The sequence below is a fragment of the Spodoptera frugiperda genome, chromosome 20 (assembly GCF_023101765.2).
Source record: "Spodoptera frugiperda isolate SF20-4 chromosome 20, AGI-APGP_CSIRO_Sfru_2.0, whole genome shotgun sequence".
In the NCBI taxonomy this organism is placed as follows: Eukaryota; Metazoa; Arthropoda; class Insecta; order Lepidoptera; family Noctuidae; genus Spodoptera; species Spodoptera frugiperda.
The window spans coordinates 7,919,632-8,048,759 of record NC_064231.1 but is presented as its reverse complement, the minus strand read 5'-3'; the positions used below and the strand labels follow the sequence as shown (position 1 = coordinate 8,048,759).

At 35.0% G+C, this 129,128-nt stretch overlaps 1 protein-coding gene and 1 long non-coding RNA gene across 3 annotated transcripts; one reads left to right on the top strand and one right to left on the bottom strand.

Annotated features, from left to right (window-relative positions):
• Nucleotides 1-18,074: 18,074 nt before the first annotated feature.
• LOC118261833 (uncharacterized) lies at nucleotides 18,075-79,365 on the bottom strand. 2 transcript variants are annotated; one of them, XM_035572824.2, is made up of 7 exons: nucleotides 79,062-79,365; nucleotides 69,691-69,919; nucleotides 47,472-47,680; nucleotides 39,598-39,733; nucleotides 24,797-24,930; nucleotides 20,111-20,528; nucleotides 18,075-19,160 (listed from the first exon to the last, which is right to left on the bottom strand). In XM_035572824.2, the coding sequence occupies exons 2-7, from the start codon at nucleotides 69,758-69,760 to the stop codon at nucleotides 19,099-19,101; spliced, it is 1,029 nt and encodes a 342-aa protein (XP_035428717.1). In that variant the 5' UTR covers nucleotides 69,761-69,919; nucleotides 79,062-79,365; the 3' UTR covers nucleotides 18,075-19,098. The 2 variants fall into 2 exon arrangements, with proteins under 2 accessions (XP_035428717.1, XP_035428716.1); XM_035572823.2 differs by having other exon boundaries at nucleotides 79,066-79,365.
• Nucleotides 79,366-125,164: 45,799 nt separating this feature from the next.
• Nucleotides 125,165-127,035, top strand: LOC126911935 (uncharacterized). Its single transcript, XR_007706432.1, has 2 exons — nucleotides 125,165-125,715; nucleotides 126,425-127,035. It is a non-coding gene; the product is annotated as an uncharacterized LOC126911935 (long non-coding RNA).
• Nucleotides 127,036-129,128: the final 2,093 nt, after the last annotated feature.

Genomic DNA, 129,128 nt, shown 5'->3' with positions numbered 1-129,128 from the left:
ATCATATATGTATACAAAATTATCATACGGATTTCAATGACGGGAAGTTCAGTATGTATTACATGTCGTGGGTTCGATAACTGATTGAATAAGGTGTTTGTATAACTCACAAGTAGGGTCTGTGAGGGAAATTTGTATTGAAGCACTCACGACATAGCACCCAGGGGTCCAAGGACTTGTGTGGGCGTATAAAAATATAATCTCCTAATCCAGACACTTTGACATTTTCGCGAAGAAATCTAATCAAAATGTTGTTGTTTTAAAACTTAAATCTTTCTGAGTTTGTAATCAAAAACAATATTATTATTAAAGAGAATATTTTCCGAGATTGTCCTCAATTCGGTAAACATTCATAACAATCGTTTGAAACTCCATTATATTCTGTAATCCGCTTAATTCGATTCTATCGGAACTGTGACAAAAGCTTGTAGGAGGAAAATGTCTTATCGGATGGCTTAAATATAACTGATTGCGACAATTCGATGCATTGGGGTTTATTACGAAAGTTAATATTAAACGGAGTGTTACTTAATCCCACTTAGGGTAAAATTGTAGCAAAATAACGTAATTTCACACCTTTCGTCCTTAATGTTTAGGGAAAATTGATGCAATAAACACGATTTCTGAAAGTCATAGGCACTGAAAATAATTCTTAATATTAAACGTAGCTAGGTACTTATTCCGTGCGTACGTTGCGTTCCGCGCGCGCCTCTAAGAGCAATCACACCACCACAAATAGGGCCCAGTAGGTCTGATGCCCGATCCGGAGCTGCGGACTACCTAGCGGTTTTACCGGGGCTCCGGCTCGAAAAGCAGGTGTAGGAACGGGGCGGTTTTTAGTCAGTAAGAGTCTGACACTCCCTCTCGCTTCTTCCAAGACGTTAGAAGTCATTGGATGATTTTCTCCCCTCAAAAAAAGCTAGTTGTAAAGTTTCAGTTACTTCAATATCATATCCAGAAATATAGGTAAACAAAATTATATTTTTAAACCCTATTCTCAGATCGTGTTTAAAAATAGGACTAAGCAAGGAAAAAGAAAGCTAAACATGAATACTAAACACAATCTTATTATACTGAACATAGAATACAATACCTAAACCATTAGGGGCCTGTCATTTCCCAAACACGTAGGCAGAAGCCCAAAATACACAAAACGCCAATTCTTTAGCAGCTACTTTATAACACTCTTTTATAAAAGAGATGAGCTCTATACTAAACACCGGACACAATTCAAATTAATACACACATAAATCATTCAGTGTAAGCAAAGGTTTTAGTACCCAACAAATATGAAACGGCGAGCTAAAAGCGAATAAACGACGATTTGCCCAACACGAGTTCCGGACTCACACAATGTTAGAAGACCGGACGTCTTAGGTAAAGGAAGCTTTTGCGGACTTCAAATACGACGCCTAGAGCTCTTATATAACTTTGAGAAGGAATATATACATAATATATCAATGTAATTATCGTGTCCGGAATATTTATATGTATGTGTATAATAAAACTAGATATTTGTTCGTGGTTATTTTAAAAAGAAACGATTGATGTGGTTTTTTTAATCACCTAATGGTAAGCAATCGCCGCCGCTCGCGGACACTCGACCCACCAGAAGCGTTACAAGTACGATGCCGGCCTTTTGGGGGTTAGGAATTTAAGGGTTGTCGGAGAATAGGTGATTAGGAAAGGGGGTAATTAGGTCTCTGGTAACCTCACATAACGAAATAGAACGCAAACTGTTTTACGTCCATTTTCTGTGAGGCCGTGGTATCACTCCGGTCGAGCCGGCCCATTCGTGTCGAAGCATGGCTTTCCCACATTTAATGGATTAGGAGGTTTTGGTGTTTCTATTCCTACGGGATCCCGGCAGAGAGATATTATACATTTAGCTCCAGCACCATTTTTTATTATTCTCGTATGTTGTAAGAGCCGACCAAGGAACTACGCATTTGCCAAAGACCAGGCAGCAGAACTTATAGATAAACCCGCCAAGTTTAGATTATGGCATGGCATGCTTTTTAGTCAGTAAGAGCCTGCCACTCCCTTTCTTTCTCGCCTAAGGCGTTATGTTCCTTTTAATACATTTATTTATTTGACAGATTTCGCTTGATGTGTCGAAAACATTTCGAGACTTCTTAATTATTAAATAGAACAAGTTTCTTTGTATTGTTACGAATCTTATTAAGAAATTTATCTAATCTTGGACGTAATTTCAATATCCGATTAAGATATTTTCTAAAATCTCAGTAATCACACATGTATTGAATTAGTTTTTAGATAGTACCTACATATATACATTTGTATATGATTCGGAGAATATTATATTCTCCAAATTGTGGTACAAATAAAAATGTGAAACCTAGATTAGGTGCATTTACTATTTATTTTATTTTCACGCAAAATCTTTGTTTATTTTTTTTATGAATGAATATTCATTCATATTTATTTTGTACAGTTTTTATCGCATTAGGTTAACTGATATATTGTTTATTCATATTTTGTATAAATTGGAATTTCCCTCAGCCGATTCACATGATCAATCAGCCATTGTAGAGATGTCGTCAGGTCAACCTATGCTTATCTACTTATAGAGATACCTATAATATTACGATATACTTAATGAGTGGGGTGATCCGATGTTATCAGGCAAAATCACTAAATGTACGCATTATTATCATTGATGACGCTAGAATAATTATTTAGTACCTGCGTAGCTATGTGATTATTGTAATAATAATTAGGTACCTAAAGACCGTTCCTTGGCCCCCTGCATAAGTACTGATAATGTACCTAAAGTATTATCACACGTTCCTACACGTACAGATTATTGCAGCAACTGAGATTTATCGTGAAATGCATGACTTAAAACTGATAGTATTAAATCGTATCACATGACCTTAAAAGACATCAAAAATGCCTGTACGCACTTGATCCTTCAAGGCCGCGTTGCAAGAAAATTTATTTTGTAAAAAAAAATGTGACGTGACAATACAATCTTCAAACACAACACTACTTCTCATAAAAGCCGTGGCAGATAATTTAAGAACACCTTATATGTAACATAACATTGTACGCAGAAGTAAAAACTATTAAAAAAATATATACACAAATTCTGTGTAAACACACTGTATTCAAAAAAAAAATGCAACACGAAAGTCTCTTCTATGAATTGGTCAAAATGTCAGTGTCAAGAGTATACATACTATACCGGTAAACTATGGCAACTTTACCGGACCCTTGGCAACTTTACCATACTATAGGTATTCGGTATAAACTCATTTATCTAAAAATCTACCCACTAGAATTCTGGTTTGTAATAGTAGTATTTTTTAGAGAAATATTTACTAATTTTGCGTAGACGAAATAAATCTAAAAAATAAAAGGAAGTTCCTAAATTGTTCACAGAGCCTTAATTATTTGTCACTACATAAACTTCCTGTGTATTGAAAAAAATGCAACACGAAAGTTTAATTAAATTTCGACAATTCTAAAAATACAGTATCGAATAAAAAAAGTCAACGTATAGGTTTGATATAAGCTTTGACATTCTTTGTCGAATGTCAGTGTCAAGTTGCCAAAAATTTGTATACTACGGCTATACGTTGATATTTTCTATACCAGATACTACAATGAATCAGAGTTGTGTCTACACTGTACATATTCATAGGGACATACAATTCGGCTCAAAGCATAGTTTAGATAAAAACGTTACCTTTCAAGCAACCTGTATGTTGTCAACGATACAAAAATAAACGCCACAAGTTTCAAATTGACATTGAAATCAGATCTCCTTGTGTTGAACTTTTTATTTTAAACTTAGTGACAGAATAACTTTTTTTATTCTAAATTGAAGTGTTTGGTTTTGGAATAAACTCGTCAAGCGTTTGATAAATCACGCGATGAAAACATAACTTCAAAAGGTGTTTCAAATCAGTCAGTTACCTTTAAATTGAATGTTTAATATCGATTCAGTTGATATAGACTAGAATTTACAACTAGAATTTAGGGAACATTATGTAGATGACAGTTTATACATATATTGAACAAATAAAGTAGTAAATACATCATAATGTATGGTGGTAAACACAATAATCTCTATGCTTCTATTTTTAAACGAACATTTTTATTTCTAAACGAAAAGAGTAAAAAAATTTCTTTCATAAAATGTCATACGAAATAAAAAGAAAATTAAATCTAAAATATATTTTTCTCGTCTGAAAGCCATAAAAATAAACACAAAAATAGACAGAGTTCATAAAACAAACTCATTTTAATAAATATTAAATATCATTTCGTCTTTATGACACCAGTAACATACATATGAAATTATGGGGAAACCCATAATACTCTGGGGATTAAAACTAATCTAACAGTTGTTATTAACAGATAGATCAAAGGTTGGCTAAATAAAGTTAAAGTTTTGATGGAAAACTTTCGAATAATTTAATTTTGTTGTTTATAATAATTTTCACGTACATACGTGGGACGAAGTAATTCGTATGTTTTATTACATTATATACTTATGTACTAAGTTATTTTTAGCATAGTTTGATATTAGGCAGTAGACTTTACTTTGATCATATTTGAGTTGGTGTTCGTATGTAACCAACAAACAAAATCTTTTCTTCGATAATTATATTTTTATTCTAAGAGTAAGACGAAAACCTCACAGAAAATTGACGTGAAACAACGCTTGCGTAGTGTTTCGTTGTGTGAGTGAGGTTGCCGGAGGCCCAATTTTTCCTTCCCAATCCCCGATTCCCCAACAACCCTTAAATTCATAACCCCCAAAAGGCCGGCAACGCACTTGTAACGCCTCTGGTGTTTCGGTGATCACTTATCATCATGTGATCCGTCTGCTCGTTTAGCAGTTTATACCATAAAAAAGCCATGACAGTTTTTCACATTCCCTGGTTGCTCATTAATATTTATACTTTTGTTGATGAGTTTCTATTGTAAATCCTGACTTACAGTAATTGAAGATCTGTGGCGAGCTTATCCTTGTTCAATTAATTTAAATTGATTTATGATTTTTTTGTTGAACCCCATTGGCTTCTTATAAAATAATCACGTACGTATTAGCAGACTTTATCTTTAATAGCAATATCTTACAGATAATCTGAGAATGGATAAAGAATTATAAACAAACATAGGTATATATAGATGTGGTCTATAATTTATATCGAAGTTTCCAGAGCTATTAAAAATCTCGTGTTTATTAAATTGTTTTTCCATTTTAGCTTACATTTTACACCTGTTATATTTGTAAGAGAGCCAGGTTATATCCCCGTCTTTTATTTACAGTCTTTAATAGTAGTTAGAATACAGAATAGGTGTTAAGATTCAGTCATGTCCATTACCTATCTTGAATTTTTACTAATTTTTTATTCAATTATCCAAAGAATCTCTGATCTTATTTATAATTACTTTGCTACGATCCGACGATGGTAACAAAAACTTGACCATAGCAAATCGGGATAATAGCTTTTTAAAAATTTGTGGGTTGTAAGCATGTACTTTTATACAATCCTATATATAACGGGTGTCCCAACAAGAACGCAAGATTTAAATTTGGCGGCATTCGAAGTGTCATTGTTTGACATTTGAACAAGTGTTATTGTTTGTTAGTATAAGGTACGAGGTTAGGAAAATGGAGTGCTACACGATTGAAAATGAGGCAGGTCAAGCGCAAACAGTCAATCATGGTGTTCGGTATCGTAAAATGATAACCAGTTGTTTCGTACCTCGAATTGAAAAAATGGATTTGGAGGGCATGTGGTTTCAACAAGATGGCGCCACATGTCATACAGCCAGAGAAACAATTAAATTGCTGCATCAGTCATGTCCCGGTCGTGTTATTTCACGTTTTGGAGACCAGAATTGGCCGCCTAGATCATGTGATTTATCAACATTAGACTTTTTTCTTTGGGGTTTCTTAAAGTCGATGGTTTATGCGAGTAAACCGACGACGACTCAAGCCTTAAAAAGGAAATTGGACGCTGTATTAATGAAATACCGCATCATTTATGCAAAACGATCATTGAAAATTTCATTAAAAGATCACGTATGTGCCAGCAAAGCCGCGGCGGCCATCTGCCCGATGTATTGTTACATAGATAACCTCATCCTCTCTACTTTACGATATTAAAGCTTTCACGATTTTTTTAAAAATATCTGCGTTTTATTTAAAATTTAAATCTTGCGTTCTTGTTGGGACACCCTATACATGCGCCTATTGCCATAAGGTAATACGCGCATTTCCTATTTATTATAGATAACTAGTGAAAAGTGGATGTCAATTCATCTACAAATATTTTAATATTATTGAAAACGTGGGAAATATTTAATGCAGACGTTATTCTATCAAAATTTGTCTGGTGTAATATTCTTAGTCATAATAATATTACCTAGCGATACATACATAGTCTTATGAAGCGGAAATTAAATTGAAATAATTTAGTTTGGCGTGCATACTGTCGGAAGTGTATGTCAGCAACGATAATATCCGACCGAACACCAACCAAATCTGACATGACAACACAATATTATCACAATTAATTAAGTAATCGGATTCCATTACTTAATAAAGCAAATGTCTTTGATAACAACCTTATAGGATAAAATCAATAATTACCGTACGTATAAATTTTTCGTTCATTCATATTTGTTAATTATACCTACAATTTTGAAAGGCAATTCGGTTAAATATTTTCTGAGAATAAGATATGAGAAAATTAATTATAAATCACGGTTTGTTCATGCATGTTCGAGTAGCAGAGGGACTCTTCATTCAGCGTGCGCAGACGCGGCGACGTCGCGCAGCCCACTGGTCTATTACTATGTACTAGTCCATTAATATGTGTAAGTAAACCGTGATTTTTAGTTAATTTAGTGTGTCTCATGATAGTCATTATAAAAATATTTGAGAAAATACTTAAACATCTATTGTGTTATCAGAATTTCATCTCTTTACAAAAACTTTTATTGCATAGTACCTGCACTTGCATAGACTCACAAAAATATTGATATACAAAATTATTGATATTTTTGTAGAAATCAGGCACAGTATTTCTGTAATTTTATATACAAAACTATTTCAATATTATATCTACATTATGTATTCGAGTTCAATGAATTAACCAAGTTCCATTTATCGTGGTTTTATTACGTGGGTTGCGAAATTGTTTATCCAAAACCAACAATGCAACGTGAAAATTAAATAAGAAATGTTTAATGTAAATTAACATTTATTGATAGTAATGATATTTAATTCAACTTGCAGCTTGTTTTATTTTCCAATTTGTATGTATTTATAGACATAAGTGGATTAATTAATCATATTCTGCCATATTTATTGCTCAATGATTCTCATTTATGTACCGAGTGATATTTCATCTCATGGTTGAAAGAAATTATGTACGATATTATTACCCTGAAACCTCCAGCTATCCCTGAAAATAGATTTTAATTAAAAACTTAAAGAGTTGCTCCGTTCAGGAATCGAAACCCAGACACCACGCTAATCATGCAGTAAGCTCAATTGAAAGTTTAAGACGACAGAGAATTTTGGCACAGAATTCCACTTCACTCATAATTGGACATACATACAAGTATACATTGTAAGTTAAACTAGAGTGTGTAACAAAAATCATAGCATAATATAATAATGCGCTTGGTGCGAGTTGACATAAAGACAAACAAACAAACTTTCGCATTTATAGGTAGAAAATATCTAAATAATATATTGTGATCAAAGAATAATTCAAAAAGCCGTCACTTCCAAAGAACACTTAAGAGCAATCAAGTATTTCTTGGTATTCGATGTACTTTAATATAAACACTCACATATACCTAGAAGAAGCCTTTTCAATATACTTACTTATATAAAATAGAATAAGGTTACTTTGCAAAAATCCATGCTCAACTAACGATACAATATTTTTTTTAGTTTTTACTTTAGTTATAGTCGACAACTCCAGAAGATGCTCCGTGGAGGAGCGAAATATATGTCGATTGTTTTGTTGGGTGTCGCGTGTGTGTTTTTGTATTGCACCTCTACTTTTTTTAAAGGGGTATATTCATCCAATGACTTCTCACTCCTTGGGTGAGGCGTCAGATTCTTACTGACTAAAACCACTCCGTTCCTACTCCTGCTTTTCGAGCCGGAGCCCCGGTAAACCCGCTAGGTAGTCCGCAGCTCCAGATCAGGCATCAGCCCTACTAGGTTCCATCCATAGCGGTCTGATGGCTCTTTGAGGCACGCGCGGAACGCGAAGAGCCTTACGCACGGGTCTGGATCTGGTTGGGCGGCGAACTACCCTTACTCGCCGTCTGTAGCACAGCCCGCACCTCTGCTGCGTAAGTATTTAATTGTGGGCGGGACGGTGGTGTTCCACCGCTGAAAATACATCTACAAGCGAAATAAAGACTAAAATATAGTTGTATTGTTAGTGTAATATACCTGCTTATTCAAAATTCGATTAATTTTATCACGATTCGATCATCTCTGACGAATAAAGAAGAAAGTATTTTATCAATGAAAACCTGCTGTGACATAAGCAGGATTACGTATTGACGCACGATGGCACAATTACGTCATACATAATGTGAATGGAAATTGCTGATGTAAATTTTGCGATAACGTTTCAAATAGTTTTCATTGACAATAGTGTAATTTTAGCCTTTAATTTCTACTTGTATTATAAAAGCGAAAGTTTGGATGTTTGTTTGTTACTGCTGTATACGTCCTAACAGCAGATGGGATCGAGAGTATAGACACAGGGTATTGTCCCCGGAAATTATATGCTTTTTAACTCAAATTAATTTAATATACCCATTAATTTAGGTTATCCGTTTCTGTAATCAATAAATCTCTAATCTATTACCTGCATGCTGTTTATATACATGCACAATATTACACGCACTTCGCGATTCATTTACATAGGTACCTATATTAAGCACTAAAATTAGCAAAGGGAACTAAATAGAAGAACTTAAATACATACATAGAAGCTATGAAGCACCCACATACGAAAACATAGCAAAGACATAATATGGGATCTAGCACACGCGCCATATTTGCGGTCGACAATCGTCGATGTACTCCAAGTTGCTTGTAACCAATCCTACGCTTTGCATCTCGTATCATACTACTCTAAGCGTCAAAGACCGGAGAAATGCTTTTCAAATCTCCAACATACGTTCGAATATCGATGTTCACTCTAAAACCTATTTAAAACCGCGAATCGCGATTTAGTTACTCCCTATTGTCGATAATACGCTTAACATGAATGGCAAGTCTGCTTGGGGCACAACGGAAACCATAAAATAATAATCAACGTGTAACAATGTAATAAAATGATCATTCAACAACATTATCGATATGTAAATTGATAAAAATTATACATTCCAGCCGATTAGTGACTGATAATCGAGGTTTAAGTCAATCGTTATCGATTTTTGATATTATAGTAACGTAAGGTAGACGAACATCTTATTATTTATTAGTACTTAGATATCAATAGGTTTATGATAGATAGGTTTATGGTACCTACACTTAAAGTAATTAAGTCACACGAATTTTCTTACTGGAAAATTTTAGTTATTACCGGAATTTTCTGTATTGAAATTATCAATAGTTGAATCATAACTACGCTCTTAAAAGAAATATGTTAGCGACATTTACAATATTTTCATTTAACCTTATAAATATTTTATTTATTTATGCAAATACATATTCATAACTTAGTTCGCCTGTAATCACAATCTTAATTTAATAATAAAAAAAGAACACAACGAAGCTCAGAGCGATACGCGGCGCTTCTGTTCGTAGCTCACATGACTGACAGCTTGACATTTTTTGGACAGTTCACCTCATGCACAGCCAGAAACAATAACAATATACTTTACGTATAATATGCTCCATAATTTTATTATTTAACTACACTTGAGATGTTCAACTTTAGTAATAAACTCTTGTTATTTCCCGAAGATCAAGCGGCACTTGTTTATTATATCCTTTTTAAGCCGGAGCCAGCTGACGGCGACAGTTTGTGCCCGTATTTATGAGGGAAACTTAGTTAGTAGCCCAAACTAAGTTCGTCATTCTAATGAGATTATCTCCTTCCGTCGCCGTATCATTTTCTCAAAGAAAGGATGCTCAGAGATCTAATTTACGTGGACCGTCGCGGAATTTTATATGACTAGTGAAAACAGTTGGCCAGTTATTGATTGCTCGATATTTGTTTTCGTTTCCCTGATTCGTTAGTTCTGTATAGTTGTGAAAGGACATGGATATAGTACCAGTAAACATTGTGTAACGTTACGTCATGTCACATCATCGCTTACCACCAGGCGAGATGGTGGCCAGGCGCCATCCTATTAAGTATAAAAAAAACGTAATTATATTTATCCCACGTATACGAATGTGCGTTTTTCATCAATAATGATTCATTTGTTTCTTCAATAGTAGTAACATGGTGTATTCTAATTCTAATTATGGGTCGTGTCTATTATTGCTCAGTTCCATGTAGAATAAATATACCAATAAGATCGCTTCCTTACATATTATATAATATGCTACATAATATTATAGATACGTAAGTCTGCACCTGCACTAAAACGGACGTGACGTCACGATAATTTTTTACCTAATTTTTAAGTAGAAATCTTAATTCTATTTAATTCTTAGTAAGTAGAATTAAGATAATATAATCTCACGGCTTTCTTTGACTTAAAATGTCGACACGGCTTGTACTGCACCCATATTTCACCAGTTAATTTATCATTATAATCTATGACGTGACCGGAAGTAGGTACATATTATAAAAAAAATATAAAGCCAATTAAAACCTAAGTAATCCATAACAAACAATAGAGATGGAACTGAAAAGAGAAAAGGTGATCAAAGAAAAGATGCATTTTTTTTAGGGGGGAAAATCATTCAATGGTTCGCACTTTGGGTGAGGCGAGATGGAGTGTCAGTCTCTTACTAACTTATCCCGTTCCTACTCCTGCTTCGAGGCAGAGCCCTGGTAATCTGAGCAATTGTTAACTGTATGGGACTGACATACATTTTTACACGTGTCAGTGTCAACCCCATACATTGTTTGAGTTTCTACTCTCTTTGTAGACAAACGCTTAAGTGGCTAGACTCTAGCCACTAGAGGCTCTGTTAAGTAGTGGGCAGCTCTGGAAAGAAATGATGCTTGGTGTGAAGAACTTGAATGAAACAGAGTTAGAGCCTCTGACAAGAATGAAAGAATAAAAATAGATCTTGCGCCAACTTTAGGAGCCTTCATAATACCTATATGATAGAAAAAGAAAGTAAGTTACGACACAAATCCAGGACATTTTACTTACAGAAACACAACATCTAGTCATCCAAATTTGCATACCATGAAACCAGTAGAATATAACACAATTCATTACATAAGAAACAAAACACATTAGACAGACAACAAACAGGAAAAGGAAAAAAGTATGTAACAATTACATAAACATAAAATGAAATAATCTTTTATCATTAATGGAAATACACGTAGGGATTTAAAATTCTAATAAGTAGAATAAGTAGATTAAACTGGCTTGACTTATAAAATATAAATCACTCTTTATTTTTATTTCCTTTATCATTGTTTTCTTTAGATAAGCTAGCATATAGATCAATATGTCAATCCTCGGGAAATTACAATCTGTTTACTGAGTCACGACCTTAATCCAGCCCTGGATTATAATATTATAACACGTTATAATAACAAACGTGTATATTAGTTGCTATTATTATTATTGTATTTAATCATAGGATAAGAGTGAATCATATTCGTGAAATTGGTACTAAAATAACATTGTCTGGTCATTATAATGATAATGGCTGAAAATAGAACGGATACCTATTTATAGAAATATGTGACGAAGGAATTATTGGAGAGGTCACATACCTCTCAAGGTGTCTTCGTGATAACATGTCTACAACATCGGCTACAATGAGAAGATAGAGTTACATATAATACAAGGTTAATTGTTTAAACTGTTTAAATTGTTTTAAAATTCAAGGTTAAAACTAGGCGTCTTTTGAAAGGTTTCCTCCTGTCATCAAAAAAGGTAGAAACTGCAGAGAAAAATACAAGTTATTAAAAAAAATACATTTGGATTATAGGTGTATTATTATTCTAAGCATACCTAGTGGTATGACATTTGAAATAACGAAATTACTTAACATCCATTACTACTCGAAAGAGTTACCAGGGACGTACTACATTATATCCAATTTAGTAGTCCCATTTTATGAAACTTTTCGCCATGTCAAGAGAATATAATAAGGTGTAGTAAAAGACTGACCATGTTCTTTAACAACAATGAATTTCAGTACTATAATACTTACATCACACAAAGAGCTTTAAAAAAAGAAACACCCTTAAAGTGGTAATTTTTCTTAATTCAAGTAAAAAAGACATTATGGAAACTGTATGAAATAAGAACTTTTGAAACATGAATCTTTATTTAAAGTCAAGTTTTACGAGTTTATCAAGCTGCTTTTTTACTGTGCTATTTTGCAGGCCGCCTTTATTCAGGTGGCTTATGATAGTACACGTGTTGGCTTAAGTATATTAATTAGTCACGTATTAAATAAGCAGTTAAGACCATAAGACCAGGCAATTAAAACATCTTGGATTATTATAATCAGAACCAGACTAATACTGATGATAAAAATTAAACTCGTTTACTAGAATAGGACGTGTGTTAGTTACCTACATACATTCAAAATAAAGATAATTATCACTTGTTTGTCAGACAGTAGGTACAGATGTAGAATGAACTAAAAACAAAAAAATGCATGTTTATCTTATGATAAACATATAAAAGAATATTGTGTCTGAAAATCTTTCTACTTAATTAACTAAAAATCACGGTTTACTTACATATATTAATGGACAAAAGCTCTACTAGTTTCGAGTCACAGAGGGACTCTTCATCATGAGCAGCGTGCGCAGACGCGGCGACGTCGTGCAGCCTACCGAGCTTTTATCCATTAATATACTTGAGCAAACTGTGATTTAATTTAGTATGTCTCACGATAGTTAAATTATAAAAATATCTTTCTACTTTTTCGACTTGGGCACAAACCAAATATGTCATGCTCGGCAGTCTCAGTCAACCATGCATCGATCATTAAAGCAATCGTTATCTTATAGACATATAATTGATGTTTTTATTGGTGTGGTCACGCCATATCGCGCCATATTATGACGTAGTAGACGATGAGCTTAGGTATTTATACTTACATCTTATCTGAGAGGAACAACAAACGTGATGTTACGTTATGCTTGAATGTAGATAGAAATCACATTTTTTTATTGAATATCATAGGCATTAGTCACGCCCTTGGACACCTGCAACACCAGAGGCCAGTGAAGTCACAAAAGTATTGCGTGGCCCTTTTAAAACGACTACGCAATTTTTCTTGAAAGTCGTATCGTTTCAGACATATTCTCGCAGATCAGAAGTGTATACTTCGTAAGTAACGTTATCACACTAATATTATAAATATGAAAGTTTGTTTCTCTGGATGTTTGTCCGTCAATCACGCTGAAACTACTGAACGGATTGAAATTGGTATACAAGCTGACAGGGATGATGGAATCCTTTTAATCTACCGTATATACCTAATTATTTAAAGCCTTATAGTCGATTGCTAAGCACCAGACCGGATTTAAAAGCATAATTTTCAAGAAATTGAATAGACATTTTTTAATATTGACGCCTTTGACCACTAGTCTAACCGGGAGTAAAATGAATACCTATAATGATGAATTCCTTTAACAGCAAACTAAACAGTGACGTCACCCTTTTATATTTCACAATTATGAACATTCCAGACGATGATGTCAATGTTTAATTATTTTACTTATAAAATTTGATTAGATACATTTTCTATACAACTGATTGAACGTTGATTAACATTTTTTGTTAAAATATTATTACTGAAGTATAAAATTGTCTTTGTATAGTTATCACTAACTCTATTAATTGGAATAATAAACAATAAATAAGCTAGGCTAGTATCTCTTCGCTACGTTATTCACAAATTTCTCGGAAGTATTGCTTTGAACAGTAGTTTAATTTTATGAAAATATTTATTACGTAACTAGCTTCTGCCAACGATTTCGCTCGCATTCCCGTGGGATAAAGAGTATCCTATCACCCAAGTCAGCTCATACTGTGTTTGTCTAGTAAGTTTTATCAAAATCCGTTTAGTATTTCAGATTTTACGTTATTATTCTTATTTGACGACTTTGTTTTTTTAGGTAATAATATTTATTTTGTTTTTTTAGGTAATAATATTTAATCTGGATTTTTACACCAAATAAACATTTTTATTTTATTTATCATTTATTAGTCGTTTCAGCGTGATTGACGGACCAACATCCAAACATCGAAACAAACTAACTCTCAGATGTATAATAGTGTAATAGTGTGATTAGGCAGAAACAGTTTGAGCTAATAACTAAAATTAATAGGTACTCTATACCTGTAATAAATAATGTTGTTGAAGTACTGAGTAGGTACTATTGACATTGGTTTTCGTTATTTGTTTGGTTGTAGGGATTCATTAAAAATAATATGACAATTTAATTATAGTCTTAAATGTATATACTTTGTTAGTTCCAAATATATTTAGGTAACTTTTTTAAAGGGGGAAGGTTATCCAATGACTTCTCCCGCCTTGGGTGAGGCGAGAGGGAGTGTCAGACTCTTACTGATTAAAAACCACACCGTTCCTACTCCTGCCCTTCGAGCCGGAGCCCCGGTAAACCGCTAGGTAGTCCGCAGCTCCAGTATTTAGGTACCTATTTTGTGATTTCTTGTTCTACTTATTTCATGAAGGTAACTGTTTCTTACTGTAGTCATAAAATCAAGTATTTATGTAAACACGATAGGTATCTTTACTTATAATAACGTTTCCGATTGATACCGAAATGTTATCATTTTGTCAAAAACAGGTGTCAGGTGGTAGAAGTTTAAAGAACAAGTTTCCTTTAAGATTTTATCTACAGATTTTATTTACTTAACACACATACGAATTGATAAAATAAATATAATGACGTAATCAGACGTATAAATTAGGTACTGTAAGACTCAGATATTTTTTTAATTGCGTCACCAAGATAACAAATTGTATTTATCGTCTAGATACCTAAACACTTTTCTACGTAAAACTAACAAAAATATATTTTTAAAGCAAACTAAAATTGTCCATACCGAGAATTTATGCACCGCAAAACCCAACCTGTCGAAACATGACATAGGTATGCAGATATGCGGTGTAAAATAAAACAATTGGACTAAAAAACAAATAAAAATACGAATCCACAAGATCAGTTTTCATGAAAATTGAAAATAATATACATACGAGAGTGTAAAAAAATACATAAAATCGTGACGTGCAAATAGCGCATTGCACCTATATTCCGATATGTTTCGTTTATTTTTCTGGAATTGTATTATCTTTACAGTTAATTACATGTGATATCAGCTAATCCACTAACCGCTGTCAGCTGAAGTCATTAAACGTCAACCCACAAACCAATCTTACAGTATAACCCACAACCACATTTCTCTCTGATTTTCTCGAAAATTGCTGCACTGGATCGATACACGTCCATTATCTCGCGGGTCTGTTGATACAAAGATGATGAGTATTTAGCCACACATCCAGGGATGTCAGGCGCACAAACATGAGGTCAGAACAAACAAGGCCTTGTTGACAGCGGGTCGCGTGCGGCGATCGCATGTCAACCCTGTCGATGCCCGCCGCATCACTCCTACTTTACAATGCATATTGACGGAAAACTGACAATATTTCATGTCATCCTCCGTGGAAAACCTTGTTTTGCACAGATTTTATCTTTGCGTTTTCTGAATCAATGGTTCTTTCTATTGAAAACGCAATCGGTTGTTACGACCGATTACGTTTCGACTTTGATGTTTTTCTTAGTACATGTGGGAAGGAAATTTTCAAATTGATGTCTAACTTCTTGTCTTTTACTAAGAATCGGAATTCAAAATGAGGTCTCTAAAGGCTTGTGAATTATTTTATTTATAGCCTTCTTACTCCGGAATGCTAACTTATTAATTCGCTTGAAAAATAGATATTCTTCTCGCACCAAAAACTCTGATATTATCTAATTTGAAAAATTGTTTTAAGTATTTCTTAATGCTAACAAATATTCATAGCTGAGTGAAGCTACAAAGGCCCGAAAAGGATAAAAATGCGAACCGATTTACGTAAAGAACAAATTCTGAGCGAAACACGGATTAATTCATTTCTCAGAGGGATTTCCTTTCAGTTTAAAGAGCACTCGCCCTTGAATAGGCATCGAGTGGGTTCTGAGGTCGGCTTAAGTGGCAAAGACTTAATTTAGGAACTCAGAAGTTAAATAAACAATATTAATAATTAATTTCATTCTATGATTTTCATTTTCAAATCACGTTAATTAAGGGTTGTATAATTGATGTTGAAGATGTTGGTACTGGAAATTGTACAGTAAAGAGGTTGTTAGCTATTCAGTTTACTTTAGTTTAAATTATTAAAAATGTTTTGGTTAAATATCTTTTGTAGAATTTTGTACTTAAACATGGTACAGAATACTCGTTACGTTAATCTATTCGTTTAATTATACTCTACTCGTTTAATTATTCACTGAACTACAATTTCTTTAACGCGTACATATTACTCTAAATGTATTTAGCAACAGACTCGTAAATACCGAACACCCCACTCATGAGTGCTTTCTGCGGCTGTCCAGAACACGCTCGCGGCTATCACAAACAAACTTTAACTTTGCTTTTAAGACCAACTGTAGATTTATTTAAACTTTTACTAAATGAGCATCCCTTTATTTTCAAAGTCCATAATTTCCCTGGCCTGCGTCTACCGTAATCTATTTAACTTGTAAACTCACGTTGTTATTACTTAAGCATTATAATTTATGAATTTTTCATTCGATTTACTCGTAAACCCGTTTCTATCGAGTTCAAAGTTAGTTAGGGGTCACGAGCTCCGTCGTCGATTCATAAAAGTTTCATTTTCACGAAACTGGGGGAATAATCAATGGGCAAGCAGAAAGGGCTCTGCGGGCCGTGATGGATTTGGTCCAATCAATGCAACTGGGTAAATGAAAAGAGCGCCTAACGAAGAGTCCAGACAATAGTGTCGGCGGGCGAGAAAGCCTTAGAACGGGATAACTGATTGTTATTGGTTTTGCAATAGCGCCACACGGCGGTTGCCGACATTGGTAAATACTGGAGAATAAATTGTTGGTTTTGTTGCGGGTAAGCTCGCCCTGCCCTGGGGCGGCGATATAATAAGTATTCGCCTGTATCAAAATTACCCATACGTTCGTAAATGGATTTTCCAGCGGTAACATTCCAATAATAATAAAAATAGACTTTCATTTTATGTTCTAAACAAGCGCTTGGTGGGTAATATGGCCTTGTTTACAAACAAATTATACTTTAATCCATCATTCTGTCGATAGCACACGTGTCGGGAAAGTTATTTTGTTATTTTATTATCTTTACTAAGAACCTATTCTCACTCATATACCTTCGCAAATTAGAGTCCATACAAGTAATACATCATGCTTGATTCGAGCGCGATTAATCCATTTTCTCTAACAATAACTGCTCAATAAATGATTTTCTCCATAAGGATAATGGCTGGATTTTCTACTGTTTATTGTGGACTCAATCTCCTACTATGATTGATTGAGGCTTAGGTGGAACTCTTCCAAGGGGAAATTACTTCGTTATTCTTCCTAAGTACGTGGCTGTGAGCGGGAATGTTGTCTATACAAATAATATACACTAAGTGTTATATTATTTGTTTGCTGCCCGTGTCGCCTCTGTGCTTATATAATTTGATGAGTACCAGACTTGTAGGTATACTCAAAGTAATATTGACCTTAATTAATGTTTTTATTAGAACGTACTTTTAAAGGAACTATATGTGATGTGAGGGTACAAAAAACATAGGCATTCTTCACGAAATTATCCAATGAAGAAATAAAAAGTTTTTATAGACAAATCCAACATATTTCTTTATTCTATTCATTCATATTCATTTACATAGTTTTAGACGTTATAACTATATATTTACAATGTTTTTATAACAAGTATCTAACCTTATAGACACGTCCGACATTTAAATTCATCTTAAAAGTGATAAAAATCTTCCTTCAATCGAAATGACGAAAGTGGCTGATAAAATTATTATATTTAACGATAAAACAGTACATATTTGAGTATAATAAATAAATTTTATACAGAGAAAACAGAACCGCATGACATGTATCTTCCTCGCTTTAATCTTTATTCATCAGTCTTTGTCAAGGGTAAAAAATATGCCCCAACTTATAATGAAATTAAATTTTCTTTTACAAATATAGGTATTATACCGTTGATACTTTCAAGTATGGAAGATAAAGTTCACATAGGTTGTGTACAAGGTACTTTCCAACATACCATTAGACTAACAACTTTAATTTATTAGCTATCACATTATTATGTACAAGTAGTCCGCGACATCAACGTTACACGTCTTCAAGATATAGTTTTTGAATTAGAACAAATTCTGTATTTATTAGGACTTTAATTATTTACATAAAATATATATTTAGTATTAGGATTCTTGTCCCTTGGAATTTCGATTAGAAAAATGCACTAGTGACAGTTGTTCTTTTTAATTTACTAATAATTTTATTTATCGGACAACCTCTACAAAGTGTATAATAATAATTCACCTAATCTTACATTCGGATTAATTCTTTATTAAATCTATTTGGCCAGTTTGACCTAAGACTAAAAATATTATAAACAATTCTCTTTTTAAAAAACAATATTCATATTCATATTTTGCGATATTCGCATCACTATCTACTCTTAAGAAAATAAGACATTGTGGTACAACGAAATATACGTATTACGTAAATTCATGAGATTGGATATGTTCAATGAATTTGTACACAATGAGAGTCATTTTAATGTGAATAGTACTTAAAATAACTTTGTACTTAATTAGTAAAGTTGTTAAATGAACTACCGGATACTGTACAGCAGTGGGATGAGGGTAGTTGGTATTCGCCAAAGTCTCGTTGAATCTGAAACAATATTGAATTATGTTATCGGCGTATTACGTAACTTCACACCATTTATTCCCCGATGGGGTGAATAGAAGTTTACATAATAAATGTAAACGCGACTTTTGTACATAACTGAGAATGAGTTATGAATATAATAATACTATCATGTATTTCAGGTTCGTGACCCATACATTTGTATATAACTGAGTATGACTTGTGAATATGATACTAATATCATTTATTTCAGGTTCATGCCCCAAAAAATACTGGACCTTAGAAATACTGCTCGGCCAAATCCAAACATACACTATTTAGAAATGCCTAATCAGTATGAGTTTAGGAACTCAACAAACTATTTTCTCAAAAACAGTATCGAATCGAATCCGATACATCTTGGTTGGCAATCGCACTTGCAACCAGTAAATCAAAAAGGCAGTTATCGCTAAAACAGAACAATATTTCCGACAGTAAATAAAAGAGTTATTGTATGAAGAAAATGTATCAGGAATACGTGTTCAGTGTCCTATTTATAGTGCTGCCAGGGGAAATTTGCTCGAGATCTAAACCGCATTACCGGACTGTGCACTTTTATCCAAAGCGGTCCGCGGCTATTTAGGTCCTGCGATGCACTTTATTTTTATATTTAGTTTTATTAGATAACGTGTGTACAACGATTGTTAAACTTTAGGTATATGGATAGTGATTATATTAAAGTTAGATGTTTCTTCTCAATGTATTTGATTTTGATACTAGATAATTTTGGGGTTCTAATCGTATTACAACTTTAATTCCTAAATTACATTATTATCTAAATATTTGGAGTGAAAATGGTAGGTAATACACGTTAAGTAATGTCATGGCCATAACCTAGACTTAGTATTACAAGATGATATGAGGAAAGTGTTAGTGTTTTATCCCGAAGCTATTTCGCGAGCCGAAGTCGCTCCACAAGTATCGATTGCACTTACCTACTGCTCTATTACGGACGCCTAGCACGGAGGCAACCTCTGGCTGCTCCATATCGAAAATTAGTTCGGCGCGTGCCGCGTACAAGTTGTATATGCTCGCTATGCAGGTCAGCCGGAGACTGCCACGCTCAAACGCCTCGTTCCGAACCACGAACGACACGTCCCCGACAGACGGCAGCCGGTTATCTGGACCCGTTCTCTCGAACGTCGGCTTCAAACTCTCCTTCGGAGGCCTCCTGATCTCCTCTTTATGCAAATTTATATACGACTCATCCAAGTACTGTATATTCCCTTCATCATGAAAAATATTAAAGTTCACATCGTCATCTGGCTGCTCCGTAGTTGTAGTTTCAGCCTTCGGAGGCGGATCCCATTTGAACCATGTCGGCAACTCGTGTAGCAAAGTCTCCATGTCGATCTGAGAAAAATACAATATAATAAAATACTGAGACGCACCCAGCGGTGGAGCGGGAAATATTACGGATATTACACAGCTCTACGTTAGATAAAGGAAGCTTATATAGCTCTGAGCTGTTTTGTGATTAATGAACTCGCCTACGCAGCGGGCAGTGACGCCGGCAAAAACAACGGTCGCATCAAAGTAAAGCAAGTAGAAACTGGTCCATTGTTCGGCCGTGGACATGGCGGACCCGCCTGTAGCCGTCCGCTGAATGCTGATCAAACGCATTTTTTAATATCAATAGTTCGTTCAGTAAAATATTTGCGTCTCATGCCCATATACACTATATTATTCGCAGAGATATTATTGCTAAAAGGAATTTCTTTTACCATTTCATTCTCGTTGTATATAGACAGCTACAGAATAGAGTTGTTTGCAATTAATAAAGGGTTGAGATATTACGAAAATATTTCGCTCCTCATGTGAAACAGCCGTTGAAAATGAAAATTTTAATACAGAAAAAACAACGTTTGATGTACATATTAAATGTGGTATTCACTAAAGTCTGAAAATAGGATTTACCCAAATAAAAGCTATTTTGAGAAGACTATATTTAGACTTACTCATTTGGTAAGTAAATATGTATGTTTTACTATACGCAGTCTTTAATAGAACCATACTTATTAAAATGTTTGGAATAATAACAATTTGAATATTGACTAACTACTACAGTTTTAGATATTTCTACTTAAATATCTCGGATGCATAAATGAGATCTGTATCAGTACCAAAGATAAATGTCAGTATGGACTCATAAATTGCATTTTGAGGTGCTAATATTTTAACTTAGTTTTGAAGTTGAAACTAAGAAACTTTGTAAAGTTTACTACTAATATATTGTTAACACTCAATTATCTAAACGACTTGTCACTACTAACGACGAATTATTAAATGAACACAACAAACCAATAAACAATAACAAAAAAAAGAAACTATAACAAAAATACCAGAACTAAAACAATAGCACATTATAAAAATAATTCCAAAGATAAGTTGAAACTACTGAGATTAAAAGGTTAGTTTAAGCCCCCGGTGTAACATGGTCCGGAGTTAAGCGCCTAATGTCCTCTCAACCCCGTGGCCTTAATTTCTGTTAAACATCCACATTAATGGCTACAAATTTCCTCTATTTTATTATATTTAACCTATTTTCCGTGCTGATACGGCAACTTAGGGGCGTTCGGAAGATTTTCTTATCTTTATGGTTAGGTTAGTTACATGATGCTCACCTGACCCTAACATCTATTTAACTTTGGGATTTACTTTGCATTGTCTTGTTACAAATAGTCTTAGTATAACCTACTGTTTCTTAAATTTTGTTTAAAAAGAGAAGTTTAGCTGTAATATCTAAAAACTAGCTTCTGTCCGCGGTCCCGCCCGCGTTCCCGTGGGATAAACAGTATGTGTTACTCCAGATCATAATCTGACCCTGTTCCAAATTTCATCCCAATCCCTTCTTGATTGAGTAGCAAATATACACACAAACTTGCACATGTACTAAAAAAATAAAAATAGTAGGTACTCATTCTCACTAGACAATGAGTACTATTTTACGTTAGAATTTTTAATCTTTTACATACAGGAGACTCAAAGTCCAGCAGTGAACTATCAAGAACTGTTGATGATGTCTCGTGAAGTGCTCGAAATTGTCCATTACAAAATACTCAGAACCTAATAGTACGGAGCCTGAGATAGCAACCTGTTTTCGTCCATAGTCCCGCTCCTATTTCAATAGAACTAGTAACTGGTGAAAAGCTTTTCATCGTGTACTGATATTGCTGTGTCATGTCATCGCTTAGTATCTGTTCTACATTATACAAAGTTTACACAGAATATTGGTCCAAATCTTTCATGACATTTACTCAGTACTTGCTAAGAATATCATACACGTGGAAGCCCTGAAGACCCGGATTATGAGCTTACTTATATAAAATTTGGTTTGCCATCGATTTCAAATTTCATTTCGGCCTAAGATGGGTAAGTAAACTTGTGAAATTATTTAATTATAAAAGATCAGTCTGCAAACAGTGTTAGATCCGTAATAATATCACATCGATCTGCTGACCTATCCGAGTTATTATTACAACGCCGTACTTTAGTTATCTTTGACTTCGGTCACTAGCTGCTAGAACTAATATTGATTTAAACGTCAAACTCGAACAACACAGGTATATTTTCTAGTCGTTCTAAACTGTAATTGTGTTTTCAAAACTACTGTTTGTATGTTAGGTATGTAGTGTGTACCTACGTTGTGTGTGTGGACTGGCCTAGGTAGTTATTTCATGAAAAATAATTCATCAATTGTATGTGGCAGTCTACTGCTGGAGTATGAGCATCCTGTACAGGGTTTGACATAATCCCTTTTCTTGGTAGGTGGGTTGGAGATCACAGTTGAAATTTGCTTACTATTTATTGTTCTTAATTAAATCTGGAAATTAATTAACTATACTTGATAACAAAAATTTAAATATTTGGCGACTATAATATATTAGTCCTAAGACCCGTAGGCTATCTCCCTATCAATTTCGATTATGGCGGCCAATTTCGAGTATAACTGGACTAGCCCACTACACAGGAGATGTTATAGTGCACAAGTGTGTGCGCAAATACAGACACCCTCTTTGTCCGCACAGCCTCTGAACTCAATGGGAGACCGACACGACCGGAGAGAGGTCAGACGCAGGACCAACGGCTTTACGTGCTTTTCAGCCACGGGTATGAAACACTGCTGAGCTTCCTAACTCCGGGCTAATAAAGGTCACTTTACTTATAAAATGCCTTTATCACTTATTGCACAGGAATCGAGCCCAATCACTGCGCCAACTGTGCTGTCACCCATATAAGTATTTACACAGCAAGCATGAATACATTAGAAAATAATGATAAAAACTTTACTGTGTTGATGTGCGTGACGATGTGTTATACAACCATAACATCATTTATTTTATTAATGGTAACAATTGATGAAAGTTTAAACGCTTTCATTCAAATACGGGAAGTTTCCATTTAAACAAAAGAACGAGGTTTACCACAGTAGACTACACGGTTGGCGCGGTGGCTGGGCAACCGGCTGCCATGCAATGTGTAGTGGGTTCGATTCCCGCACGGAGCAATTCTTTGTGTGATCCACAAATAGTTGTTTCGGGTCTGGGTGTCATGTGTATGTGAACTTGTATGTTTGTAAACGCACCCACGACACAGGAGAAAATCCTAGTGTGGGGCAACGTTAAAAAAAAAAAAAATGCCTCATTTGAGCAAATACTGAATGAAGTGTGGTGAAAGTGGTGACTTTGTGGTGAAAAGTTAACCACTTGATTTTTCTTCTCTATAAATGCTTGACAGTCACGACAGTCTGCACGGATTTGTAAATAATTATTCGTGGCTTCATATAACCACTTAAAAAATCCATGCTTTCCGTTTCATTTATGTGTTGAATTGTCAGTCTCGCAGTCATCAGACTTATCAAGTGGAAAATTAATATCCTTATGAGAGTCACCAAGGGATTTGGAAAACTTAATAATAGCAGTTCATGAGAATGACAGTGATATCCTAGTTATTCCCCTTTCCCTTGGTATTTATACATAATTACATACCTATTTTGAAACTATTCCTGGATTTTGGATGGTGTAATTTAAACCAAATTAGTCACTTGGTTGTGAGGCTAACGAACAGCCGAACAGGACATACGTTTTTATTCTGGAGACAGCTAACTTCTTCTTCTTCTTACCAAATATTAAGTAAGATTCGGATGGTGTAATTCAAACCAAATTAGTCACTTGGTTCAGAAACTAACGAACAGCTGAACAGGACATATTTTTTTATTCTGGAGACAGCTAACTTCTTCTTCTTCTTACCAAATATTAAGTAAGATTCGGATGGTGTAATTTAAACCAAATTAGTCTCTTGGTTGTAAGACTAACGAACAGCCGAACAGGGCATTTTTTTTCAGGACCAAGTTAACTACTAAATATTATGTTTTTTTACCTCACGTCCATTTAGTGCGAAAGTCAGGTTAGCTGGTGGATGAGAAGGCGGCGAGGCGCAGGTCGATCACTGATCAGTGCAAGAGGGACGGAGCTATGTAGGTTGTATAGCTCCGTCCCTCTTGCACTGCTCAGTGATCGACCATTCTGATACAATTGTAATAGCAGACTAAGGCCCCAGGACATGTTTTTTTTTTCCAGGAGATAGCTAACTTTTTTTACTAAATATGTTTTTTTTTTTACCTCACGTCCATTTAGTGCGAAAGTCAGGTTGGCTGGTGGGTGAGAAGGCGGCGAGGCACAGGTCGCTCGCAGCGTAGACCCCACGCCGTACCACGACCGGTCTGACACCAATTTTGGACCCCACTCCGGAGCCTCTGCACAGAAAACAATATTTTTAGAAATTATACACTGTTTCTTTCCCTTTATTCGGAAGTTATGGTGATCTAGACGGACATTTTAGTCGTAGTAGTTATCTACCAATAATATTTATAACATAGAAGGCTATTATCAAATATCTGGTACATATTCAGACTTATTCTATTATTAAGATTCCCAAAATCGATAATGGGAACCCGACGTCTCAGATCTATATAGGTTTCAAACCAGAAATCTAACTCTCCACAATCACACTTATCACGGCTCGACAATAGAAGTACCATTACTTTGTACCAAACAAAAATATTACAAGTAAAGAAATACGTACACTTTTGTCCTCTTTTTGTGTTCGGAAAATTATTATCATAACAAGAAAAACTTCCACTACACGTTTAAGAACTGATTTGTAAAGATCGGAGGGAAATAAAGTTAGTTTTCCGTATCATATCGGATATGGATAATGTTCGGGGAAGTTTGACCCTTACTACATTAACATATAATTATGTGTGTATTGTTATACGAGACTTTTTGGAAATCCCATTATGAAACAAAATTCATATACATTATTTACGCTTTTCTTGTTGCCGTCAATGCGACAGATGCTAGAGGCTATTGTATAGAAAATTTGAAACAGTTTTTTAAATCAACCTCTGTTTGTAACTAATCCATTTCAGTCCCAGTACGTAGTTTAAAGGAACGACCAAATTAGCTGGCACTAGGTCGGCCAGACTTCGTGAGGATGTTTGTGACCATTATGTAACCTAAATGGCTTTCTGTCGAATACAGGTCTCTCCAGTGGCGTCATAACAAAAGCTCGCAGGCAGCTTGTATCTACCCAGACAAGCCACCCTCTATGTGCCACTATTAAGGTTTATTGACTAAGAAAATGTGTCGCAGCTGGAAAGATTCCAACGCCGGCTTATCTTGTACAACATGGCCTGATAAAATTAACATACCGTCTATTAAAACTAAAATGTCATAAAATAACGCTTTTATACTTCCAACCTTTTTTGTAACAAGCTTATCGTGAACGAAAAGGCTTTTGCCAAGTACATAGCACCAATTTCGTTGAAAATTCGACAAGGGTCATAAAAAATTCGTAAAATATATTGATGCTGTGCTCTCAGCCAGCACACTCACCACAAAGTAACGTCGTTACATTAATTAGTACCTACGTACGTGGTTAAAATTTTTTAATGAACGTGGTTACTTTACATTCGAGTTGTACGCGACGCTTGACATTCAAATGTAGGTAACTAACCACTCGGCTGGCATTTTGATAGCTGTACCATTTGCTAATTATCACTTCTGTGTGGTTAACATATACTATTTTAGACGAAAGAAACTTATTTCACGTTGCTACATATGTCAGCGTTGTAAGAGGCAAGATGAATATGGCCATATTAGTTTGGTCTGACAAAAACATGAGATTCCCTTTATATCCAACGCAGGAGAACACTCAAAAGCTTTCATGCCGCAGTTTGTGTAATGCCTGCAAAGGTTTAGCTCGCAGGTCAGTGGGACGTTACGGAAAATTGAACAATGTATACACACTATATTGTGTACACTCAGATTTGTAATAATAAAATAACTGTTATAGACTGCACGGTTGGCGCGGAACGTGCAGCGGATTCGATTCTCACTCAGATCAACTCTTTGTGTGATCCACAAATGGTTGTTTCGGGTGTCATGTGTATGTAAACTTGTATGATTGTAAATGCATGAACGACACAGGAGAATATACTAGTGTGGGCAACGTTTTAAAAAATATATATAGACAATAAGCGATATCGATACGTAAGAACGTGATGTATTAAAAATATAGGTATACCTTCTTCGTGTAGCTAAAACAGGACAATATAAGGTAAACGTTTCTGTGTATCTAGTAGCCAGCAAACCAACATGACGTTACCAAAAAATATTTACTTATCTACTACAAATAAAAGTTATGATTAAATAAAATGGAGGTATACTTTGTTCAGAGCTATCACATTAATACAGGCAGCTGTGTTTATGGCACGTTTGTTTACCCTCCTTTGTGGGTCACGCCGTGTGTTCCAGATAGGAAAAAAAATCAAGGCGCTTACAATCAAATCTCTTTATATTAAGGGATTTGTTTTACTTTATGAACCCTCCCTAGCGTATAAATAAATACCAACGAACGTTCCGGGAATACGTGATGTATTTAATCTCACCGTAATTATAAGGATGTGCGTCGAATACCTACCCACTCGCAACTATCACATAGGCGCCCATTCTGGTAACTTTGTTTGTACCTACACGGAACATACAAAACGTGGCTCTCAAATCTCAAGAATCCTTTGAAGCTAATTAATCCATACAACGGCATTACCTGACACAAATGAGCTCGTCAGCCGTGATTCATGGCGGAGAATCACGTCATGATGGGACACGTAAAGCTCTATAATTTAGAGAGGTGCGCGAATGTAGTAAGTCACATTATTATGGAGCCCGGGGGGCCTATTACACGATGAAGAAATACAAAGTTTCGTGTTTCGTTCCGGAGTCAATGTCTATCGCGTCGTTCCAAGGGCCATTAACAAAATATTATGGCGGCGATCTTTGAAATCGCAATAAATACAAAATGAAGAGCCCAAAGTTTACGTCGGTTTAGAAGGAAACCGCATTTCTAGAAATCTGTAGACTAAAATCTTCTCAGAGAGTTTAATGCGATTTCTTCGATCTAAACTGCTGTAACAAGCTGTGCGGTAAGATGGATTTAGTGCGACAAAAAGTACTCGGTTGCACTGGATTTTTCAATCGAATTCAAATATCGGGAGGGATATTTTAAATCTACTTTCTAATGTCGTTATTTATCTAGAAATACATACATGTTTATAGAAATGGTTTTTGATATGTTAATATACGTATCAAGCAACCTCAAATTATATTTTCATTTTATTATTCCGTTTTTGAATGAAGTAAGGACGTCTGTCACGTTTTTCGCGCGTGCTTGGCGTGTATTAAACAGCATAGCTTCCGTAAACCATAATATTTCGGGATGCCTGTTTCAATCAGAGGAACAAAATCACGTAGAGATTGCTACGGATTGCTATTCAAATAAGATTCATATTCGTTCTAAGATTCCTTCGTAGAATCGAGGAAACTTTCTATATGACCGATACGAGGTAATCATAGTAAGTTACATACTTGCTGATTCGGTATTAAAAAAGTATTATATCAAGTAATTGTCTCAGCTACAAAGTCGGTCACTATGGACTACTATCTATTCAGCACTTGAGACGTGTGCAAAGCGTGCGTGTCTTGTGGGTGCAAATATCAACCTCATTCGACACACGCATGTGACTTGTCATTCACATGATTTTACGCTCAAAGCCAACAAAACCCGAGTAAACAGTTCTTAGAGGTACAACCAACCACGAAAGCGCAACTAAGAAAGAATGAAAGGAAAATAAACTGAAAGAAAGCTCGAGGGCACTTGGGGATTAATCTGCTTGGAATTTAACGTTTCATGAGGACATCTTACGTAGAATTTTGTAAAGCGTACAAAATCTTTTTGAGGAATCAAATTGTTAGAAGAATATGGCACTATGTAATATTCTTATGTACGAGTATGTAATACGTGACATTTGTCGCGTGTGTAGATATGGTTGGTACAATTTAAAGACGTGTGAATATTGGGACTAAGTACCTACTGTTTCTTTGTGAGATTCAGTTACAGAATTCAATTGAGATTTAGGAAAATTTTGGCACATTATAATATTTAGATTGATGTTTTACTAATATAACCGAATTTTTGTTATAAAATTGTTCGTATACTATGAAAGAAATACTATTTAATTTTCAATTACATCAAATTGATTTTTAGTATTGTGTGCTGAAAACTGCAAATTTTCTTAAAAACCCTCAAAACTGTGAACAAACAGTGCTGCTTTCAAATTACGGGCTCTAATTCCAAGTTAGTACAAACTATATGGTTCAAATGATTGGTGTAAGAGACTGGCGGTGGCAGGCCATGGATAATTGTCGCGTGACCATGAACAGTAGCGTTTGACGTTCCAAATGAAATCGGTAAATAACATGGAGGACGTTTTACTATCGATATTAATACTGATACTGTTTACGCAACAAATTGTTTGTTTTTAAATTGACTTATTTAGTAATTAGGTTAATGAACTTCTTTAACAATGCCAATGTGATTGTTGTAACGAATTTGTATTATAATCTTGTTAATACGACTTGGAAAATGTGATTACAAGTTTTTTTTATGTCAACAGTCTCATTCTCTAGCAGTTGTAAGTAAGTAAAACTTTCCTCACGCCCCAGCCGTCGCGAGAGACACTCCGGGCGTCGGGGATCGCGCGACGATCTCCGGCCACCGTAAGTGCGGGTCTGCGGACGGTGAGCAAGGGTAGCTCGCCGCCCGACCAGAACCAGACCCGTGCGTGCGGCGCGTCGCGTTCTGCGCGCGCCTCAAAGAGCCATCAGACCACCACAGATGGGGCCCAGTAGGGCTGATGCCTAATCCGGAGCTGCGGACTACCTAGCGGGTTTACCGGGGCTCCGGCTCGACGGGCAGGAATAGGAACGGGGTGGTTTTTAGTCAGTAAGAGTCTGACACTCCCTCTCGCCTCGCCCAAGGCGGGAGAAGTCATTAAATGATTTTCCACCCTAAAAAAAAAAAAAAAAAAGTAAAACTGCCTAGCAAAGAGTTTTGAGTACTTTGATCATTTATGCCCGAAACGCCTTGTATCGGGGATAAATATATATAAATACCTATTCTTTTTTCAGTACTATTTTTAAATCACCAATTCTAACTGGGCAGTTACTGGATGATAAAAATATTACAAGAAGTTAGGATACAACACATTTCAAATATTTAGACTGCATCATTGATCGAGTGGTAGCAATTGCGACTGCCGGGCAAGGGGTCTCCGGTTCGATTCCCGTGTCGGGCAAAGTATTACTGGGCTTTTTTCGACTTTTCAACAAATTTCTCAATAGTAGCACGGATTTTGGAATTGTGTCCGGTATATGACAATAGGCTCACTCCTTATTAGATGGGATTTATAAAACATTTGGTGAAAAGTGGGTGTACATTGTACAGTGGCTTTACGTGCCGTAATGCACACCTCTGCCTACCCTTCGAGGACAAAAAGCGTGACGTTGCAAAATATGCGGATGTTTATTAATAGCTTTGGAATAATATTAACTTGTTACAAAAATATGCGAAACATGATTCAATTAGACCTGCTATCAAGTTATCGAGTATTAAATGAATACATTTGTTCAACACCCACTTTATTCGATTAGTTCGACGTATGAAATAAAATACCGAATTGTTCAAGTTTTAATTGATACGAAATCGTTTAAAACTTATGGGTATTCATTTTATAGTAGAAATTTAATTTTAGTTGTATGTGTCTTCCAAGTGATGGTGATAAGAAATTTTATTGTAAGTTATTCATGTAGATATCATTTACGAGTACTAGTATGTACTTAAAGAAATACCTACATATATCTTTTTAAACGTTGCCTCACACTAAGATTTTCTCCTGTGTCGTGGGTGCGTTTACAAACATACAAGTTCACATACACACGACACCCAGACCCGAAACAACAATTTGTGGATCACACAAAGAGTTGCTCCGTGCGGGAACCAAACCTGCTACATATTACGCAGCAACCGGTTGCCCTGCCATCGCGCCAAATGATGTATAATATATTTACTCAATATTGTTTGTTTACTTGTCTGTTGAAATATCACTAATGTGTCTAATATAGTGTCTGAATGTAGGTCATATGGATATTATTCTACAATCCCTAACGATAGGGGCGAGCCTATAGTCTGTTACATAGAGAGCTATTTAGGTTTATTTCTTTGTCTACATGAGTATGGTATGGACTTGACCCGAATGTTTAGTAACAAAAAAGCCTCATAACTTTGTCCGTATTTTTGAACAAATCTATGGTAGAGTAATTGGTTACGTTTGGTAAAGTAATTCAAACAAGACGAGTTAAAGAACTTATTGCCGTACTCATAGAAATTTAATAATTACTTAAAACTAATTTATTAATTAATTAGATAGATTAGATTTAAGTCGTTTCTTTTAAATTATTTAGTTTAAGCTTGGTTATTATAGCATAGAGGATAGGTTGTAATATAATTTCTTTTTTAAATGTTATAAATTTGTAATTCGTAGCTTTCTTTACTTTTAAGTTAGTCTTAAGTTCGGGAAGATTATAATATTTCTTTAGTTTAAGTCCGTTTTTAAACAATTTTTTCAATGCCCTAAGTGAGTATACATCTATTAAATTCAAACGCAGAGCTCATTATGTTGATTTTTGAAGAGTTCCCTGGAATATCTTCTACGTCTCATTTTTGAAGAGATTCCGCGAGATTGGGAACTATGTGGTTAAAACCAAAAATTTGCCGGAAGTCACTATTCCACGCGAACGAAGTCGCGGGCAAAAGCTATATTATAATAAATCTGTAGAAGGGTCAATTCTGTACATTGAAAATATAGAAAAAATAAATAGTAGGGGGTGTTACTGGATCGATACCAAACCCAAATATATATATTTTTTTTTGTCTGTCTGTCTATATGTATGTTCAAGCATCACGCATTTATTTTTCAGTTTCATACTACAGAACGCGAACTCAACAGCAGTAGCTCAAAAGAGGGATCTCCTTAATTATTATGGGCCTCGCCGTATTTGGGTCCAATAGATATTTATAAGATGTCATTGTCAGAGTTACTCAAAATGGAGAAACAAAACTTCCACGCGAAGACCGACATCCGCGCGGACGGAGTCGCGGGCGGAAGCTAGTTATGTATAATATATTTACTCAATATTGTTTGTTTACTGGCCTGTTGAAATAACACTAATGTATCAAACATAGTGTCTGAATGTAGGTCATATGGATATTATTCTACAAGCCCTAACGATAGGGGCGAGTCTATAGTCTGTTACATAGAGAGCTATTTAGGTTTATTTCTTTGTCTACATGAGTATGGTATGGACTTGACCCGAATATTTAGAAATAAAAAAGCCTCATAACTTTATCCGTATTTGTGATCTAAGTCAAAGGTAGTAAGTAGTTGCGCTTGGTAAAGTAATTCAAACGAGACGAGTTACAGAAATTATTGCCGTACTCATAGAAATTTAATAATTACTTAAAACTATTTCTTTAGTAATGATTTTCTCTCGCCTTGGGCGAGGCGAGAGGGAGTGTCAGACTCTCACTGACTAAAAACCACCCCGTTCCTACTCCTGCTTTTCGCACCGGAGCCCCAGTAAACCCGCTAGGTAGTCCGCAGCTCCGGATGAGGCATCCAGCCCTACTGGGCCCCATCTGTGGTGGTCTGATGGCTCTTAAAGGCACGGTCGGAACGCGACGCGCCACACGTACGGGTCTGGATCTGGTCGGGCGGAGAGCTACCCTTACTCGCCGTCCGCAGACCCGCACTTACGGTGGCCGGAGATCGTCGCGCGATCCCCGACGTCCGATATGTATATGAACGATGATTTTGATTTTTTCTGAGTAGGTATGTATTATTGTGTGACTTTAAATAAAATTCACATTACGGAACTGCTTACGTCGCGTCGTCTACAAATGCTCTATCATGCGTTACATTAAAATAATTTTATCCACTATCAATAGCTAAAGGTCAATCTCAATGGACTTTAAATTGATCATGGACTGCAAATGATTTAATTGATTGTGGCTTGATAAACTATGTTTATCTATTATACATCAAAGCATTTAGGTAGTTGTCACCTTCATGATTTGACTTTATAAATTAATAAAATTCAGGTATAACAAATCTCATTTATAGCAGAGGACTTCACACTAACACACATCAACAGCCTATAAGTGGCCACTTCTGAAAGAAGGCCTCTACTCACACGGATAAGGTTTGAGCATTAATCACCGCGCTTGCTTGGTTGGCGATTTAAAATTAGGAATTAATCGCCCAGATTCCCTCATGTTTTCACCGTTTATCAATGGAGCCTACATAATCTTAGCAACTACATATAACTCGAAAAAAAAAACACTTTGGTTATGACTTGCCGGTGGTAGGTTTCGAAGCCGCACTTTCATGCATGAGAGGCGGACGGGCATCTAAAACCTCCGGCCCCCACAACATTACGTAAATTACCTACTAGACTTAATCTTCTTATTTTTGGCTTATTATGGCTAACAGTGACAATAGAATATCAACATAACGAAACATAACCTCACACTTGTCTCCCATAAGGGTCCATGGGAGACAGGAGTGGGGCAGAGAAAATTGAACTCTAATGCTACGAATCACACCTCTTTCTAGAATGTAAACAGAATTCATAATTGTAAAATGATCTTTTAACCTCATTTAGATTAGGAACAACGTCCTAAAGTCCAGGATTGATTAATGATCATGTCTTTTAAGAATGTTGTTCCTCAAACAACAATCATTCTTGATTGCATAAAGTTATCTTGTTTCTAAAAGCATTAGATTAGGTCAAAAATTATATCTTTTCCGTTACATCGATAGAGCAATTAAATATCGTTTTATATATTTTTTTATCGTTAATCTAAATTAATAACGTGTAACATGTGTGATATTGTACAAATATTGTTGGGTAATATTGATTGATTTTCGCAATGCAATTATCAAAAGACAGACATTTTGTATATAGATAGTTTTAGTGCAGAGATGAACGACCTTTAATTACTTAATTGTTACAGACAGTCTGATTCAAACATTGTGATAAATCGATAAATCGCTTATCGGGTCACTGAATTTTGTGTTAATACTTTTTTCACTTTATATTTTGATTTTGGTCAGTAACAACACGAAGTTTATACATATAAGTGTAGAGAGTCATGTTTCGGCACGAATGGGCCGGCTCTACCGGAGTGATAGCACGGCCTCACCGAAAAGCGACGTGGAACAACGCTTGCGTTGTGTTTTTATTCGTGTGGGTGATGTTCCCCAAATCCCCGTTTCCCCAACCACCCTTAAATTCCTAACCAGCAACGCACTTGTAACGCCTCTGGTGCTTCGGGTGCCCATGAGCAGCGGTGATGGCTTACCATCAGATGATCTGTATGCTTGTTTACCGGCTTATATCATAAAAAACATAATCCAGACTTCTACAACAATACAACACGAGTGATATTAAAGTAAATCGTGAATTCGAGCTCTTTCGTTGATCGAGTGGTCTCAAGAGCAACTGCCGACGAAAGGATCAAATAGAATGAATGAATATGAAGGAGGAAATTTTCTAATTCTAGATTCAGGGCCTCTGAGGAGAATTCTGAAAATTTACTTTTACAGTAAATCCCTGACTCTAGACATAGCTTCTACATCTTATATGTGAAGTTCTACCTTTTTGGAAACAAGAGAGATGTTAATTATTTCTGCCAGCGGCTTTGCCTGCGTTTCCGTAGGATAAAAAGTCCTATCACCCAAATTAGATCATACCCTGTCTGTATACCAGTTTCATTAAAATCCGTTCAATAATTTTAGCGTGATTGACGGACAAACATAACAAACAAAATTTCGCATTTATAACATTAGTATGATTAGTAATGATTACATTTATACTGAGAAAATGTTTATCGAAGCAATACCGAACACATTCAGTTCTATCCATCTATTTAACATAGCATTATTTCAGGCTGCATTCCAAACGGTTTACATTGAACTGAACCAGTTTAGTTCGAACGGAAAATCTGATTCCAATTAAACTATCGAGCTATTAATCTGCGACGTGTGGTAGCTCTTACTCAGTATTACGTAATGATCAGGCGCTGATAGCAGTAATTATATAGGTATCTATTATGATAAGCACAGTATTGAAAGGGAAGCTTAGTCCTTATGGTTTTAAGTGAATTACCGTATAAAAGGTTTCACTAACATTAGAACTGAATACGTGATGTTTACCATAAAACTCATAGAAATTATTAATAAACATGGTAAATATTCCGTCTTCAGTTCTAATGTTAGTGTTAGTGACCATGTCAGTTTAAAAACTTATAAAAGGTTTTAGTTGCAAAGAAGAGAAAAATGTTTAGATTTTATTTATCAGAATACCAAAGGTGTGCTGATGCAGACCCCATGCGAACTAGGTAACGGATTACTGGGGTTACATTACAACAATGGATTCCAAATAAATAACAATTTATACAGAAAATACTTAGAAATCGTGACTTTGACTTACAATAGACATTCTTAGTTCTCAGAAATCTTTCACAGACAACCTAACTATTACAAGGAATTCCTAGCGATTCATTTTACGGATGAATACGCCTCATACCTCATAATGTAATTGACAAACGTTTGAATGGAGTGCCAAGTATGTGTCAGTGTCGATTATGTCAGTGTTATTAATAGAGTATCAAAAATCTCAAACGGATAAATGCCAAATGTACCACATAGTACAAATATAGTATGTAGGTATTTCTCGCATAGTAACTCTACTAGAGTATTCTGCTAAATGTTCTTATTTCATCACATCACATCAACAGCCTATAAGTGGTCACTGCTGACCAAATAACTCTTTTTGTACGTAGAAGATTTGCGCATTAATCATCACGCTTGCTTAATGCGGGTTGGCAATTTTAAACTTATAATTAAAAATTATAAACCCAAGTTTCCTCTCGCCATTTTCTTTTAGCGTTTGTCAGCAGTCTAAATAACCTTAGAAAGTACATACAACACAGAAAAAGACACATTGGTACTCGCCGTTGGTAAGTTTCAAACCCGTGCCTTCATGTATGAGAAGCGGCGTCTTAAACAACGGGACACAACGGCTTATTTCATCGTAAAACAGCAAATATAATGATTAATTACAAAACAGTCTTATCAAATACGCTTTAACAAAATACTTGTACACAACTCTAACATTCAGACTCGAATAAAGCTCAACAGATAACTCGTTACCTAATAAAACTTAGTACTAAGTAAATATCAGTGTAAGAAATACTCAAAATTGACTTAGTATAAATGAGAAGTTTATAAGTACTCTCAGATTAAGTTAGTATCTGAACAACAGACTGGAGAAAGATGATCAAGTTGAACATTATAGTTAATCTAACAACTTTAGTTAAGTTATTACCTTGTTATTTGATAAACTTGGCAAACCTCAATGTTTTGTCTTGTTCTTAAAAATAACAAGCTCATTCAAAGATATTATTATAATTCGAACCAATTTAGATAACATAAGTTGAAACCTATTTAAGAAAACATGGCGTAATTTTATTTTGTGTACTTTATTAACGCCAAATATACTTTGAAAAGTTGAGCAGAATTACACCGATTGTTAATAGGAATTTTACTAATAATGGTAATTTCGTGGAATGTGGCTAATATTAGAAAAAGTCGTGGCTAAGTTAGTCCTACGCGGCCCAACTGTTCTTGCAAACTACCCTTCACATCAACAGCCTATAAGAGGCCACTGCTGACTAAAGGCCTTTTCTCACACGTAGAAGATTTGAGCATTAATTACCATGCTTACTGAATGTAGGTTGGCGATTCCAAACTTATAATTAGAAATTATAAGCCCAGATTTCCTTACGATCCGGAGCTGCGGACAACGTAAAAGGTTACCAGGGCTCCGGCTCAAAGCAGGAGAAGGAACGGGGTGGTTTTCAGTCAGTAATAGTCTAACACTCCTTCTTGCCTCATCCAAGGCGGGAGAAGTAATTGGATGATCTTTCACCTTTTTCCTTTCCTTTGATTTCCTTACGATGTTTTCCTTCACCGTCTGCCTTAACACACTTCTTAGATCTAATCTATCGACAATTTATTTAATCTTACGAACCATTAAAAAGACTTTAAACCAAGATATCTACTACACCATGTAAAACACTGTCATTTATTTCTATAAATTCAGTCCCAAAACTCAGTGAGAAAAAGGTCACGAGAAAGAAATGTTGTGTCGTGTCAGTAATGTCGCTCAATGTAGTGGAATAACGTTTAGTTGTTGGTTCAAGAGCTTCTTCAGCGAGCTCTGTCGGGCTCTCGACCCCATTCACTGTCACCGTACCGTATGTATTTACAGGTCTATCTTCAAATTACATGTCTACCTTACCAACTGTTTAATTTAATTACACTTAGATATGTGTGTAAGTTAGTTATATGACTCCTGCTCTTTGTGTGTTGAATGAAAATGTGTTTTATTTAAAATATTTTAAAGGTCTTGGTTGACATGTAATCATGTTACAAGTTTAAATGAACATGAGACATAATATAAAGTCTCAGAGTTACTGCTGAAAATATCTGAATGTCTTTTTATGGTATAAGCCGGTAAACGAGCAGACGGATCACCTGATGGTAATGAATCGCCGCCACCCGCGGCCCCACCGCTGGACACCCGAAACACCCGCGGCGTCACAAATGCGTTGCCAGCCTTTTGGGGGTTAGGAATGTAATAGTTGTTGAGGAATCGGGAATTGAGAAGATTGGGAAGGGGGTGATTGGGCCTCCGGTAACCTCACCCACACAACGCAAGCGTTGTTTCACGTCGGTTTTCTGTGAGACCGTTGTATCACTCTGGTCAAGCCGGCCTATTCTTGCCGAATCATGGCTCTCCCACACTTAAATGCCTATATAAATCACTTTCTACGTTTTAATATGGAATCAAAATATTAAAGCAACTATCTGTATGCTGGATACCTACTACAAGAGATTTAATCATTTTCCTTTTATTAAAATACTGAGCATATTTGCGTGAAAATTTCTCTCACTTCTCAATTGTACTATTCCCAGCTTGATATTTCCAAAGTTGAAATTAATTTCAGATTCCAATGTCATTATATATTGCCTTCAATAATTCCCCAAGTTATGGTAATCCTAATCCCACGCCAATTGCTGGCCGGCCACTGCATTAATTTTCCTAAAATATGGTAATTTTCATTATTCCGCCGAAATTATAACCTACTTATTGTAATGGAAATATTCTGGACAATTCTGGAACTTATAATCACATTATAAGTTCGAAAATCCAACCGTAAGGACACAAACTTGTCTTTTCTTTTAATGTTTTCGTCGTAATTCTACGTAACACGAACATATTGATAAGTTTATAGATAGACAGAAAAAATAATAAGACCTAATTTACTCATCTACCAATAGCTGTTGTTTCTTTGTTTATTACCTATTGCAAAACTTTATCAGTTAGGAAAGAATATGGTGGAAATCGACCACCGGACGACCAATAGTAACAATAAATCAGTACTTACATATTGGCTATTTTAGATTAGATTACGGAATCATAGAATTAATTATTAAATCTGGCTCCACTTACGTTGTTGTTTAATTGCGTCATAAGAAGTACTTTAGGAATTAGAAACTATTCAACTATCAATGATAATTTCGAATATCTATTGCGCACTGATTGATTTGTGTAATTGTTTTAAATAATTTGCTATTACTTACCTATTTCTTTCTAGACTATTTTGTCAATCAACCAAGATACCTTGATTCACAAGTCATGCGGATATATATAAGGATATCTAGGTTTTTCGATTTACTAGTGTCGTAGGTGTACTGGTACTATAGGTACTCATAATCAGTAGGTAAGAGGTGTGATTACTACGTAATCACACTAGACCAATTAATAATTTCACCTTTTATTTTAAGGAATTTATAATATAACTTGTGGAAAGTGGGTGTTTTTTTAAAACTACCAATAAAGTATTTTGACGCATTTAAATGATGATATTTCATGTATTTTACTAATACCTGTTTTGTAGGTATAATTTATATGTGTGAGTATAATCTTTTATGTTTGCCTGAAGATTAAGATTCTCGTACTGTTTAGTAAAGATGAATTTTTCCTTAATTAGCGAGACTCATGTATTCCGAGACTTGTGTTTAATATTGATAACGATTACAAGAAATAATTTCGTGGACTTTGATATTTTCCAAGTTTCCTGTTATTATGGTAAATAGAAATAATAAATGAGAATTGAATTGACCGTTAATAGGATTCTTTCTTTCTTACATTTTTGCCAAATTAATGAATTTGTATTTGATTCGATTCAAAGAATTGGTTTTGTTCAGGAAAAAATATTTGAGTCAGAAATAACTACAAGTCTAAGGGTGCCTTTACTCACACAGCTACAAAGAATCTTCAAGCAGTATTATGCTACGTGGCTGTGGATACGTTTGGCTTCCACCAATTATATAAATTGGTACACATAGCTTAGCACTGGCGTAAACGGCCTCAGCTAAGCTATGTTTTTTATATGGAAAGCAGTGTGCAATGGATGGCTTCCCTACTATCGCTACATCGCAAACTTAAGCTGCTGTCGTATAGCTACATATCTTAGAATCCGTGGAAACGGTCACATAGTTTCACAGCTTATCTATTACATGTCCTTACCATAACTAGATAGTACATTTCTGGTGGAAAAATACCATTAATATATTATCGCCTGTCGGAAAAATACCAAAGAAGTGTTATTATAGAGGCGTACTTCCACATTCAATTTCCGTTAGTAATGTCATTAGTTCGATTCTATAAGGTGGTGGGTATTTCTAAGGAATCAGTCAGTAAGAACCAGCCTAGAATACCTGATACTTTACTTTCAACAGTGAACCACGACCAAGAAGATCTGTCTTCTGTCTTAATGTTCTTAGAGTTTCAATACCTTTTTGGAGAAGAAAAATTTATAAAATTATATTTACCAACGACTTCTAAAGGTGCTGATCGTATTTCTGTGTGGAAGGTCGGTGCGTCTGCGGATACCTCGCACCGGAATCGACCTGCCATCGCCGGCGTCGCCTGCTGTAAAACCACGCGACGAGCACCCGATCTAGATATCTGTGAAGAGGAAAAAAGCATTTAATTACAATAGGATATTTTCCGCAATTATATGTCGAGTATCTATTTCGCAATTATTTTGTCTATAAGCCTGTATAAATCTCAGAGTATAATCTAGGATCAGATGTTCGCTTATCATTAGGGAATTATGTTTTGATATTTTGTTTCTACTGCCTCATTATTTGAGTGATCGCTAGTGCTTACTAATTGAATCTTGGGTTTCAGCTTCGATTTATGAAGATAAAGAACCTACCTATTTTAAAAATGTTTAGTAACCTTTAACTATACTCTTACCCGTTTTAAGAATGGATAAATATTTTTTAATTTACCTCCAATCAACCTCTAATGAACTCTCACTAATTGTCAAAACATTATTTGTAGAAATATGATCAAAAAAGAAAAGATTAATTTTATCATAATAATATGGTCAATCACAGGACACCGATAATTCTACTAAATACCTGAAGACCTAGTTGAACATACAATAGAGATAGATAAGCATTATTTATTTATGTTTGATGTTCATGTATTGTCGAGTAGAAGATTAATAAAAAAAGAAGTTTACATTACACATGCATACGCACCTTCCTACCTAATCATGTTCACGACTAACATTGGGGTAGGCAGAGATTCTCTCTATATAAGATAAGCTCTTTAAACAGTACCAAAAGGTACAAAGACGCTGATCGATTTTCTAAATTCGAAATAGTATGGAATCTCCATTGGTTAAAGCAAATATAGGTTCGGTAGCCTCCTAATGAATGGGACTTGCAACGTAACAGGTGCAAATTGTGTGTTACATTTATAATGTGTTCACAGCTGCAATCCATCGGGTACCGTATAAAAGGTGTTGTCATATTTTGTTTAATGTTCGTTACACCTATAAACCTTTAATAAAATCAAAGCAAATCAAAGCCCAGTTAAAGACAACATACGTTCTATTCAGAAGAACGATAACATTTTTATTTATTTATGTTTACTAACCCAAAATCTTCGCTATATTTTTATTCTATACAAACGATTCTATAGAAGTAAGTAGCCCGCCCACTTTAGTTCAATCGTGTTTATTAATCCCACGGAAAGGTCGCAAACCTAATGCGATACACCGCAATATCCCAAAGCCGATTTATTAGACCTCTACGTGGCGATTATTGGTCATGAACTCATGAATATTTTCTGCTTTACACAACCTCTTTTATCCTTTTCCTCCTTTAATCAAGCAAGGTCGGTAGTAATTTAAAAATCAATACATCGTCATATTGATCGTAATTTCGAGAGATTTTGCTCTGTGTTATGGCAGTGAAATCGCTACGTATAATATTTTAGATTACATTATGACAAATAATGTTTTAATTTCACATTATGTCCCCGTCTGCTACTTTCCTTAGTGAAGGCACGTAATTTGGAACTGCCCCATCAAACATGCCACTATGCCACTATCTATTATCATATCACATCACTCAACAGGAACCACGGCTTGTACAACAATTAATTATAGTCACCATAAATTCTACCGAAGCATTCAATATCGATCATATAAAAAGGTTCATTTAAAAAGCGCCCTTTCAAGGCTAAGTACCCTAAATACTACAATTTGTAAGTAATTTATAGTGCCACAAATTAAGATTAATGTTACTTGATATTGGGGTGGCATCCGAAATAAATGTTTTAGTGCGTAGTAAAAATAAGAATTAGTAACATCGTCATGTTTACGACTGACGGGTATCGAACTGTTAGTCGGCAGTTTTACTGTTTTACGCTAGCCTTTGTTAGGAATGACTTTAATTTTATTTATTTTTATCCTGTTGATTACAGTTGAATTGAAGTAGGTACAGGTAACATGTATTAAAGTGGATCAAGCTCCATATACCGACAGTTTCAAACTCAAACTCAAATTATTTATTGCATTCATGTGTACATTTAGATGATACATAATTAGGGGCATTTGTCTCAACATGAAACCCGGTTAGGGTATGGCAACGGCACAGTTTACTAACTCTCTGCGAACAATACCGTAATAGCACCTCTGCCATCACCTTCGGGGATGAAATGCGTGACGTTGAAAAAAAAACAAGGTAGTTAAAGAACTAAATAATATTTTTCAGCAGTCTTCATACTACGCTAGTTACATATAGCATAATATAACAATTAACCCAAAATCACAGTTTAAATCAGTTCTATCGTCCAATTTCTTTTCTTGAGTTCCATTTCTTTTGGCCTGTGCGTGACGATGAGGGTAATTAAAGGAAAGAAAGAGGCTATTTGCTTTAGTTGTCTGTGTTTATACAGGCACAGTTACACGGTCACTCACGTTACTTCTAAAGTTGATCCTCTAATTCGTCCTTTTGATTCCAAAGCTACGAGTCAAAGAGCACATTACAAACTTTCAGATGTCGATTGAGAAATAAAACTTTGAATGTATTTCTAATTCTGGAAATTCATTGATTGGAGGAAAGGTTAGATTTTATTTTGGGATGTTTATGGAAAACAGTAAGTCTTGACAATGTTTACTTATATAAGGTCTGTTTGTCAAATCGTTCATCAATAGGGTAGATGACTATTTTTTATTTAAATGTCCGTGTTGTAGATTTTATTAGAAAATTAGACATGTATTTTTTATTTTCTTATGGAAACAATTACTTTAGAAGATACATTGATTTGAAATATCGCGTGACGTCAGTTCTAGGTACGTTTTATTCGAAGAATTATTGTAGTATTTGCTCCCACTTCTAAACTTTGATTTTTATCTAAGCATTGTAGTCTTATAAACAAAAAAAAAAATACATATCTAATATTTTTTCATTACCTATCGGCAGTTAGCCGTTTTTTTTATTTTCATACCCAGTCATCATCCTTATTGGTAATACATCATCTTTCGTCAGACCTGTTGCTATGTTGCTAGAAAGTAAATCCTTCGTATACTTAACTAAGTGAAGCAAAACCGTCTACAACACTCGTTATGTTTCCGAAAGCCCTTGTCCTACTTTATAATCCAGTAACAGTTACTAAGTAACAAAGAGAGCTGTTTGATATTAAATATTAATAAATGAATGTTCATCAACTTTTATCCTCGACTGTACGCCGAAGTTTTCCAAGTAAGGAGACAAGAAGTAATTTGTTGAAATCCATCTCTTATTTAGTGTGAAATCTATGCATTAGGTGACGTCAAACTTTCTCCAGCCAGCTGCCACGTTTCGGAATATTATTCGCATATTCATTTTATAACTTCAGTTTAGGTGAACATCGGTCTAACTTCACAGAGAAATTCGTTTGTTTCATCTACTTATATAGTCAGATGAATTCACATGTGCACTTGAATGTAAGATTTAAATACAGACGAATATCTCAATACTAAAATCTCGTTCGTTATCCTTTGCCAAATGTAGACGTCTAGTCGAACCTAGATGACTCAGCACTCACCCTGAATTAGTTAAGAATATTCTAAAACAAAACATTCTACTAGACAAAATAATTACAACTAAACAAACGCACGTAAGACCTTCGGCACAAAATCCATTAAGTCGACATTTTCTTCATATATTTCTTGAGTAAAAATATTTTATCATTGTCGCACGTTCCTATTAGGGGCCGATCTAATGAAATCGTACATCAGATTTCATCTCGGAATTGCTTATTTCAGCTTCCAAAGCTATAAGAAGTCGCCTATCAAAGTTAGGCGGGGCGACTCAACTCAATATAATATTTTCTCATAATGTAATTTTGTTGTCTTATTTTATGCTCCGTTTTGTCGCGCAGCAGTGATTTTATCTATTTTCTAATGCTTTTAATTAAACAATTAGCATAGACGATTATCTTTGTCTAGATAAATCGCATTTATTATTAGCCTGCTATCATAAAGCGACGATTATATATTTTTTGCTTCTAAGGGTTTCGTATGAATATCAATGAAGGTAATTTGGTTACAATGTATAATTACGTTTCGTGCTAATACATTTATTTACAAATGTTGCGTAGTTATCGTTTAAAATATATCACATTAACCGCCGTACTCAGAGTCATTAAATGGTTACTTAACCCTTGCCAATAGTATTTCGAACAAAATCGTTACTAAGGAATAGCCTACGTAATCATTAAATGTCTCTGTGATTGATTGATCCAATGTAATTGAAAAACTTGAATGGTCTTATCACTACACTAGCAGTCTCTTCTTGGCAACTTTAGGATGCATGTAACAATGTTACAGTACCTAAATAATTATGCAGTAAACATACGAAAATTGCATAAGATATATTTCACAGGTTAATGAACTTTATACGACATAAAGCCCAGAGACCCCTAAAGATTACTTCTAGAACATTGTTCGCGAAATATTATTAAAGTGTGAACGTTATCTGTTAAAACATCCGGGTACTAATTGCTAATCTCCTATTGTAACTGATCGAACTTCGGCGAGTGATTAATTAATACCTGATTAAAGCGTAGGTGTGCGACTAAGTAGAGAAATAATGTCATTAGATCGCGCCGTGGGCAAAATTAGGAATAATAAATATTATTATGATTATATCTCTTACTATCGGGACAGATAATGGAATTTCTACTACGTACTTACAAACCTTTGTAAAAATATACCTACTACAACGTTTTAGTTAATGTCAAGCTGTTCTTTTTGACTGTAAAGAAATCGCTTGTATATAACGTAATAAAATACCAAACATTCCTATTAGGTGCACGTAATTCTCAGCCAAACCCTTCAGGTGTTCTATTATCGTTTGTCCATAAGTTGAAGAAACCCTAAAACTTGTAATCATCACCCAAAGCTATATTTTCAAAGTCTCAACCCCGTGGGGGTCAAAATGAGCCCTCCGTTCCCTCACTAGACGTCATCCCATCACTCACTTTAAGTAGGTACTTACGCACACTGCTGATTAGATATACCAATTACGAAAGTGTCTACAAATCATACAAATTACCTCATAATCTAAGATTTGTTATAAGAGTTAATTATAAACTTCATTACCAAGTAATGCTGTTGTAATTTATTAATTATTATTTCATGATAACTATTTTTGTATTTTCGTGCAAAGTAAATCGATAAGGAAAATAATATTTTTATTTTTTATCATTTTTTTATGGAATTGGTGTTAACGAGCAGACGAGTCACCTGATGATAAGCGATCAGCGTCATCCATGGACACCCGCAACGTCATAGGAATCACATGCGCGTTATTTATAAAAGACATGTTACACAATCACATGAAATCAAGGACAGAAAAAGAATTAAAAAAAAATCGTTAACCGTTCGTTTCGATAGTAAACTGTTCAATATTGGAGTTAAATCTAACGTTAAATAGGGATTGGTATTGGAATAGTAGCTTAAGATAGTTGTACTTCAGTCTTTAGTTACATCTCCTAGGATTAGTCCCGCAATGTCACAAGAACTATCTATTCAGTAACTAACTTACTAGTAATATACTATTGTTTGACAATCTCAACACACTAAACTCTTAGGAGATCGTGGTGTCTCAATATGAGAACTAAATAAAAATTCTAGCTTCCATTTTCAAGCCCATCTTCAAAATAATAGTAAGTAACAGTAAGCAACGTGGAAAGTCAAAGAAGCCTAATAAATATTAACCTAAGTAATTACTTTTATAACAATTTACTATTCTCACTGAACCTGGGCCTGTTTCCATTAAATATGTAAGCTTTACTTCAACTTACAACACAATACTCGAAAAACTTTAGTTGACGAAAGAAAATGAAGATTAATAATATTACTTGTAAATAAACCTTTAATATTTGAACAAAAGCAAGACTTATACATTGACTTTAAAGAGAGTCTCTCAAAATAACTGGAGGCGTATTACATTAACGTAAAGCTAATGAAATTATCTTCGAATCATCTGAAAATTCTTAATCTGTACCGTTTGAAGGAAATGTACAGTAAAAATATAATTTGATATCATCTTTTTCGTCTTTGTCCTTTATACTTCTATCATGTTGAACAGAGTCTCTTTTTATATAAAAATACGTGTGTAGGTGATACCAAATTTTTTTTATTTAGTCATTTCGACGTCTTGACAATAATTTCTTATTATTTCTACGGCTAAAACCATTTCACAATTGTATACCTAAATATAACTATCGCCAATGGAGACATGAATAAAGGGTAAACCAATATTTTGATGAAGGAAATTATAGTGCTTAACTGTAGATTTCGTTAGTCTCCATTGTCATGTCCCATTTAGGCTATCGTAATTTTATTTTCATTATCTCCGAACTTTTCAACAACTCATTGGACTTACTTAACAACTAACCTTCTATTTTAAGAACTAACAAGATGGCAAATACCCTTGAAAGTCTGGGTCAAAGACAAAGTCAAAGAAAAAATGTTATTCAAATTAGACCGTAAAAAGCACTTTTTCACGAAAAACATCACAAAATACGTGTCTAAACATGTTCAACAGACTATCGTTTATGAAACCGAATGAGGCTCAACTCAAGAATGTCGTACATATATCCTTTAAAGACTCGGTGCCAATCCCAGATTAGTTAATAAAAAGGTAAAAAGAAAGAAAGTTGAAAAAGCGAAACGAAATCTCTAATAAATCCCATTGTTTGTAAACCGCTGTGTTTAAAGTAAGTTTATCTTGAAGATCCAAATATAGTACGTTCAATGTAAACATACCTTAAAAGAGTGTTAATAAATAAACTTTTTCCGAGAGTGTGTTCTCGCCTGACTAACAACTGTTGTAAGTAACTTCCAATATACCATAAGTGCTTCCAGATTTAAAGCCATAAAATTACACGTTGTACCCGCGGCTTTATCAGCCTCGAACGTGAAATTTGTTTGGAAACTTTTAAAGAATGGATTTCCTTGAATTTTCCAATGCATCTTTGAGACTTGGAGATATTATATGACCCAGAGGAGAATAAAGTGCACTCCGGTAAAGTTATTACTGTGCTAGTGCCTGTTTTACTGGCATAATGGTGATTTTATTTTGTGTAGCGTTTTGAATAAGTGCTGTCGCATTATTGAATTGCACCTTTAAGGTCTCAGCACACATATGGGATCGGAAAGGGATCGTAACCGTAACGCCTTTCGCCTCGCTGTCAACCAGGCGTCAACCTACCGTATGCACGTAACGAAAGCGTATCAGCAGCGCCTGTACGTCAACTCGGCTACGGCTAGGCGACACCGACTAGACTAACACGATAGTTAGTCGGTACGGAGAGACGTAAGCGCGGGGACGGAGAAACGTAAGCGTGGGGACGATGAGCCGTAAGCGCGGGAATTCAAGTTCGGAGCCTGTTCCGAGGCGAGGCGATTACGTTATTATTCCGATTAGTGTGCGTTGCAGTAGGGAGTTTAATACAAACCATTCTGAACGGCTCGAGGCAATACGGTGACGATCCCTTTCCGATCCCATATGTGTGCTGAGACCCTTAATTTCAACAAAATTACTCGTTTAATACTACTACTCTTATTCGGAGCATTACCGCAAATTCTTCCCAGGAGTTTCATAATGTTCGACGCTTAATTACTTAAACATGTATGAATGCACGGAACCGTAAGATTTTCTTTTATTTATCCCGGTCCACTATTTGTTTCTTTTTCTATCGGTAAAGCAAGCGGTATTAATGTTCTGGCCAAGCAAAGCTATAATGAGGTTTTACGCGTTTCCCAGTTTATATTCATTTGTAGCTTGTTCAATAAATGATTACTTAAGGTTAAGGCAATGTTAATTAGTTTCTGTGTATTTATAGTTTTACTTACATCTACTTCAATTCCTGGTAGTGGGAATACTCTGGTGTGTGGTAGTTCTTTGGGTATGTATCGGTAGAATTCTTCTCTCCCTCGGTACCATTTGACACTGTATAATGCTTCCTCATCTTCTAACTGCCAGCTACATTCTAGTGTGACTGTTTCTCCCACCAGCACTGCGTTGGGGACGTTGATCTCCAGATTGTGAAGACCTCTGACACCTGTGAAAATGAAATCGTATCGTCATATTACAGTCGTTTACTCTGTTTTACCAATGGAAGGGAGAAGCGGTAATTACATTATTGTCAATCTTCAAAAGTATGTACGCTGCTTACTAAGCATTTTTTTACTAATGATTAGATTTTGTCAAAGCTGTGAAACATTATTACAAACATCAAGGATGTACCTTAATGTTTTTTAAAACAAAAATACTCGTATGTACAGTGTACACCAAACTGAATGAAATAACCTATTTTCTCACATAACCATCACGGATAAACCAAAACACCTTTCCAAACGTACATTCAATATATCGAACATCACACTGAGCTGTAATTCTTGGTAAAGGTAGCATATGATGCTAAAACTAAAAGCACACCAGATTTTAACCAGGTATCATCAGTACTAATATATTACAGGTGCTTTCTGTTAGGTGCATCGCACTTAGAGTAATATTATTAGGCCCATATACCTGATAGAAATTTTCAGAATCGAAACTGGCACACGAGCAAAATAAAGCGAATAAGCCAATAACGATCGCTATTCCACTAAGCAGATTTACCAACATTGGCCCAAATGAAACTTGTGTTGTAGCTATCACAATTAGGAGTTCCATTACCAACCGCAATGAAAGCAGTTGTTGAGCCCCGAATAAACAATGCTCTACTCCGATTCCAAAATGCCATAGAAAATAGACTCCAACTTGAAATGGCTTTACGTGTGTACCTGCCTACTTAGATGTATTGGAAACAATAGGTACTTTTTGTATACTTATGTAGCTCGGTTGATCGTTTATTGTTTTGTTTGGTGAATAATGGCCTACATATTTTATTGTATTGATGTTACACTGACTATAAGGTACTGACAGCAATTAGCATCCTCTAAACGATTGTTGATTTAAAGCAATATAAACCAGTTTTTAGAAGGTCCGTATTATCTATACATATAATAAAATCGTAGAAAAGTGCTGTCTGTACATTGAAAATAAAAATAAAAAAAATAGCCGGGGTTATTGTTATGTCGATGTCGAACCCAAAAATGTAATTAACTTTTTTTTTGTCTGTTTGTCTGTTTGTCTGTTTGTCTGTTTATCTGTTTGTCTGTTTGTCTATGCGCGCTAATCTCAGAAACGGCTGATCCGAGTTGGATGCGGTTTTCACGAATATATTGTGGTATGCTTCAATTTACATTTAGTGTTTGTTTCATGTCAATCGGTTCATAAATAAAAAAGTTATGTCAAATTAAAGAATCACGTCGAACACTATTCTATGCTTATACCAATAATCTCCGCAACTATTTGACGGATTTGGTTGAAATTTGGTACAGATATAGTTTAGAACCTTAGAAAGGACATAGGATTCAAAAATCAAAAAATAAAAATAAGAAATAAATTTATTCCGGACATACAGGCATGTTCAATTCCGTACTATAAGTACGAAATTGAACAATAGTGGTCCTGCTGTTTCGTATATTCTAAATTGGTTGCGTTGTATTTGGCAATTAATAATTTTATTAGTTGGGTTTTCCTGGTTTTCTGGTTAAGCTATTTAACGTAGGTTTAGTTTGATATCGATTATTAGTAGTTACTGTAGTTAGTTTGTTTAATAAAATTGTAGGTAAGTCTAATTTATAAATTAATTAGATTAGATTTCGTCGTTTCTTTTAAATTATTTAGTTTAAGCTTGGTTATTATAGCATAGAGGATAGGTTGTAATATAATTTCTTTTTTAATTGTTATAAATTCGTAATTCGTAGCTTTAGTTTTAAGTTAGTTTTCATCTTAAGTTCGGAAAGATTATAATATTTCTTTAGTTTAAGTCCGTTTTTAAACTATTTTTTCAATGCCCTAAGTGAGTATACATCTATTAAATTCAAACGCAGAGCTCATTATGTTGATTTTTGAAGAGTTCCCTGGAATATCTTCCACATCTCATTTTTGAAGAGATCCCGCGAGATCGGGAACTATGTGGTTAAAACCAAAAATTTGCCGGAAGTCACTATTCCACGCAAACGAAGTCGCGGGCAAAAGCTAGTAAGAAGAATAATTCCGGCTAATAGTTAAGATTTGTCAGCCTTATATTTGAAAGGTTGAGCTAAGAAATATGTGAATTATTGAGACGTGAATTTGGACTTGGAATTCAAAGGTATAACCATATCACAGGACAAACGTGTGTAGTTTTTAAACCTAAATAGGTATTTCATGTACCTACGTTTACAACTTTTTTAGGTAAGCGTATTGCGTACTACTTTGTGACTATAAATTATGTGTGACATGAAACCTATTTAAGCTAAGTGCGATTTTATGTTATAGGCTAGAAATCGAATCCATTAGCAAATTCATAGGAGATGTATATCAGATAGATAAGGGTGTTTTTACTAGTTACATTGTACACGTGGTGTGGCAAAAAGCGAATGTACTAATTACTATAATTGTTCACGAATCTACATATGTAGATCGTGTTCTAACGTCGGATTCACAAGAAATTGTTTGTTAGCTTACATATGGCTATACATTAAACATACTTCCCAGACTCTGCGCTATTTACTCAATACTAATTACCAGCTTCAAGCTCCCTCAAACTAAAAATAGGTATACAACGTCACGCCTTTTTATCCCTGAAGGCGTAGGCAGAGGTGTACATTATGGCACGTAATGCCGCTATACAATGTACACCCACTTTTCACCATTTCTGTTATAAGTTCCATGTAATAGGGGGTGAGCGTATTGCTATAATTATATTGGGTACAATTCCAGACTCCGTGCTACTACTGAGAAATTTTGGAAAAACCGAAAAAGCTAGCATTACTTTGCCCGAACCCGAGACCTCTTGTCCGGCAGTCGCATTTACGACCACTCAAAGAAAATATAATATAGTGATATATTTATCGAAATAAACTAAATGAAACCAATATATTAAGTTTTTTTGTATTTGAAATTCTTTATCCTCAATTTCTTCGTAAATCTACACACACATTACAAACAACAGATATTACTGCGTGCTCCTGTACCAATGAAACTGTTGTCCTGCATACGTTCATGAGACCTTTCATCTCCAGCAAATTGACCATTCATGCATACTTCACGACCGTAACTTATACGGACCTTTACGAGTTTGAGAATACAAACAAAATGCTTTTTTGCATTAATTATTTATTTATTTATAACTTTAGCAGACGTCGTCGCTTATATTTTTTAACCTATGTCAGTAACAGATTTGAGATAACGAAATTTATAATCGTCTAAAGTACCCGCTACGAGTTTCTTTACAACCAATTTCATCTAGAACAGTTCAGCAGTTTCAACGTAAAACCATCACGTTTGCATTTAAGAATCTACTGCAAAACTTCATAGCCTTCTCTTTGTAACAGAGTTCCCATAATCACCACCACCACTGCTTCGCTAACGGATCCCCACGCAATTTAATAGGTTCAGGTCTATCAGAGAGAGGTGCTATCTAATTTCGGTTCTTTTGATACTCGTGTAAAAAGTACAACTGCAGGTGTTTTATCGTCACAACATGGTGCACATGCTAATACATCTACCTACAAAAAAGTAAGAAAGTAGAAAATCATAAGTTTCATCATAAGGTATTTAAAAATAACAATGTTTTTATATTTATCTGCTATCAGAAAATTAGAAGAAGGTGCGCCAATATTGAGTATTTTTATTAAGATTTACGAGATACAATAACATTGACTCATAGGCAATATAAAATGATTCATTGCATTTATCAAACTCTTTTGATTTTATCTATAAAACCAGACTGATGTTTAGATATTCAGGTGTTATGTAAAAATAGAACATCGTAATAGTACCTAGTGATACAAATAACACTTTTTTCGAGAAGATATTATCGATTATACGAGATTTTTTTATCTGCCTATCCATAAAACGCGAAATAAAGAAAGCAGTGGACATTTAGTGGATAACATATTAATGTTGTATATGTAATGTAACAACGGGGTATACTTTCACTCAGAATTACAAAATCTACAAATCCTCTAAGTACCTACAGATTTTTTTAAAGTCATGATATCTGTATATAATTATGTCTTAAATATGTCATAGTATAGAGTATGTATAGTACCTAGTATGATTTTTTGTTACTATTACTATTATATTATACACTAGCCATTTTTCGTTGATTTTTCACTTATATCAAATGTTGACTGGGAGAAAATGCTATATATAAGTCTGCTTTATGTACCTTTATTTTTGTATGTATTAAAGAATAAATAAATAAATGTCTTAACTTTTACAATGGTATTATCTAACATTCTTGTAAGTACGTTACTTGTCTAGTAGTAACACTCCGAAACAAAGTGTGAACATCTTCATTGTGAGGATACGAACGATTTACCAATTCATGGTTCCAAATTGATCTGATAACGTTGGAAGGATGCTGCTTATCCTGTGCGAATATTAGACAAATGAGGGCAAGGAATCAACCGGTTGTTGGACAATGGACACTTAGTATGTACCGTCTATCATCACTTCAGTTATGTTCTAGTTAAACAATTTTGAAATCTAAAAATAAATAATAGGTGTCACAGTCGTATTGCTGAGCGATATATTTTATGGTTCCTATTCAATTAATTAATCATTATTATACGTTTTACATTCAAAGAGTAGGAAACATTCATTATTTAAATTTTTAGGAGGAAAATTATCCAATGACTTTTCCCGCCCGAGTGAAGCAAGAGGGAGTGTCAGAGTCTTACTGACTAAAAACCACTCCGTTCCTACTCCTAATTTGATCTGGAGCCCGAGTAAGCCTTTAGATTGTCCGCAGCTCCAGTATATTACTATGTATGGTCGATGGCCATTACAGTAGTAGGTAAGATTTATATGTCTAACAATCGCAATATCGACAGAGGTCCGCGTCCGAAGTTAACAATGAAGCACGAACGTTTTACCAGGAAGAAAATCTCATACGAGGCAGAGACTACCGTCTCATTGATCAAAATGTCTTCTTATTGTAGCAGGAAACAATAGATGAGGTCAGAGCAAACAACATTTTAGACTGGCCTACATTCCCCCTGGGCATCGGCCAGCTCCAAAACGTTGTTCGGAAACGTTCAAATATACTGAATAAATAAATAGAAAACGTTCTCTTGAAATGAGGAATAAAATAGACATTCAACCATCAAAAGAAGAATTAAAGAAGCTTCGTAAGATTACGAAATGTATAACAAGCCTCGCTACATAAAACGTGGCAGGGACCAACTGAAAGAGACAGATTTCACGGATAAAAGAGTACCTAAAACGAAAAAAGATGTGAATAAAAACACATTTGCTTCGCTTATAAAACGTTAATTTTTTTGATTCGTTTAATCCATACGGAATATGTTCTTGCCTTGCTCCCGAGATCGGATTTCACTTGTCATACCGCACTGACATGTGGAAATAAAAAACACGTAGTTTATGTAATAAATAATATAAAATGTAAGCTCACTTTCTAATCCATATAATGTAGTTTATGTAATAAATAATATAAAAAACTTGTATATTATTTATTACATAAACACGTAGTTTATGTAATAAATAATATAAAATGTAAGCTCACTTTCTAATCCATATAATGCGAGTAGAATCTTCCGAATGGAGCTGGATTGTGCGGGTGCTACGTGACGTCATCGCAATTTCCAATTTTATTTACATACGAAACTCCTAACTTAATTCTGTTCAGACTGAAAATCGAGTACGAATGGTAGCGATCTTTACAAGCTCTCGGAATTCCTGTTTGTCGGAAACCTTCCTAATCTTATAACAGTAAGTAAAGCTTCAAGTGTTTTTGATGTTAGAAACACGAAAACATTTAGGAATGGGATATAAAAAATATATTTAGAAACGTAAAGGAATGAGCGTGAGAATATGCAAGGTGCTTACGAACAAATAGAAGTGTTCAAGTTATTATGGAAATTCCTGTACAAATGTTTATCAGGCCATGTCGAAGTAAAAAGGTCAAGTATAAATGTGATATTAAAATAAGTAGCGGTAGCTTATATTGCGTAGTTTCCTCAATATTTCTGGTTCTACAGTAGGTATGCCGAAGTTCATTACCTCAGTATTAATGAAAATGTAGGTACAAATACCTAGAGATATTTTCGTATCTTAATTAGTTAGGTACTGGCAAGTTTGTTTACAAATACACTGTAAATAAGCAGAAACGAAATGACTAACATTTTTTGCTTTGTATACATCAAAATAATAATGTTTGATATTAAATTTAAAAAATTACGTATCTTTATCTTAAGTAGGCAATTAGTCACAGTTAGTCGTAAGATATGGTGAATCATCGATTTCCTAAGAATATCATATCAGAAACTAAATCCACAACAGATATCGTTGTATGATTTTCGGAAATCTTTTTTTTTTCTTTTAGTTTTTGAATCATGATCCATAAATAACGTGACCTAAGATTTGGTAATGAACAACAAATTATTGAATAACACTTATATCACTTGTTTTGTATTTCCCAAATAGAATAGATAGACAATAAAATACAGGATATTTTTATTCATTTGTACTCATGACGTACCTTTTTGTATTATTCATTGACACTTTTGTATAATTTACAATACGGATAGGTAATCAAAAACAGTATTTGTTTAGACATGTTGAAATGATAAATTCATATTTTGTTCTTAAAAAAACATTCGTCATTATTGTTTACATTGTCTAGCATAATACCTAAATATCTACCTAAAAAACCTTTAAAACAGTTTTGGGTACTACAAAATGAGCTTTAAAATTGATATTATTTCACCACAAACATTATTGGCAAGTGAAAATAATTATTTTTCATTACTAATTACCTATTATGATGACTATTACAAAATCAGTGTAGAGATAAATATTAATTACATTAGCAGGTACTTAATTAAGTTAGTCCATCAAATTTTATGATTACCACATCGCGGTACATCACATCAAATTGCAATATGTATACATTGTTACGTACATTGTTGGGTGATATAATTTAATTTATAATCATAATAGGGACATATTTAAGTGTGGGAGAGCCATGCTTCAGCACGGAGGGAGGTTCGGAGTGATACCACGGCCTTACAGAAAACCGACGTGAAACAACGCCTCGGTTGTTTTTTGTTGTGAGTGTGAGGTTACCGGAGGCCCAGTTACTCTGTTCCCAATTTTTCCAATTCAAAACCCTTAAATTTTTAACCCTCAAAAGGCCGACAACGTACTTGTAACGCCTCTGGTGTTTCGGGTGTCCATAGGCGGCGGTGATCTTAGGTGATCCATCTACTCGTTTACCGGCTTATACCATAAAAATATGTATATGAACATAACATGGTATTGATTGTTTTTCGTTGGAAGTGAAGTAGAGCTGTAATATATTACATTAGATACGATGGTACCTTATGTTGAATTATTGAATATGTAAAGGATCACCTTCCAGGATTTTATGGAATTGGTGGCAAGCAAGCATCGTCGCTAACGTCCATGGAAACAAGAACACATACATACATATTTTTTTGCTTAAAAGCAAACAATAGGATATTCATTATGTTCAAAAAACAATTGTCATCCTAAATAATACAGCAACACATTCCATTTGCCACGAATATGAAACTCATCACCTAAAATGAGCTCAGCTTTACTAGACATAGGTAATATGTATCGCTGGCAATGTTTTACTACCGGGGCACTGCGCAATTATCGAAAATCAACCCGGAGCTGTTTGTGTTAGTCCTTGAGTGAAGAGTGCGTTGGGCGGAAGGTTCAGATTCCCTTGGCAAAATAAATCACCTACGTAGAAAAAACAGTATGTTTGCTATCTAGGCACTGACTGACTAGTGACTTAGCTTTATAATCTAGTATTATGTATGAATACAATATACAACACTAGCTTTGTATTAGGTTATGTAAGCTGATAAAAATTCTGTGACACATAGTAAACATTTCATAGTCAATCTTGAGTACGGTACAGAGACGTGAGTATCTAAATAACACAACATTGTCTATGTAGGTACTAGTATACGAGTTCGGAATATGTACCAACTTTGAGAAAAAACAACAAACGCTCCAGCTGGAAAACATAGACTTTACAAAAGACTATTTTAGCAAAATCGACAATATGGCGAGACTAAAAAAAAAGGATTTTAGTCTCGTCTTTTTTGAGGGGGAGGAGGGAAACATTGAATTTCTTCTCCAGCTTTGAATGAGGCGAAAGGGAGTGTCTGACACTCTCTTACTAAAACCCCATTCCTACTCCTGCTTCGAACCGAAGCCCTTGCAACTTGTTAAGTTATCCGCTGCTCCGGATCGGGTACCAGCTCAACTAAGCCCATGTCTGGTGGTCTGATGGCTCTTTGAAGGGCACACGATACGCGACTCTCCCAACACATGGGTCTGGGCTTGGTCGGGCGGCGAGCTGCTCGCCGTTAGTAGACTCTTGTAGAAGTAGTGTCCTGGTAATTAATAAAACATTCAATCTTTTCTTCGAGCTAATAATGTCACCATATGTAACTGCCAAATCTTAGTAATTCGGGATAAAGGGAGAATGAGAAAAACATCTAGAGAAATAGTAAACAAAATAAACAATAGACTATATTAGGTAAATTTATCTTCTGTGAAAAGAGGACATCATATTTACATTTTACTTATAACAACTATTGCTAATTACGCACCTGTCTGTATTAATAATAATCAAGAGATAACACTATGAATAACCAAAAATAACCTTTGTTTTATTTCCTGAAAACTATACCAAGTTCAAGTATATCAGGGATCGCGATAACTAATCTGCTGATTGTTAACACCATTTAACATAATCAGTCTAATTGACAATGAATCATATACCGTCTAGAAATAGGTTTTGGTTTTACCCTTGTTCAAAAATACTATCGGATTTAACAATGCCAGAATTTTCAGAATCGGTTAAAATTTACACGTATTTTATTGTGCAAATCAACCACTTTGTAAATATGGCAATCAGTCCAATTTGTTTATTGGACTAGTTACTCCCACGCAGTGTCACCCAATGTCACCCACTGTTGCTCGCCCAATATACCACCCAACACAAATATAATTTCTCAAATCGAACCAATAGTTTCTGAGACTAGCACGTTCAAGTTAACAAATAAACTCTTCAGCTTTGTATAATAAGTATAGATATATACAATTTAATATTATGTATAATAGGGATGATGACAACTAATTGAATTGAAAGAAAATTTAATTTTTTATTTGTTTCATCGTATTATGTAAATCGCACTTAACACACACACAAACACTCATTAAAATTTATTATAAGAAGTTCCTATTTAAAAAATGTCTTCAATATATCGTAAAAAAATTATGATTCTACATGAAAAGAAAAAAACGCTATATCTACGATTTAAAATTAATCCACCAGACGGTGTAGTCATTATCCCTTTAAATACCTAATAAATTAATGTATTTTAATTAAAATCAACAAAATGATTCATTAGCTGCACCCATCAGTCATATTAGCCTAATTTGATTAAGTTATCGTTAGTAAGTAGTAATTCATCATATCATACGACGTTTCTAAATCTTGAATCTTACACAAAATCTAAATCTAAAATACATTGTCACCATGATGATGCTCCTTTGATTTATTTTAAGATCTATGATTAATTAGGTAGTTATGTACTTATAACAAACACTGTTTATATATTTTTAGATATCAGACAGATAGACTATGACTACTAGACTATAATTTTATTATAACATTTGTGAGACATACTAAATTAATTACTATGTTATCGGCTTACTCACGTAACTGTTTGACGAGGAACTCGACTAGTTTCAAGACATGCTAGAGGCTTATATTCATGAGCAGCATTCCACGACGCGTGTCGCGACGTGTGTGAAACTAGTTCAGTTTCTCGTCAAACAGTTACGTGAGTAAGCCGATAACATAATAATTGACTACAAGACTACGTATTTTTATATTTAGAACTTTAAAACACTGTAGATTAATATCTTCTGTTTTAACATATTTCCAAATTACGTCTATCTAGTTTATTAAAAAGAAATTATGCACCATTATGTATGTGAATGGATTAATTAAAAATAATTCAATTTATTATCAAGTCTGATTATTTATTATATAAGAATATAGATACTGTTAATCTGCAGATATATACGACAAATACTTACATAATATGTATATGGCAGACATTAGAGCAACAAAACGTACCTAAGTGCTTTAGGTTGTACCTAGAGTTTGCGAGATGAATTTAATTTTATCCACATTTATGGCGTAAATAACATCACCATGTAAGTGCTATAAACCTCAAGTTAATTAAACAATATCCCGTTATCGGTACTTAAGTAACGAGAAATAATTTCATAACATCAACAACAGGCAAGCGCTGGCGATCTAATTTATCTCGCGGCGGTTAAGCTTCACTCGTGTTTCCTAGAACACAGTTTGATACGTTCCTAAATACATGCACATAGGAAGATTCAGTATGTACACAAGTTTCTGGGAACGTTCACAAGTTGTGCAATTATCTACTTTACGAGACGCGGCAACTTGCAGCTCACACGAACGTTCACATAAACGCAACCCAATGTTACGCTCCTTCTAATTTCGGTGACCAATTTAATTTGACTAACAACCATCACGATATATGCGTATTTGAACTCTAATATTTGCTCCACGACCTACTCGTTATGGAGAATTAACATAAATAATCTGTAATAAATAGAACATCACACTGAAGCAACTGCAGTAAAATATATTCATGACATCCGTAATATATTCGCTCATAGAGTATAGAACAATCGTAAAACCGGGATGGATATGAAGGCGGACACTTAATTTTATTGTGCGGGACAAGTATTCACGATGACATTTGAAATAGAACGAGCTGTCCCACAACTCACTGAATGCCAATCACGCAGCTGACATAAAACCAAACGAAATAACATCATAACATTATATTGTGCCGTATTTATTCGCCTTATAACATAACATGTCTCAAAGAAAATAATGTACAAATCACTTGAAAGCTAAATAAGGGATGAAATATCAATGTGAGCCTGAAAGGAACGCCGCGGAGTCGATCAATCATGCGGACACTTTAGCAGGAGATATCAATGACTTTGGGTTCGGCCTGTGTGTTCTGTGTACTGTGTGTATAGCTACACAGCCCCGAGCCACTGTTTGCTTCATTGAATTACATTGCGGGCCCCTGCTACCAACCCAATATTGCGTAGCTGCCAAGATCACTTTACTAAGTAATTTGTTTCGTTAAGATTTTGGTACGTTTAGTAATATTGATGATAAAAGGGATAAAATAATTAGTTTAGTTACGTTTACTCAGTTAACCGCGGCGGTTGAGCGATGTTTGTTACAGCTACCATCTAATTGGATGAGTAACCATTTACAATCTTCAATCTTTCTAAGATATTAACTTGGTCCCCTTCAGTGGGCGGCGAGAGCGGAACGCACAAAAGTTTCAATTTATGGAAAACTGTAATCTATCGTCAGATGTTATTATACAACGGCTGATTACTCATTCATTGTCGTTATCGAGTGGAAACTTTATTAATGGGTATAGTATCTAGTATCGTTGATTAGATAGGCTTTGTTATTTAATATGATAATACTAATACGCTTGAGTTCATTATCTATTCAAGTAAGGGGCTTAAGTCACTACGAAATCATCACCTGGCTGGCACGAACAAGTTACGTGGTTTTGTAAAACAGAGATTATAATGATGAAGATTTTTACACAAACAAGTCTTGTCATAATCCATAGGTGGGCTGATAAACATCATATTGTTTTAATTCCCTGACCACCACACTAATATTATAAATGTGAAAGTTTGTTTGTTTGTATGTTTGTCCGTCAATCACACTGAAACTACTGAACGGATTTTAATGAAATTTGATATACAGACAGGGTATGAGCTGATTTGGGTTATAGGATACTTTTTATCCCACGCTTACGCGGACGAAGCCGCTGGCAGAAGCTAGTAAAGTGTAATTGTATTATTTAACTGAAAAATATTCTGTATCTCATTTGTTTACAATTTCAATCTTTAGCTGTAAATAAAACAGTAGGTTTTAGCTATCAAAAGCTTTTCTACACAATCCCAAATTATTACCAACATACCAGAATGAGAGAATATTAAAGTTTTCAATAAACTTAGTCGGTCCGCAGCTGCGGTATCGTCATAGAAATTGTTAACGAATCCGACTAATACATACTTTAACAAAACTACTTAGAACTTAATCCATAACTATTGCTAGTATCAATTCTCATGCATTTTCTTATAACTTATTCACATCCCGATCTTTTTTTTTGTAACTTAAATAAATAATTTAAATCCAGTTAAAAATTTTCTATTTCCATTAATCAACAAAGTAAACCTTTTGCTAAGGTCGAGTGCACATGAATGAAAGATTGATGAATCAACTTAATGTGGCGAGTTGGAAAGTCTGAGTCGACCGCGTAGCCTTTGTTTCAGACTAAGTCAGGACCTGACATTAAGACAGACTAAAACTTGCGAGGCCTCATTACTAAGCTAAGTAAGGCCTTCGTACTTACTGGTATATATACTAGCTTAAATGGAAAGTTACAATACTAGTAACACAGGTCACTAATATAGAAAGACTGAGATTAAAGATAAGGACTACCCACTCACAGGACCTAAGCTTAAGTATATGTAAAATTACTTACTTTATTATGTACGAAAATAGAAACAGAAAGGGTAGCGTCCAATGGTCGTACTGGAGCCAAATCTTTCCCGGTACATTCAATGTTTGTTCAGGTAACCCTCTAGTCACATTTTCCTTGTTTAAAAATTCATAAATGAAAATCAAAGACTTCTTGCAAAGATGATTACGTTTTTATCATTCAATCAGTTCTTTGTAGGTAGCTGGAATGGCGCCTAAAATGTTCCACTAAATACAGACAAATATGGGGAGTTAAGGAAATAATTGGCAATCTATTATTACAATAAAGTGTCTCCCTGCTTCGGTCGCTAAGCTTGACGTCATGACGCGAACAAATTGTGTCGCGCTGAAATCAACGCGCGGATGGCCGACATTCGATATTTAATTGCATTGATCTATTGATCGGCGTGGACACTAAAATATTACAGCTTAGATAGCCTCAAAAACTAGAACATAGTTAACATACTTTTAAAACAGCAGTTTAAATTTTTTGGAGCTTGAAAAAACTAAGTAACAAACTAAAAAAATAAAAGTAAACTAAAATCATAAACCCAATTGGCTGTAGACGTAGAGCAATAAAAGGTGGAAAACTAGACTTTATCGCTCGCTCTGGCGGGAGTAAAAGGAAAAGTTTACCTTACTAGAATAATAATTTCTAATATTTACTTTTACTTGAATGTAATACAATGAATTTCCCGACATTCGGTACACTCGCAGCGCACTTCGCTGGGGACATTTTGTACCGCCGGGAAACGTGTAAAAGATTAACAAACCATGAAATTATCCTTGAAACTAGTTTATTTCCGTAAAAAATGTTATGTCGAAAAGACATTTTTTCTCCTACTCTTTATAAAACTTGGATATAAATGAGTCGTATACAACAATTGTACAAATTTCACAAACACAACAAGTTTTATTCACAAAATGTTTTCCATGTCTGTGAATATGGTCGTTAGAAGTGTTAGTGATACACTTACTGAATTCCCTTACTTATAAAATCATACTACAATCACACTGGCTAAAATGGTTGGAAACAAGCCAAACTTGCGCTCCAGCAATACGGCCCAGTCTCTTTGTTGATTAGTTATATCCACAGGATAATCTATGACATAATTGTGATAAAGTTGTATGCGTATACGTGAATAACAATAACCACACGAATCCTATCAAATATCACAAAAGGTAATCCGACTTTTAGACTTTTCCAGGCAGCTTTTCGAACAAAATCGATGCCAAAAACGGGGCAAATCACGCCCGACTAACTTGTTTTTCTCTCAAAGTTACAAAACTTATTACGAAGCCTAATTCGACGATTGATTGTAAACAGATACGTTTTACTGATGAAAATTTACTTCTGTTCCAACAAATCCGTGAAAAGTCAGCAAAAGGCGATGTTTGTCTAACAAACGGGTTTGGTTTTGACCAAAATGGAGATATGTTTGCACCAATTGGCACTGACTGAGACAGATTGGTAGTTTCCTGCCAGCGAGTGATACAAATGTCATTTTAATGGCTCCTAGAGACAAGGGTTAATTTATTTGACGACAACGAGTGCGAATGTGACTTCCTCCCGTCGTCTAGTGTTACTTGAACCCTTTAGGACTAATTTCTTCAGAAGAAATTCTATTACTTCTACGAGCGACAATTAACAGCTATATACTAATATGCATGAGCTCACACGCTAGTACTTACACGCTACGTACAAATAAACGTACGTACGTAATTAGTTTTTCGTTATTTGAACGTTTGATTTCATCATTTAATTACAGTTAGTTTACAACAAATTTATTCGATGATCAATTTGTAATTTACCGGGGCTCTACGCCAATTTTAAAATGTTCGCGAATAGTTAATTAGTGCGATTTAGTACCGCATCAAATCGCTATGGTTTTACTGAAATTAGTGGCCGTATCAATTTACATATCATTATGAAATTATCGTGGCGGGAATAAGAAAGAGTAATGTTTTTCTGAATTAGATATTTTTCGATTTATAAGTCACCTAAATGATGAACATTTCGGCCTGGGTCTGAAACAAGCGTAACTTTATAGTCGCTTTATTGGAAACTCTGACAGTAAAACAAAAGGGATCTTGCTTTTCGCCTTCAACGTAAACTAAATTGAGATTCTTTATTGTTTATCAAGCGATAATATTATATTTCGTATAATACAACGAAATAAATAGAAGCTCATTCATAATTCTTTTGTGTCGACATGTTCAATGTTAACATGGGACAAGCGAGAGCTATTTCCATCATTTTTACTGAATTACGTTTGTGTTCCATTTTCCTTTAGATGTCGTCCAGATGTAGTTGTTTTTGTTACCGCAAAAACTTTGCTAGAGCATTATATGGAATTCAAGGAGGGAACGCTTTTATTGGCCCAGCGATCCTTATTACGTTATAAATCAAAGTTGGATATGTACTCCTGACGTCTGACCTTCATAATGGAATAATGCCTGCATTATTGATAGACATGCTTCCTGGAATCTCCTTATTCTTATCAAACTTTTATTATATTTAGAAGTAACTGTAACAAATAATAATTGTATTTACATCGTTTATATGATAAACCCTGAAATAGACGGGCACAAATCTAATTTGTAAGTTACCTTTTTGGTGTGTAAGTAACGAGTAAGGCAGTTAACTTTGAGGTAAAGGGTGGGCAATTGAAAATGTCCCTAATGGCGACACGCTATATCAGTTGGTGCCTTTTCGGAAGCTAACGCAATCAGTCACGAGCCGTGTACCCTTCAGCCATTGGAAATCACACGAGTGACACTAATACACAGTTATCACATAAGCGATATAATAATATATTGACTCGAAAAGGTCCTAATAGAAGATTCTAGGACATGATTGAATAATATCCTCCCTACTTCCAACGATTCGCGCACAAAATACATTTGATACTGAAATATGAATTTATTTACGAGTAATTTCAATTTGTAGTCGAATAATAAGACTTATTTGTAATTTTCATTTGTAAATTATAGACTTTATTAGTTTGAATTTGATTAGAAAGTAAGTCTAATTTACAAGTTATTTTGATAATTTGTTCATAGCCATTACGTTTGACAGTCTAGTTATAGAAAAGGATTTCTTGTGATGCTGATAAACAGACTCTAGACTAAGTCTTTGTGGAATACATAACTAATCATGATAATAACTTAGCTTTACAAAGCCTTTTAAGTATCCAAACCTTTAGACTTTAATCGATTTTAAATTTAAGCCAAGTTGAAATTAAATTTTGGTAGCTGGATTTGAGTTTGTATTTGTTTGAGTGGATAGCTGAACAAAGAAACTGATGATTAGCTTTACTTTTTTGTGTACTATTTTTAAAATTAAGATTTTTAAATGTAAATAATATTTTTTATTTCACTTCTAAACTAGGTTCTTGACGTATAAAATTACGTGGACTCTAACGTGACGTCCTGTGTTAGCGATCCAGAAACGAACGCGAAGCGATACGGTGACAAGCGTATTCAACGCGGGGCGTGCCGCCGCTGCGGCTATGTCCTACGTGCTTGTTAATCTTCTCGTTTTGTTTCTCTTTCCGAAATTATAAACAAAAACGTGACGGAATCGCGTCTAGTTCGCGCGAAAATATCAAGCCAGTTGCACGCGTTCACGTCACGCCGCACCGCGCCTTACCGCATCCCACGTGCGGTTTGTCACATTGGCCACGTTAAAAATTTTGACAGATTCATGCTTTTGCGCCGCGCCGCATCGCATCGCCTTCGCGTCTAGATCGCTCACGCAAGTCGTCGTGTTAGAACGCCTCTGCCTAGCTCTTCGATAAAATAAAAGCTTTTAAACTGTATTTTATTATTTTCATCATCATCATCATCAGCCGAGAGACGTCCACTGCTGAACAAAGGCCTCCCCCTTAGTCCTTTTATATTAAAGAATATTATAGTCACGTACTATTACAACCTATTACTGAGATCAAAGTCATGAGCTTGTCTTCTATATCGAGGGAAATATTATTATTACATTTTCCTATCCTAAACTTCGTAGTAGCTCATAAAGATTGAATCTCTTGTGAGAAAATAAACTGGCTTTCCTTCCTTTATACTCATGATAAGCTGCATAAGATTTACAATATTGGTTTCAATAAAAAGCCAATTAGATATTATGATACTGTTTAAATCCGTACTATACAAATGCATATAAAAGTAGATAGTATTAGAAAACCATTAGAAGTAACTTTTAAGTATTCACTATTACTTAATACTATTTAAGTATTCACCTAACCCCGTACGAAAATTGATCCATTTCATAAAATGTTGTAGAATTTAATCAAAATAATAAACTAACGTATCAATCTCAAACATCGTACTAAAACTGGAATGAAGATTTTGGAGCTACCCATAGATTTTAATTAAAATCCAATTTTACTTAGTTTTGAAGGTTCAAGACTAAAAGGGTTCTTACAAACTTATTTAATCGACTCAAAAATGTTATGTAAAGCTCTAACCTTTAATTGGCCTTTATTGGTTTATTTCCTCAAATTCTTTTAAGACCCAAGGATTTTATTAATCTTAAACCAATCCCTTTTATTTTGAGGAGTTTGTTTTTGGCATGTATCTTATTAGAATTATGAAAAAGATAAATATTATAAAAAAGATACTAAAATATCAAGTTTAAAAAAAGAACCAAGATATACGCAGACAATGGCGTTTATATTTAGATTCCTTTTTATTATATACTATCTAACAATATTTGTAGATTTAAATACTTATAAAAAATTACACCTATACAATATTTATTTTCCTTTGACATAGAACTCTCTAAAACACCCACGTGTCACCAATTTTATTACGTTACAATATCCATTGTTAAGTTTTATAATACATCACTCTTTTTTATTATTATATAATCCACAATGCTTTTATGGCAAATACGCGTGTGACATACAACAATGCCCACTATATACCTATATAGATTTATTTTAAATAAGCTTAAACACCTACGGTTAATGTTGTATTCGTTGCTTCCATTTTTAATCATAAAAAGTAAAGTGAATTAAACAAACTTACCTACGTAGCGACGTTTTATAAGTATATTTCAACTACTTTTACTTTATATATAGAACAGAGATAGAAGGTACATAAGTATGATTACAAGCACTTATTACGAATAGCAATCTAACGTAAGTGCACGTTTTAAAGATATTTATTTTCCTAAGGAAGTAATTTCTATCCGTCTCGTTTGTTTTGGTTCCGACGTCAGATGCTTAGATGTAACTGTTTGTCTTAGTAGGAAAAATAAGATCTTTAAGTTCGATTCTAGAGTCAGAAAATATAATAAAATATGTATATAGTTGTCCTAAAAATATACAAAACAACCTTAGCTTGAGAGAGTATTGTAGCTAGTCCTAATGACATAGAAATACCTATTTAATAACATTTATGTATGCTGGAAAAACAGCCTTAATATTACATTATATAAGGTGTTTATTATATTACGCTTACTAGATAAGTACCTATTATATACCTACATTACCTAAATAGAAAACGTAATGTCTAATTCCCAAACATAAATTCGTTAAAACAGGGTGTTATAAAAATATAATGAAGTAAAACGCGTATAGAATAATTGGTATTTAGAGGTGCTCCCGTTTCATTTCGAAAACTCGTAAATTGGTAGCTGCTATCATAATAAAGTCTTTTTATTATGAAGTAATATCAATCTACCTTTGATCTTGCTACTTTATTTTTGACGTGGTTAAATATTGCAATCACTTTAATACTCTTTCGGGCGTTGGTTACCTTTTACGCGAAGCCGTATCCCTTATCCATAATGTAAAAATATAATAAGTGTATTTCATTTTTTTCTTACTTTACTGGGTCTAGTATCATGGCGTTTTTATGTTAATATCTACTTTCAATTTTATTTAGATATTTTCTTACTTGCCGTCTCGTAAGTTGCGTTATAACATATCAATTTATATCATTATGTAATGCAACTTATATTAAAGTTCTCAATAAAATTACTTACCTATAATGTAATTATGTCGACACGTCCTAAGTATAAGTAAGTAACTGAAAAAGTTAAATTTTACAGGAGAGCGAATTTAAGATTGCAAAAATTATAAATTGTCATATCTTTGTCATTTTAAGGACCTATGGTTTGAAATTTGGTAACTGAGTTTAAAATTAAGTACAGTTTATGTTTACAAGGAAATTTTGTTTGTAAAGGTTTATGGTTTTGTTTTATAACACATAGATAATTTTACTCCGGTCTTAGAATGTATCAAAATACTCTAACTGCCACATCCACACTTTTTCAATGGAATATTTATCGAATATTTTACGCGATATCCATGGAATAAGTAGTTAAGTGCCTAGATACATTTTACAATTAAAATTGAATCCAGTGTATAAATGTGTAACTACGTAGATACACACTTATGCACCGGGAATGGCTAAAATTCCATAATAATTATCATTAGGACTTACCCTGTCTAGGTGACGAATAAATCTCATTTGGTGGTGACATGGTGAGATTCTGTCGCCTTTTAATTGCATTTTGCTTTAACGATACTAAGAATTTATAGCGTTCACTATATTAATAAAATATAACGCACCGCTCGCGCGTGCCGCTCGCTGTTACCGCGAAGAACTGAGCGAGCGGCAGATGCCCGCACCCCGCGTCTCGATGCCCCCGCGTACTACTATTTAACTGGAAGTTACATATTTGTACGTTGTATTTATTTCCTAGCTAATTCAGATAAATACTTATGCGTCTGAAAAAAATCATGTTCGGCTGTTACATTTTTTTTATATTTTATTATTAGATAAATACAGGTACGTTGAAGCTAAAAATGCAATAAAAACCATTTCGTGTATCTGGCAGATACATACTTAGCGGGTGTCGATGTGGTTTAATGTTAGAATGAGTGTCAACAAGAGACCCACTTTTTGACACATTTTATATGTATAGGAAAGATGTCAAAATATCCATCAGTTTGATTAACAGACACTTAATCAGTCGTAAAACAATCCTTAAGAGTGCTTTTTCACCAGAAATGTGCCATGCTACGTTGCTATGCCTGTGCGTTAGTTACACAGCTTAGATATTACATCTTCGTAGCATAGCTACATAAGCACATCTTTGATGGAAAAGCACCCTAATGCTCCTAAACTTTACGATAGTGCTAAGCATACCGTAGTTGGGTTCTTGGGTACGAATCTCGGCTTAAAACGGCGATGGGGAAGGGAAAGGCAACATGGGGTAGTTGGATCAGATCTTAAATTATTTAAGGGGCTTTTGGATTACGGGCTTAACTCGAACTGGAGTGAAAGTCCAATTCCGCAGAGGATTGACTACAGTATCGCACATTGATATGTAAGGAGCAAGGAGTTCGACACGTTTGGAGTAATATTTCCGGGTATTCGGGATCTCAAAGAGACTGAGAATACTTAATTACTTAGTAGGCGTAAAATACTGATCCGGAGCTGTGGACTACCTAGCGGGTTTACCGGGGCTCCGGCTCGAAAAGCAGGAGAAGGAACGGGGTGGTTTTAAGTCAGGAAGAGTCTGACACTCCTTCTCGCCTCGTCCAAGGCGGGAGAAGTAATTGGATTATTTTCCCCTCTCAAAAAAAGGCGTAAAATATTGACTTGTAGTCAAAAGTGATGCTGCTTTTTTTTCAATGACGGGAGAATCTTTGGAAAGGCAAAGGCTTTACGAGAAAAAAGTAAAGTGTGTCGGAACCTTACCTCACTAAACCACCCTACTATCAACACCTATAAGGGCCACGGGGCCCTCTGAATAGACCAGCTGACCCTCATTGTGCAATGCTTGTTACGACACATCCCTAGGGATGAACTTAACCTAGTTGAGCAATGGCCAGAAGAGAATTGTTTGTTCTACTTAGAACCTTATTGCTTAAACATTAGCTATTATAATACAATCAGTCAATGTATTATGTATAGAACCGTAAACAATTTCGAAAATGATGTTTAAATCCATCGTCTTAATGATCATTTACTGTGTTAACTTTGAATTTCAGAGAACAATACAGATACTTGGAATTTAAACCAAAATGTTCACACATACATACATAGGTAGGTATGTGTGAGAAGGATGTACTTACAACATAATTCACTTCCGCGTCGACGAAGCGTTCCTATAATTGATATCTTATTGAAAAGCACTTTAAGATAATTAAATTTCACGGAAACCATAGCCAGATTAACACCTAATCAAGAACATTGAACGGTTGGAAATATATCTACTTACGTAATTAACTTGATCAGTTATTACATTTCATATAATTTATACATGAATGGTAATATTATGTTTAGTATACTGGCACTTCTAATTGAGTAGTAGGATTAGATAGAACAGTTGATTGATGGTTGATTGAGGCATCTTGGGACCGATATACACATTTGAAAAACAAAATTCGATTATCGAAATTTTTATTTAACTCGAATGCACCTTAGTTCATCCCTTTGGGAAATAAATGAGATTAGTTTATGTTATTAAAGTTTGTATTACATTTTTTCGATTAGGTAACATGAGTCTACCACATTCATGATGTAGGTATCACAGAGCTCTTGCCCAAAAATTAAGGCAGAATTATTTGTGTGTAGACTGTAGAACTATGATACTAACAATCATTTGCAACAATATGTTACTTCAAGCTGTTACTAAACAAACAGTGGTTTTAGAAGTGTTAGAATTTAGTGTCTATTCCACTTGTGTCTGCTTACTTTATAACGTGAACCTTTTCGACAAACACACGCAAACAAAGTTGCGGGTGACAGTTCCCATGTTTTATACTGTAGGAGTTCGAATGTTTCTCGTTGTTAATGTTGTTTATTCAGTTTAGTTAACATACCACACACGACATATTGTTTTTGCTCGATGACCTTTCGGTTTCTAGGCCTGTCTCGCATGAATTTAGTATCACATCCCTACATCCTAACTTGGCATTTAACCTGTATAGGATACATAAAAGATCGAAAAGAAAATGTTACAACAACAGAAACGATTGAAAATGTTTTCAGTTTGGATAAACAACAACGTACATACTTGTGTCAAGGTATTGATTGTGTAGAGATTTTTATACGAACAAAAGTATCAATAGAGTAAGTATTTATGAATAAAAACTCTAGGTTTAATTACAATCCAAATAACGGGAACATAAATATTTTTGTAACATTATATAAATACATTTTTATATCGTTAATACGAAGGTAATGCTTGTTTCTGACTGGACGTAAGATTGTTTCGAAATAACTAATTTCAAACATTAGCAAACAACAAACCGTAAAGACATTTAAGTAATTAGTATCAATTAAGTTAAAACACTCACCCATTCCCCAGAAGACAGTAGCAAAGAACGCCACGAGAATGCGGCTCCCGCTTGATGGTACGACCTCCATACCACCTGATACTCGCTCCAAATCACACTTTAACACGACACTCTCAGCTTAAGTTCACAGTACTCAGTACAATAGAGTCACTCCTTTACTTCAATATTCCGAGTGTTAGTTCGCCACACAATCACACACATCTTATGTCAATACCACTTCTCACCGAACCTGAAAAAAAGAGCTTATTTTCATAACACCCTCAAACTGCGCTCCCTGTAAGCGTATCATGAGGATTTCAAATGTAATATTAGAAGCCTGATTTGCGTACAAATATAAACCGAGATCCCCAGACAGATTAACGTTACGATGAACTTTTACGAATTCTTTTCCAATGATTGCTTTGGATTGGAAGACTTAAATCGAGTTTAGTACTCGGTAAAGGAATATAATTTGGAATAATAATAAGTGAATCGCTCGTCTATTAATTAAACTTGTACCACCAAGATATCTCCTCTCATTCGTATCGTTCTTACAAATAAAATCTCTAAGTTTATTTGGACGCGTAAAGCCTTAAATTTCCTACGTTTTAGACGCTTATTAGATTTTATCCAAATACATTCGCATCGAAAGCGACAACGTGTTTTATGTAGGTCTCAAATATAGCGACGGAGCAACTTGTGTCCGCAATTCAAGTTTTTCTCCTGAAACTTGTAACAAGTTCTCGAGTTTTGATTATTTTTTTTGTTACGTAAAAAGTATATTGTTGTGACAATAACAGAGGCAATTTGGTAACGCAAATTTATTTTGTTTCGGCACATAAATTAGTTTACAATATTAATTAATTTCGTGTTGTTTTAGTCGTGTTTTGGCGGAAATCTAATTGAAAATTAATGACACGTTGCGTCTAGTAGGTTTGTTTGATGAAATGTTAATGATATACATTTGGGCTCGCAAGTATTCGAAAGTCTGAAGGGTCCTACAACATCTGGAACATAAAGGATCGCAGTGAAGAGAGCGGCAACATGAAACACAGCTGTCACCGATCGTCCTGACCAATCTCGTCTCTGGTTCTTTGTCCTCCGTTTCAATTTTACATTTATTCGGGGTTGAGAACCGAGCCTTTCACAGCTCTTATCATATTGACACAGACGGAACATTTAATCCTTCAATTTGGGCTGCCCTTTTCAATATCAAGCTCTAAAGACGAATTTTGAAAGTAAGTAACCGCGTTTAGTATAATGTACCTACAAGAGAAATAGAGACTTAAATCTGGGAATATTTTGTGCAGCTCTGTATTAAATCAACGTTCTTTGCTTTGAAAGTTATTGGAAATATCATAAATTAAATTTTGAACGAAGACTTCAGGTATTTGTAATTTTGCGCAGCGATTGCAATTTTCAAATATATTTTAATAAACGTTCAGACTGAAATATAAGTGAAGAATAACTTTTTGATTAAGGCAGAATATATTCTGAGACTAAACCTACATCTTGAGTTTATTGATGCTTGAAATTTTGAAAGGTTCATATTCGACTAAAATAGGTAAGTGAGTAACTGGAATTAGCAGATATACCTAGTTCCAAATATCTCAAATTCCAATCCAGGCAAATAGTGACCTGAAATTTAAATTATAAGCAAAATTCTATATTTGTATTAATAAAATTTAAATATATATCTATGAAAAAACATTGATCCATTGATTAAACGATATTTTTATACTTGTATTTCACTCTTGCTTATAATATTTTTCGAAATAGGTCTATCTTTTATCGATATTGAAAGCTGAATGATACTTAGTTTTTTGTAAGTCTAATTAATAATTAAAAATATGTTATACATATTTATGATTCGATATAGGTCGAAAATAATTATTTAATAGACAGATATAAATTAACTTAAAATAACGGTTTACTCACGTAAATATACTGAGAAAGGCTCTACTACTTTCGAGTCACAGAGGGACTCTTCCTCATGAGCAGCGTGCGTGGACGCTGTGACGTCACACGACCTACTGTATATAGGCTGTAGTAAACATTATAATTGTAGAGACAGATAAAAAATACTAAAGTTTCTAGTTTTCATTTTTGTTTTGCTTAAATGTTGAATTTATATAAAATTTCGACTCAAGGGATTAGACAATTAAATATTAACCCATTTTACGACCTACTTTTGTGTTTTCAATGTTAATTTTAATACAAAGTTTTCGTATTCAAATATACATACCTATATACACCTACAGTGAGACTTTGCTCTCTTGGAACTTTATTCTCTTTCTCTTTACTTCTCTTCTTATCTATACAATGCTTTAATATAACCAAGTCCGTTAATTGTTTAAAAGTTTCAAATGAAGAACTTCACGATTCGCTTATGTACACAGTTATTTAACGTAAAGTTTGACTCGAGCGAAAATGGTTTTTATAACATTTTAGCGCTCGCAATCGTTAGCGTTGATTGAGTGATAATGTATGGATTAAGTTTACTGCCTAAAATAAAAGTAACTTGAAATTTATTTCTAGAAAGGAAATGTAAGGGCAGGTTACTATGAAAGACACAGTATTAACTAATCACTTATTGGATTTCAAACCTCAAGGTAGTAATTTTATTTAATAATTAATAACTCTTTTTAAATACAACAAAATTAAAGCACCTTTAATAGAAGGAAATTCGTGGTAACCGAGCCGTTTCACAGTGTGTTACAAAACATAAGTAGGCAGGAATGCGAGTGTAGCCTCATTAATCGAGAAATAGCCAGAAATGAGAATCCCTCACTAATTGAAGGCTTTGTAACTCCGCACACCCTGTAGAATACCATTGATTTCATACAGGGTGTTTCACGCTCTATAGGCTGTAGGTACAGTGTGTTTCATTTTGGATTAATTGCGTAATATAATTATGATTTACGTCCTTAATTGAGTGAACAACGGTTTGTGGTTTGTAAACTAATGCTATAACAACATTAGAAGGTATTTGAAACCTGTTAATTATACATGACCAATTAAATCTTCTATAATTAGCTGGAAACATCTCATTATTTCCAGTAATCTGAATACACAAGCAGATAGTAATTGAAATATCTTACTGTTCATCGGCTAGGATTCATAGTATTCATTCATATTTCATTTTGTTCTCTTGGTTCAATTCAAGATGCAAAACCAGGTTTTAAGAACTTTGAATTCAACAGTAGATGTTCTCCATAATTTCGTAAGCTCTTTTACAAGTGAACTATGGTATAGCACGTTGAGCCGGTCCCGTTTTGATGAGAAAATTCGGAGAACGGGTTTAACCAACCTTTTCGGGAAGTGGAGGGTAAATGATAGTAGCGTTGCGTAACACACCTGAATATGGTTAAAACTCAGTGCTATCCACAACATGTGAACACCCCAGAGGCAAAAAAACAATTCTCTTTCATGAAATGTATATACGAGTATGCCCGTAACAGTACTGACACACTTGTCTAAAAACAAAAACAGGTCACATCCCGTTTTAATGCACAGAGCGCCATAGAGAACGCAACTTGTAGTTTGAAAGTATCCTATGTCACTGGCCTGTTATAACGACCCTTTAATTAGCAAGGGAACGCAGTGAGTTATTGAAAAACGACGCGACACGTTGCTGGGCATGTGGGTAGGCGGGTAGATCAGTGAACAAAAGACGGCTACACAAAGAGCAATGGAACACATTTTGCAGAGCGCGTCGCACCGTGTCCCATATTTCCTAACGAGATGATATGCCAACGTTTATTCTTCATGCTTCACATGAATTGCGCCACCAATGCATTTTGTTCGTGTAAATACATGATACTTTCCCCTTTACTCAGTTATTTTATACTTTTTAATTTTCCTGTCGTCGGCTGAAATGGACCGTTTTTAATGAAGCAACTCGAAATAATTGAAGGGGTTGAAACCTTGTACGAATATTCTTTAAATTAAATATTTTACTTTTCCCGTCTTCATAATAAATGGTTATCATAATTAACCTTGTTTGCTTAACGATGGAATAGGAGTCCTGTAAACTTGTAGTTATTATAAACTAAGTTATTAGACTTCGACATGTAAGATGCTTGTGGTAAGTTTTTGTTTTCCAAAGCTGCTACTTTGGTTCCCACGTAATGTATGTTTATGCCTAAGTAAGTACCTAGCCACGCATATTTTATTTATTATCTAGGGTTTAGGGCTGAGACCCAATTCGGTGTGTGGTCTGTTTTACGTTTTTATTTCTTTGAGCTATCTATATGCGACCCACTTTCAGAATGTTCGGAAAACCTTAACTTTTCTACTTGAAGGCAGCCTTTATCTTTGTCTTAACAATGTGTAAGATTGTTGGTATACATAATATAGAATAGTTGAAACCGTTTCTCTGTTATAATAACCAAATAAATCTTCGTAATGGCCAACCCACGGGGCCTCTAGCCAAAATAAAGAAAGAAAATTAAACAAAGAAAATTAAATTTCTGCTGGCTAGTTTCTGAAGTAAAGGGCACATTTAAATAACAAAAAAATAAGTGAATCGTCGTTTAATGAAACCCTTAGCGGTCGCGCTCCACTTGACTGGTTTTAAGTTACCTGCTTTAAGAGATTTTGTCAGGAATCAACAAATTTTCCTGAAACCCCCGACAATAGAACAATACCCTTTTGAGCGTCTTTATTTAAGTAACGGTGGTAACAAAATATCCTATTTGTAGAACCAAAGTAACAATAGTAAATCACAAATTAATACTGAACTACTAAAAACTATTCTCTTAACAAATGACAATAGGCGACCCTATCAGAGGACATCTGTCTTCTTTACCGAACTAGGCCAGTGACGATGATTATTTAAACCCCTCAATTAGTCCACATTTCGAATTCTTACTAAGTTAACCAACTACGCCCTAAGGGCACCTCTAACATCGGCTTAGGGCGTCGCTGGGTGACTACAACAAGGGTCACTTGGATCAGATCTTAAATTATTTTCGGGGTTTTTAGATTACATGCTCTGCTTGGGCTGCTGCGAACAAGGGTTCGAGGGTTAGTTCGAGATAATATCTTCAAATACGATATTAGATATCATAATTCGAAATCAGAAAATGTATCAATTTTGAGAGCACTGGGACGTATCTTGCTAAACGCCTGAGGAATGTTTTTGGTCTTGACAGATAGTTTTTGTACATCATAACATATTTTAAATCTACATAGCTAACTAGCTATTCTATTATATTCCATTCTATTACACGTGACTTAAAAACTCTTTAAGTCGCGTGTGTTAAGTTAAAACGCATACAAAATTTTAGCTTATTAGGTCACGACTTAAAGAACGAATTATGGTTCCATAAAAAAAAGATCCGATACAGAGCTTAAGATGTACAAAATTCCATTATAAAGTTGAAGATTTTTATTTAGAATCCACTGTAAATACCATAAAATCGAAACCTGTCGGAAACCCAATTACGTGCACACATGGAACTCATAATAAAAGTCATCAAACATTTGTGTTCACACCCCTTCTCCCTTGAGGAAAAACAGCGCTAGATATATTGTGTTAATTAAAATCAATATGTTATTGGTAGCAACAACAGATAGCCGGATGCTACCCGAACCGAGGCCCGGTAAAAATATAATGTAATTCAACTCAAAAGCTTTTGTACAAAATAATGGCTCGTTTACCACATTGATTGCTTATTTTATAAACACCAATTAAAAAGCATCGTCAACAACGTTGTGTAATTTAAATATTGAAGTATAATAGTCTCATTAATAAGGGATTTATTAAAATATTTTTAAATTGATTTTACTCTTTAGATGAATTTTTCGACCCGTTGTTTTTTCTGGCAAGAATTTATTAATATATTTTAAAGATTTTATGGAAGCGATGGATGGTTGTTTGAGTTTTGCGGTTGCGGATCAAGTCAACAATAAAACATTCGGGTTCAAGCCTATTCATTCGTATACTCTGAAAAGAATGCAATACAAAATTTTATTAATTCAGCTGTAAATTTTATTTTTCCTTACAAAATTCGGGAAAATTTTACACGCAGCTTCTCTACGTACTATTTGAGTCGTAATATGATTTTGAAGATTCATAAGAAGTGACATTAAGAAGATCTTTCTGTCCTGTATAATGTGTATCTGAAACTTTGCGGTAAAAGAAGAAAAACCTACAAAGTTACACCTGCGACTTACAGTCTTGTTACAAAGTCTTGAGGTTGGGTTTTTGTAGAAAAAAGGTTTATATTATCATTTAGCTAACCAGCTACAGTTTGGTGGAATATAATAAATTTTAAAAACTTTCTAATAAAATTATGTTCAGCTCCATCTCCAAGCACACCCACATTGTCACTGGTAAATGTTTTTTTTTATATTTCCTATAGTATACGGAGCTTCAAAATTCAATATTTTTAGGCTCTAGTACGACCTATTTTTAATCATGAAGCTGTGAAACCCAATTTGTTTCGTATCCAGAAACCGACGCAGCGCTAACAGTCCTGTTAATGATAGCTAACCAATTAATATCACGTTGAAATCGTATCTATGTGCGATTTAGTTTGGTTGCTTTTCAACCATTGATATTACCTAAAAGTGATTAGGTACCAAATCAGTACATAGTAAAGAATACCATTAAGGAATTATAACATATCTAAAGTCATAAGGCATTACAAATATTGCAGTAAACTCCGCCTAGTGACCTCCTACTGTCTTATATGTAGCAAAGTCACGGAATAGATCCATTTTGCGAGGACCCGGCCGATCGAACAAGAGACACGTGTAAGAAACGATCACATTTTCACCGAAAACGATAACCGCGAACTGTGAACGCAAACGTAATTAGTAAGTAGGTACTTTGCAGCGATAAGTACCTCATAAGCCATTTAACGAACAAAATGTTATATCACTTCTATGTTATTGTCTTAAAAGTTAAATCCGTTTAGTTCAAAGGCCACAGTTGAAGATAAAACTTTGTGATTAGACCACTTCCTCTGTTTCTCTGAGTGTGGTTGAGTTTACACATGTTTTCGGTCTGCTGGAGCTTTTCTGCTATAATGATTTCAGTTTTTCATTGTAGTTTTATATTACTCGCTTCGAAATTATTCCATTCGCTATATAAAAACTCAGAAGACGTCATCTCGAATATAATAGGCCATAAAGTTATAAAAACGATTTATAACTTCAATATTTTTGTCGCCCCTTCTAATTTTATTTTCAATCTCGGTCTAATAAAACCACTTCATATACTCAGATTAGGTACAATAAGTACACACTTCACAGATCCGAGACCTATTTAGGGTGCGTATTTAATTTCTTTGAAAGATAAAAAGACTACTGAACAGATGTTCTGTAGTTTTACTCGGTACTCAAATGTACAGACGAAAATACTTCTTAACAATTTCATGAGACGTATAGAATAACAGATGTTTAACGTTCCTCTGATGTTCGAGTCTTCTGTGATAACGCCGACGGCTGACGGCACGATATGGATAGATTACTTTGTGAATAATCTAGCGTAGACCCTCTACCTGATGCTCTATCGAGTTCTCAGAAAGGTACAGTAGCTATCTACGCACAATTGGGATCACAACTACATTTTTTTGGCTTCAAACCATATTTCTACTGAAATTTGCGATTGAATTTTTTTATGATATTTAATATTTTGTGTACTGTAATGAATATGTTTTTGAGTATGATATACTTTATCAAAGTGGTTTCGAAAGAAGCGTACCGTGCACCTATTAATTGAAAGCCAATTTGACGATAAACTGACCCCGCAACTTAATGAGCTAATCGGTTACCTATTACAGACTCAATAGGATTACGGACAGCAATTAGACAGTGATATCACAAATTGTCCCAACTTTACCTACACCGAAAGGGCAAAGACAATCTTAAAAGACTTGGGCCCATTACCTCACTCAATGCAAAGGACAGTTAGCTTTACCCTCATTGGTTAGTTTGCTAAGTAACTTCGATCCTTAGTAACACATCCAATAGAAAATTCAATTCAATTAGGGTTTGGAGACCAAGTATCGGAAAGTAAGTGAAAATGTCAACTTGGTGAAACATGTGTGTTCCCAGAAGAAGAACAGTGCACAAGCAGAGTGGTTAGAAAAACATTTTCATTGTATTGTCCGAAGATAGTAATCTGGCTAAAATACGGGTATACTGAATTATTTCTAGTATTACATTTAAGTCAACTATTACAACAAAAATGCAAAGAATTATTACCTACACATATTTACCAAATGGACTCAGTAATATGATAACAGTTTGTTGTAATATAATGACAATAAATTAGCTAATAGTTGTAATCAGTGGTATTCTTCTACGCAGCCCAATTTGCAATTTGTCATCATTAGCAGGAGCTCGTTTCAATTCAGTACTGGACATAAACCTTATTGGAGAATAATACACCACGGATCTTGATCTCTTCGTAATTAATTTAATTTGCAATTTGGAAATACTACGTAAATCTTGTTGACACTGACATGATTGAGACCAAGTTCTTCTTCGTTTAAAGGCGAAGTAATAAGACGAAGGATAAGAATACGATTATAAAAACCATACATAACTAGGTAATGGGTATTTATAAAGTATGTAGCACAAACCCTAGACCATTCCATCGAGACCATTCCATATTTACGGCTATGTAAATAATTCCGGTCATTTGGACCACAAAATTAGAAATGAGGACATTCCGATAATATTGAATGGCCTTAAACAAATCCAGTTGTACTCGTAAGGCGATTTATTTGGGTGTGAAGGCAATTGAATAAAATATGTTTAGGCAATTCATTAAACAATGGTTCGATTCAAACGAATTGCGACGGTATTTTATGTGTTACTTTATGTAGATAGCAGTGATTTACTAAAGAAAAGGGAAAGAGCCGCCGGCCAAAGGTCGATGTATCGGGAATCCAGAAGGGGCCGCCACCACCAAATTCCGTAATGAAATCGACCACGTAATGGTGAACCTTTTGTTCTGCATTTTAATCACGCCACAATTGTTTCAGTGAACGGATTCGTTCAACTTACATCTGTCCCCATCTTCGGTGACGTAATAAAATTTATCCTCAACTCGTGTTCTTCCCAATTACATTTTTCAACCTCTTCGTATATACCAATTAGAAGTGACTGATTTTTATTTTGCTGAAACAATTGCCGCGGAGAATTGTAATTAAACGATACGAATGTTTTTTTTTTTATGTATAAACTCACTACGTATATCCGACCAAAGGAAATAATGAAAGCAATCATTCGAAATACATTTAAAATGATAAATGTCGCAACCGTTATTGCATCTGCTGAGTATTTATACCCTTAATTAAACTGTCACAGGCTGGACTACAGACATATTATCTAAATTATGATCAAAACAATAAATAAAAACAACACAATAATACCTACAAACATCCATAGAAACTGAACGAAGAAGTCCTTCAAAAAGTTTTCCAGTTCTTGAAACTCGCACAAAAACGCGGTAAACTTTAATCACTTGATAGTCCGCAGTGTTTATGGATTAATTTTATTAGAACTTCCATCGGAGGACGCGTCTAATTAACTAGGTCCGTGGGCTTATTTGTTCGACTGAGTTTTGACAGACGACTGACGTAAATTTTATTAAGGGGGTAGTGGAGTAGCGACGGGTGCGCGGCGCGTTCCGTGCGGTCGCTCGCCCCCATGGCACTGGCTGGCGTGCCGCGCTCCGTCGCCGCGGCCGGCGGCGCGCGTCGCTCCCGCCAGCGCGCGCGCCCGCCCAGCCCGCTGCAAACTCCGATTTCCGTAGCGGGCTAAGCCGAAGCTTTCCTAGATTGTGTGGCCTTAGTGAACATTAATTACACCCAACTTAGTCTGATTAAACCTTGAGGAATTATCCGGATTGACAAAATTAACTTTTAACTTAGATTTATGTCGTTTTGTTCAACATCGCTAGGTCACAGGGGGCGTCGCAAAACTTTCGTAATCCTTATAGGCAATATTGTTATTTTCATGAATTTATACGTCTCCAGAAACATTTTCTTGCGATAACAAAACTTTGCCAGTACTACTTACTTGTTAATAATTGAAGTCTAATCTTATTAGTTAATTATTACATAGGTACGCACGAGATCTCTGTACCAAGTTGCTTCGCTATTCATTTGTTTAGAATAGGAAATCGCTTCCTTTAATTAATACATGTATGTTTAAGTATTTTAAAATCCTACTATGTTGCTTGTAATAAACTCATTGTATTTTCATTTAGTGGGCACGTTACTGTACTGACTGGCACATACATTATACTTGAATGCTGTGCATATCTTAAATTGATGTAAACAGTAGCCTGTGTTTATGGACCCAGTTTGGGCATTTTAAAGATATAAAAATTCAGGCTTTAAATATATAATTTTATATTATTATAGTTTATCTTAGTTTAAAAATGCTTATTGATGTTAACACTAGTCTGTGTCTGTTTTATTTTTTTTACGATATTGTCGATATGCTTTAATATGATAAATAAGTAATTAATAAATAAATAATACATTTATTGTTAAAATACAAAGTAAATATGTCTTACAATAGTATAGAACATAATATAGATTATCTATTAATTACAAATCCTAAATTAAACTTTACCGAATTACAATTTAATCACAGCCCATTTACCTATTCCCACAATAAAATTGAAAAGCGTATTGAAAAGGTAATAACGTTAATTACAATTTCATTAGTTCAGCAAGATCGAGCGGGTGAGTCGTGAAGATTAATTACAAAACAACTTTACTGGGGAATATCCTCTAAGAATGTTGATCAAAACAAAATTTGTTAACGCTGCGAGCACGTCGGGGCGGCAACTATTAAATTAACAATGCCCAACGGAATAATTATGAGGGCCAAATAGGGTACTTACTGTGAACATTGCACAAGTATTTGTGAACCAAATAGAAGAAGTTCTTGTAAAGTAGGTAATAATAAATTCCGAGGCAGTAATCGTCATCAATCTCCGAAGCGGGTGAAGTGCTCCACATTTTGATTCGCGACGCACATGGTGTGGCTGTGACGTAATTCTGAGCTCTTAGCACGGCTGTTAGGAACAGCTGCACACTACCTGACGGATCGCGAACTTGACCAATTAAAACTTTCATAATACTAGCACGTATTATTTAGAGCCGATAAATAAGTTTCATTTTAGTATTGTTTAATATTCCTTCGTTAGCTATAATAAATTACTTAAACGAGACCATAATATTAGCGTTCCAATAGTAATTAATTTATGACTTTACCCTAACTGTAATTTAAGGCCAATTTTAATAGTTATTAAACGTATTTTCCAATCGTGGTTTCCAAACAACACAAAGGATATAACGGCGTAAATACAATGGTAATTACATTATCATCAAAAGAACATTATGAAAGGAAAACGTAACATTTATTCGGATATTAATATGAAGTAAATAAAATAATATTTCCTCGTAGACAGCCGTAATAATAAGTTTTGGCAGAAGATGTGACTATCGCCATATTTCTTGAGAAGTACGCAACCACATTTATAATTGTTGTGTTGTCTTGTGTAGTACCACGCAGTTTTATTTACTGTTATATGGATAAAAGCATTTCACCATTACATTTAATGATTTAAAAAATAACAATTGAAATTACAGAACAATATGTAGATGTCCCTGTGGACCATTGTTAGCACATGTTGCAGAATGAGTTATTATTTTCCGACACGCATTATTTATGGTTGTCCCAATCCCAATACAATTTTTTCACTGTCCACCGCGTAGGTACATAGGTAAACGTAAACTGCTCTCCATTGTATGCGGAAACAGGTTGAGTTATATACGAAGACATATCACCTGTACAACGATAATATAAGAGATATGGCAACGTGGTTATATTTCAATAAAAATTGCTAACAATAAACGCCTGTGTGACCAATATTCAAATCTGTACATATTTCGAACAATGATTTTAATTGATGTCAATGTACTCAAGAAAATTAAGTTCTGTACGTACAATCACATCGATTGTGAAGTAAACCAAATAGTTCAATGAACACTTTATTTAAAGCATTCGAATGAAAGAGCTCACGGAGTAGGTTCACATTAAACATGTTTATGATTTAGTCGGCTCCTGTGTTTATAATAAAGCTGAGATTAATGGCGCGAGAACGGCTGACGCACCCGCCGCGGCCGCGCCTGTCCTACATCCTCGTTGGATTTTTTATATACACACTCATCCTTTTATTCAGAAGCCGACCGCACACGCCTCACGCGTTTTATTACTTCGCTTTCCAATCTAACAGAAGCCAGCATATTTGTATATAATCTGTATAAATTATTTACCGTACTTATTATATCGCCCACGTTCAAAACTTCAGTACCGAAGGGTTGAGTATCAATAAAGCGGTATAAACAATGCATGTTAGTCGGTCTCATGGCTGACCGGCTGCAGCCAATGGAAATATCAAATAAAAGTTGCGGGGCGTTAGAGGAAAAGTTAGGGCGGCGACATCCGTAGCAGCCGCGTAGCGCGCGGTGCGAAACATACAAACTTTGTTACACTAATGCTTACTAGACAAATAGGGGATTCTTTGTTACTCCATCACGCAACCACAAAGTTTGTCGAGTTATTATAGAAACAAAAGGTGGTATCAGCTAACCTGATCCCTTTCTTTAACCCGTGTCATGCACTGCCCCGCGGTATATTTACCTATGGAAGTTATGACATGTTTTGTTAGGGAACGTTCTGCTTTCTATACGTGTAATTATTTAGAACAGCACAAAATGTGAAAACTTTCTTGCTGTGGTAGCTAAAATAACAATGGGATTAATTTAAAAGCCATTTGATGTAAAATTTTGATTTTAGCAAATAACTTAATGTTACGTCAGTATTCCAAAACGAATTGATCGACGTTCTAACTAAAATAAACATTGTATTTATTCGTAATATCTCGTTTTAAAGTTATTTCAATAAAAGCTAGCTATTTGTGCATGAGTAGGCAAAGGTATTTTTCAATATTAGACTCTTGAATCGTAGTTCGAAGCGTAAATATTTTCATACACGATTCTGCCACACAATTTTCCCAAGCGAGCAATTCTATAAAGCGCAGGTACATTTTATAAGCCAGGCGGCGTTGCACACTTACTTTTTATAAGGTATCAACTCGATTTTCGATGATGTTTTATGAGTCAATTTATAACTCAAATAGACCAATAAAGGTTGAATTTATGTCAGTAATTAACACTAAAATAATATTATGTTTCTAATTTCTAGAATTGTTTATAATAGATCAGCTGTAAAAATAGTAATGTCTCACATTTTGACGCGATTGATAAACGACATCGCTTTATGAACCCTTCATCCGATGTGGTATTTTGGGAAGCCACTACTTAACACCAGCGTGGGAGGGTTAATAGGTGAATTCTTGTAGTTTCACCCACATTATACTGTAGTGATTGAGTACAAGATTTATCACAATCGCTCATGTATTCAGTCTACAGAAAAAATACCCTTACTGTTTACGAAATAAGGATTAAATTGAGTGTTTCTGACTGGAAAGAAGAATATTTATATACCTAGTGACAATGACATGTCACTGTATGATAAAGGGAATTTACGCTTCGTGTAAACAAGGTATTAAAATATATTTATGACTTCAACAGTCCTGCTAACGTGCATTTTATCGTGAGTAAACGGCCAATGTTATTGGAATGGGTTGCGACCCCGGATCTGGGTTTTTTTAAGAAATAAATATTGTGCTACACTGATACGATGCACGTCATTCGTAATTATTAAAACAATAATGTCCGTACAGTCGGATAAAAAAGCATGCCATTAAGAACTCGATATTACCACTGAACCATTTTAGGTAATAATTTTTTGTTCAATAGAGAAATACAATGTATCATATCAAAAGATTCCCTCCCATTCTTATTGCAAATAGACTAACAAAGCAATTCACATTTAAATACGCCATATCTACATTACAAGGCAAATGGAGTTAGTTATCTAACGCGTTAACCAAACTAACTCGCAGTTCATCTTCTCGAAATCGTGAAAGTTTCATTTCATATGACATCCAGACCAACTGTGAAAACGTTTGGGTACAAAGAGGAGCTCGCTCACCTACTCCTTAATCATGCAATCCCGACGTGTGTCGGAAACACAACCGCGCGGGTTACGGCTGCGGGCTCACTACAACTACGTACATCCAACTATTCCTTGAATCTTTTTCCATCAAATTATATTACGTCAAAACCTTTTAGATGTACGAGCAACTTTACAGCGGCTTGTAAGGTATAAGCACGCTCATACAAAGTGAATTCATAAAGCACGCATTGCGAGCGTGTCTAGCTTTCCATTCCACACTTTATCGCCTTTACACGGCACGGCCCGCTAAAAGCCTTATTATATCAAAGAAAATGTGATTTAATCTAAAGAATCGTGACCGCCAAACGTGCAATATATCTTATTACTTAAATGTCGAGCCCTTTCTCTAATATCTATACCAAAGAAATGTTATTCCAACTTTTACGCGCGATTTAATGAGATCGTTACTCCAATCAGTGTCGTAATACGAGCGTAACGAGTACATAAGATAAATATAATTCACTATAACTCTGAAGATTAATTAACGCGTCTATTATTAGGTACATGTGTTTGTCGAAGCTGTGTCGCTTACGGTGCATGTTTGCAGCGATCTTTCACGGCTTAATTACATGTGAAGTATGATGCATGTTCGGAGTGGCACCTGTGAGGAGCGGGCGGGGTCGGGCGCGCGGCTAGTTTATTTCGAGAACATCCGCCGGCTCCCAGCTGTCCGCAACGTTAATATGACGACAGCGCTCTAAACTGTCACTTCTATCCAATCTTCGAAAGTATAAATTAAATGTCAATATCGGGAAAATGAGTTTTGAAATTTTTATGCTTAGATGTGTTTGTTAGGGCTCGGAAAATAGGAAACGTAATTAAAATTTGTATAAAGGCACTTATTGGATGAGTAAGTCTATAAAACTGTCAGGATACATTGTAAAGCACGGTTGAGCTTATTAACATGAGTCAGGTTGTGATTATTTAGTAAATTATTGAAAGGATTCACAAGCCACGACGTGTGCGGATACGAAAAGGGTGCTAAAACAGTCAAATGATGTTCATTTCTATGCTCTGAGCAATATCCGGTGGGTCCTCGCTGTTCATCCAATGGCTATATTTAACTACGGGGCAATCTCCGCTGAATGAAACAAATTAGCATTTTATGATATTATTAAAATTTAACGCTTCCAGCACTCGGCCTTAATTATGTGTATAGGTCCATCATAAATATTTACCAGGAAAAGATTCTGTGACCATAATTATAATGTCTTGTTATTAAGCTCATTACCTAATAACAATAAAATTGAGAACGTTTATTGGACATTTTAATTAGATTACAAGGTCCAATAATCGCCGTGCATACATAACTAGTTAGGTACTTTAAAATATAAAATTTTCTTAGTTCCCCTTCTATCTTTGTTGAGAAACTTTGCATTACGTAGCTGCAGGTTGCACTTACATACTCGTATGACAGTATAAGTCCACATAGGTATATTTATGACAGCCAACACCGGCGGATACCAAAGAAGATTTTCGTCGCTTCCATTTCCAACGTAAACTTAATGTTCTCTTTGTGCACTGGTATTGCACCGAGATATGTAGACGAGCTTGCCACAACACTGCAAAGCTTCCAACGCTCTCACCTGTCTAATATCTAACTATTGCTTAAATATTACTTTCGCTTTTGTATCTTTCATTTTTGAGTTTACAAGTAGAGAAACTAGTAGTAAAGGAAAATACTACTAGTTAGTATATACTACTAGTAAATACTGCTAACTAGTAGTAAAGGAATATAACACAAACTAGTATGGTTAAAGAAGTATTTTGAAACGAATGCACGGTTAGCGGCGTAGTTAGTTGACTGGCTAATGCGCAATGTGTCTATGATTCGGTACCGACACGGAAATATATCTTAAAGTCAATCGTAACTCATAGCTTAACTTGATCTAGCTCCATTAAGTGGTAAATAGTAGATACAATATAAGATATTTTATCTAGTCTTCTAGAAAACAGCTTACTGATGTCCAAATACTTCAATTTTAAGACGCTCTCAAGACTAGTTCTGTCGCTACCATTTTTTTATAAAATGACAGAGATAGCACTATATTTAGGCACAACTTAAAATTGAGTAGCATTTTAGTATTCGGGCGTGAGGCTCTCTGTTAAATTCATCACGTATAGGAAAAGAACTATCTGAGAAAATACGACTTCTTTTTTCTTTTGATGGGAAATCATTAAATTTTTAAGCCTTATGTATCATTGCTAGTTTCAGTGGGCGACGCATTGCGTCAGCTTTGTATGCGACGTACTCAAACCTGTGGTTGCCGTATCCGAAACATTTACGGCACCGTCTGAAACCGATCTTCATTTATTGGGCATAGTTCCAATCCCGGATACCTTACACTTTCCGACACTGATATTATTACAATACAAGGCAAATGTATACCTACATATGTAGGAGTTTTTATTGTTTCGTATACTTCAATACTTCTATACTGTTTAATGTAAAGGGGAGAGGTTTATCATTAATACTACCGATTTGAGAAAAATAAATTTAAGTATATAAAACTAAGTAGGTTTTGTAGCAATGAAAAGTACTTTTGTCACATTTTTCATGGATTTCATTTCATATTTTCATGAAGTGTAGATATACCAGGTATTTACGCCTTAAACATTCTTAAAGGTTAGTCACCTTTGTACTGATAAAAATTCAAGATATTATTCTTATATTTACGTCTTTCTGCTAAGTCCACTTTAATTAATCTTATTCTAGAATTCTGAGAATTAATTAATGTTTAGTTTTACCTTCTGAAGTTATGTCTTCATTCAGGTTTGTTTACGTGAAATGGTAACTACATACATTTTTACTTTATATGAGTTGTGGTAGGTAATTATTTTGTGATACGTCTGCGCTCAAATAATATATCCGTGTATATGGGTAGAAATTAACCAGTCATGATGTTCCTAATATTCTACAATGTCATTGTAATAACAAGAAAATTAATTAAACGTTCATGTAATTTGCTAATTAGTATCGTTTGTATGTTAAGTATTCGCGTGGCTGGGTGAGTGTACACAACTCGCTCAGATATCTGCATTTAGATAGACATCTTGTTCCGTTCGCAATGTTCTTGATCGCGATTGGCAAAGCACCACGAAAGACGAGTCTTTATGTACAATCCAACTAGAACACATTACCTAACCCCTTCTACGTTGTAGGCACTCGATATATCTATATAAGCAGAAAGTACCTTCCCTCAAATGTAATACAAAGCTCGCGAACATTTATATCAAAATGTTCTCATCCAATTTGTATCAATTGTTACTGCACCGCCGTTCGACGTCCAGTTCGATCATTGAAATAAGAATACGAACCTTTTCGTGACGTCCAATACTACGTGAAGAGAGAAGATAGCTCGACTTAATGTAATATGCCTATCGCGAAGGCAAATTCATATAAAATAATACTTTGTAGGCAAAACGATCGAGAGTCCCTCGGGTGTCGTAAAACTGCTAAGCCTTCGCCTAAATTGAGAAACTTGTTGAAAAATCTCACATGTGGGATACGAACAACGAACGTACGGGTTATTTTTCAAAATCTAATTGGACCGGAGCCATAGCATTAAACGCGAGTTGATTAATTAAAATTATAATGTTAAATATACAGTAGTTTCATTTCTTTTGTGGAAATGAACACGAGGAGAGAACGTGTATTTTGCAGAGGAAATAAGAAAAAAATGCAAACGGTGCAATACACTGCAGGCAATGTAACTGGAGTAAATTATACGACGAACAGCGGCCAAGTCGTGGGGAAAAAGAATAAGAACTATTGACACATTTTAATTCAGGAATGTAAATCTCGGTAGCAGCTTTTCACGCGTCATTGATGAATATTACATTACGCGAAGAGATCCACACGAATCTCAGATATTTGTGTAGTGAAACACATTTCACTCGTGGAGTTAGTTACGCCCCGTATCCGGCGAAACCCCAAGAAAAGCCTCTAGTCGCCAAATCTCCTGTCTCTTGCCTCTAAAATAGGAAGGAAGGAAACTGCAACATTTGTTGTGGTACAAGATAGCATGACAGTTTGGTTCCATTCCTATCTTTACTTAAATATAGCATTAGATTAAACCAGAGTTCATTACGTACCTGTTATTATAATAATTCATTTCATTCAAAAGCTCAACTGTACCTTGAAATAACAAAGAAACATTCGAGACTTCTGAAGATGACTAGTTGCTTCCATTCCACTAAAATAACTGCACATTAAAGTTTTATCATTACAGATTGAACGAGGGAGCTGAGGTAGGATTTATAGAAATCCCCCAGAGCTCATGAGTAGGGCACGTCCCGCCGATTCCACTGGAATCTGGCGTACTGTAATTCCGCAATAAGACGATCATAAATGTCCAACTTAAATTGAAACAAAGAAAGGATAATGTAAAGCGCTAACGTGTTCTACAAGAAATGGGAGGGGCGACTCGTGATATTCCCCGGAAAGGTCGGACACCTTCCGGCCTACTTTACACAGAACACAAAGAAAAATATATTTACGTAAACTAATGGAGCCCGAAAAATTCACAAAGAGCATAAATGAAAAATTAATATTTCAGTCTCTCTTTGTAATTAAGTTTGAAAGCTAAACATTTCTTTTCTGTTCTCATTAAACACAACCAAAACATCATGGTGTGTATTGCAGAAAGGGATAGGTAAACATGGTTTTCGACCCATTGTAACCGAAGGCGACCTTATCTTCTAATACCAGAAATAGATCACTTTAATTAACTATTTCAATAATATTTGTACTTGGCCCCTTTAATTTGTAATCGAACACGAGCGTAGCGTGACTGCAGCGCTCATTAAAGTAGTCTTATTTTGGAGATCAAAAAGCGCTATCTATTCCATTCATGACCGAATGACGCAATGAGCAATAACAACAGGAAATGTTAATTGAAATGGCCCCACATTCATTTGCTGCAGCTCAGAGCTGTGACTGCAATCTGCGAGCGGGGAGGCGTGTAGTTATTAATTAGATTTCTAGACTCCCCACAATGCACGCTCGACCTAAACTAACAATAACTTCTCAATTAGATCACAATCGATATAAACTTCGAAGCCTCGGGTCATAAACAAGTTATAATAAATGATCCATTCAAACTCCGGCCTAACCGTTCAGTTTTACATTCATAAACAATTTGTAATACTTAATGTTGACATTTGTACAGTGGAGAGATTCACTTTGTGAGATAATACGACGCGTTGTACATTATCTCAGTTTAGCGGGCACATTTATCAGGATGTGGTCACATTACACTAACGAAAAAATATACGGATTATATACCTTAACGAAAATATTGCTGGATTTACGATATGGCTTCCACCACGGCGTGACAGAAATAGAAAATATCTGATAGAACCGGCTTGCACATAACATACATCACGCGATGACAGGGACATGACAAACCGGTAACAAACATTCTACAGAAAACATTGCACGGAAAATGCGCCAACTTTTCTCTGTCCATCTATCAAATTAGGTTGATATTACGGATAAACAACTCAAACAAATTAAAATTACCCGTCAAGTCGATTCGGTGAAAATGTTCAGAATTAAATAGAGTTTATTTTTTCTTTACGGCTCTGTTTTTGACGCCGGTCTTTGTTGCGTCTTACGGGGGCAGGGGTGTCTAAAGTCTAAACTTCAAATTAACTATTACAAAATGTTTCATTATGATTAACGTCACTAATTTAATAGAATAAAAATACGTTACTACTACGCATTCTCAGTTAATTTACTTATTAACGTCCTTTATACTTCGTATTAAGATGGTGAAAATATAATTAGGTTTTACAGAATCTTTCTACCTATAGATATTAATTTTCTTTCATCCTTATACCAAACGTCAAAATCGACTCAGCGTTTTAGGTCATTTTCATCTTTATAATAACGATTTGAACGATGATCCCGAACATAAAATCGATTTTATCTGTACCGGCTAAAATCGATTAATTTTGATTGTATGTCGTATGAGTAACAAAAACGGGCATTTTCACATCTTCCTCGCACAGCTACATTGCGGCGGCGCATCTTCATAGCACATCGCGCAGCTACATAGCTTAGTATCGGTGGAAACGATCACATAGTTTCACAGCTTAGCTATTACATCTTCGTAGCATAGCTACATAGCACATCTCTGGTGGGAAACACCTTAAATAGTTTATGATTCAGCAAAACTATGGGACTACAAATAAAAAAGTATTATTATAAGTTACCTCTACTTAACCTTCAATAAATGTAAAATGAATATAACATTGGACGTAATCATTATAATATTTGTTTTAAACATCTTTGTTAGTACATAAACAGATAAAATAACAACTTGATGAAAGGCTCTGCCTTAATAATCCAATAGACTGCCAGCTAGATAACATATCTCTAACGTTAATTAATTAGTGAAACTTTATAAGTTCTAAATATATTCATACACTCGCTGTTGCCCGCAACTTCGTGCGCGTAGAATAACGACTTCTGACAGAATTTATGATAGAAGATATATTATTATTTTATAAAATAAAATATTTTTCGGTTATAAAAGTAGCCTTAGTTAATCCTTAGAATATCAGCTACAACAAATACAAAGTCCCATCAAAATCGGTCCAACCATTTCAAAGATTAGCCGAAACGAACAGACAGACAAAAATTGTAACAAAAAGTTTTTGCTGTATTGTATGTATATTACGAATAGACATTCGAATTTTAATTTTTAGTTTAGACTGGCTAGATTTGAGATTGACTTGCGCATTCTATATTCTATAAAACTTAGTTACACATTGAATTGTAACGTAAGTTACGAAAAATTTGTGTTACATTTTATAAGTCTATTTTAATTTTAACCTTTCTGTTCGTAGAGTGAAAGGCATGTGCAAAAATGTTAAAAAGCAGTGCAACGATAATTTGGGCTTTAGGTGAGCACTTAAGGATGGGGGAGTCTAGAGTGCCTGCGTTTGTGCATACGAGATTGCTGTCTGAAAACGCACTCTTAGAACAAAAGAAAATTCTATGTGCGTATACACATATGTGGTTATTTGCTGAGGAATAGTTTAGACGTACTATTGTAATACAATATGTATAGGTATTTATTTTGAATATCAAAAATAAGTGTACACTCGGGACAGCTCAATGGACTGCTTCAGAAAACAAAATGTCTCTCACCCTTTGTTCTCATTCAAACTTTCGTGCTTATACCATAAACTTCTCTAAATAAATCTGCTTCTTACAAGCACTATTGTGTCTGTCACAACGATTTTATTGCAACACACCACGTACAGAACCTAGAATAATGTATGATTCGCATCTGCCCCAGAATTTAGCAGCTAGGTCCTATTTTATAGAGTTTGTGAATAAAAATACTTTTTATATGAACCTTTCAGTCAATAAAGTTCAAATTCCTTTGCACAGTTCTGGTTAACTAAGACCAACTGCTTTAGTAAACTTACGAGGCAATGAGGTAAGTACAAGCATTTGTTATTTCCCTTAACGCAAAGGATTATATCTGGTTCGTTAATAAATTCTAAATAATTTATCGTGCGGATGTTAAGGCAAATGATGGGGTGCCTTTAAAGGGCCCTTTAGTGATGTGTAACTGTCATGGTGTCCATTAAAAGGGTCAGTTCCGTATGTAGATTTGAAGTAGAGGTTTGCATGTATCAAAATGTAACCGGTTGTTTGGGAATGGGACAAACGACTGACTTAATGGTCTGGTAGTTTTAGACCTACTAAAATTAGGCCTACTTAGATTTGGATTCCCAGTTCCTAACTATGTTATATAGATTTTTTGTTTCAAAATTATCTGTAGCATGATAATAATTATATGTCAGTAAAGGTTCTCCAGTGTCAACCTCAGACGAATCATATCAAAATAATTGTTTACTTTCTACAAGTTTTCATCCACGTAACTCTCAGTTGACGACAACAAAAATATTCAAACTAGCCTGTAACAGTAATTGAAGGCAAAACAAAAAAAAAACAAATAAAGAGCAGTTGTAGAGAAATATTCCAAGAAATCCCACATCTATCTTAAAAACTTTCATGACTTCGCTCTAGATATATTTTTGTTCCTAAACTTTGTCATACAACACTAGTCCCGTAGGATCGACCATTGCGGTGATGTAACCAATACCAAATGAACGTAATATATACTGTATATAATATAGTACATATCCTACTAATATTATTTATAAATGCGAAAGTTTGTATGTTTGTTTGTTACTCCTTCACGTCAAAACGGCTGAAGGGATCAAGATGAAATTTGGAACAATGGTAGATTATGGTCTGGAATAACACATAAGCTACTTTTTATCCACAGGAACACGGGCGAAGTCGCTGGCAGAAGCTAGTAGTATATGAAGAGTACATAAATACGCTTTAACTATTACTACAGTTCCTTAGTTCTGAGTAGAACTCCCCAAGACATCTCAAGGGGGACAAGGAAACTATTGGTTTACAAGAAAGGACTGAATACTATTAATTACATATCCAACTTCTATTAACTATTTACTAGAATAATTGTCACGAATATCAATACATTATATCCCAGAAATTCTTCATCCGACCTTCTAGATCAAAGCAAGCTTTTTCAAATACCTAGTGGGAATTGTACTGCCAAACATCGCTACAATAAATAATAGAATCAATCTCATAATACAATTAAACAATACTGCTTTCAATGCCCTACTCAAATATATACAGGCAACAGTAAACTGGCATACTTTAATTAAACATTAAATCAATTCAATTGCACATAGGGAAGTATTGAAATTCAAAATAAAGTTAATTATTTATTTTGTCATCGTACGAAAACGGCTGAAATTTTCACTTGCACAGCCACGTTTAATATGTGACAATGGTGACAACTGAATAATATCGAATTAACACAATCATTTTCAATTAACTTTTAATGGTTTATACATTGGCTTTTGTCGTTCCCTTCCTAGAGTTGAACAAAAGGAGCTTTTAATTTGAACCCAGTTGTTAACGAAAGTCAAATGAAATTATTATTTATGTTAAATGCTGGCGTCAAATGTAAATTGAATGGAGTAACAATAAAATTAGGTTTAAATGGTGTTTACAGCGACCCACCTAGTTAGAGAAATATAATGAATTTTAAATAAGTGCTAATAAAATGAAGCTAAAAATGTCAGACAAACGTTACGTAATAAACATGCGTATTTTAATGGGAGTTACAAAATAAATGTAGCTTTTTAAAAAGTAGGCGTCCCCTGTATCCTGAATGTTTGTCGTCACAATATTTTGTGCTGTGAATTTACTATCTAGTTCGAAACTCGTGCTCCCTGCTTCACAATACAGTTTATTTTTATCGCAATGTTAGCAAACATTAGCTGCGTTGTTTATTGTTCAAGTTAAAAAAATATTTGAAAATGTATCACTAAACTTATTCTGTGTAGATAACAATGGAGTGTTGTTCGTAAAATATTTGTTTATACTTAACCTTTGCCAAAGCGTGTGGATTGAGTTGTAAAGCACCTACGCCCACGGTAATAACTTTCACAAACCGAATAAAATGAATGAATAAGTATATTGCCATTCACTATAACCTATTTTTAGTGTGGGAGAGCCATGCTTCGGCACGAATAGGTCGGCTCGACTGGAGTAATACCACGGCGCCATATAAAAAACCGACGTGAAACAACGCTTGCGTTGTGTTTCGTTCTCTTCCCAATCCTCATTACCCAACAACTGTAATTTAAATTCCTAACCCCCAAAAGGCCAGCAACGCACTTGTAACGCCTCTGGTGTTCCAGTTGTACATGGGCGTCGGCGATAGCTTACCAATCACCGCCGCATCCATTGTCCACTGCAAGTGTACCGGCTTATACCATAAAATAGTTGTAGTCAACTGTAGTATTAAAACCTTATTTATTTAATTACTTAAGTAAAATTACGAAAAGCTCTTCACGTAATCACACAGGTAAAAAGTGAATAGGTAATTCTTCTGGGAATAACAAGAGTTCCTAAAACATTGTGTGTTTTATACGTGAGCGATAGTAGTTCAATTGTTTTTCGTAACATCGATGTTGCTCCATCTATTCTCGTGATAAAAAAGTTCCTTCCTCGATAGCTGCGTTTGATTGATTGACTTCCACGCTGCGGTTCGAGAAGTTTGATTTCGAACCGAACACATATTTGTTAAAACTCCGCTCAGTTTATTCATGTCTGGGTGTTGCAACGTTCCACGGAAAAACCGCTATTAAAGACCACTTTTTGAGTAACACGCTTTCATAGACTCCGTGTTTACTCAACTTTACAGTTGAAAAACCATTTAAAAGAGGTTTCTAATGTTTGTTAGCGATGCCAAGCAGAAGGACTCCGGTTTAAATATTGGTTGCGAAAATTATTATTCGTGGTTTTCGGCTTTACGTGACCCAATTTTCTGAAAATAATGTGTTGAAGGCGCATTGTTTTTTTTGGCAAATTAAAAGTTTAATACATGATATTATGTTGTACATTTTGCATACATTTCCATGTAAGTGTCTGCTTATGATCTTGATAACGTGTATGTAAGCAAGGTTTAATTATAACAATATTCCTCGCATATTAAATGTCAGTCGGTCTTTATCATTATAGTTATCAACGCGTACAGCCTTTGTTTTGTTTTAACAGGCATGTTATTAAGCAAGTAGGTGTGCCTCTAACGCAGATAATTGTAAGTACAGTCAGGGTACAAATACTTTAGTCAGTTCTCATTCCCTTTTCTTCTAAAGATTTGTAAATAGGAACTGAACTCCTGAACTCTTTGACAATGTTATTATAAGTGGACTAGGTACTCCGAAGCCAAAGGCGATTAAGTCAGGAGCCTACTCTGTCTGCAATATCGTTGGCATTTTTCATAGCAAACGAAAACCGTTGAAGTTCTGTTGTGATAAAGTTGAAGATAAAACGAGCAAACAAACTTCATATTTACAGTATCAAGGCACAAATATATACGTAAAATATCTCCGAGTAAAATGAAAAGGCTTGTCACGTTAAATTACTACATAACTATGACAAGCTCCACATGCTACGCTGTTAAAACATAATCCGTTTCAAAGTTCTGACCAGTAAATAATACATTTTACTCAAATCCGCTTTAATTCATTTCAAATACTGTCAGACGCATGACAATGGTAGTACAATGGTAGTTGCCAAAGGGAGCATCAGTGTTTATACAATAAATTAGAACGTGTTTTTATTAAATTTTCGAAATATCATTTCTGTTTATTTATTATAATTATCGTAATTTTAGTAAATTATGGACTACCTAGCGGGTTTACCGGGCATCCAGCTCGAAAAGCAAGAGTAGAAACGGGGTGATTTTTAGTCAATAAGAGTCCTACACTCTCTCTCACCTCGTCCAACGCGGTAGAAGTCATTGGATAACCCCCCCCTAAAAAGGCTATAAAGCAGTCCTCTTATCAAACAACGGTCACCAATTTCAATCCCGATCTGACATGATGTGACCACCGTTCTTCGCAAACTCTCGCAATAATTTTATATTTAAACTTTCAGATTGTTCTTTAGTGATTGCGTCTATTTATTACCTGACTGTACGTACATATAATTATCAACGTTTCGAGCGTACCATTAACAAGTACAAACTTATTACATAGATTTTATAAGACGTATGAATAGAGATGGGCGTCAACATACTGAGCATATGAGCGCTGTCAACAATCAACAAAATATAAAGGTACATTTACTTTTTAAAGCTAAAACCTAATGGGTTTGCTTACTGATACTATTAAAATCCCCCGCACCTTCATTTTTTAACTCGTAACCTACGCTATGCTTTCATAAATTACTATTTTAATCTTTTAAAAACGAATGTGAATAATTCTGCCATTACTACGCAATTTTGAAAACGTTATGTGATCTTTATACTAAAAAGTATCCATAAAAATATAAATTATTGATTGCTTTCATAACGTACGTAATGAAAAATTGTTTATTTCTTATTACATACATACAAACGAGATACTTTTTCTGCGGTACGTTTCAGGCATACCTAATAATTTCACTCGGAATGCGAAAAGCATATTTTAAATTCTGCTGTAGCTCTGCAAAAGTGCAACGAAAACTGTTTATTTTTTTGCAAGTTTTTATTTCTTTGCTGACATAGCATCTTTACGTTGCTGTGAGCTTGCAGTTTTAATGTGAACATGCACACACCTTTTTGAGAAAGACGTCTTGTAGCCTTATAAGGAAATACGTGTCAGTTAAACTCGTCTAAATCCACACATAGGCGGATCATGTGTCGTCGTTTGATTTCCGCAAGTTGTTTGTTAGATGTGAAAGGAAACATGGGACCTTGAACTACTTGTAATTGACGCTATTATCGTAGTAATGTTGCTGGTGAATTCCATGGTCATGGATGTGACAACGACGATAGATACCTTTAAAATCCCAAACGTAAATGCTATGCATATCACGTAATTGTAAAGCAATACAAAATGTGCTAACAGAATAGATGTCTATGCAGAACAAGTGATTGACAGTCCAATATTGTCTGCATGCATATTTGGTGGCCGCTTCCATTTTGTGAACCACATGACACGTTGATACCGCTTGAGACTATTGAAATGGACCCTGTTTAGGACATGACAGGCGCTTGAAAACATTACCGTAGCTATTTTCGAAACCAAAAGTGCAATAACATTAGTTAAACTGCACGAAAAACATTGCAGTATTTTTGCCAAGAAAACAAACGTTAAACTACGGAACTTCCTGTTTGAAGCCGATTAAAAACTACTGTTGGCTTTTCTAGTGTAAATAGATTTTGCCGGAACTTCTACAGGTTAAGCCGTGGTGTACAGTTCGTAACTCCAGTATAAGTTCATAAGCGCTTCCTTGATAACTCGCTTGTTACTCGTACATATATATTTCAGGGAGCTTTACATTCAGGCTCAACTCTGTTTTTATTTCTGTATTTTTATCCAACATAAATCATTTCAAAGAACTTCTAACCAAGATTCCTCACGCCTCCAACATAAAATTAATTAACTGCTAAGAAAAAAAAGTATTTTAATCTTTTAAGGAAGAGAAAATTAATATACAAGACAGCCGTGACGAAGTATCGCATCTAGTGCGTGTTAAGTGATCAATGACGGGAAAAAGCGGACGAGTGACGTCAGAGCGCGCGGCCGCATGACACGTGACTAGCACATGACACTACACCACCGCAATTTCCGAACCAAATATAACTTGCTTTCCGGTGATAAATTGGATGTATATACTTGCCGCGGTCGCTCCGATACTTTTACCTAAATATAACAGTTATATTCTCAGCAAAACTCCCTTTGATGCTTTCAGTACGTCCAGCGACATCCATTTTCCTATTCATTCCTAATATTAATTTATTTACCAAAACATCATACCCATTTTCCGTTAGCCACGGAAACTTTACAAACTCCGTTTTCCATATATCAAAGTTTAAACATTAACCGGAGATCAAAACTCGTGCGGTAACTAAGCACGCGCACACTACACGGACAGCGTCAACTTTAATATATGTAACAGGTCACCCGACCAACTAAAAGCTGGATTATCTATCGTTAAGGCCACGCTTACCGAAGAGCCCCGTGTTTAAATATAAGCCACGCAATCTCGAATCACTTAGTTAGACACATGTTGCTGAGACCGAGCCCCATAGAAACAAGTCCCACGGTCCCACCCTGAATAGATATTACCGCTATACAACTCTGGGGCAGCGCCGACGTTGACATGCGGTAATTACTCTACTTATCTTTTTCCACAGATATGTAATAAATGGAAAACTTACACGTAGAAGCAAAAAGATAATATATGAAATAAACTACGTAAATTGCACTCTACAAACGTGTATTTTAAATAATTTCAATTTCTGACAAGACCTGCATTGTACAGTCTTTGTGTGCTCGACGTCGTCGCCGCGACCACACTGCATATTGTTGTTCCATTTGCTTATTTCTCTTTTAAAAAGTCATTACGTTTCTTATTCGCCTATGAATTTACTCACATAATATAGCTTGCAATAGTAGGTGCGTGCGTATTAGGACGGTAAGCGGTCTAACTGCTTGTATCCGCAGTATTAATAGCCTCGCCTTGGGATGATTGTTGACATAAGCTGAATTATCTCTAATACGGGATCAGCTGGTTTCGTATTACTGCTAAATTGAGCGTATAATACAGTACTTACTGCGCAGTAATCACTTCAGTTATTGCTCTTTATTAAAGAAAAAGTATGTGATTCTATAGTCTCCTACGATGAATCTCGCTGAAGCAATTAATCACACTTTCATTAATCATTTCTTTTTATTACTGGGTGTCGCAGGAAGTAGCTAAATTACGTGAATGGGATGGAAGACGAGAGGAAACTAGGGCTGTCTCACGTATTGTGTAATCTTGTGGTTTTATTTACCACTTCTAGATGGTGATGATAATTATCTGCACAAAAATCTAGTACTATATTCTCTTATCACTTTATTTGTCAATCTGCAAAGTGTCATAAAATTCCTAAAAACTGTAGCTAAGTCATGAACATATCACAAATATCATGAACATTGTCACACATTCTATAACATAGAACAATTGATGATCAACCAAGCATAGCTACATGCCAAACCCACTCCGCGTTGAAATCGTTAATGATTAATATTAAGCCCCCGAGTACTCCACTTACGCAAAAGCGGATCATTTGCTTCCATGTACCATTACTCACATTTGTAAAGAGAAATGTTACTAATTAGCAAATACAAACGAGTATGACAAAGAATAGCGTAGTCATTATCTTTTTATTTACAGAGTTTGTGCAGGCGGTTGCCCAAGAATATTCTATCGTCCATTGTCTAAGGTTTGAGGATCCATTGTTGCATCGTATGTAAATTCTCTCTATTGTTCAGCCACCTTTCAAACGCCCGTTATCTGACCATCGCTCCATCAGACCTAAAGTATAGGAAAATCGGAAGGAAGTCTTTATTCTGCACTGATATTTTGTTAACGGTAATGTGTCCAAGTCACATACTAAAAGCAGTTAGATCTTGACTGGGTATAGAATGGGTAATAGGCCCACACGAATAAAAATACATCTTATTGTAAACTGAACTTTTTGGTTTTAAAAATAGTTTATGTATAATTTTGGTTTTCGCTCCTGATTCCTTTAGTAAAAACAAGCCCATATCCTGTCTGTTCAATTAAAGTTGTGTGGTTGAGTCGTTGGTTATAAAATTATACATTCTGACGTTCTAATTTACTCTCAACGGACGGGATTTATGATTGCTCTTCTCGGGCCACTCTCATCGTATTAATATTAGTGGGGCACAGCCGGGAGACAGGGACATCGCTCCTAGGAAACCGATCTCGAAACAAACCCAATTAAACGCGCCCGCGCCGCGCCCGCACCCGCACCCGCTCCCGCCCCGCGCCGCCCCTAATCAGCCACCCCTTGCCTTCTGTTTCACCAACCTAAATAAATTATCTGCCTCTTAAATGAATCATCGCTTTTAAATACTCTTCTTGGGTTACAACCTTAAACATTGTATTAAAATAATAAACTTGAATTAATACAATCAATATTTGTGGGAATAGCCTAGAAATTTCTGTTCTGTTCATATTTGATCCATATTCCAGAATCTGAAATACAGATTTAATTTGATTCTTGGAACCAGACTGCTTTATATTTTAGGTTAAATGTGTTTCATTGGTATTATTTTAAATAGAACTAGTATTCAAACTTCAACCACAAAATCTAGTTTACGATAACGACAGTTTTAGTCTCAAGTTTATTGTTGAAGCGATACCAAGACGATTTGAAACCACGCTTTGCAATAAGAGCGAGGCTATTTATTTCAATTAAACCGTTTACTCTTAAATTATCGAGGGAATATTCAAAATATTAATATTTATAAGGGGGAAGGTAGCTGTAAGAAATATGATAACGTATTATGATAAAGGGCGTATCCGTAATCCTTACAAGAGCTACCCAGCAGGCACTAAATGTAACTATAAATCAAACTGTAGGCACGATATTTGACATTTTGTCAGCATTATTTTTTACGCTTTAGCATACACTACGTATATTGTAAGTGAGTACGAAGGAAGCTTCTTAGAATAAAATGAAATGAGAAGAGACTGATGCGTACTCTGGAAACTACCTATTAATTCAACGTTATGTAAACTGCTTTGTTTGTGTGGGTACTGTACAAACGTTTTGATAAATAAATTATCATGGAAAGTACATTAAAATGTTTTATTGCACGAGGGTGTCGAACTAAAAAGTCACATAGAGAATTTTAGGGGTTTCAAAAGGCTTACTATTGACTTTTACGACTGGATGCAATTCATCGCACGGACCGTATAAAGCCCGGCGCACAATATTGGGCGGGCGCGCTGCGTATGGATAGCCCATGTCATGTCGCATGAACTACGGTTACATACACTGCAACGTGGATATTCGACTCCCGCAATATTCGCTAGCAAGAGTTGCAGATTAAGCGCAAATAACTTACAAATTACGCTGGGATTGAATCAGATTCGGTCGTGTATTATTATACTCGGAAATAAAACTGACTTGTGATATGTGTAACAAGTTCTCACTATAGCAATTTTGTTTATGTCCCCAACTGATGGATCATCGGTATATTTATGAAGGCAACTTTATACTCCTAGCTGCTGCTCCATATAGTCAGAAGCACTTAGGACCTAGGACATAGATCCACAATACTCAACGGATATGAAACAAGCGGCGCGTGCGGTTTCACGCCGGCCCTAAACAAGGCGTACGTATCGATGTAAGTATTAAAGGTTTTACAACAAAAGTTATGTATGGCTCGAACGGGGTTTTCCCTTCGGTATGATCTAATTTTGTCTCAGTAGGAAGGCGGTAAAACGGCGTAATGGGCCTGAACAAAACGGCTCTGATTTATAGAGGGCACGCCACCCAGCTCGTACTGACATAAATAGAAAGTGGCAGACACCCTGAAAAGGGTTACGCGGATATAATACATGTTTGCAGCACGCTTGAACAAATAAAATGACAATAAATACCTAAGCACTTATTTCGGTCTATCGGTAATAAAATACTTTCCACGTAGTACACGTTAGGGAGCGTCCACACTCCACGCACTTTTGTCGTTTTTTGTCAAAATAAATTGGCAAGAGAGTTGTTAGCTCGTATCTCGTTTTTACATTTAAATGCTGTTTGAATAAATGTGTACACTGTCTGTTTGCAGTTAAAGCAAATATTTGTTTAAGAATATTTTATGAAATAAATCAAGTTTTATTGTAATAAAATTTCAAAAGTCGCAGTATTACAAAAGTTAACATTAATATGAAAATGAAAACGTTTGCGAGGCATTCTTGGTATGTGCGAACGTGATAATAAGCTAGCAGACACTTATTCATTCGCCGCTAAACAAGTTATTCAAATGAGATTGTGCACAAAATTTCATTTCACTATAAGAGAAAATAAATTGAAATGTTAATATACGTTAAGGGGTGGCACTCGGCATGAAAATCAATTTAATCTATCTGCGTAAACTTTGGCTAGTTAATGTAACTATTGGTTCGCCGCGAGGGTTGATGTAGGGCCATCCTTCGGGCGGATAGAGGTCAATACTTTAACGGCTTATGTTTGGAAAAGTTTTATAGCTTTTTTATTGGCAGTTGAACAAAACTAACACCTTTGTCCTCCAAGGTCGGAGTTACACAATATGGAGGTACAGCTGAATATCTCATTTACGCAATATAATACGAATGTATTACGTTAATTATGACGTGTGCGTATAACATGGTAATTTGTGAGCGTACCCAAACGAACTCTCACCAGACAATCTCATCCGCACACAACACGATTCATCACAGAAACCCAAACTTAACTAATTTACGTCAAAACAACTCATATAAGTAAACATAAAAGCCACGCTAATGAGGTTAACTATTCGGAAAATATTCTTCCTCTCAGGGATAATGTGATAACAACATGACACAGATATAAGGAAAATATTTCACACATTCTATACGAAAAAGGTTTTATGGCTCGTAAAGCCAATGATCCCAAAATTGCCCTCAGCTTTCTTCTAATCCCAAAGGTTTAAATGTAAAACACCAATAAAATACAATTCTTACGTCCACAAAAATACATAAAATTATACAATTGAATCGTCAGCTACAATATTGAATGTTATATATTCAAATAACTTATTCAAATTAATTTTATATTGCTGCGTTAGTATTTTGGGAGCGTCCGAGCAAAAAGTAGCTTTAGGTACTAGAATTTGAGTGAAGTATATTCTAGAAAATAGCTGTATTAATTATTTAAAGCTCTTAAAAGTATAAGGTGGTTTATGTACGGTCCCTTATCTCAATCTGAGGACACAGGTGGACGCAGCGTACTCTCTTGTAAATATTTGATGTATACCCTTAACAGCTCTTTGCTATTATAATTTACGGTATTGTACATGTAAGTATACTGTATAACCCTACACTTCACCCACTCACGTCTCATGTTTTATAAATAAACTTACATTGGCTTAACAGCACTAGATGTTTTATACTACTGATATGGCGTTGTTAAGCCGATATTATTTGTCAAACAGGAATACTTTTAGTCTACGAATATGTAATGTTAGGTGCCTTTTGTACGAGACAGAATTACGTTTCTTGTTTGGGCTTATATTTTCCGTCTATTATGTTATAGTAATCCTTCTGATTTTATGTAAGTTTTCAACTTTGTTTCACATTTTCATTTCGGTTTTGTTTCATTTTCATTTGATCAAACAGCTTTCTTATTAAAAAAAAACTTAGTTTTTAACATGTGTCCGACTCAGAAATCAGACAGAAATGTTGAGCAACCCAATTAAGATCACTCGACTGACGAATAAAAAAATCAATACAAAATATATTCTGAGAACTATTCACTAACATTTTAAAAATATATGAAGAAAACAGAAGACAGGCCTACTATTTCACAAAATCAAGGTTTCCTCCCAAATAAAATATATTTCGTTTGAACAATCCGTGTTTATACTGACAATACGAGTAATAACAATATGTAGCTTCAAGCCAAATTAGTAAAATGCTATGGATTTATTTTATTTCCACGAAATTTTGCTTTGGTTAGTTTCTTTGAAATATTTGACAAGACAGTTTGTTCTTGATTCAACAATTAGGTACAACTTATTTGTTCTTTAATGTTCTATTTTTGTAATACCTACATTAATTATGAAATAACTACAAGTAAAATCTTTATTAAAAATCGCCTTTGTATCTCAGGCTCATAATACCTACTGGAAATATTTGATAAAGAAACGAAAAAAGCTCAATAACTATTAGCCCCAATTAGAAACCAAACCCTTTATTTTAATTTAAATTAACGAGATTTAAACAAGTTCATATTATTCAATAGTTTAAATAAAAAATGAGTTACCTCACATAGGTATATTTCAGAAAGATAACATTACGTTTGCAAAAATATTTTACGAACTTCAATTATTTTAGAAGAAATATAACTGAATTCCCTGAGTAAGCATGTCACATGTCATAACATACCTATTATTGTATAAAACTAGAATTAAAAAAGAAAAGAAAAAAAAGAAACTGAATTTACAAAATTAAAATCTAAGTTTAGGGCATGCTATTACAATACTTTTTGAACAAAAATTTCGGAAATAAATGGCTGTGACATACGGACGGACGGATGGACGGACAGACAGATAGACAGACAGACAGACATGAAATCTAATAATACACGGACAGACGGACAGACAGACAGACATGACGAATGTTTGCAAAAACATTTTAAACCAACACAGCTAAATCATAACATACCTATTATTGAAAAACTACAATTAAAAAAGAAAAAACTGAAGTGTAAGAATTCCCAATCAAAAATATTCTGTATCTATTGTTTGATTATATTAAACTGTTAGCTAGAAAAGTGTCTAAATATTGGTCGGTTAAGCCATTAATAGCAATATTGTGAAATAAGCTCTCAAGTAATGTCACCTTTAAAAGTTTTTTTTTATATACATATTTGATAGGTCGACATTTGGCCACCATCTCGCCTTGTGGGAAGCGTTGATGCGGCCTACGAGCAAATAAACTAACAAATAGACTTTTTAAACAAAATATATGGTAAACTAAAATTTCATTGATTCGCAAATAACATTAAAATCCAATTATGAACAAATGTTCGAACAACCACAAGCCGGTGTAGAATTGCCGGCCGAATTTGTCAAACTGTGAATTAACAAAACGCATCCATGTTTATAATAATGTATATGTGTTACATAATTAATTAATTGTGATAACATCTATTAATTAAATTATTGTCATTGTTAATATTTATATTTAATCCCCTTTATGAAGTCAAATAATAATGACATTTATATCAAACCTAAATGTACAGTTTAAGGTAAGCGTCCACAGGCCCCCATCAGTACGCATCGCATAGGCATTACTGATAATGCGGTCCGTACGATGCGGATCAGTGGACGCAGTTGTATAAGTTTTTATTAAAGACAAACTAAAATCCGTTGCGTGCGATGCGTACGATACGGTCCTGTGGACGCGTACCTTTATCATCCCGCACGTTTGTATACGTTACACATATTAATATCCAACTCTCCGTTTCTATTTGTTTAAAGAATAAAGGTATAAATCTGTGATTTCCTCCTGTCCCACTACGTAGAATTTCATCACTATCCGCTTAGCGGTTCCGCGGTGACATCGAGATAAAAAAACAACCGGGCTTACGGATCCTTCCTCAATTTTCTTCGAAGTGGCAGATAAATGTATTTAGGTGGAAAGTCACATGTATACTCATAATTCATAATTCTTTATTGCAAATCCACAATGTAAAGATAAGATGGTAATATAAATAACATGGTAGCAATCGTGGACCCTGATAAACTATGACTCTTTGTCTGTATATCCAATTCTACATGTAAAGATATGGACTCATTTTCCTAACTCACCTGAGGAATTAAAAGAATGTGTGTTTAAATAAATACATGCAAATGAATGTAAATTATTTTATTCATTTCTGAATAAGAAAACATTAATGAGGATGTAATTTATAAATGTAAAAGCTAGATATAATATTTTTATTTTACGTCAAGTTGGCGGGCCGCGGCGGCAGCACATGCATTCTATTTTCAAACCGGACCGACATGGGTGGCGAGCTGCGCATAAATCAACACAATTTGTTCCCAGAACGTTTTGATCGCCCGTTAATATTCGTGATAATTGTTATAATAATATACAAACCACAAATACCATGCATCCCGGATGCTGTTTATTATTTTTAAATCTTTTATTGATATCTGATTGCCTCGTTCGTCTAAGTTGTCAGCTTCCTCGTAGACAAAAGCATAAACGCTAATCAAATTGATTGAATAGAAAAGTCAATGGGTGGGCTTAACCTGATTTTAGACAAACATAATGATCGAATGCGTGTTTTAATCCCATACATTAACTTTCCTATTAATTAGATCAAACTAGTGTCTTATACTTCACACAAAACTGTTGAAAGAACTGAAAACTAGTCCCTAGTACTCCTTTATAAGTACAAAGAGACTTACTTTCTAAGTTCTAGTTTCTTTCTAAGAGACAAACTCAAAGCATTTCATTTGAAATACGAGTACACCACAGCCATTATTAAGTGGCCCATTAGCGAAACTCCTTCCAAAGCATAGATTCCTCTGGATAAATCCTAAGTCTTAGACAGGTAATGCGGCATTATCATATCTCCATTTTACATTACATTGTTCCTTGTACTAATAAACTTTTAATATTAGGTTACATTTACCATAATATAGCGGGTGTTTATTAAATTCGAAGAAAGAATTCAGTTAGAACCAAACAATGTTTCCTACAATTACATCAAAAGGTTTTTATAATAAAATAATTGCCAGTTTTGTGAACAAAATTGCCAATTTATTAATGTTCCAATGTTATTAGCCGATTCGTGTTCACAATCTGAATTAAATTGAGTTGTTGTTTATCTTCTTAAATGTTATTTAATATTTTAATATGTAAATGTTTCGCTTGTTTAACATATCAACAGGATGGAAAACATTAATTACCTACGTTTGATGTTTATTCGTTACAGTATCATGGTATTATATTCATAGATTTAGTCGTCATTATACTTACGTCTTCGTTCTTGGACTTCTTACTTAATTAACTTGAAGAGATGGAACAAAAAAGCTGCTCAAGTTAAATTATTTTACTTAACACCTAAAGTAAATGTCTGGGTAAAAATACTGAAGCCAGGGGCATGAGCTTTCAGACGTTATAGAGAGACGAAAAAAGAAAATTGTTTTCACAACGTCATGCTCTTACCTTTTGAAGTATAGAGGAAGACAGTTAATAGTGGCTATTCGTGGCACTTCATAGAAACGATCCTTTTATCCTTGGGACTTCGTTTTCAGAATCATCCAGGATGTTGTTAACAGATCGTTTTAATATTGCTTTGTTTATTATTATATAGCAACACGACCATCAGTGGCTTGTTAACAAGCATAGTGCTTAAGCGCTTAATGTAATTTATTTTGATGTACTACTCATTTATACGTTATTTATGCGTGAACTTGACATCATAAAACATTTTACCAAGAAAAGGTACCCTTAGTTAATAACGTATATAAGAATGGCTATACTCATATAAGTAAACTAATAAGATAATTTGATGTATGTAATGTAGGTATAAATATTTATCTCATGTTATATAACTGAATGTAACGTCTAGATAATGGTTACAACACGTGTAATCTCACTAGGTACGTTACACTGACTCCAAATAAACCCAGAACGCTGAAAAGTGTCAGTTAATTTCCCTTTATGTTAGGTTATTCCTTCCGGAACTATTTGCACGGTCGTTAACATAATGGACCGCACAGCCAAAGATAAATGGTTCGTGGAAAGCGAAATCAACCAGCCAAGAAGTAAAACTACAGTCGTAAGTGCTGTGACGTAATGGGCATTCTCTAATAATACCATTTCCGAACACTTATTGTTGTCTACCGATTATACAAATGGCTCGTGTATGTAAAAACGTGTCCTTCAATACAATACACACTATATTTACACACAAACACATAAAACTGATACTCCCCCGTAAATGATAATAGAATAAACGTATCGCGTATTTTTATTTTCTCCCAGATATGTGAACGTAAGATACGTATTTTATGAGATCCGTTCGTACTGCTGAAATGTCTGTCATGGTCTGCGGTATTGAAGATATATTCATGTTTAGGATCCCTCGGCGGAGGCCGGAATATCGCTGGCGAGGATAATTCAATTATCCTCAGAGGTTCTCGAGTCATCACTCAAGCGCAGGTGAGCGGGAAATATCTTGGATTCTCGAACTTCATATAGGGAATAAATAAGTTACAATAAACTGGCCGAGACATACAAATAGCGACGTGACTTGAATACTTACACCTTTAAATAGAATTTCTTGTAAGTACTCGTATTATGAGTAATTCTTTGAAGAGGTTTAAGAAGTATTTAAAAAGTTTCTTGTGAATTTTAAATTCTTAACGGTTCTAAGAATTTATGTTGGCTTTATGAAATGCTTATGGAATCAGTTACAGAAAGAATTGTGACTTTTGTGTTGTTTGCAGTTTACTCTTTGTGTACTCGTCTATTGTGATTTAACTCTGCAACTTTAAGTAATGTTTCCCTTTGTGAAGAATGTCTCGTTAGTTCATTGACCTCTAACGTGACTGCTTAATTCCTGAGTCAAGTAGGTTAAGTAACAATGTTCAAAGATGGAGACTGACAGCTGAAAAATTGTTCATTGGACGCTGAACTTTGGCTTTAAAATTCCTTAAAGAATCTAGATCAATATTAGGGGAAGATTTTCCTAAATTTCTTACGGATATTATTTTTACACTTCATCGTAAGCAAGAACTATATAATACCTACATAGGACTAAGATCAAATACTAACAAGACGTGGATATGTCAAATACCCGCCCACGTGACGGTAGCGCGTAGGAATAAAGACTTCAGTGATTATCTTTTCTTTCAATTACCGCTGACATTTGCTTTGCCATCTACGAGTGTGGATCAGTTACTTCTAAACTAGTTGGAACAAATCTATTTCCAACGATCTAGAAAATGATGAACTGAGAAACTCGTAAAGCGACTATAAGCATTCATTTCGTGATGATGTACCCCAACTATCTTAAAGTGTAGTTATCCGTAATTTCGGTCGATTGATACTATTTTGTTGAGTGGTGTAAAGTTCTGTTGGTGAGCTTTAGGTTTGGTTCTCACATCCTACATGATTCGTTTACAAAAATTTACGACAGTCGCATACTGTTCTAAAGATTATTTAGACACCACTGACAAACGATGAAGGATAACATCGTAAGGAAACCTGAGCTTATAATTTCTAATTATAAGTTTGAAATCGCCAACCCGCATTGAGCAAGCGTGGTGATTAATACTCAAACCTTCTCCATGCGAGAAGAGGCTTTGGTCAGCAGTGGCCACTAATAGGCTGTTGATGTGATGCATACTGTCTGATACAGTACTCAGTAACTACAAGTTACCTCATATTAATTACATCCAACTCGTATACAAGTAACATAACTAGTAATTAATACGTAAATCGTATTATATCTTTATCTTATAGTTATTATACACCTTGTATTAAATTATCTGTATAAGTCTATCTACTTTTGATTAGAATGTTATTACGGCACTGGATCTATGTTCAATCCGTTTTATAATGCAAGCATCAAGTAAGTAGTACTTATCCCGTATAATCCGTCGCGGTTTCACTACCGGCATCCGACGTAAGTTATTAGATTTGAAGAGTTTTGGCGTAGACGCTCTTACTCGCTTCAAAATTGTGCTTCGTTAAACGGTTTTTGAAATTTACACCTCTATTTTTTGTGATAAGTGCCGATAAGCTGCTTTTTTATGACTAGCACATAAGTTTGTTCCTATTTTTAGGTGTAGTGATACAATTTAATAATCGTGGCTAAGTTCTACTTAATAAGTGTAACTGTATGTCTGTAATCTGTCAATTTTAAATACAATTATCGTTGTAATAATAAATTAACTCTTCAGATTTCAGGATAATCAATTTACATGCTTTGATGTTCAAAAGTGCGTTCCCGGTCTATTTGAAATAAATAATTTTGACTTTGACTATAATAACGTCTGAAAAGTTTGCAAATATGTAGTCACCTGTACTTACGTCATCGAGAAATATCAAGCGTGATGTTATGTCGGAACAACTACATATTTATGAACAACGTACCGTGACAAGATATAATAATTTACCCTCGTCGCTATGTCCTAGTATCGTAAACACGCATAATCCCATGTTTTGAATAAACATAATTACAGTAAACACGTATTATTATAATTGTGATAATATTTTGTTAAGTTGCTCCCTAATTACTTTAGTTGTTTTCATGCTGTTGTCGCGATTAAAATTCTCAAAGTTAAACATTAACAACAGGCGGAGCGGAAGGTCTTGTCTTTGTATTCCTTTTGCGTAGTAATTATATTTGAGTTCGCTATACCCACTGCCCTATGGTTCTATAGCTCTAAATTCCTTAAAGTCAGTTCAAACTATAGGTTCATTAAAGTATTGAAGCCGAATTCTCAATGGTTGACTATTATTAATTGTTGTTTAACGTGCAATAATCCATCAAAGATAAGCAGGCGCATTAAATGCCACATTATATCTATACCATTAAACAAAGAACACAATATGAAATTTGATTCAGTTTTAGTTCATTCAGCAAATTAGAAGCGGTAACTAATTACCCATCATTGTATTTTAGACTAAGCTGATGTGGCAGAAACTTGAGTTAACACTATACATCACTCGGCGAGCACACATGACGAAGCCACTATTAAGTCATTAATTAAGCAAAGACGACGTACACAAAGACAAGGCAGAGACGCTCCACCTAGTCCTTAGTAGCTAAGTGATAAAGTTGAAAGTGCTGTAATTTACACTGGGCATGAAGTTAATGGGCTAACATTAGAAGGGCACGCCGCTGTCGACCGACAGCGTCGCAAACAAATAAAGCCACTCGTTAAATAAATCGCCACAGTCAAACATAGTCGAGACCTTTCCGCACCTCTGCACTCGTAAATAAATAAACGTAATCATATATTTAGTGAACCACCGTGTGTTTCAAATAACGTTACATTAGACAAAACAACACTGGATTCTGAATAAGTACAACTTGTCATAAATAATATCTTTCATTCAAAAACTGTCTGAAACTTTGTTAAAATAATCCATCTCTTTGACTAGACTGAGAAGACAGTGCTCAAAAAGAAACGCCCGAAATAACTATCTGTGAGAACAGATAATACAACGTTGTATACTCCAAGTATCTGTTCACCTTTGTGGAAATTTAATTGTGTGGAGCACAAATAGCTGATAATTAATTCTTTGTGAAACATCATACTTAATTGTCGTAATTGTTCGCACATTCATTCTGATTTGTGACAACATATTTCCGTCTGAATTTCTTTGTGCTATCTGTAAATAACGGAGCAGAAATGCTTTCTAGGTAGGCGTCCTTTTTGACTTGGCTTGTAATAATAAAAATCAATAGCTTCCCAAAGCTTAACTGACCGTATATACCGCGGCTGTCCTCTTTCCTTTCATCAGTTTTCCTTTGTATTATTATTTAGTCGAGCCACAAACAGGCTCACCCACGCGAATACTTAAATCAATAAAGTCTTTATCAGATATATTGTTCACGAACTGGGTGAAAACATATCTATGTAGTTCACAACCTTGCAAGGTAGGGAGTGATTTAGCTTAATGTAAGTAGGGAAAAATCTCCGTTGGACTATTTGAGCGGCGAGCTTTATTCATTGTTTGTTTTTGCACAAGTTCAACCGTAGCAGCTCATCTGATTATGGTTATTTTATTACGGGGAAATTAGTATTATGGAAAGTAATAATTTTCTAACTCCTGATAAAACATGGATTTCTCTGGTAAAATCCTCTATGTACCAAGATATGTGATAATTTGTATCTCACATAATATTGTGTACATTGTACATTTTCGTAAAATAAATACACAACAACAACTGCGAGCTCCAAATATCTGACAGATTTTTCGGCCGCGCTAACGAGGGTTAGTGATTTAGCTCCAGGCTAGTATTTAAAAATTATTTCGTATTTAAAAGCACTGATGAAACAGTTTAGTCCATAATAACATTTCTAACATTGCTGATGAGAACTTTAGAAAGTTATTTGATTGATGTGTTTACATGACACTGTAAAAAATATTAAAAAATCGCAGACACAATCAATTGAGAAAGTAACTTTCTCATTCGTCTGTGCTATTCAAATTGAATAAAAGAAAAATATTGAATCACGATCTTGCATGCATGAACTAAAACTTTTCTAAGTTTTTCAATCTTGAAAGAAGTTTGTAAATTCAATTATAGCTTTTTACTCTGTTGCGGATCACAACGTAAGATTTAATCGGCGTCAAACATTGTGTGAGAAAAATTGTTTTTAAAATTGAATACTCAGTTAGTTTTGTAGAATTTGAAATTATGACGATTTTTAGGTTGAATTATTCTCAACAACGCTGAGTGATTAAATATAATAAAGGAAGTAGATACTTGGAAAAGACGCCTACTTTGTCTTATATCATGCCTTTATTAAATAAGAAGCCAGAATGAAAACCAGGTACGATTCGACACTATTGTAGATACTGACAATTTCAAAAAGATGATATTGTCTCAAGATCGCAGGCGTTAAGCAGTTCTACTGAAGCTCATTGAAACATCGAAGCAATTACTCACAATTTTATATATAAAGATTGTTGCGTAACCGTATGATGTTGAACACTGTAAGGTCAGTGGAACATTATGGTCAGTGCGCAATTATAATAAACGCTGTCCCACTGGAGATTAACATAACGAGACAACGAGTTAGGGAAAAGTTACCGTAGTCCTGAATCCCAGAGGACGACTGAGCCGAGAATAATGACTGAACATACCAACTTTCTGAATTTGCCGGGATCGAAGCCATAGGGAGTTGAGCAATGTCACAGCTTAATTATTACCTACGACTGTTGATATTTTGTTGAATATAAAAAGGACGATTATGACGAATTACCGAGTAATTCCTTTTTGTTAAAGAGTATAAAAAACACGCACATTGATAGTAATATTAAAAGTATTATCCGCGTAGCAGCAGCTCTACTTCTTACATCTTATCTCATCTAATTGGCCAATCTATATTTAGAATCACAATACGCTTAGAGCGAGATCAATCAAAGCCAGACAGACCTCCGTAATTGAGTTAAGTATAGAGAATATCCTACGTTTCTTAAAATATGAGATCGTAATACAATTTCGGATCCATCCGAACACTCACGACCTTAATCTGAATAAAAATTGCTGAAAATGGCAATAATATGGTTTTCAAATATTCATCAGAGCCGAAAATTATTATGTATGCCCATAACAAAAAGAGTGTTGACCCCGGGACCTCTGAGTAACATAATACCATACAGTCCAACTAATCCGTTGTGATTCAGCCAACCCTACTAGACCCTCGACCCCAAAAGAATCAAATAACCAAAAGTTACCCAAAAATGTTATGAGGACCCCTGATTACATTGGCTGATAACTTACACATAATATAAAAATACGTCACACATATTACATAGTCATACACGCTATCCAACGCGCGAGTATTTTTCATAGTGGTATGCAGCCGTGCGACGCATGTGAATCCGTCGCGTCCACCCGACAGTTATTGTCAACAAAAACACAAATTTTGTGGAAATGTAGGCCTCAGTGCCTCAATGCGACAATAGTCAGCCGGATGGTGGGCGTTCCGTGTCAAGCTTAGTGCTTGTGCATTTATTCTACAAATACTTTTTCCGCCTTTGTCATAGCTCCGTGCATGCCTACATTGTTACGCGGCGAGAATTTCAACTAGCCATGTATATTGGTCGGTACGTTGAGTGATTCCCTTTCACCGCACTAAGAGAACTTAAACGTGGGATGCCTGATAGATATTTTGTAGCGTTCAAAGAATATATCTCACTAGAAACTTCATTTTTTACTCAAGGAAAATCGTGCCGTTCCACGGCAGCAACAAAAGGGATTTTCCGAGGCGACCGGTTTTGTACTCGGATTTTTGTTATGAAACCTTTCATAAGTATGTAAATTGAAAATTTCAGTGCGCAGAGAGAAAGAAAAATGGCAAATTTCTTGATAACTCTGAAAGAAATGGTGACAGAATAAATTTTAGTAAAGTTTTAATGAGATTATATCTGTACACGCAATTTTATGTAGTAATATGTCTCGCAGGTGACTGTGTCGTTATATTGGTGTCTTTGTCTCATTGCTGCCATTCGAAATCTCACGGCCCTGCGTTACACAGACAGAGTCATCTTTACTTTACGATTTTGTAATGTCACCGAGGCGTATCCAACGGTAGAGCACACCGCACTCTGGAGCCTGATAATATTTTATAACATAAATCACTAACAACTTATTTCGAGCACAATAATGTGGAAAAAGGTTCTGATAACAAAGTGAGGTAAATTTTGCTGTAAAAGGACGGAGCCAATGACTTTTACTGTCTTTTACTACTTTTTTCTGGTAAATTTACCGTAGAAAGGGGTCTCTCGCTATAGAATATAGTGTAAAAAATAATAGTGAAATTGCTTGCAATACCAAAGGCAAATCGAGTCGTGGCCGAAAGACAGGTGTCAGTTGAACTGCGCAAACATTTACGAAACAAAAATATGTATAAACAAAATAATACAATACAAACTTTCACATTTAGTATAATAGTAGAATAGTATAGTAGGATATGATTATATGATAGGATAAGATTATCTGATACTTCTTCTTTAACAACGTTCCAATACTTTAACAAGCCCGAAGCTCGTATGAGTAAAGCAAGAGTTACGTTTTAATAAGCATTAAGTTTTGAACAAGGGAAGCCAGGCGATGCTATAAACTAAAGATTTAATCAAAAGATTGACTTTACGAAGGGCAGAGGTTGTATGTTCTAGAAAGAAGATAAATGATTGATTGATTGATTGACTTGTCCATCATTTTTTATAGCATGAAAGTGGTGGAAACGGGATATTTAGGTAATGTCATAGATGGTCTAATTTTATAGGCAAACATATCACCTCTACCCTTAGTACGATTTTGCTTTACGTTGAACGAAAACGAAACTAGAGCGCGTTCGGCGCTCTGATTGGCCGGTGCGAATGTTCCAAACAATCAGAGCGCCGAACGCACTATCGTTTCGATCGTCAAGCAATCAGCGCCACTACTGGACACTCAGAACACCAGAGGAATCACAAGTGCGTTGCCGACCTTCTGGCGGGAAATGAGGCTTCGACAACTGCACCCACACGGTGAAATATAACGCAAGCGTTGTTTAAAGACAGTTTTCTGTGAGGCCGTAGTATGGTCTTAATAGCTCTTTATGTTCTAAGAGAATGTTAATAGACAACTTGATTTCATGGCCTTCTTGCGGTCATGTAGACATAGCTTTATTGTCCAAGTTTGGTTCCTTATTGCTTTTAGTTCACAGTTTTACAAGTTGCATATTCAATTACGAGATTCGCAATGACGGTGTGACTATTGCTTCTAAATAGTTTTTACTTGTACAGAAACGATTGGAATTTTTATTCACATTTTAATGGAGATGATTAACATATTTTAACAGAAGGAATTACATGATAATATCGTGAATATGAGGTATGACCATTGAGTTAAGCGGCGCCTAATGGGAGGTCATTATATGGGGTCAGGTGTGCTCATTAATTACAGGTGTGATCATACAAATTCCTATGTCTTCATCACAAAACATCATTGTGAAATTCATATAAACTAAAATAACACCAGCAAATATGATGAAATATTTCAGTATGCGTACATTCTTTTATAAAATAATTCGGCTGCAATATCTTCAGTAACAAAATGTGTACCAAGTCGTCAACATCGGTTTCCTTATTACGGTAATCGACTGAATACTTACACACACCAATATCCTTAGATACAGCGACTATTATATCTTCTGCCTGACAATATAAGCGGGTTTCGGCGAAAAATGTCAATAATTCAATGAACAAAATGACTTATAGGAGTGTGGCAGTTCGATAACAGGGTAGCAAGTCGCTGGACGCATAACGAACTCATATAAATGCAATATCGGCCGCGACCGTCCGAAGGTCGAGCGGCCTCGCTCACCTTGCCATCTTCCTCCTGATTTATTCAAAGTCTAAGCTCGTCCCGAACACCATCAACTTTGGATTTAACCCAAGCCACTTTCACTTTTGATAGCTCCGCCAAAGATTTTCCTGGAACAAGTGCGACGCAACAATCCCACAAATGGCTCGACTTACTTCCCTCACACTTCATGTAATACTTATGTAGCTTCTCCTCTTTTCCTCAACACGTGCCCTTACTATTCTGCGGTAATTAGGATGAGAAAAAAACAAAAAAGCAAAAAAGGATTTATTTGCCAGATGTTAACTCTTGATTAAATGTAATAGATAAGGAAAAGTAAACTTAAGTAAGAAAAGAATAAACTCTTTGGTTTTTCACGTTTATATTTCATTAACCTTTGTAGAGAGATTTGCTCTGTGGTTGGTACATACAATTTATATAACGAGACTTTTTTCTAGACTTCTTAATCTAGACGAAAGTATGCTCACAATCCAAATACTGAGATCTAAAATTTCTTGAGAATATTCAGCGGTTGTCCTTCAAATAATTTTAATAACATCGCAGTTTTATTTTGTACAAGGTTTGCGAACCCTTTTAATTGTTCAATTTCTTTGTCATAATATTTTATAACATTTATTTCAATTTATAAACAAGGCGAAGAGACTCTTTCGGTTTAGAGACAGGACCTCGCCTCTGGCTAACTGGTAAATTACCTTACTCAGAACGCTCTGAAGTACATGTTTTGCTTACATTAGTAACAAGTAAACTGAATAACTTATATTTTACGTAAGAAATTTATTACTGTGGGATGGTGTTATTGGAATAATTAGTTTCAATAACTACTAAGTTACTATCATAACAAAGAAGTTAAAATGGAAATATTGAAATATGAAAATATTTTTTTTATTTTATTAGTCAAAAGAGATACATACGGTACCACTACAGATTTCTAAATATACACGTTGGCGTACAAACAAAGAATTCCGGAAATGGAAAAAATATAATAAAACTTTTCCCGCTGCGGGATTCGAATGCAAACAAAAGGTTTGGTGACAAATGTCAACCTTTCAATTTCCATCAGAGCTAAAACTTACCGAGTGGCCAGTAGTATGACGAACTTCTATAACTAGAAGAATACTTAAATATATTGAATCAAAAATCTTCTAATGACATTTATCATTCAGATTACGGCTAAGTCTTGTGCATGCAATCAACACCAGCACAAGCATGCAGTTACGGTTGACTGCCGATCTTCATCAAACGAGCTCCAAAAATAGTTCACAGCAAACATGGGAGTATGGCGCAATCGAACATGCCACGCCACAGCCTACGAAATTGATACGTGCAGCTTTTAGGCAGAGACACGTAAACAGCTCTACACAGCAAATGAAAAAATGTTTATAGGTACACACCTCCCAGGTACACACGAGATATTGAGCGGCGCGCCAGATTTATGAGCTCATTATACATCGAAATTTACGATCATTTCACAGGCAGCCAATCTCCTTCTCTGCAAATGTATTTCATATATAGGCAATATTTTTGTCACGCTTGATACTTTCAGGTCGTGGACTCAAAAAGGTAAAATAAGGGATTACTTTTATAGGGACTTATAGCGCTAGGAGTTTACTTGAAAAATTATGGATTCTTTATTCAATGATACCTCAAATTTAGTCTTATATCAGAAGAGCTTGTGGAATATTCTTGTGTATCTCTTGTTGCAGAATAAGCAATAGTTCAAGCTCTGCCAACACACCTGGTGTGTGCTGTCACAACGTTAGGAGTTACCGCTGTAGAACCACGCACACTGATATATGCGGGATCCTAGACCATCGCTTACTAAGCACAACTGAGACGTCCGAGTTTATTCCCCAGATAACCTTTAGAATACTCGGAAAGATAAAAGTTAATGTATTCTATGCTCTCTTGAAACGTGGATTGAAAACAAGAAATATTTTTTCCGTGAAAAATGAAAAAGGACAGGACTGACAAATGGCACTCGCTTTATTGTTTGTGACGAATTCTGCAATGGGGATTCGTGTTTATTAAAATATCTCGGTCCCAAATTCATACACGAAACATAAAGCAGAACTACACAAACTTAGTATAATAGTGGGCGACTTAAAAGGGCCGTTTACGATTACGCCGACAACATGTTGTTTAACCACAAAGATGTAATATTTCAGGGTCCGTTGGTTATGACACAACCCTAATTAGACAAGGTCTCTAGTCACGAATAACAGACCAAGATAGTTCATTATTATTTCGTTTCGCGGGGCGCTTTCCTTGTTTGTTACTATGAAACTATCTAGTAGCAAGTTCTTTTGTCCGCATGACAAAAAGCGACGCGTACCGACGCCACTACATTACTCGTAATAACTTCCTGAGTCTGCACGATGGAATAATGGGGCGTAACGTGGCGTAACCGACTCGTCTTACAGTACTGTCCTCTCGTTACCTGCGATTCCTTTTATGTCTCTCCGCTTTCGTGTTTCGTGCTTCACTCTACTAGATCTTGAGTTACATATAAAACACGAACGTACAGTTACTTCCCCATCATTTAAGAGGTTGAAGAAGAAGATTGTTGTTCAAGTAACGACTTGACTCTCTGAACCATGAAACAGCTTTATTAGGTTTTACAGTTCTATGTAGCTTGGTATTGCATTGTTTCACATGGTAAATTATAGTTTTATATTGAATACGAGATTGTAAATATATGTGAATCAAAATGAAAATTGGAAATTAATGAATACCTAGATTAAAGTATTTTTATTTTATTTAATAACTTTAATCAAATAAAGTCTTCAAATTCGTACACTCGTACGTTCATACGCTGTGATGAATATCATTCAACGTAGGTAAGTATTTTAAATCAGGCTTACTTACTCAGTATTTATTAATTTAAAGAAAAAAATATTTTACAACATTGCAAAGTTCGCGTCTTTTTCATTTGGACCCTTTAAGTGCTTAGACTGAAGGTGCTCCTGATACATTATTCATAAGCTGGGTTGCGTTACCTTTACTCGACGATATTATATTTTTTCGGTAAAGAATTTCCAAGAGCAAATACCTACTAATCACTTTTATTAAATAAATATTGAATTAAAACGGTCTTCTTCTCTTAAATTATTTACATAAATCTGAATTTACATTCATGTTTTACTGTAAATGTATTTACTTTTTCTAAAGAGTCTAAAAGCATATCATGCTTGTCAAAGTTAAGTATTATGGAGATACGAATACAATTTTTTATCACACCATTTGTTCATTTGAATTGGTTCTAAAAATACTTTTGTACTGATAAAAATAAATATCGAAAAGTGTGGGTAAGTTTTTGTCAATATCTCGAACCCTGAACAAACAATCTTATGTACTCAGTTGTAGAAATAATTTATTTTTTTCATCCTCTACGAACGGCTACGGCGTAGCGCTACGAGATTCTGCCGTTTCAAGTTCTACAACAAAAAATACTTTGGAAGTCTTTGTTCTATTTTTCTAGATGTAAATACCCAAAAGTTCTTAGTAAACTTGTATCAGTCAATTTACAAGTTTTAACGGTGTGGTTCAATACTACTTTCACAAGTTGGGAAAATAAGATTTCTGTGGGAAACAACGTAATCTCTACAGACATAAATTCTAGGATGCCTATAATTTGACGTAGAGGCTTCGTTCAGCAATACTTTATTACAAAAATAGACTTAAATTTATTCAGCAGTGTTCAAATAAATTCCCGTGGCCATGACACGTACCTCAGGGGATTAGACATTTATTTCACAAAACTCCGTGCTGACCTAATTAACGGACTAAATTAACCGTAATATACTCTGTGACTACTGAGTCGTGCTTACATAACTTAATCAAAATCGTCAATGACAAATGTAGAACAATTTATGTCTTCATTGAATATCTGGTCGGGTGAGACGTCCATCATAGTAGATTACATGTAAAATTTGACATCCACAGACGTATATTGGCATCTCGCGACCCAATTAGAGCTTCTACTACTACCTACCTATTCGAATCACGTTGAAAATGGAAAGTTGCTACCGGTGAAGCAAACATTTTTGGTTCTTGTTACATTTAAAATAATTCCATCATTAATAAGTGACTTGACTCTCAGAATTATATTATGTGTCTACGATTGACGGCTATCATTGATTGACAAACACGCAAACAACCATCACCATATCGTAATAAGCCTCTTGTTCTTCTACATGAATTGGGAATACTGTTTCTAGATATAAAGTCAAAGCATTTATTTCAATTAATCCTCAATTAGGCACTTTGGAAACATCAAATTGAATTGTCCGTCAGTCTGTCTGTTAGTGAAACGAACACCTATTATAGTTTCAAAGTGTAAGAAACTCCATCGTTACTCTTTTCAAAAATATGATTTTTTTTACAATCTATCTGATACATTAAATGATCCTTTACCTATTGTAAATATATGTGAGAACAATTTAACGACAATACAGCGGCAATATATATATATTTATATGTTTTAATCAAAGTACTAAATAAAATTTAATCAAATCAGACTCAATATTGTCTGTTGGCATATTATTCCTGTTTTAGAAACTCACACAATCACATTTATGTTGGCGAAACAAAATTAATATTTTACATTTTTCAACATCAATCCCCGAGAGGGATTTGGTCAGGTTTGTGTTTACAGTTACTGATAAATATTACTCCAATTTTATTTTTGACGTCCCACACTGAACATTTTGGCTGGCGCACATTGTGTTTCGTACAAAATGCTATACATATCTATTCCACAAAAATGGATCGGGTGAATTTTTTCGAACTTTTCTAGTCTATAGTTATAGTTAATAATAACTTTCCAATATTTTTATAATGGACTTCTTATATACTATCGTTGTATTCTCCTATCCAACTACCCAATTTTGTTAGATCTATGGGCCAGTTAAGCTGGATAGCAGAATGGTTTTAGAAGTACAACCGCTCCCGTCTTAGTGTTACTGTAATCGCTTTTATATAGGACGCAGACTCAAACACAGGCACTAATTGTGGTAAACGTTGCTTCTCGTAACGGGCCACTTACTTCCTACAATCCTGCACTTCCCAGAATGCACTATCTAACGTAGGTAACGATACGACGTCTGGTACCAGTTACTGTTGTTTATTATGGAACTTTCATGTTCTTACCAATTTCTTATTTGACCAAAACAAAATACTTTGGTATAGGTAGGTAGCCATTGTATAAAGCCCAAAAATATACGGCCATAGCTGTAAACTTAATACATTGTGATCACAGATGACAGCCACCCCGCATCTAACACAATACTCAACCGAATTTTGTAAAGATTCTGCGGCGACCCCAACTTAATAGCTCTATTAGGCCACAAGAAAGAAGATTACTTTCAGACATCTATAACAAGTTCAGAATTAAATGACCGTGCGAATATCTTATATCATAACATGATAACTTCAGTGAAAAACTGTCATGTAATAATATTTCAGTCTTGCAAACGCTCATTCCAATACTGTAAATTCTAGATTAAGTTCTGATAAACCCACTCTCTAAGCTTTAAAAGGCACGTGTGACTGCAACGATATGAACTGTCAATAATGAAATTGGCTGAGATATATTTTATTTACTATTACCTCGTTTATCCAGTTTCCAATTTGTTATCGAGCTGGGAGACGGTCGGGCGCTATTCGCCCGCTGCCCGGTGGGTGATATTTCTACGTCATGTTCCATTGTTATGTTCCAACTGGATAATTTACTTATAATTCTGTGTAACACTGCGCGTTTGATGGACGCCTCAGCGTCAAAGGTAAACGTAATCTGATTTACAATGGAATGGGGAAAGGAGTTAGGAATTTTGTAACAATATTTGAAGGTAAATTGCTGTTATTAGATCAAGCTTAACTGTTAGGAAAGATAAATATTTGTTTTGTATAAACCAATCCATAAGAACGCAGTAGTAAGCAAAATCACGTTACAATAGCTACATTGATTTTGATTCAGAGGGAAATAATTTTACAATGAGTACACAATCAAGTTATCCATATTTATCTTACCGCCGCAATCCATCGAAATCGTCCGATACATCCAATTTGGTAAATCTGTATCGTATCTTTGTGGTTTTATATTTAAATGAACGTATTTTCATTATGCAATACAACGAATCTACTTTCAGGGGCAAATGTAAATGAAAGAATTTTCTATACTTTCATATCGTTCTAGATGTTTCCTCCCGCTCTGTGACGCTCGCTAGCTTTCTTAAGAGTGAGCTAACCTAATAATACCAGTTCACGAGCGTTTTTTTACTCTTGTTGTTGTTAATATATTTCATATTTATGACACGCCCTGTATAAATCTCTTACTTCAACACAACATTTTATTAATAATTTAATAAAATGTATTCAAGCTACAACCGGCTACAACATTTGAATAAAATATAATATACTAAAAAATAGGCCCGTATTTTGTATGAATTTCCTCTCCAAGTGGAGCGGGTGTATTTGATGTGGTATTAAATTAATCACAGTGGCACTGTGATCAAGCGGGACAGACTGACCTGTGGATATTACAATTACGTATGGCAGGTACTGGCCGAGCAATAATTACGCAGAACAATAACTCACGGCAGGTAGGCCATTGTACGAGTAGCGGAGGACGAGCACTATTAACCGCACCCGAGGTGATCATCGTAACTCTGCTTGATATAACTACAGCATCATACAAGACGACACACCAGCCGTTTTAGTGCCATAAATTGAGTTATCTGGTTTATTACAAGCGCAGACCAAGTGGTTATAAATCGCTGGCCCCCGCCATAAACAAGCCGCTCTCTAGGCGACTGTCAATCGAGCATACTAGCAAAACGCGCCAATAAATATTGTTGCAGGTATTTCGCACGTATTTCCATACCAAATTGCGGAACGATAGTCATTTATCATTCGCTTTGACGTTTTTCACATCACGAAAAATCTGACAAAGTTACAAATGTTCGCAAATTGACGACATAAATATCTACGTAGGCGCACGTTACGCGCTCGGGACATGTGTTTCCGACCTGTGCGTAAGTATTGTTCCACTATATAATGCCGAACTTACTTCGTCTCACATTGTCTCAGTTTTAAATAAACGTCTCGTTACACACAAGACTGCAGCGTTTATAGTTTATTCTAGTTATAACCGTGGGCGTCCTACGTGGGTCTACCAATCAGAACTTGATAGTATCGACACGTTTCTCATGGCATCGTTCGGAAACTTAGAATCAAATTATTAATACTTGTTCAAGTGTTAGCTACTGCTCTGAATTGCTAATTAATAATCTCGCTGTAGTCAGTTTCAGCCATTTCACTCAGTAAATATTGGAAAATTTATGAAAATATTGAAAAGCATTGATTTTCTAATATTTTCTATATTCACTATTGTAAAACAATAAAGCTAAAGTGTGATCTTCTTATATAGGTAAAGTTAACAATTGAATTTTCCTTGGAGACACATAAGGCAGAAACACCTTATGTTATCCAAATGTAATTCACTTAATTAGAAGCCAGCCATATTAACCCAATACAATATCCAATCTCTACGGTACAAAGAAATAGATATAATATACATATAGAAAAGAATATAACAGTAAATACAGACCAAACGATCTCTAAAACATCGCGTCCTTATAATGAAAAATAACCCCTATCATTTTTATAATAGGTTCTACTTTCGCTAACAACTGCTAAAGGTTCTTTGGAAAATAAAGTATAAATTACAATGCACTCCACAGTTCTGTCGATACAATCTCTGCTCCGTAGTGGTACTTAGTACGTACGAACTCGAGCGAAGCTTCGTCCCGACGGGAATTCCTTGTTTTACATTTGCTACGTAATAGCTGTACACGTCACACATACTCTCTAAGCACCTATTAATAGTACCTAAGTGCGTATATTAATACCATTACATAAACCTAACATTTATTCTCTGTGGAGGTACATTTTTCGTCATTTGAGTTATTGAGTTCTACGTAATACGAAGGCTAAGTACCTTTTAATATATTTTATGTATGTACTATTTATTGGCATGTACACAATATATTCGTTTATAGTACGGTATTTAATATGAGCCTTTGATTTCTGAAATAAGTTAAAATAAACCTATTCACATTTTCAGACTGCTTATTGAGATTTTCTGTCTATTCCAAAGACATAGACATAACTTTAAGCGTGGCAGAGCCATGAGCCAGAGAATAGGCCGGCTAGGAGCCGAATCTTCCCAATCCCCGATTCCCTTAAATTCCTAACCCCTGAAAGACCGGCAATGCACTTATAACGCCTCTGGTGTTTCGGGTGATCTGTCTGCTCGTTTATCGGCATATAGCATAAAAAAGTAAACATAATATCAGCCAATCTCTATAAAAGTGTGCCCAAAATAATCCAACTTACGGATAGTAAATAAGCCTACCAACAAGTTGACTCAAGAATTTATTAATACTCCAAGCACCTTTACTAATAGCAGCTAACTAACAAATTGCGTATAATGTAATCCGTAATGCGATATTTGCTAATATGTTGAACGTAAAGTATTTAACCGGGTCCCCGGGGCCGGGAGTCGACGCCACGACCGCTCATTAGTCATCGCCAACCCCCCGCTGGGAACACCTGCTCACCAATTTTATTTTACTCAATAGCTTTGAATTTTCTACCGGAAAATCATATAAAAATCCATTTGATTACTTTGATGAGACAGTTTTTTATCCAAAACCGCTTTTAATCGTTATGGTTAAAGGAGAATACTATGACATTACATAACGCCCGTTGTTTTCCGACGAAGTATGCAGAAGAATCATGCATTGTTACATCTCCCTGCTCTGCCCAACTGTATAAATGTATTTCGACTCACATTTATTTTACCTAAACCAAATTCAGTATCAACTGAAATTCAATATTTTAGCGTACGTACACGAATATTCTAATAACAACTGGGAACCAAAGTGCTTTTTGCTCGTAAGCATGCCTAAAGCCAGAGCCACACAGGGATTAGGTGTGTCAACATACCGCGATTTCCAATCTGTGCTAACTGCACTGCGCGCAACAGAGATATGACGCATTCTGTACCAATCCGATTCCAATGGATTCCAAGTTATCCATCAATTAGTCAGAAATTACGCTGTACCACGATAGATATGGGACAAATTAGTATTAGTACTTCTCGATAGATACTGATTTACCCAAGGCAATTGAAAATGAATTCATAGTTAGTCTTAATAAGTAAAAATAAAGAAAGAAATGAAAACTTTTTTTTAATCATTGCCCCTCCCTAGAATGTTTCCCTGTGTCGTCTGTGTGTTTACTTTAAATATACAATTTCACATACACATGACAACCAGACTTGAAACCACGATTTGTGGATCATACAAAGAGTTACTCGCGGGGATCGAACCGTGGTCGTACGTTGCTCAGCAGCCGGTTACCCAACCTCCGCACCAACCGTGCAGTATCACTAAGAATTTTTCTCATGATTTCATATCTGAATGCCTTAAGCTTAACATTGATGTTTGTGACATGAGGATAAAAATATTTCTCTAAAAACCATGGCAACCTTTGAATATTTTCCCTTTTTTCATCGTAATCAGCTTATCAATCGATCTCCGGATAAACCTATCAAGAGTTTTCCTTCACGTGGAAAGAAAAACGTTAAGAACAAAGTGGAGTGGTTGTTTATTGTATGTCGTAAGCGGCAGTATAACGCGTAGAGCTGACCAGTGCGCGCAACAAATTGTGGGTTATCGAGAAAGTTTTTCTTTCACGCCGCGGCGACTACGTTCCCTCTCAACTTCCGGACCAACCCATCGGAAAACTCTTGTGATTTGCAACTTCCGTATCACAGATCCGGCAAATTTTTATAAGCGATTTTTTAAATTCCGGTCGTATAAAACGATTTACTTCACGACTATTTTCTAAAGGAAAGTTTTATACACACTTTCACCTTTCAGAAGCGTTAAAATATTTATTTGGTACTTAGCAGGTAAACAAATAAAGTTTCCTTATATAATCACATCATTATAATGGGCATTTTATTATACATTATAGATTCGTCGAACAACCATAAAACTTTTTATTAGCTCATTAACAATCTCATAAACAGTGCCTTCACTCACAATGCGGAGAATTTCGAACATCGTCTCGGTCGAAACTTTTGTGGAACCTGAGCGCCAAGCACGAATAACTATCGCATTCGTAATGTAAACGTATCGAGATGACGATACGTCATGAGACGTTAACGGAGTGCGGCAGCACGAAGCCTATTCTTTCAACTATCGAGAGCTCGCATCAAATTCGATAGTGACGTCATGCTAATGTAAACTAGAGAAGCAGCCAAGTGAACGATTTGAATGACTTATTGAGCATAAAGATTTCGTCTGAAAACTAAATTAAATTTATATATATATATATTTCAATCTTTGTCTACACGTTTTATGACATAATATTTAGGAAATAAATATTAATTATGTGTAAAAAGTTCTTAAAGCGAGTTAAAAGAAATATAACATGACATTATCTATGAAAAAAAAATAAGTACTTAGTTTCATAAATTTATAATTTTTTTTATGATTTCCGAACGTCGTATTTGACATTTGTCATTTGCCGGTTGTTTGTTTGTTATTTTATCTTATGTAAATAAATAACAATTTTAACATGTTACATTTATAATGAGGACGATTTAACTCCAATATGAGCTAATGGTGGAATTTATGCAAAAGTAAGTAAAGATTTCTAAATGTTTCTTTGATTAGCCCTTTTTTTATGTGATGGACAATAATTTAACGCAGTTTTGTCTAAACCCTCTCCGGGGTGGCAGTTACATTCAGGCCAAATGGAAGGAGGTAGTGGTTTGTACCGGAGCGAAATCTGTCGTACCGGTGAAATTCACCGGTGATTTGCCGATCTCCGGAGATTCACCGGTGATAACCGGTGATGAAAACCATTAATTTCAAATCAAGTTTTTATTAATTGAAAAACAAAACAGAATAGATAATAAAATTGAACTTCAACGAACCCTGAACTCTTTGGAAAGCTAGTAGCAAGTGAATTGAACCACATAAACGGCCAAGAGTGCTTTGAGTTGATGACCAAAATAATTAATATCATTCGAAAGAAGCAAATCAGTAAATAAATTATCTTAATTATGTATTAAATTAAAAACTGATGGTTAATAAATATTTCTATTATTTTAGTAGTATCAATATAGTATTGAAAATATTTTTTTACATAAAAATATTCCATTTTGATATAATATGATCACCGGAGTTTAATCGGTTAACAACCGATTTATTTCAATCGAGTACTTTTACCGGTTATTCTCCAGTACTGACTGCTCCGGTGCAAACCCCTAGAAAGAGCCATTCAGGCAGCAGCGGATACTTAAACAATGTTTGTAATGTAATATTTGATGTATTATCTTTTTACAGATTGGAATATTTGTGGGACCAGTCCAATATTACTGGGAGCAGTGGGCCTACTGTATTCCTACCACACCACTCACTGTTCCTCACGAAGCCTACCCTTCGCCAGCGCCTCCACCAACACCACCGATCCTCCATCCGAGGAAGATAGCTGGAATCCTCCACCAGTGAAAAAACCTAAAGCGAGTTTGATTAAAATGTGTATAGAGAATGACAAGAATACTATGCTAGGGAGCGTGAGAAAAGTTATTATTTTTTATTAGTTGATTATTTTTTGTTACTTACTGTTAATTTTATATTTATTTCAATTTTTCTGTTTTTATGTTATTTTAAAATATTATCAAAATATTGTTAATGGCATTGTATTTATAATAATTATTCTAACTGTGTCAATACTGTGAATGTGGTGCATGTCTATAATTGGCATAACCACATGATCTTGTGTCTTCATCTTGTTTTTCAATAATGTCTTATAATAATAAATAAATAAATTATATATTATTGGGATTAAGATTAGAATAAAATAGTTTTTAAGTTATTTATATATGTATATACATTTTATTAACTATAAAAAGAGGATTTTGTAGAAAAAAGTAATAAAACACTTGAAATAACTATGGAGTCTATTTATTCTGTCCACCAAAATGTTTTTTAGTAGTAGTTTTCTTTACTTATTTCCTATTATTGTGGATTACATCCTTCGGCACGAATGGGCTGGCTCGACCGGAGTGATACCACGGCCTCACAGATAACCGACGTGAAACAGCGCTTGCGTTGTTTTGTTGTGTGAGTAAGGTTATCGGAGGCCCAATTTCCCCCTTCCTAATATTCCCAATCCCCGATTCCCCAACAACCCTTAAACGTATTCGTTGTTGTTGGTACAATCGTTGTTAACGATCGTAAGTACTTGTTGTACTTTGTTGGTACAAAGACGGTCTTGGCATTTTATAAAAATCACTGCAAGCACTCACTGACTTCACAATATAGGGTGCGTTGGGGTAACATCGGACGGAATTTCGAATAGTTGCAAGAATGTTGCAAAAACTTTATTATCTCAATTTTGGTACACAGTAGATTAATGAAAAATAGTGGAAACGAATAATGATTAAACCCAGTATAATTTAAAATTTAATTTATTTATAAATACTCAATACTTTTTGCTTTGCAAGCCTATAAAATCAGGACAATTTTTTTTTAAATGTGATGACGATTTGGCTATCGTGGGGTAAGTTCGAACAACAATTTAAAATAATTTCTAGTGCTAGGAGCACAAGGTGTATGAAAGGAACGTATCTGATCTATCCTGTACTTTAACATGACATCACAAAAATTTACCTAATACAACAAATATAGACGTTCCAAATGATTCTTTTTTTTCGGTTTAATTTGTCCGATCTTACCCCGCATACCAAATTTCAAAGAAATTGAGTTTCTCAAAGTTTGGATTTATCCACATGCATTTTTGATGCGGCTGCATACGTGAGTTCTTTATTACTTATTCGCTGCATGGCTAATTCCAGCGCTTCTTTTGTATAAGAAGTGGCCCGCGAAGAGGTTCGGGAGTATTTACGTGGCAACAGAAGATTGGAAAATCAGCCCTAAGTAATTATTTAAAATTAAATTAAAATCATGTGTAACAAAAGTTTGACAATCACTGCCCATTTTCGAATAGGGATATTTTTGTGCGATCTTTACCCGACATGGGTAACACCGGATTTCAGCCTACAGAGGTAGTAGACAAATCTGGATTAGTTTTATCATATTATCATTGCTCAAAACTTTGTATTTAAGCAAAACCATGTCAAAATAAGCTATACTTTTGCTAAAATATGCAAATAAAAATGTAGGTGAAAGACCGGATAAACAAAAATTTTATAAAATTTGCCTTTTTTCTAAAACGGCGCGGGTACACGTCTATGTTGACCGGAGCGAGTGGTGGTCACCGCGGGGTGGGGCGGGACTTAATGACGTGCCACGCAATGTGATCAGCATTAAAAAATATAGCCAAATAAGTGAGATATTTGATTTGTACGTTCTTACCCCTCCGCCGATCTTACCCCAACGCACCTTAATATATTTTGTATTATTACAAATTTCGATACCATTCTCACCGACAAATTCTCAGTGACAAATGTTTCGACTCGTTTCGATAGCCAGCTTTCGAAATTTACGTTACCGTACGTCAAAAGCTCGTTCGTGCTTCCAATTTGTGTCAAAATGTTCTAGGTTTCGATACCAATACGATACGATTACTATACGATAGTTATCAAAAACATTCGTGCTTGCGATATTTAGTTCCTTTTACGCACGGTAGGGGCGCTGTTCAAATGTCATAGAAAATTCTGTCGATTGCGATACGAATACTTTCTCGATAGTTTTCGTGCTTAGCACACTGGTAGTTCCCTTTATGATTTATCAGGGGTACGGGTGACCTTATTAATTCCTTAAGTCCACAACGACATCTATGGGAGATATGAGAGGATTAAAGCAGAGTTACATTGCTATTCCGAGCTTTAGTATTAGTGAATACGTTGCGACCTCTCTCCTAGGGTCGTGTTGTGTAGGGTTAAGGATCACAATGTTTTACGAGCAACACCAACCCATTTCCATTTACTTAAGTGTTACAACCTGCTTTAAATGCGAAGTAGCTGGTATTCCACTGTGCTCAGCATGTCGGCGAATATATTACATGAACATATAAACGGGACTC

Coding starts and splice junctions, on each gene's coding strand:
- LOC118261833 (XM_035572824.2), bottom strand. CDS start 69,760: ATGGAGGTCGTACCATCAAGCGGGAGCCGCATTCTCGTGGCGTTCTTT. Junction 39,734..47,471: donor TACCAGGAATTGAAGTAGAT/GTAAGTAAAACT, acceptor TCCTCTTCACAG/ATATCTAGATCGGGTGCTCG. Junction 19,161..20,110: donor CGTCCGTAATAGAGCAGTAG/GTAAGTGCAATC, acceptor ATATTGTTTCAG/ATTCAACGAGACTTTGGCGA.